At 41.9% G+C, this 144,179-nt stretch overlaps 3 protein-coding genes and 1 long non-coding RNA gene across 16 annotated transcripts; 2 read left to right on the top strand and 2 right to left on the bottom strand.

Annotated features, from left to right (window-relative positions):
- Positions 1–7,940: 7,940 nt before the first annotated feature.
- LOC102944717 (leukocyte cell-derived chemotaxin-2-like) lies at positions 7,941–23,917 on the top strand. Its single transcript, XM_037907046.2, has 7 exons — positions 7,941–8,004; positions 9,358–9,454; positions 10,620–10,768; positions 11,955–12,110; positions 21,744–21,840; positions 23,024–23,175; positions 23,707–23,917. Exons 1-7 carry the CDS (start codon positions 7,941–7,943, stop codon positions 23,871–23,873), a joined length of 882 nt encoding a protein of 293 aa, XP_037762974.1. The 3' UTR covers positions 23,874–23,917.
- Positions 23,918–30,661: 6,744 nt separating this feature from the next.
- On the bottom strand, positions 30,662–57,089 carry FBXL21P. 10 transcript variants are annotated; one of them, XM_037906391.2, is made up of 8 exons: positions 56,766–56,943; positions 56,070–56,219; positions 49,590–49,689; positions 48,586–48,714; positions 41,047–41,505; positions 39,100–39,222; positions 35,733–35,904; positions 30,662–33,924 (listed from the first exon to the last, which is right to left on the bottom strand). In XM_037906391.2, exons 5-8 carry the CDS (start codon positions 41,416–41,418, stop codon positions 33,281–33,283), a joined length of 1,311 nt encoding a protein of 436 aa, XP_037762319.1. In that variant the 5' UTR covers positions 41,419–41,505; positions 48,586–48,714; positions 49,590–49,689; positions 56,070–56,219; positions 56,766–56,943; the 3' UTR covers positions 30,662–33,280. The 10 variants fall into 10 exon arrangements, with proteins under 10 accessions (XP_037762319.1, XP_043408846.1, XP_037762317.1 ...); XM_043552911.1 differs by lacking the exons at positions 56,070–56,219; positions 56,766–56,943 and adding an exon at positions 56,970–57,089; XM_037906389.2 differs by lacking the exon at positions 56,070–56,219 and having other exon boundaries at positions 56,766–57,022.
- On the top strand, positions 56,294–64,015 carry LOC122466833. The gene is made up of 4 exons (XR_006292710.1): positions 56,294–56,363; positions 57,807–57,937; positions 60,589–60,676; positions 63,799–64,015. It is a non-coding gene; the product is annotated as an uncharacterized LOC122466833 (long non-coding RNA).
- A 36,288-nt stretch (positions 64,016–100,303) lies between these two features.
- SLC25A48 (solute carrier family 25 member 48) lies at positions 100,304–136,624 on the bottom strand. 4 transcript variants are annotated; one of them, XM_043521152.1, is made up of 8 exons: positions 136,183–136,624; positions 133,537–133,580; positions 126,441–126,512; positions 121,945–122,197; positions 112,833–113,081; positions 110,658–110,791; positions 105,409–105,538; positions 100,304–101,111 (listed from the first exon to the last, which is right to left on the bottom strand). In XM_043521152.1, the coding sequence occupies exons 1-7, from the start codon at positions 136,226–136,228 to the stop codon at positions 105,416–105,418; spliced, it is 921 nt and encodes a 306-aa protein (XP_043377087.1). In that variant the 5' UTR covers positions 136,229–136,624; the 3' UTR covers positions 100,304–101,111; positions 105,409–105,415. The 4 variants fall into 4 exon arrangements, with proteins under 4 accessions (XP_043377087.1, XP_043377086.1, XP_007053644.2 ...); XM_043521151.1 differs by lacking the exon at positions 100,304–101,111 and adding an exon at positions 118,173–118,205 and having other exon boundaries at positions 103,131–105,538; XM_007053582.3 differs by lacking the exon at positions 100,304–101,111 and having other exon boundaries at positions 103,131–105,538; positions 136,183–136,622.
- Positions 136,625–144,179: the final 7,555 nt, after the last annotated feature.

The following is a 144,179-nucleotide window of genomic DNA, read 5'->3' on the forward strand; positions in this document are numbered from 1 at the left end:
CGGTTCCGAGATTGCTTCAGATAGTTCCTGAAGTAGCCTAGGATGGATTTAACCTGACCCTGTTTATCAAAATATTCTTTAATCTGTTCTTTCCCTAGTTTGGTTTGTGTTCCTTCCACCTTGTTGTTAATGACAGGTTTCAGAGTAACAGCCGTGTTAGTCTGTATTCGTAAAAAGAAAAGGAGTACTTGTGGCACCTTAGAGACTAACCAGTTTATTTGAGCATGAGCTTTCGTGAGCTACAGCTCACTTCATCGGATGCATAGCATATCGTGGAAACTGCAGAAGACATTATATACACACAGAGACCATGAAACAAAACTTCCTCCCACCTCACTCCCCCGCTGGCAACAGCTTATCTAAAGTGATCCTCAAGTAGAGCCATTTCCAGCACAAATCCAGGTTTTCTCACCCTTCCCCCCCCCACACACACACATACAAACTCACTCTCCTGCTGGCAACAGCCCATCCCCCTTTGAAACCCCTCTTTATAATGCGCATGATAATCAAGGTGGGTCACCTCCAGCACTAATCCAGGTTTTCTCACCCACCCCCCACACCCCCCCCTTTTCCAAAAACCACACACACAAACTCATTCTCCTGCTGGCAACAGCTCATCTTACAATGTGCACAGCAATAATCCAAGTTTAACCAGAACGTCTTGGGGGGGGGGTTTGCAGGAAAAAAAACAAGGGGAGACAGGCTACCTTGCATAATGACTTAGCCACTCCCAGTCTCTATTCAAGCCCAAATTAATAGTATCCAATTTGCAAATGAATTCCAATTCAGCAGTTTCTCGCTGGAGTCTGGATTTGAAGTTTTTTTGCTTTAAGATAGCGACCCTCATGTCTGTGATTGCGTGACCAGAGAGATTGAAGTGTTCTCCGACTGGTTTATGAATGTTATAATTCTTGACATCTGATTTGTGTCAAATCAGATGTCAAGAATTATAACATTCATAAACCAGTCGGAGAACACTTCAATCTCTCTGGTCACGCAATCACAGACATGAGGGTCGCTATCTTAAAGCAAAAAAACTTCAAATCCAGACTCCAGCGAGAAACTGCTGAATTGGAATTCATTTGCAAATTGGATACTATTAATTTGGGCTTGAATAGAGACTGGGAGTGGCTAAGTCATTATGCAAGGTAGCCTGTCTCCCCTTGTTTTTTTTCCTGCAACCCCCCCCCCCAAGACGTTCTGGTTAAACTTGGATTATTGCTGTGCACATTGTAAGATGAGCTGTTGCCAGCAGGAGAATGAGTTTGTGTGTGTGGTTTTTGGAAAAAGGGGGGGGTGTGGGGGGTGGGTGAGAAAACCTGGATTAGTGCTGGAGCTGACCCACCTTGATTATCATGCGCATTATAAAGAGGGGTTTCAAAGGGGGATGGGCTGTTGCCAGCAGGAGAGTGAGTTTGTATGTGTGTGGGGGGGGGGAAGGGTGAGAAAACCTGGATTTGTGCTGGAAATGGCTCTACTTGAGGATCACTTTAGATAAGCTGTTGCCAGCGGGGGAGTGAGGTGGGAGGAAGTTTTGTTTCATGGTCTCTGTGTGTATATAATGTCTTCTGCAGTTTCCACGATATGCTATGCATCCGATGAAGTGAGCTGTAGCTCACGAAAGCTCATGCTCAAATAAACTGGTTAGTCTCTAAGGTGCCACAAGTACTCCTTTTCTTGTTGTTAATGTTACTTACGTTGAGTACTTGGTCACCATTAATCTTTTTAGTGAAGACTGAAGCACAATAGGCATTGAACCCCTCAATCTTCTTGATGTCAGTTATTAGATCTCATTCCTCACTAAGTAGAGGCCTATTGTTTCTTTCATGTTTCCCTTACTCCTAATGTACTTAAAGAACTTTTTCTTACTGCTTTTATATCCCTTGCTAGCACTGATTCTACTTTTTCTAGGATTCCTTTTTGATTTTCAGGTCATTAAAGAGCTCCTGATGGAGCCATATTGGCCTCTTCCTATTCCTCTTATCTTTCCTTTGCATCAGGATACTTTGCAATTATTCCTTTAATATTGTCTTCTGGAGAAACTGTGAGCTCTCTTCAACAGCTTTGTCTCTTCAGATTGTCTTCCCATGGGACCTTACTGTCCAGATTTCCACGTTTGCTAAGGCCTGCCTTTTTTTTTTTTTTTTTTTTTTAAGGCGACTGTCCTTATTCTGCTGTTTTCACTCCTTCTCCTCTTTAGAATCAGGACATCTACCATTTCATGATCACTTTCATCCAAACTGCCTTCCACCTTCAGATTCACAACCAATTCCTTCCTGTTGGTCAAGAGTCAAGTCTAAAATGGCTGTCTTCTTGGTTACTTCCTCCACTTTCTGAAACATAAAGTTATCTCCAATACATTCCAAGAAATTATTGGAAATTTTGTTTTGCTGTATTACTTTTCCAACAGATGCCTCAGTAATTAAAGTTCTCCATTACTACCAGGTCTTTGGTCAATAATCTGCTTTAGAAATGCCTCTCCACCTCCTCTTTCTGATTTGGTGTAGACCCTTACCATAACATCACCCCTAACATCTCGCTCTTATCTTTACCCAGAGACTTCCAACTGGTCTGCCTTTCACCTCTTTCTGAACCTCAAAACAAGTGTATATATTCTTGCTGTATAATGCAACACCTCTTCCCTTTATTCCCTGCCTGTCTTTCCTAAAAAAGCTATCCTGCTTTATTCCACTATTCCAATCACAAGATTTATCCCACCAAGTCTCTGTAAAACTAATTAAGTCATAATTTAGCTTAGGTACTAATACGTCCAGTTATTCCTATTTATTCCCCATACTACTTGCATTAGTGTATAGATATCTAAGATATTGAACAGATTTCCCCACTGATTTCCCTCTTGTTGCTCCTATGGCTCTACTGTAATTTTCCACATTTCTCTCCCCCTTCTCCCCTCCCCCGTCACCCAAAACACCTAGCCCTCTGTTAAGGTCGCCTTTTTAATGCTTACCTCTGGGCTTTTGTCACCTGCCCCCTATGAACCTAGTTTAAAGCTCTCCTCACTAGATTGGAGAGTCAGGGCACAAAGATGCTCTTCCCCTTCTTGGTCAGGTGGACCCCATCTTTTCTCAGCAGTGCTCCTTCCCAGAACAGCATCCCACGGTTGAGGAAGTCAAAATCCTTCTGTCAACACCATCTGCGAAACTGTGCATTCATCTCCGGGATGCATGTATCCCTGCCTGGGCCTTTATCCTCAACAGGAAGGATGGGCGGGAATTCCACCTGTGCCCGACTCCTTCACCCTCACTCTCAGAGCCCCGTAGCCACTGATGATCTGCTCAGGGTCACACCTGGCAGTATCATTAGCACTCACATGGATGACAAGCACAGAGCAGTGGTCAGAGGGAAGGTTGAGCCTCAGCAACCTTCCCATAACATCTTCATTGTGGGCTCCAGGAAGGCAGCATACCTCCCTGAGACATCATGTCAGGTTGGCAGATTAATGACTGTGTCCCTCTCACAAGGGAGTCCCCAATCAACAGAACCCTAAGCCTCCTCCTCTTGGGTGTGGTGGCAGCGAGAAGATGACACTTCCTTCAGACCTCAGCCATGGGGGTCTGCTCCTCACCTCCTGTTGCCGGTGCAGCATACTGTGATGGCTGGGGGGACCTGGGTGGAGGGTGGAGCACTGTCTACTGCCTGAGGTGACCAAGAGCCACCTCCTCCCCATAGAGCAACAAGTTCTCTGGTGCCCCTGTAGTCATGGATAGTTGGCTAGCGTCCTCCGTCCCAGATATTTCCATGTGTGTCCTGTGAATGGAGTCCTCGTGCTCCCAAACTTTGTAGATGAGCCAACTCCTCCTAGAGCTTTCTTGCCTGCTTCCTGAGGGATTCCACCAACATACACCTCTCATACCGGGTGGTCTCCAGCATGGCTTTAGTCAGCAGGGACATGCAGGCTGAAAACACCAGAAAAACCACCAGAAATGGTTACTTGATCTAAGGGCTTGTCTCCATAAAGCAATGTAACGTGGATTATGGGGTGTGATTTCTAAAGCACACTAACACGTTTCACATTAATTGGTCCATGTAGACCCTGTTGGTGCACACTAAAGGTTCCCTACTGTGCTTTAACTCAGTGCTCTTTGAAACAGTACTAAATTAAGACGCACACATTACAAAGAGATTACTCATGACAGAATATAATGTACATATATACACACACACTATTCATTATAGTATATACAAAGAGAAAGTTCTGAAAAACCCTGATATTGGGGCAGCTACATAAAACTCAGGAACAGCTAAATATAAATCCCCCAAAATAAAATTAAGAAATGCCTCAAAACTATGAAGGGTTGTTTCTGGAGGTTTCAATGAGGTCAATAGTTCTCAGCTTTACAACAATTAGGGGTGTCATCAACTATTAACTGCTGTCAAATAAATCTCTTCATGATAAAATTTAGTGCAAAATATAAAATGAAATTCTACTTTGAAAAGTGGCTAAGTAAATACGCAACCTTCTTACTTCACAATTCTGCTCCCTTGGCTTCTTCAGAACTGCTTATTTCAGTGATAATTCCCCCCGGGCTTTTTACTCCTGTTAGCCCTAGACTGACAGCTACCACTATAAGAGACTGAACTGAATTCTAGCCCGCTTGTGTACCAACAGAACTGTTTACTAAGTTTCATTCACTCATACTTATAAAAAGCCACTAACAGAACTGAATAAGGACAGGACAAGTATTACTGAGGCATAATCTGGTGACCATGGGTTGTATCTTTGCAACTCAGGTCAGAATCTGGCCTACAGATTTTTAACTGGTGATGATATACAAGACTACAGTTTAAATTTCATGTTTGCAAATTTCACCTGTGATCTGGGGTTAAGAAACATCTTCCACAGTTGAACAAATTTAGTATTCGAGCCCCACCAACTTTTGTTTTTAAGTGATGTTACAGAGTTTGTTACTGTTAGAGTCACACACTTACCCATGGTCAAAGAACAGTCACATTTACCATAGGTTTCAGAGTAACAGCCGTGTTAGTCTGTATTCACAAAAAGAAAAGGAGTACTTGTGGCACCTTAGAGACTAACCAATTTATTTGACCATAAGCTTTCGTGAGCTACAGCTCACTTCATCGTATGCATACACATTTACCATAGCCACCTCAACATTCAGCTACAAGACAAGTGTATTTAACATTTTCATTCAGTTGCACAGTTTTTCAGTGCTCCCTTTCCCATCACTAATTATGTTGTCTGTTAAACTACAACCTCTCAGAGGCAGGGACCTTGTCCTTTTACCTACATTTACAGCATCTAGCAAAGAGATAATGCAATTAATAATGCTGGTCTAGATCCTTGGCCATTTGCACAGTCCTGGAAGCACAAAGGATATAGAAACCTGTCCTAAAGAGCCAGCTAGGAAATACTCTTGCACAGAGAAAGAGACAACACTGCAAATGAATACAGAACATTTCTTTCTCAATCTCATAATTACACAAACTTCAAGAATAAACTATTTTATTGCCCTAATGAGAAGAACGTAAATGGAAAAAACCTCAAATTCTTTGATTCTATCAGAGAAGCTAACAATAAAGTGACAGATTGTGAAAAAAATTTGTTTAGGGCTATTTTTCAAAACCACCAGCTAATAACTGCTGCCATGGAATAAGGTAGACCAATAGCTTGAGCCCTGCTCTTCAAACAACCACATTTGGTGATCCCTAGGCTTCAAGAAGTGCATTGGGAAAGGAGAAAGGGAATTAATTACCTGATATCACCATGCAGCCACCACCTGCTGCTCCACACAGTATAAATGTCACCACTGGAAAGGAAGAACACCTGGCAGGCTGGGATAATGGCACTTTCCCTCTGAAAGCAGCAGAATATCTATGGAATTTTTAAGTGCAAGTTTATACGAATCCACCCAGCATTTAACATTGCCTGCTACATTCTCTGTGATCCCACTGGAAGGGTTATAATGAGCAGACACATAAAGAGAAGGAAATAGTGGGTATAGGAGCTGCAAAGTAAGAGAGACACATAGGTTATGCATAAAAGACCCAAGGTTTGGCTCATCTGCTCTACTTCTGATGGATCCACAGAGCCTAGGCAATGTGTTCTTGGTACCCTTCCCTTTTCTGCACTTCTCTTGGTCTCATCAAACGTAGCTGGGAGGACATGTCACAACTGTAGCTGCTCAAGAGCTATGCAATTTTTCAGGCTGTTGTTCAATTTCCATTTGTTTTTATGTGGCAAGGGGCTAATTATTACATTTCACAACTGGACATACCAACGGTTATCTTTTTTCTTAACATCCCAGTTGCCTAATCTGGGAATACTGCCCTCTGTAGTTCTAAACTCTGATTTGCTAGGCAGAAAGTGTGGCGGTTCAATGACAAGACGGAACACAGCTTTTAGCAAGCAAGCAGGCTGGTCTCTGCTAACAGGCTTCTGCCTGTCAGCTTTCCACCTTCCCCTTTATTCTCTCTCTCCCCCCGCGCATTACATTCTCCAACAGATAAAAGGAATACACTGGCTTTGTTTAACATTCTTATTTACCAATTTCTATCTACCGCATTCCTTGCTCTCGGGCCTTGAGCCCAGTCCTGGGAGGCTTCCCCCGGTTCATGTCATCTTGGCGAGATTCCAAGGTTGATGCCCTTGGATGGAGCAGTGTGTGCACTACTCCAGCACAACACTCTGGGTGTGCCCTGAATGTTGCCAAGTGCATAAACCTTGTATAAATCCTACAAGAAAGACTAAGACTTTCCAGAACACATCAATAGCAAAGAGATACCGTACATTATAACTTCAACTCGGGCAGAGAACTCTGGTGAAACGGCTGTAACGTGTTCCCACTCAAAGTGATTGTTTTTGTTGTCTTGGTTTCCATTGGCAAGTTAAGATTACTATTTCATGCCTTGTCTTGAGCTCTTTTTCTAACAGACTTTTTAGCAGAAGATTCAATATCAGCTAAATATTCTTGCATCAGAATCCATCCTGATGTATTTAGTTTTTGAAGAGTTAATGGAACATATCATATTCTCATGAACTATCAACTGACAATATATAAAAGCATCCATATGCATCTATTTTATCAACTATTTGGTGTGACTACTATAACTCACTACGTGATTTAAAGAAATGCCATGAAAACTGCAAAGTAAAGGTGGTTTTAAATTACTCTTTAGAGGTCTGAAAATGAGAGTATATACAACCAAGCAAATTACTAACTTTGCTTGGTTTCTAGGTGACTTTGTAATCCAAGTGCTACTGTACAGCAACAAGTCACATTGAGCATTTAATCTTCAAGGTTTGGAGAGATATGACCTAATTCTGACCTCCCTTACACCAGTGTAATTTCACGTATTACAACCAGCATGAGATCAGAATCGGACCCAGAGTCTCTACCTTGTCTGCACTAGGCTTTTTCTTCTTAAGACTTCATAGAGTTGATTCTATTGTGGCAGCTGCATCAGTGTTAGACTCTGGGGGGATGAGAGTTTAAACCAGACAACAGCTGCTATAGCCATTGTAACCATCCTGTCATCTGGATCCACCCTGGGTGAATTAGATAATAGAATGGAAAAGGCATCAGTGACCGGTCTACACTATTTGGTCTGCTGTTCCTACCACTAGTGGAAATAACTATGGGAAACATAAAGAGAAATCTAGCACGGATGGAGCCTCTTTTTTTGAAAACTGGGGCTGGGAGAAACCAGAGACAAAGAAGGTTTGGTGAAGCAGTCAAAGGTTTGTTCTAAGGACTGTATTTCCAATGTAAGAAAATTCTTATTCTAGCTAGAAAAACAAACAAACATATTTCAAGTTCTATAATATAATATAATATTTCACTATCCAGATGCTATGAAAGTGTAACAACTCCTGTTTATATTGCATGTAGATTTATATGCTACATTCAGACTGCAGCAGGTTGAGTAGCTCTTCCTCCCCCCAAATTAACATAGTACACATGGAAAAGAAACCTTTGCTGGAGTTCAACATAATACTGGGACTTGCTCTTACAAGTTTAGCATGTATTGATTCCAGTCTGTCAACCAGTCATCCTACCTCCCACTGAAGTTGAACTTCTGAGGCTGCTGTTACTGTTTAGAGCTGCACCAGTTCTCTGAATGCCCAGCTTTGGAACATGGTGCTGGGTGCAGCTGACACCAGCTCGCACACACAGGCAATGTCTTCTGTACAGATAATCCTACTGAAGAAACCAACCAGGGAAAGGGAGAGCAAAGTACTCTGAGGAATGCATCTCTTACTCTCCATAATCTTCCGAGTTATGGGTTCTGGGTTTTCCATCTCTAAACAGACAGCTGAGTAAGGCCTGTATAATAGCAATGGAAACACCACTACTGATATGAGTATCTACCAACGAATATAGATCTTTTCTAGATAAAGAGATTTTGTAGGAACAGAGGGCTCTGCTCCTACATGTCTGTCAAATTCACACCACTCTGATAATTTTCCCTCTATCAACACACACAAACAAGCGAAGGAGGCAACAGGTTCACTTTTCCTCAATAAACTCAAGAAACTTACTTTTCTTTTTGGCCTGGCACAGAACCTGATCTAGAGTCCATTGAAGTCCATGAATGGGCTCCAGGGGAGTTTAGATGAAGGCTGTATAGAAGTAGGGACTTGGAGCTGCTTACTTCTCACCTAGCATTAATGAAACTCTTGCAAGCTGCAAATCCCCAGTTCCGGGGGTCAACTGTGTTGAGAGTCAGGGCTAGTAAAGCTGGAAAAGCAGAAAAGTTATTTATCTGAACTTTCATGCTGCGCTTTGGCAAATTCTCAACATGCAGCTACAGAAAACTATTCTTTTGTTTTCTGACTCCAACGGTGATATAAGCTGACATCTGAATAGGGCAGCATAATAGAAAGCCAACATCCATGGTGTCTTATGACCTCATATGTGTACATTCTTCTACTTCAGAGTGAAATAATGCCCTCAAATCCTCAACTGTTATCAATAAATTTGCATTGAAGGTGGAAGGTAGTGTCTGATCCTTAGCCTCACTTACGGTACGGTATTTGGATTGCCGTAGCATCCTTTTAGAGTTCTGTCAGGAAAACTTGTTGGTAGGATCAGTTACTCCTATCACACAAAAAAATATCATAATCTTTTCTTCTGAACAGTGTATTCTACTTAAAACTAAAAACCAGCCATTCTACTTATATTAAAGAAATGCAGAGCCATTAGTTTGAGAGAGTCACACACGCAACGTGTATTGGAACACAGATTTCTAATAAAATTCTAGCATCCACCTAGATTAGCTTCATTAGTTGCACAGCAAACATTTTATATAAACATTTCCGTCATGTTTAAGGCTAGAAAATTTGCTTCACTTTTGTATATTCCATTTCTTTTCAAGTTGCTGCAGGACCATGGGGACAGATATATGCTAGGAATCCCAGCAACAGTATAAGGGACTGTGACAGACATGGCTGTGGACATTATGGAGCTCCGAGGTGGTATGCTGAGAGCCCTTTTTTTGTGAGGAACGGGATGTTTTGTTTGTCGCTAAAATAATGAAATGTTGACTAAGAACAAAAACTTCTGAGTTTAGCCATCATTTATAGCACTCAGGGCTTGTGAAGTGTGTCAGAAGGACACCACTGCTAAACAATTTGCTGAACATGAACCATGGCAACATCCTTCCAATGTGCATTAATCCCTCATATGATAGAATCACACGGAGAACGGGAGAGCTCTGATTAAGAATGGAGAGAGATTTGCAATTATTACAACTGGACTGGAACCTCAAACCCTTCTGTCTCCATTGCAGAAAATACAAATCCGAAACACAACTAAGCTAACAATGGTAGCCATAGCCCCTGTGTTGCTTTAATAATCTACATCAGATGTTCTCAAACTGAGCTGCACTCAGGTGGTCCACGGATAGTTCCCTCTAAGGTGCATGCCTGGGCAGCTGCACACAAGAGAGTGAAGGGTCACCCACCTAATTAGCGGAGTCACACAGGCGTGGCTCCACTAATTAGGTGCCTGGATCCTGGAGAAGACGCACATTTAAGGTGAGGTGCTGGCCTTGAGGTGAATATGGGGCAGGTGGGAGGGGGCAGTGGGGTGAGAAGAGGGGGTGGGGGGGAATTTGGGACATGCAGGGCTGTGGCGGCCAGAGAAAGAGGTGACTTTCTCCAGCTCCAGGGCTGCGGCTGCCGGGGAGAGATGAGCCTCCTTCCCAGCCTCAGATCTCTGGTTGCTGCAGTGGGGGAGAGAGGGAGAGACCTCACCCCTTCCCAGCCCCAACTCGGGGGCTGCCATGGCAGGGGAGAGAGGGCACATCCATCGCATTAGAAAGGTAAGACTACTGATATTAAAATATGAGTTGTGTGCTTTTATTTGTAGAACAAAAAAACCCAATTATTATTAAGGTGTTTTTTAAATATAGTGCTTTTCTCCAAAGCACTTTACAATAGTTAGCTAACGGTACAAACAAAATTTGGAAAGATCATTGAGTGGTCCGCCGAGACCCTCAGCAATTTTCAAGTGATCCATGAAAAAAAGAAACATTGAGAACCGCTGATCTACATGGTGTATCCAGTATCAGGTTTTAAGGCTAATGAATACATAAATCAGCATTGTCTCATTACTTGCACATTTACACATTTTCAGACTTGGAGGAAGAAAGCACCTGGGGATGGACGTAATATGCAGAGACAGATCAACAGTGTATGCACATTTTAGTGGCATTATTGGGGGACCAGTTAATGCTTATAGAAAGAATAATGCTATTAATAATGGCCTCTTCCTCCGTGGATCAGGTAACTGAAGCGATCATATCTAAATCTTTGATCAACTTTAAATATTAGTCATTAAATACATTCACCTTCCATTCTTAACCAACTGGAGAGCTATGGAAGAAGCACAATCTAAATGAATTTAAGCAAAACAACTGTATTGAGTAGGCCAAGGCTTGTGTTTCACTTAAAAGGGTCTGGTCCTGTATTAAAATCCAAGTACAATTCATTCACCCTTAAAAATGTAACAGGCCACGTTCTCCATCAACAGAACCAGCAAAACACTCCTTTTCCTCCATAGCTCTCCACCCACTTAAATAATGGGAGAACAATGAGGATCTAAAGCAGGGATCTCAAATTCAAATCACCACAAGGGCCACGTGAGGACTAGTACATTGGCCCAAGGGCCGCATCACTGACACCTTTTCATATAAAGGTACAAAAGCCCCCCACTGCCTCAGCCCCACCCGCACTCCACCCCTTCCATGAGGCCCTGCCCCACCTCTTCCCACCCCTTCCCCGCCCCCATTCCAACCCCTTCGCCAAAGTCCCCACCCCAACTCCACCCCTTCCCTCCTCCTATTCCAACCCCTTCCCCAAATCCCCGCCCCTCCTCTTCTCTGCCTCCTCCCCTGAGTGCACGGCTCCCCGCTCCTCCCCACTCCCTCCTGGAAAGTGCTAAGCACCACCAAACAGCTGTTTGGTGGCAGGAAGCGCCTGGAGGTAGGCAGAGGAGCAGGGACATGGTGCGCTGGTGGGGGAGGGGGGACAGCAGGTGAGGGGAACTTGGCAGCTGCAGGAAATAACTCCAGGGGGTTGGAGGGGGGTGCGGGGAGCTTGGCGGGCTGTAGCAAATAACTCCGTGGGCCGTGTGTTTGAGACCCCTGATCTAAAGTGAGGAAAACACAGAGGAAAAAATAGCGCAGGGGGAGGAGCATGAAAACAGGAAGCTTGAAATATACTGTAGTTTGGGTTCATAAGAAAAAAATCTTCACCTTTTCTCCCTCCTCAAATTGCCCCGCTAATCCCAATTTCATGAATGCTGTTGGCCAGACTGCAGTAGTGCTGCCAGCATCAGTGGCAGTATGAGACTGGAAGACAATCCTCAAATTGCCATAGTACAACCAGCCAAGGAGATCAGATGATGATCAACTTTGATGTTTTCTTTACCCTCCCTAAATCTTTTTGTTTTTCCTCTGCTCCCCTCTAGGTTTCTGCACATATATGTTCTACATCAGGCTGGTTACATACAGAGTTTGGATCACAAAGGGGCAAAAACTTGGAGTAATGCTGCCAATGCAAAGTGTGTATCCTGGTATGATATCTCATGTTCAGGTCCAGAACCGTGAGCAGTCAAACCCCTCTCGCAATTTATAAAACGGAAATGTACATGAAATGGAAATGTACAAAATCCCAAATAAAATTACTTCCCCACCTCCCGAGACAGGCTACATTACAAAAGTACAGTGCATGGGAAACAAAAAGATGTTTTAGACATACAGCAAAATAGAAATGTATGTGTCAGTCACAGTAGCCATGTGTCTATCAGTTTGGCATGCTGGTGCTTATGTCACTATAATCTCATGCTCTGCAATAAACTACGCCAGAAATACCAACCTGTCCATTGCAACCTTTTTTGATATGAATACTTGTATTAATGTTGTATCTTTGTCTAATACCTAAACTACAATTGCTTCATTATATGCACGGACTTTTGGTATGAACTCTTTAAGAAGAGAAGTGCTCTCTCTTTTTGCATTTCTAAATGAGTCCAGGTAATAAGAGACGCAGGACGACCTCTTTATTCCGTTGAAAGGCAGAGAGATTTGTAGGGTCTAAGGGAACAGTTTATCCATCATGCGAACAAAAAGATAATATTTCTATTATCTTTTCATTGTAACTGAAGTTTATAGAGTAGCCCATAAAAATCACTTACACCCCCAGCCAGGCAGTCAGGATTTATATCCTGTGTATTCTAGTGGTTCTCCCCTGAGCTTTAAAAGGATGCATTTTCCTTCGCCTAATTAGATCAAGGCTAGGTCAGGTATGTCTTCACATGCTGCAATTACACTCACAGTCTCCTCACCTTCCCTTCACTCCACATCTGGTCATCCCACCTCTCCTCTCCTGCCCTGTCCCGCTCAGCCCCCTCCCTTTTCCTTTAGCTGACCCCTTCCTAAGTGATCCCCCGCCTACACACACCAATACCACATCAACGACAGGTTCTCCGACTTCTTTCCCAGGCTACAAGCAGCTTCCGTCAAACTGCCGTGTGTTTCTTTCATTTCTTCTGCTCTAGAGAAGCAACAACCACCTCTTGCATTGAATAGCTCAGCAAAGATTAGAGAAAGTGCTCTGACACATGCTTTTCTACTTGTCATCATCAATCTCAAAGCACCTGAGCCTTCTTTGTGCATTCATTATCTCCATTGTACAGATAGGGAACATGCAGCCTAGAATGGCGAAGTGATTTTCCCAAGCTAACAGATGGAGCCGTTTACAATCAATATTTGCATCAGAATAGGGCTTTGTCTTTTGATTATACTTCCCCGAGAACAACAGTAAAACCAATAAAACCAAATACTTACAATTCCAAAACAAATTATAGCTTCAAAGTGACTTGTGACCAAATCTAGAGGCTGGAAAACTGATCAACTAGGGAAGACTACTGTTTCTTAGTGAAAACCACAATACAAGCAATTGGTGTAACTATCCAAGCTTTTTGAACACAGCTTATTTAGTCCTATATTGGAGTTAAATTTCATTTAGTTTGGTTTTATTTTTGTTGGGTTTTGAGTTTTATTTTTTCTTATTGTTTCTCCTTTTGTATTTTATCATTCTAATAAATCCTAATATAGGAAACAGAAATCACTAAATCTTGTTCTAGTAGCTGAACACATGGTTAAATATTGAGCCCTAATTTTTTTTTTTAAATTCAACCAATTCACTTTTAAAGGTACAGAATTGAAAATTTACACTGTGCTGTCTGTGCATGGGTGCACTGAATCCTTCTATAAAATCTATTGCTAAAGATAACAAGTTTCCTATTGAGTAACTACTCAAGGCAGAAGCAGCCTTCACAACACCCCTTTTCATGGGAATCACCTTTTTTAAAATTCTTAAACCAGATTAGGAAAGCATTGAATACAGCTCAGAGGAAAAGTGGTGCTCAGAATCAGTTTCTGTGCCACACTAAACACATTTGACTTACTATCATGAGGTAAAAATCAATACACGCTTCAAAATGTTTAAATCTCCACAGAAGATGTCATTTGTTAAATAACCTCACAAGCACTAGAGGCTTGTTACTAGGAAATCAAATCAAATACCTTCAGTGAAGTGGATGTGTAGGTCTTGGAAGTTATGTTGCATCTAGTAAAGAATAAGGTAAACTCTTATGAATGGCTGTGGAGAAGGACTTCATTGGCCAGATCCTCAGGTGCTGTAAATTGGTGTTGATCTACTGACTATCCACATATGTAAAGAAGGATCTCAAAAAAAATTCTCCTCGGGGCTGAAATCAAACCAGCAGGATGGCATTCTAGTCACATTACGTTGTGTAGATTGGCTGGTGTGACTTTGATGAGCTATGTCAGGGGTTGGCAACCTATGGCACGCGTGCACGCTGCTGTCTGCCGGGGACAGCAACGTGCCATTAAAAATCCGGCCCGGCCCGGCCCGGCCCACTCTTCTCCACCCACCATTCTCTCCTTGCAGGGCAGGCAAACTTCCCCCTCCCCCCTCCTCTTCCCCCAGTGTGTGGGGTTCCTGCCCCTCCTCCTCTCCCTCCCTGCGGCCGATCAGCTGACGGCCCTTGCTACGGAGGGGGAAAGGGAAAAGCGGAGCCGCAGCGCGCTCTCTGCTCCGGGGACCTTGGGGAAGGGGGTGGAATCAGGGCATACCCCTCCAGCCCCCTGCCGTGAGCCGCTCAGGGCAGAGGGCTGGGAGCACCCCCACACCCCAGCCCGCACCCCCAGCCCTCTGCCCCGACCCCTCCTCACACACACCTGCACTCCCCACACACCCCAGCCCCGTGCCCTGACCCCTGCACCCCCCCCCACAACCCCAGCCCTGACTCCGGCACCCTCCTGACACACCCCCAGCCCCCTGCCCTGACTCCTGCACCCCCCCCCACATACCCAGCCCCCCCCACACCCCATGCCCTGACTCTTGCACCCCCCACATCCCCACCCCCACCACCAAACGAGAGCTCCTGCACACACACACCCACATTCCCACCTGCACCCCTCGCACCAAATGGGAGCTGCCCAGGTAAGCGCTCCACACCCAAACCTCCTGCCCCAACCCTGAGCCCCCTCCCTCATTCTAGCTCCTGGCCAGACCCTTCACCCCCAGACCTGTTCTCAGTGCACTCCCACCCTCATCTCAGTGCAGAGAGAGGAAGAGAATGGGCCAGAACCAGGGAGAAAGTAGGTATCTACTCTATGCGGACAGGGCCGGGACCCCAGACCGGCAGTGGGCTGAGCGGGTCTGGGAGCCGGGACCCTGACTGGCAGGAACTGGTGGACGAAACCCCAGACTGACAGCGGGCTGAGCCACTCAGCCCGCTGCCGGTCTGGGGTTCTGGCTGCCGGCCCCTTGCCAGCCGGAGTCCCGGCCACAGGCCCCACTCAGCCCACTGCTGGCCTAGGTGAACGGAACCCCAGGCCGGCCCCGGGCTGAGCAGGCTGGCGGTGTAAGATCAGCATTTTAATTTAATTTTAAATGAAGCTTCTTAAACATTTTGAAAACCTTGTTTACATACGACAATAGTTTAGTTATATAATATATAGACTTATAGAGAGAGACCTTCTAAAAACTTTAACACGTATGACTGGCACACGAAACCTTAAATTAAAGTGAATAAATGAAGACTCGACACACCGCTTCTAAAAGGTTGCCGACCCCTGAGCTATGCTAATATAGACCAGCTGAATGTCTAGCCTATAACTAATAAAACTGTGCCAGTTAGTGTGCATGCTTTACATGCTCCTCTTCTACTCCTTTTATTTATGATAAGCTAACGTCATTACACCATCTCACTACCCCACTGCCCTCTTTGGTGGTCTCTAAGATAAAACAGCACAGACCATATTTTGCACTTCATTGCCAACGAAGTCAAACTAGACCACTTAGTGAAACTACATTGATATTCTGCCAGTTTTGTTTCATGCAGATAACCCACACACCTCCTGGGTGTGGTGTTCTGTCCCATCTAGTGGCACCGAGACCACTTAAAGAGAGATTAATGAGTCTGCGCTACAGCCTTAGCTAAGTATCAGGGGATAGCCGTGTTAGTCTGTACCCACAAAAACAACAAGGAGTCCGGTGGCACCTTAAAAGACTAACAGACTTATTTGGGCATCCCTGCATCTGAAGAAGTGGGTTTTTTACCCATGAAAGCTTATGCCCAAATAAATCTGTTAGTCTTTAAGGTGCCTCTGGACTCCTCGTTGTTCTTGTAGCCTTAGCTAAAAGCCATATGGCTTTTAACTCATGCACTAAGCTCCAGAGGTCCCAGGTACGATCCTGCCCGCTGACGACTGGGTCTGTCGGTGTTACAAGTGGGGGCTCATCCAGTATTTCAACTGGGAAGTCTCTGAAGCCTGGGACATGCTTCCTCAGCTAGGGTAAGTATGTAACCCACACACCTCCTGGGTGTGGTGTTCTGTCCCATCTAGTGGCACCAAGACCACTTAGCTAAGGCTGTAGAGCAGACTCATTAATCTCTCTCTTGGAGCCGTAGGGTTTTTAGTGCACGTAGTAGAAGCTCATGCACTAAGCTCCAGAGGTCCCAGGTTCAATCCTGCCCGCCAACAACTGGGTCTGTCGGTGTTACACAGGCAGGATATTTTTTATTAGGTCTTTCTTTAAAAATGTTGTGGCTTCAAGTATATGTAATTTTCCCTCAGCTATTAATGACAATTGGTCTCAGAAAAGAAAACAAAGAGACAACACTGCAAATGAATACAGCACATTTCTTTCTTAATACCACAACTACGAAAGCCCAATAACAATCTATTTTATTGCCCTCGTAACACGAATGCAAATGAAAAAGAGAAGCTAACAATAAAGTGACAGGCTGAAAAAAAATGATTTAGGGCTATTTTTTGAAAACCACAAGCAGATGGCTGCTGCCGTGGAACAATCTAGAACAATAGCTCGAGCCCCGCTCTTCCAACAACCACACAGAGGTGATCCCTAGGCTCCAAGCACTGCACTGGAAAGAGGAAATATAATTAATTACCTGATATCACCAGGCAGCCACCACCTGCTGCTCCACACAGTATGCATGTCAGTGCCACTGCACCACTGGAAAGGAAGAACACCTGGCAGCCCGGGATAATGGCACTTTCCCTCTGAAAGCAGCGGAATATCTAGGGACTTTTTAAGTGCAAGTTTATACTAATCCACCCAGCATTTAACTTTGCCTGCTACATTCTCTGTGATCCCATTGGAAGGGTTATAATGAGCACACACATCAAGGGAAGGCAATAGTGGGTATAGGAGCAGCAAAGCAAGAGAGACATATGGGTTGTGCATAAAAGACCCAGGATATTTTACTGGATGTGAGTCATCTGCTCTACTTCTTGCAGATCCTCAGGGCTTAGGCACTATATTCTTGGTACCCTTCCCTTTTTTGCACCTTTTTTAATCCTATCTGTTGTAGCTGGGAGGACATGTCGCAAATGCAGATGCTCAAGAGCTGTGCAATTTTTCAGGCCCTTGTTCCAGCTCCGTCTGTTTTTCATGTTGCAAGGGGCTTATTATTGCATTTTCCTTTCACAACTCGTCATATCAACAGTTGTATTTTCTCTTAACATCCCAGTTTCTTAATTTGAGAATTGCTTTACATAGTTTCAAAGCTCTACTCATGTGTGAATGGACAGGCAGACAGATTAAACCTTTCTAGAACACAAATAGCAAAAGACACAGCGTACATTATAATGCTGATTTTAAGAGAGATTTCTGGTAGAACAGCTGCAAAATGTTCACACACATACTGACTGTTTTTTGGCTAGGTTCCCATTGGTAAGTTAAGATCACTATTTCATGTATTTTCATGAGGGTTTAACAGACTTTTTAGCAGAAGCTTGAATATCAGCTAAATATTCTTGCAGCAAAATCCATCCTGATATATTTAGTTTATGAAGAGTTAATGTAAAACACAATATTTTAAAAGACCTATTAACTGACAAAACATAAAGCATCCATGTGCATATATTTTATCAACTATTTGGCATGATTAAATATTTTTTGAATATATTATGTTCATTGTGCTGCATACTTTCATTGTGCTTGTTTAAAGAAATGCCATGAGAATTGCAAAGTTAAGGTTGTTCTAAATTACTCTTAATAGGTCTGAAAACTAGAGTATATACAGCCAGCCAAGTCATTAGCTTTGCATCTAGAGGATAACTCGGGGTGGGGTGGGCGTGGGCGTTGTCTGCGTACTGAGAGGGATATTTGGGCTCAGTCCCTGAAAGTATAATCTAAAGAGGTTAACGAAGTTCCAAATGAAGCCATTTTAAATCAGTATTGGGAAACAGAATAGGGCCTCGTCTTCTGCTTATCCATGTGTGATAACAGTGAGGTTACTATAAAACCAAATACTTTGAAGATACATGCTACAGAACTGCCAATAGTGACTTGCAACCAAATCTATCAGCTAGCACAGCCTGCTGGTTTGTAATGAAACTACAAGAAATTGTTAGTAAATCTATACAAGCTTTTCAGACAAAGCTTACTAAGTCCTGTATTGTAGTTAAATACATCTAGTTTATTTGTAGTTTGTCATTATTTCTCTTTCTAGTAAATCCTAATACCTAAAACAGAAACAACAGACTCATTCTAGTGGTCAGACACAATTGCACACTGAGCCCTAGTTACTTGTTCTACGGTTAGCTAACGTACTTTTCAGGTACAGAACTGAAATCTACATTATGCTCTCTGTGCAAAGGGGATGCATACCCTTCTACACAAATGACTCACTAAACAATTTGGTTCCTACTAAATAAATACTAAAGATAGTAGCTGCCTTCACACTATCCATTTTCATGACAATCCCAATAGACTGTCAATGGGATTTTGGCTCCTAACTGCCTAAATCACTTTTGAAAATGAGATTCAGGATCCTAAATTAGTAAGGAAGCTGAGCACCGCATTCAGAGTCTGTATCCAGACGCCTTCCACACGCCTCTGTTATGCAAGCTGAGCAACTATATTTGCCTTCATTGAACTATGGGTATGAATTTAGGCACCTGATTCCCACTGAAATCTATGGGAGCTAGGGGCCTAAATACTTTAAGGATCTGCAACCAGCTCACTACCCCATTTCTCTTTGGTTGTCTCTAAGATTAAATATTGTAGATCATATTGTGGACTTCATTGCCAATGAAGTCAGGCTAGTCCATTCAGTGTGACTAGACTGCCATTGTATACATTTTGTCTCATACCGGTGGAGAATTTTTTGAGCTCCTGTATATTATAAAAATACAAGACTTTTTAATTTTCCATCAGCTACTAATTACAGTTGGTTTCAAAAGGTGACTGCTAAATGGACGCAACGCTGCAAATAAATGCAGTACATTTCTTTATCTCATAACTATATAAAGCTCAAAGCACAATGCATTAATTCTCTTTCACTACATCCTTGGCACTAGGGAATCAAAGAATGCCAGTTTATCAGAGAAGCTAACAACAAAGTGACAGACTGTGAAATACCATTTGGGGCTACTTCTGAAAGCAACCAGCAGATTATAGCTGCCACAGAATGAGGTAAAACAGCAGTTTGAGCCCTGCTCTCCAAAAACCAAATGTTGGTGATCCCTATGGGCCAAGCACTGCACTGGCTCTCTCTAATTTCATGAATGTTAATAGCCAAAGTATGCAGCACAATGAAAGGCTTAAATAACTCAGCACCAGTATAGCTGAGGGAATACCTATTGACCTACACCCCTACAGAACAGCGGGTAGGAAATCACCAATATTCCTGAAGTGCAATCCTGACTAATAACGCCTTTGCCATGGAAGGCCCATGACTTCTGGTCCATCGCTTCTCCAGGCACAGATATACTTTTGTGACATTTCTCGCTACAAACTGACAGTTTGTGTTCATTGTAATTTGTGGACTTGTTGCACATACTGCAGTGTACAGAATGCACAATAGCTGGGAACATGGAGGGGAAAGGTAATTGTCCCATATCACCATGCTCCACACAGTTTACATGCCAGAGCCACTGCACCACTCTTCTATTTCTCATGAACCCACAGGGCATAGGCACTACTTTCTGAGTTCCACTCCCCTTTCTACCACCTCTCTTGGCACAGTTACAGCCCCTGATCAAAAGCTCAGGCTGCTTCATTTGTCTGATTTTATGTGGCAAGTAGGTAACTATTGCACTTGACTTTCAACAGTTGTATTTTCTGCTAACATCCTAATTGCCTAATCTGAGAATACTGCTTTATATCGTTTCGATACTCTACTCAAGTCTGATTGGCTGGGAAGACAAACAGCCTTTGTAGAACACACAAATAGCAAAAAGACTATACATTATAACTTTGATTTGATAGAGAACTGTGGTGAAACAGGTGCAAAATGCTCACACTCAAACTGATTGTTTTTGCTGGTTTGGTTTCCGCTGGTAAATTAAGATTACTATGTCATACATTTTCTTGATGCTTTTATTTCAAAACAGGCTTTGTAGTAGAAGTGCATCAGGTTTACTATTAACGAAATATTCTTGTAGGGAAATCTATCCTGGAGTATTTATTTTATGAAGGGTTAATATAAAATACAATGTTTTAAAAATCTATAATCTGAGAAAATAAAAAACATGTGTCAGTGATATGGAGTTAGTGATTTGACACACTAAGTGATTTAAAGAATTTAAATTAGTTTTTGAGACCTAAGAATATAGGTATATGCAACCATCCAAGTTATTAGCTATGCAACATAATAGCTACGCTGTTAGATTAAAATCACATTGAGAAACTCTTGAGATTTAGAGAAATGACCCAGTTCTGATCTCACTCCAGTTTAACTTAATTGATTTATAACCAGAATGAAATCAGAATCAGGCCCAAAATCTCTAGCCTAGTCCACACAAGGTCTTTCTGTAAATTTCCTACAGCAAACCCACGAGAAATTCCAGTAGTAGAATCAGGGGGGTTCAACAATAGCTGTATTGCATTTTAATCACACTGTGGCTAGAGCTGCCCTTGGCAAAGTTGGATAACAGGATGGTTGGAAGACCAGTGATCAGTCTACAGTAGCTTTTTTGCTGTTTCCATTAGTAGTAGTAACTGTAGGAAATTTTAAGAAAAATCTAGCACAGATAAAGCCTCATGGTGAAAACTAGGGTTGAAAACTAGCAAACAGCCATAAAATGTTTTGTGAAGCACTCCTCTGAAGGTGAGCATGATGAAAACCCAACATCTATAGCCTCCCCCATTATATACTCTTCTATTTCAGAGCTAAGTCAGGTCCTTAGATCCTTGATTAACATCAATACATTTCCACTGAAGGCATCTGACCCTTAGCCTAAGTTAATTATTTGTACTGAGGTAGCAGCTAGGAGCCTTAGTAATGGACCAGGATTCCATTGTACCAGTGCTGTACAAAACAATAAAAAGTTAGTTAAGGAGGCAACAGTGAAGCATGGTAATCTTTTTAGGAGTCTATAAAGAAACTTGTTGGTGTCATTAGTTATTCTTACACCTAAAAAAAATAAATAAATAAAAAAATCAAAGTCTTGTCTTCTGAACTGTGTATTCCACTTAAGACAAATACATCTGCTTCCACTAAGTTAAAGAAAGAGCCACTGTTTTGTGCAAGACACACAATGTGTATTGGAAAGTGACACTAACAGATCACTAATGAATTTCAATTTCTTATTTTTCATCAATTATTTGCACAGAAAAAATTTAATATGCAACATTCTGTCCTGTACAAAAATAGAAAATGCACTTACTTTTGTACATTCCATTTCTTCCTAAGTTGCTACAGGACAATGGGCACAAATCTGCGATGGGAATCCTTGGAACAGCATAAGGGGCTGTGATAAGTATGGCTGTGGATATTATGGAGCTCCAAGGTAGTATAATTTGGACACAGGGTTTTTGGTAATGGCTTTTTGGGGTTGTTCATTGTTGCTTAAATAATAAGAATGCTAATAGAGAACAAAATAGACCAGCAAGCTTAGCCGTCTTTTCCAAGCATTTAAGGCTTTTGAAGTGTCAGAACAACACTGCAAAGCAATTGACTAAAGAAGAACAGAGTGAATGTCCTTCCAATGTGTAGTAACCCTCATCTGGTAGAATGGGAGTAGAAGTTGTCTTCAAGCTCATTCATTCATTGGCTTTCATTGATGAGGCTGTCAAACAATTGTCCCAAAACTACTTTAGTGCCACTTCAGTTTATTTTTGTGATAGGGACCGGACACTTGCCCAGTAGGATCTGATCTGGAACCACCAGATAATTTCCCTTTTCTGTTGACTGTTGCTATAGATCTGGGGCAGAACTGAACCAGTTAGTAAAAATGATATGGTCTGTAATCTCACTTCCAATCAGCTGAGTCACCTCAATCTCCCAGCTCATGGGTGAGATGATCAGACAGTGTAAATCAGGATAGCTTCAATTAAGCTCCTCATTGCATTTACACCAGTGAAAGGTCTCACTTCAAGTGTTCTTTTTAGCTTCATATGTGAGTGGACAGACAGCTAAAATCTCTAATTTCATGGTGCTAACAGCCGAGATGGTCAACTTTCCATAAAATATTTTTGTTTCTTTTAATGAAAGATTTCTTTGCCTCACCCCTAACACAAGCGAAAGAAAATTTCCATTTTGTTCATAGATTTTTTTTTTCCTGGATTTTCGCTGAGAAACAAAATCTCCAAAGTGTGATTTTTGTTTGTTTGTTTTGCTTTTTTTTCAGTTTTGACAGAGGAAAATATTTCAGTTTAGGAGTTTATTTTTTTTTGTTTAGAAAGCTGGGAAAATGCCACACACAAAAATTGAGGGAACATTTAAAAACAATTCATAATAAAATCCATTTTTGACCAGCTCTGCTTAGCAGTTGAGAGTTTTGCAATAATTAAACCTAGATTGAAACTTCAAACTTTTCTACTTCCATTGCAGAAATACAAATTTTAAGTGTAAATAAGCTAAGGCTAGTCCATTTTGCTTTAAAGAATCTACCTGGTACATGGTAACAGGCTTTATGGCTAGAGAACATGTCAATAAGTAGTGTCATTACTTACATATGTCCATATTTTCAGAAATGGCAGAAAGCACCTAGCAGTGATCGTTAAATGCCAGGACGGATCAGGAGTGAATGCTCCTTTTAGTGGCCTGATTGTGAGATGCACTAAACCCTTTGGAAATAATAATGCCATTGATGATGGAATCTTACTCAGTGAAGTAAAAACAGGTAACTGAGCTACCATAGATAAAAGTCTTTGATAAACTTTAAATACTGGTCATTAAATAATTTTACCTTTCTAGGCAATTGTAGACCTATGGAAGAAGAACGATCTACACAAAAGTTAAAAGCTAAGCAAAGCATAACTATAGAGTAGGCCAAGGCCCATGTTTCACTCAGAACTGTCTGTTCCTGTATTCAAATCCAAGTACAACTCATTCACCCTTAAAACAGTTCAACATCTCCATCAACAGGACCAGAATATACCCCTTTCCTCCTATAGCTCTCCACACACTTAGATGACGGAACAAAATGAGGACCTAAAGTAAGGACAACCTTGTAGAAAGGGGAAAGTAGTATGAGAACAAGGAGCTTGAAGTATGCCATGGTTAATTTAAGGGGGGGAAAAAATCTTTCCCGCCATCCCGCAAAAATACCAACCCTGAAAATCTTAATTTTATGTATGCTGCCAGAGTAGACATAGCCAAGGGGATCTGATGTCTATCAGAACGTTGACTCTTCCTTTACCCTCCCCTAAAGGTTCTTGCATAAAACTGGCCTTTACCAGGCCGTTGAGAAGCAGAGGCTGGATCAGGAAGGGATCTAAAACTGGAGTAATGCTGCCAATGCAGAGTGTGTATCCTGATATAATATCTCATGTTCGCATCCAGAACTGTGACCACTCAAATCCTACTGGCAACTTATAAATGGAAACTTCCATTTAATGTAAGTGTACAAAATCCCAAACAAAATCTGAGCAACCAAAAGTGAGGTTTTTTTTTCCCTACCCCCCATAGAAAATCTACCTAAAAATTTCGTCCATGGGAAGGAAAAGACATTAGCGCACACAGCAGAGTAAAAGTGTACATAGTGTATGTAACACGGCCTGTAGTGACTCAAAGAATGTACCAACCTCAGGGCAGACTTAAGAAACAGGGCACATACCCAGTGATGAGCTGCCAAAATCTTAACAACCGGTTTCCTCCTCACCACATGAGGGGGTCCTGCCCCATCCAACCCCCTGCGTTCCTTGATGCCCCTCCCAGGACCTCTGCCTCATCCAACCCCCTCCCCTGTCCCCTGACTGCCCCCAGAACCGGGCAGGAGGGTCTCGTGGGCCACCGTAGTGGGTGCCCACCCCGCCCCTAAGAGCCAGAGGGACCTGCCGGGGGGCGAGCTGGGGAGTCCCAGCGGCGCTTACCTGGGGTAGCTCCCGGGAAGCATCCAGCAGGTCCCTCTGGCTCCTAAGGGCGGGGTAGCGTAGCTGAGGGGGAGCAGGAGGAGCGGCTGCTACCCCCACTTATCACATCAAAAGTGGTGCCTTAGGCACCAACTCTGTGGGTGCTCTGGGGCTGGAGCCCCCACGGGGAATATTTGGTGGGTGCAGAGCCCCCACCGGCAGCTCCCCGCCCAGCCCCAGCTCACCTCCGCTCCGCCTCCGCCTCCTCCCCTGAACGCGCTGCCCCGCCCTGCTTCTCCCGGCTTCACGCGAATCAGCTGTTCGCGCGGGAAGCCGGGGAAGGCTGAAAAGCAGGCGGTGGCTTCGCGCTCAGGCCCAGGGTTATTCACGTAGCTGGAGTTGTGTAACTTAGGTCAACTTACCACAGTAGTGTAGACATCACCTTAGAATTCACCAACCAATTATCAAGTGGAAACACTGCATGCACTGTAACAGCCTAACCATGGAGTCACAGACAGTCTACTTGTGTATGCCAATCTATCTCGCTACCCAGGGGAGCATATTTTTGTGATATCTGGCCACTAACACCAAGAATCACAGCAATATTCAGGTTACTCCTAGCTCCAAAGGAGCAGTCACTTACCCCAGGTCAATTGCACCTTAGATCTCACATCAAAGACAATGAATATAAAGATTCATTAACTAGGAAAAGGAAATTAGAGTGTTATTTACAAGGTTAAAGCAGGTAAACATGTGTACACAAATGAGTTACAATTTAAGTTTCAAAAGGCAATAGAAGCCTCTATATTCAGCGAGCTCTATACATCCTTTAGGGCTAACTCAGGCTAAGCAACTGGGGATCTCTTGCTTATGCCTAGAAAATCCCCATCCTCACTTCCCCCGAGTCCAAGCACAGAGATTAATCAGTTCCTTCAGGTTAGGGTTTTTTTCTCTCTCTCCTGCTACATGCCCTGAGCTGCAAACTCCCGACAGGAGGAATCCACTCACAAGACTCGTCTTCATGAGGGAGGGTAGAACACACATCGTTTGTCCTCTTTAATGCCCCACAATATCTATGTCTGGTGTCAATGGACCTTTCCTGTTGGGCAGGACGTAACACCTTCCATTGCACATCAGTACCTCACTTTAATTAATATCCCTCTTCTGTCTGGTGATTTACATACTCTCAGAAGCTCACAATATAACCGCTCAAATATTACCTTACAATATAGGTGTGACGTTCTGTACCTCATGGGAACACCCCACACCACCATGCTCATCCTTATAAAATGATTGTGTGGTATCTAACGCAAAGTTTGTCGTGTCGGCTGTCTTCGGAAGGCTCATGATGCATGGAGCATTGTTATTATAGTGATGTTATAGGTTGTAATTTCATGTATATAGTTATTAGGCTGAAAATGTGTCTTCATGGCTTAAAATAAGCTCAGGCAAAAACTCTCCAAGAGTAGAGGGGCAGTTCACATGTCATCAGGGCACGTATGGGACAAACCCAGCCCAGCCTCACAGGAACAAAGGACACTGATCTAGGAAGCAACAAAGGATCTGTTGGCTCTCGAGTGAGTCACCCCCTTTTCCTTGGTCCGACAGGGACTACGATGAGATAATGCTCACCTGACTCCGAAGGGGGGGGGTACGAAGCCAAGAGAGAAGAAAGAACATGATAAAAGGGAGAGACGTTTGCCATGCTGTTCCTCTCTCTTCCACCTCCATCTACAGACATCACCGCCAAGCGACTGAAGCACAGATCAAAGGGAAGAGCCTGGCTGAAGGGCAACCAGCCAGCCTGTGGAGACAAGCATCTAAGTTTGTAAGGGCACTGAAAGCGTTAAGATCAGCTTAGAATGCGTTCTGCTTTTATTTCATTTGACCAAATCCGACTTGTTATGCTTTGACTTATAATCACTTAAAATCTATCTTTGTAGTTAATAAATCTGTTTGTTTATTCTATCTAAAGCAGTGCATTTGGTTTGAAGCATGTCAGAGACTCCCCTTGGGATAACAAGCCTGGTGCATATCAACGTCTGTGTTATATTTACAAACTCATATGAGCTTGCAGCGTCCAGCGGGCATAACTGGATACTGCAAGACTGAGGTTCCTAGGGTTGTGTCTGGGACTGGAGATATCGGCTAGTGTTATTTGGTTGTACAATCCAAGGAGCAGCTTACATGCCAGAGGCTGTGCGTGAACAGCCCAGGAGTGGGGTTCTCACATTTCAACTGGTTCACTACTTCAGTCAGGGTGGCTCGATCTTGGGCCGCCTGGTTCATCGATAATTGGTTCGTCTCCTGTTGGACCCGTACTGCCTCTTGCTGGGTCACCATCTGTACCCTGATAGCTTCTTGTTCGGCCGCAGTGGCCTGTACCAACGCCTTCTCTACAGCCTCCATTTTTTTTTTTTTTTTTTTAAAAAAACCCCTGCCCTGAGATGGCTTGCCACCGAGCCTTACTCACTCACTATTCCACTTCTGCCACCTTGTGTGGCAAAGTACCTTGTTCTCCTCAGCAGACTCAGTCCTTTTTAGCCTTGGAGACAGCGGCTTGGGCAAAGTCACCAGCTACATTTATTGAACTTTACAAGTTCAATGTTTCTTTTGGGTCAGAGAACAACTTTCAAATTATACATGGGGAAAACAGGCTAGTTTTGGATATTTCCAGGTCTAAAATAATACAGGTATAAAGGAGGGCAGTGTGCTTTTATTTAAAAGCAATATTCAAAGTTTTTTATGTGGGTTCACTTATAATACTAAGTGAAATCAAGATTTCTTTGTAAATGATGCAGAGAATTAAATATACCTACTAAAGCCAAAATATTTAAAACATTGTAGAAATACAAAGCATGGAAGTATGTAGGAGCCCTCTCAAAACCAATACTAACACTGTAAAAACTTATGATTCTTGGGGGAAGAGGGGAAAGATAAAAGTTTGACGTTCAGTGTCGATAAATAGTTAAAAGCTCTAATGCTTGCCCAAACTCTGGACTTGGATACATCTACCATATCCCTAGTTCTCCTATAACATTCCTTAGAACAGGCTCTGTTTGGCAACCCCTAACATCGTCCCTGCTGTTTTGCAGTAGCCTGCTATCATCTGTTACTTTTAGATAGCATATCCTTCGTCCTCCCACTAGACCCCCTGGGACTTCCCATCTTATTGGTCCCCAACTTTCTCTCTTCCCATAAATCCACCAGGAACTGCATACGCTTTCCCTACGGAAGATATGATTATCTTTAACTAAAAATATATAGTATGACTTATTTTATGAAATACAATTCTTTTTTTTAATTGTTGAAAGCAAGTATAGCTCCATCTTGGCCTAAAATAGAAAACTAATTCATATTTCAGAATCAACATATTTTTAGTTAAAAATAGTCTTCATAAAAAATAGGCGTGTGCGTATGTCTCTAAACTCCAAAAGCAACTCAAAGGATCAATATCTCCCTTTTGGCTGTGGGGCAGTATCTAAGATAAATATGATTCAGCAGGGTTTTTTCCTGTGGCACTCAAGGAAAGGTCAGTCAGGTATTTCAGTTACAAAGATCTAGGACAGATCCAACTAACATATGGTAGTTGTCTCACCAGTGAGATTAGGATACTTCAGTGGGCATGTTCAGCTCCACAAAAACCGTCTTGTAGCAGAGTGTGTGCGCATGTGCGTGCAGAGAGATGTACCCAATATAATGATTAGGATGTCCACGCAACACACTGCACAACCATTTGATAAACTGCATGTATACATGTTTGATCATTGCAACTATCCAACAATTCATTACAGATGTGTTCTCTTACTATTCCAAACTGCAAGTAGCTTCAGTCAAAACTGACTTTTTTTCTCTTTTCTTCCTGCTGGAGAGAAGGTACAACCATCTCTTGAATTTATTAACATTTGGGAAGATCAGAGAAAGTCTCCTAACACTTGATTTGATACTTTTCATTCACAGATCTAAAAGCACTTGTTCCTTCTTTGCAGTTGCACTATCCTCATTTCACAAATAGGGAAACTGCAGTCCAGGGTATGTCTAGACAGCTAAGAAAAACCCACAGCTGGCCCATACCAGCCAGCCTGGGCTCATGGTGGTTTCACTACTATGTGGACTTCCAGGCATGGGCTCAGGCCTAGGCTCTAGGACTCTGAGTTTGGAGGGTCCCAGAGCCTGGGCTCCAGCCCGGAATCTACACAGCAATGAAACAGCCCCATAGCTTGAGCCCCGTGAGCCCAAGTCAGCTGGCAAGGGCCAGCCATAGGCTTTTCTTTGCTGGGTAGACATACCCCTACAATGGTAGTCATTAGCTCAAGGTGACATCAAGTCAGTGAGCGCACTAGAGCCAGAACTCAGGTCCACCATACTATTCCGATATCCACAGGAGTATGCCTGCTTCCTTATGATAGGTTTCAGAGTAACAGCTGTGTTAGTCTGTATTCGCAAAAAGAAAAGGAGTACTTGTGGCACCTTAGAGACTAACCAATTTATTTGAGCATGAGCTTTCGTGAGCTACAGCTCACTTCATCGGATGCATACTGTGGAAATTGCAGAATATCATTATTATATACACAGACACCATGAAACAATACCTCCTCCCACCCCACTCTCCTGCTGGTAATAGCTTGTCTAAAGTGATCATCAAGATGGGCCATTTCCAGGACAAATCCAGGTTTTCTCACCCTCCGCCCCCCCACAGACAAACTCACTCTCTTGCTGGTAATAGCCCATCCAAAGTGACCACTCTCTTCACAATGTGTATGATAATCAAGGTGGGCCATTTCCTGCAGAAATCCAGGTTCTCTCACCCGCTCACCCCCCTCCAAAAACCACACACACAAACTCACTTTCCTGCTGGTAATAGCCTATCCAAAGTGACCACTCTCCTTAAGGTTGATTAATCTCCTTAATCTCTCCTTAATCAAGGTTGATTTTCATGCACGTTGTAAGGAGAGTGGTCACTTTGGATAGGCTATTACCAGCAGGAGAGTGAGTTTGTGTGTGTGGTTTTTGGAGGGGGGTGAGGGGGTGAGAGAACCTGGATTTCTGCAGGAAATGGCCCACCTTGATTATCATACACATTGTGAACAGAGTGGTCACTTTGGATGGGCTATTACCAGCAAGAGAGTGAGTTTGTCTGTGGGGGGGCGGAGGGTGAGAAAACCTGGATTTGTCCTGGAAATGGCCCATCTTGATGATCACTTTAGATAAGCTATTACCAGCAGGAGAGTGGGGTGGGAGGAGGTATTGTTTCATGGTGTCTGTGTATATAATAATGATATTCTGCAATTTCCACAGTATGCATCCGATGAAGTGAGCTGTAGCTCACGAAAGCTCATGCTCAAATAAATTGGTTAGTCTCTAAGGTGCCACAAGTACTCCTTTTCTTCTTCCTTATGATGTAATCAAGCATGTGCAGTTTTTTTAAACATATGGGACTATTATTTCATTGGATTGCTGGGAAATTCAAAAGATAAAAATCCCTTGTTAAAAAAGATATAGGTACATAAAACAGCTCTTTTGGGGGAGACAAATCTGAGGTATATTTAACCAGTTTTGTGAATCTTTAATTAAAAAGATGTGAGCTAACCCACTGACAGATTGAGGCCAGTGGGGTTAAAAGCAGTCATGTTACACACCCTTGAAATCAGAGTTCAAAACAGCAATAATTACAAACCCCTTTATTTGAGCAGTTTAGAGTTGAAACAAGGTTTCATGTTTAGTTTTAGGGAAAAAGCAAAGTCTTGAGGTATTTCAGTTACTTTTTTGGTGGAGGGGTAGTGGACGAGAGTTATGAAAATACTTAAAAATATACAAGTAACTCATTCACTTGCATTAATATTTACTGCTATCGTAAGTGCTTCTATGCTGCATAAAATAACATTATTAAGAAAGGTTCAACTTTGAGCAAGCTCCATTTTAATATATATTTTTTTTCAGTTTCAGGATTTGAGGCACTCCCAGCTGCTGTACTGTAAGTAGAGGAGGAAGCACAGGGTGACTAAAACCCCACAGTGAGAGAAAGTCAGCTCTTTCCAGTCCCCAAACAACTATGGCAGACGAGGAAAATAAAAAATGTTGTTAATTTTAAGGATGAGAATGTACCCAGGTTGACATTTCAGCTAATAATGCAGTTATATTAACTAACAGAGAAACACAGTCTTCCCCTACTATTAACCTCCCCCCCCCCACAATAACCCCCCCCCCGATTCCCTTCCATTTGTACTCCTATGTATGTTTACCTTCACCTGTCACTTATTCTAAAATGTTGCCCTTTAACTACTTTCATTAAAACCAATAGAAAAATTTTCAAAATCAGTGGGCAAATTAGATCAGTTTATTAAATTTACAGTTTAAACAAAAATTACAAAAATCTTCATTAAAATAATATTTGGAACTAATTTAGATTATTAATTTACCACTTATGAACTGCTTGGTTAACAAGTGATATTACACAGTCTCTACTACAACATTTGTCTTGTATAGTTTGTAAAAACTCACTATTGATCAATTCAAATACATTTAGCGTGTTTTATCCCGATTAGCTCTTATTTTATGTTGCGTATAAAACTTTTCAAACCGTTCTGTTTGAAGGAATGGAGGAGTTAGCCAACACCTAACCCAAAATTATTTGTACAGCAGAGAAGTTAGATTAACAAAGGAAGTAACTCTACTTGGCTTTTACTTTGATGTGACAAACCTAATACAGATCAACCAAATGCACACATCTCTGATTTGCTGATACAAGCAGGTAGCTAGACAAACCATGGTACACTGCACTACAATTTACATTAGTGTATAAAAGTGGATCACAAAAAACACACACATGATCTACTTTGTACTAACAAGCTTTACCCCATTTCAAGTAAAAGAAAGATCGCCTTCCCCACCGGATTCTTTAGTGTGGATACGCAACAAGTCAATCCTGCAGTCCTTACACAGGCAGGACATTCATTTAGGTTGCAACTCTTGCTTACTTAGGGCTTGGCTACACTTGCAGATGTAGAGCGATTTGGGTTAAACCAGCCTCGTACAGCGCAGTAGGGAAAGTGCTGCAGTCTGTCCACACTGACAGCTGAAAGCGCACTGGGGTGGCCACATTTGCAGCTGCACTGGAAGCGGTGCATTATGGGCAGCTATCCCTGCGTTCAAGTGGCTGAAATGTGCTTTCCAAAGGGGAAGGGGGTGGCGTGGAGTGTGTTGTGTGTATGTGGGGGGAGAGAGAGTGGGTTTTTGGGGTGCTGAGAGTGTGTCAGCACACTGTCTTGTAAGTACAGATTCCCCTCCCTCCCCCGCCTCTCTCTCACTCACTCAAAGCAAACATTAGCTGTTTGGTTTTTTTTCCTCAGAGCTGATAAGCAGCCGGCACTCCGAAATGGAGCTTTGAAAGGGCCACATCCGCATTCCTGCCGGAGTTCACAACAAAGACAAGAGAGGCCACTTCAGTTAATGGGATTATGGGACACTTCCAGAGGGCAATCAGGGCGCTGTACCGTAACTCCTCGTTCACACTGACATTGTAGCGTCTCACCCAATACGCAGCAAACCGTATCCCTCTTGGGGAGGTGAAGTACCAGCAGCGCTCTAGCCAGGGAGTCAGAGCGCTCTACGTGCCTTGCCAGTGCGGACGGGGAGTGAGTTTGAGCACTCTGGGCGGCTTTATTGCGGTATAACGTGCAAGTGTAGCCAAGGCCTTAATGAAAACAGGATCAGCCCCCCACACTCACTATAGGAGGATTTAGTGGTTATGGCAGAGTTCTGCGAGGCACAGCTGAGGCTCCCCAATTCCCAGGGCTTAATGGGGCCAGTTTGGCCCCTAGCATTAGAAAAGCCTTGCGTTGCTCTAAGCTTTTAATTTTATGCCAGGTGGGGAAAGAAATGGATCCCGGTGGTACACCCCAATCACACTCTCCTCCCTACCAGCATACTTCTGTGCTGGTGTCGCTGAGATATCATAGCAATCCCTACACCAGAAAGAGGAATACAACCGTGACCATTTCGGGACATCATAATAGACCCTTTGTGAAGGGAGCATGGGCCAGAATCCTGACAGTTTAGTATTTAAGATAAAAAAACTGGTCTTAAAGATAAAAGTATACACCTTATCAAATGAAAGAGCTACTATTTCCTATATACAGTTACCAAAGTGCTTCACTGCTTAGCTAAGAACTGAAACACCATGAATTAAGTACATCAATTTTAACAAGGTTTTTTTTTCCCCCTGTACAGGTAAGTCAGTACACAGGAAGAGAAACAATGAATTATACAACACTATCTTTATGGTATAACTTACTGATAAGTAAAAATTGAGTACAGAGTTAAAATCAAAAACGTTTTCTTTATTGCGGCATAGGTCCTTAATTTGCCACAATATTCAAACACATGTATACAAGCACATTAAAACAGATTTAATTAGCTACACTATTTCAGATTGCTATTATGATACAAAGTATTTGTTCTGCATGTTCACTAATAATTTTTTGATGAACAAGTGGATAAACACTGCAAGTAATAGTTTACCTGAAAGTTCCATTTAACTCCCTATCAAGCAGGCTAGCTTCAGACTCCCTTTAACCACATCAGAAAGACTAACATCATAGAACACCTTAAAAAACTTTGTACTAAGTGTGTTTAATGGAACAATTTAATTTAACAGAGGCCAAATGAATATGCTTAATTTAATTGGAGGAAGAAACATCTCTAACCCACAGACATCCTTTCAATGTATCTACTGTTAACTATACGAGCTTCTATTTTCTAATTTAATGTAACACTGTCACTCAAGCACTTCGCTTTAGCCTATATGCAGTTCATTAAACTTGAGAAATTTAAAATTAAGTTCTGATGCTTTATTTCATAATTTCTTATTTGCATAGTAAGCAACATCTTGATCTAACCAGTTTTAACCATATAGTAATACTTTCTATAGCTAGTTTACCAGGTAGGCATCATATCAGGGAACCACATTCTTCCAAGGTGTTTGGAGACTTCTGAATGAATTTGATCCAGGTTGTAATCGTTATCTGGAATTAGTACCTCCTCCATAATAGAAAGCTGGGTGAGCCTCCCTCCACACATCTTTACAAACTCAATAAAACCTCTGCAGGTAACCTCACATTCACCAAGGCCCATCGCTGTTAGGTTCTTACAGCGTTCAGCAATGCAAATGAGTTCATCATCCAGTGGCTGAAGTCCATTAGCACATACCACCAATTCAATCAACCTCGGGCAGTTCATTCCAATTCGACCTAACATGGCTTTGCTTACTGCACGACCAAAGTAAAGGTGCGTAACAGGAGTTTCTTCTCTGAAAAATGCATCAAATTCCTCTTCATATAAAAAGAAGTACATCACAATATTGACTTTGGGGGAGTGCTTAACAAGTGCATCCCAACTTTGCTTTTTAATAGTATGAAATTCAATTTGTCCAGGATTTTCACTCACAACATCTATGCGAAGATGTTCAAGATTAACATGTTTCTCACTAGAAAGAGCCAGCAGCAGTTCATCACTTAGTATGTAATAATTCAAAGCCAGTTCCCTAAGGCCATGACACTGGTCAGCAACACAAAGAATTCCTAAGACAAAAAAATGAAATACATAAATTGCATATATTTCTTTTATAAAGTACAATATATATTTGTATACTTAGCTTAAATTAAAACATTTTATTCAAACTACAAAACCATGTGGGTTTTTTTTTAGTATACCCATATCCCAGAACAATGTCTAATATTTCCAGAAAAGCAATGATAATAGAAAGGATTGTTTTTATAGGTTGGGAGGAAGTTCAAAGCAGTCAGCTTTACAATAGTTCATATTTGATGGCACCCCTAAATGCTGTCAGACAAATCTCTTCATTTAAAAAGTTACTGTAAAATATAAAATGAAGCTCTACTGTGAAAAATGGCTAAATATGGAATCTTCCTACTCTGCAGTTCTGCTTCTTTTGCGTGTTCATATCTGCTTATTTTAGTGATTATTTTCCCCCTACTGCTTTTTTACTCCTGTTAGCCCTAGAATGCGCCTACATCCGTAAGAGAGTGAACTGAATTTTAGCTTATTTGTATACCAACAGAACTGCTTACTAAATTTAATTCAGTCATACTTGTAAAAAAGCCACTGAATGCAATGAATAGGGACGAGTATTACTGAGGCATAATCTGAAGACAACGAGTTGCACTTCTGTCACTAAGGGAACAATTTGGTCCACAGAAGCTTTAACTAGTAATGATATTTAAAAATGCAGTTTGATTTTTAGTTGTGCAAACTGCAACTGAGCTGGCATTCAAAAGCCTCAGTACAGAACTGAACTCATTTAATATTTAAGTTGAGAAAAACAGACCCTCAAACTTTTTTAATGACAGGTTTCAGAGTAGCAGCCGTGTTAGTCTGTACCCACAAAAAGAACATCGGATGCATCCGATGAAGTGGGCTGTAGCCCATGAAAGCTTATGCTCAAATAAATGTGTTAGTCTCTAAAGTGCCACAAGTACTCCTAAACTTCTTTAAATCACTTTAAGATGTTTTTAGACTCAGAATATGCAGAGTTTGTCATTGATAAAGTTATAAACACCATACATAAATGCATAACATTTATAATAATACCTTACATAATTCAGGAAATTCAATGTTATCTAATTTCCCATCACAAATTTGTATTAAAGCTTCTTTTGCACGGCATTATTTGATTTTAAACAACTAAGCCACATAAAGTTATGTTTTTTCAATGAACAGAGACACAGGTACTGTACATGCTCATGTTATCTTGAGTATATTATGGAACACAAGTTGACTAGTTTAGAAAATACTGTGCATGCTATGAGTAATTCATGAATTTGAATACTTACAACTCCCATTATTTCAAGCAAAATTTCTTCACACAGCAAGGGTCTTGTCCTTTATACTTATGTTACAGAAAGAGACAGTACTATATATAAACAAGTACTTGCCTTCATGTTGGGCTAAGTGCACGGAAGTTTAAAATTTTTTTTTTTTTAAATCTAAAATTTAATTCTTTACAGAAGTAAAACAAAGCATTAGAATGATTGAAACAGCATGGACGAATCCCAGAAACAGGAATAAAACCAGAAATATTTAAAGTCATATGAAAGGTATATCAATACTATTCTGATGCTTTCCTTTCACTTTGATTACTCCAAAAATGCTTAACATTAAAGAGGACATTTTCCCACGCTCTAGACAACTGAGAATAGTTAAGTGGAAGGTTTAAGTACCACCTCTGAACTGAGAATTTGCATGAAAGATTTTAAGTGGAAGAATAATTTATTCCAAATGTTAAGTACCTGAAAAAAGGTTAACAGAAATGCATCCCAACAGTAACTATTGCATTACTACTTCCTTTTTAAACAGATTTACTACTCACCAGCAGGTGACACATGAGGACAGCTGCTCATTTTTAGCAGTTTTAGAGTATCGCTATTGTTAGCAACAAGAACCTTCAAAGATGGATCATCAACTGGTGTGTCATCAATTTTGATGGATGATAATGACTTGGAGTTTACAAAAACTACTGTCAATGCTGATGCAAAATGAGCCTGTTCAGAGAAAGTGAGGGGGGGGGGGGGTGGAAGTTATCCTTCAGTGGACATTTAATGTTATTATATCCATAGCATAGTTGATTGAACCTTTGCCTCAAGGTAGAGCCACTAGTTTTGTGTTACATGGACCGAAGGGGTAAAATAATTAGCGTAATTATAAATTCTTATTTAATCAATCCCCTAAGTTATGTAATAAAGAATACAGTACTTACTCTCAAACTAGGGGTTATTTTAATGCTTACAGTGAACACAAACAGTTCTGCCCTCTTCCCCATTTCCCCTCTTTTCAAAGAAAAAAAAGTGCATACAATGAAGAGCTTGAAGTAGCTACAGAATACCAGTAAATAAAAATACCAAATTAAGAAAAAAAAATTTTCATCAAGAAACTGAACTGAGACCTCTCAGGACTAACATTTGATGGAGTGATAATTGAGCCCTAGTTCATTGAGAGAGAAAAAGGAAACGATATACTTACATATGTAAAATTAAGTACCGTAGCACCTCACTTCTGGAGATCTGATTCATACCACTACAATTTTGGAATCTTGAATAGGGCTGTCAAGCGATTAAAAAAATTAATCATGATTAATTGCGCTGTTAAACAATAACAGAATACCATTTATTTAAATATTTGATGTTTTCTACATTTTAAAGTATTTTGATTTCAATTACAACACAGAATACAAAGTCGACAGTGCTCACTTTATTTTTTATTACAAATATTTGCACTGTAAAAAAAAAGAAGAAGTATTTTTCAATTCACCTAATACAAGTACTGTTGTGAAATCTCTTTATCACAAAAGTCGAACTTACAAATGTAGAATTATATACAAAAAACTGCATTCAAAAATAAAACAAAGTCCAGTTAGCCCTATTCCTTTTTCAGCCAATCACTCAGACAAACAAGTTTATTTACATTTGCAGAAGATAATGCTGCTTCTTGTTTATAATGTCACCTGAAAGTGAGAACAGGCGTTTGCACGGCACTGCTGTAGCTGGCGTCACAAGGTATTTACATGCCAGATGCGCTAAAGATTCGTATGTCCATGGGCAGCAGGTATAATAGGCCATGGGAAGCTCTGCCTCCCCCAGCGCGGTCACGGCCACTGGACCCCCGGTTGCACAGTTTGGCAGCAGGGTTTTTGCTTTATTATACCCCATGCAGGTTCCAGGGTGGCAGAGGAGGCACATACCACCTCCTCAGCCACTCCGGAATACGCATGGGGCATATCAAGAAGTGTCTTCTACAGATGCTTTTCCCCTGGGTCATGGGTGGGTTGGATCCGGGGAGGGAAGGGGAGGCATGACTGTAGCCAGCCCCGAGCTCCTCCAGGCGGGGGGAGGCTTCGCTTAGGGATTCAGCCCGCCTGGCCTGGGCTCCTCTGGGCAGGCGGAGGTAAGGGGGAGCTCTGGGCTGCGGCTAGCCTGGGGTTCTTCTAGCCAGGGGGTGGGGGAAGACACACTCCGGGCTACAGCTAGCCTGGGGTTCTTCCGGGCAGGGGGCGCGCAGGGGATCTCGTGGCTCTGGGTGGAAGGGGCAGAGCTGGGGGCTAGCCTCCCCAGAGTGGGGCTCCACCCGCCGCCTATCATATGCCCCTTGATGCTTCAAGCACCATCCCAGAGGCCATGCGTCCATGCTGATGACAGGTTCTGCTCGATAACAATCCAAAGCAGTGTGGACCTATGCATGTTTATTTTCATCATCTGAGTCAGATGCCACCAGCAGAAGGTTGATTTTCTTTTTTTGGTGGTTTGGGTTCTGTAGTTTTTTGCACCAGATTATTGCTCTTTTAAGACTTCTGAAAGCATGCGTCACATCTCACCCCTCTCAGATTTTGGAAGGCACTTTAGATTCTTAAATCCTGGATTGAGTGTTGTAGCTATCTTTTGACAAAATGCAAAGAAGATACCAATGTGAAATTTCTAATTTGCAGTGAAAGTGTTCTTAAAAACGAACAACATGTGCTGGGTCATCATCCGAGACTGCTATAACACAAAATATACGGCAGAACGTGGGTAAAACAGAGCAGGAGACATACAATTCTCCCCCAAGGAGTTCAGTCACAAATTTAATGAACGCATTTTTTTTTTTTAAACGAGTGTTATCAGCATGGAAGCATGTCCTCTGGAACAATGGCCGAAGTATGAAGAGGGATATGAATCTTTAGCACATCTGACACGTAAATATCATGTGAAGCCAGCTACAACAGTGCCATGCAAACGCCTGTTCTCACTTTCAGGTGACATTGTAATTAAGTGGGCAGCATTATCTCCCATAAATGTAAACAAACTTGTTTCTCTTTGCGATTCGCTGAAAAAGAAGTAGGACTGACTGGACTTGTAGGCTCTAAAGTTTTACATTGTTTTGTTTTTGAGTGAAGAAGTTATGTAACAAAAAAAAAATACATATGTAAGGAGCACTTTCATGATAAAGAGATTGCACTACAGTACTTGTATAAGGTGAACTGAAGAATACTATTTATCATTTTTACAGTGCAAATATTTGTAATAAAAAATATAAAGTGAGCACTGTACACTTTTTATTCTGTGTTGTAACTGAAATCGATACATTTGAAAATGTAGAAAAACATCCAAAAATATTTAATAAATTTAAATTGGTATTCTATTGTTTAACCATGTGATATCATAATCATTATTAATTTTTTAAATCACGATTAATTTTTTTGAGTTAATCGCATGAGTTAAGTGTGATTTATCGACAGCCCTAGTCTTGAGCCATGCATTTGCTTCCCAGATGTTCCAAGTCTGGATTAATAACCATGCTTCAGCACAGTCTTAAGACTCATTCAAGTCAATAGGACATAAGCAAATGCTTAGATACATTCCCAACTGGGGCCATAATCAAGGCCACATGACCTAGAGTTGTGGATATATAGTTACTAGTTTTATAGAAGCCAGTATCAGCGGGGCAAAAAGTTCTCTAAGAATGGAGTGTTGTCAAATGTAGGTCATACTTTAAAATACAAACATGAAAATGAGTGTTTAGAGAAATATATGGCAAGAAATAGAACTTTGTGCATTTGGGTACTTTAATGTTAAAGTGTTGGATTTGTAAAAATTACTTTTCTTTTTAATTCAATAATAATATCTACATAGTTTAACATGCTTAGATATTAAATGATTTGTTACACTATCTATCAAGGTAAAATTTGAGAGTCCATAGGACATTACCTTGGAGACGTTCATAAAACTTGGTTTTGCTGTTGAAATCAAACCTAATGTCTTGATAGAACAATTCACCAATTGAGAAAGGATGTCACAGGCAGCTTCTGCAGACTCAGTACTACTATCAACCTAAAAGACAATTTTAAAACCCTGAAGTCATTTTCTATTGCTTCCTAGAAAGTCAACAGCATGATAAAATATATTTAATATCCAAAATAGAGTAGCACCAGTTTTTTTTTTAACTAGTAGATTGCACTATACCAACTTTTATTTGCTCCAAGAAAGGAATGTGAAACTTATTAAGCGGTTAATAATTTGAAGGCAGCAAAGAGTCATGGAAAGTACTTGCCTACAATACTTACTACACTGTGTGATTATCAGATAAACCCTATTCTGACAGTCCTGATAACACCAGACATCTTAAGGTTATCCATCTATCTTTGATTTGCCTCATCTCTGCACTTCTTTATCAACAATTTGGACGCGTGACTAGTACTGAATTGCAGGTTAATGTATAGCATAATTCCATAGCTGATGCCTCTTCCTTCATAATTATCAACTGTCAGACTTTTGGGGTTTATTCTGGTCTAAAAACAGGATAAATAAAAGTAATCCAGCAAAGTGGTCCACATTACACGCAGTGTAGCCTAGTGAAACTTGGAGACCTGGGTTCTATTCATGACTCTGCCACCGTCTGCTGCAAGACCTTGGACAAGCCTCTTTACATCTGTATTTCAGTTTCCACATCTGTAAAATGGGGGTGATACCTACCTCCTTTGTCAAGAGCTTTAAGATATGAGCTACATATTGTTATCTAGATCACTATGCAGATGAGATATTAAGAAGCAAAATCAGTTGTACTACGTGAAGTAGCTACATGTACTTAAAGTAACTGATTAAAATATTAACCATGGACTGCTACAGAACTGCATCACAGGAACTCTGAAGGCAACTAAAAAACAAAATTACTAATGATAGTGTTAGGAGAAAGAAACTTCTGAGTTTAAACCTGACTTTGACATCAACTCCCCCTCTGTGGTGTTCACAAACTTAGGGCTATTTTACACTAGAAATTCACCTATGTAAGGGGACCTGATTACAACATTATAGTCCCCAAATGTAATTAAGACGGTCTTCCAGTGTAGATTCTATCTATGTAATTGCTATACTTTGAGTGGTGTATCTCCAAGACAAGCTACATTAATATCATCTGAATGGTCTAACACCCGAATAAAGGGAGGATTACGTTAAGGTGGTACTCTAAACATGAACTTAACACTTGTGTGTGTAAACATTACTGTGCTGCTTCTTGGATATTAACATTTCTCAATCATCTCAATATTCATGTGCAGCATATAAAAAGTTTTGAGATATCCTTTAACATATGTAGTTAGATATACTATTTTGATTACATTTTCTTTACCTCTCTGCTTTAAATTGCTACGTCTAAGAGGTAAAAAATACTACTTCCCTCCTTCCCTCCCAGAAGCTGAGAATTAGTTGGTAGAGAACTTAGTTTAGTGCCACTATAAGAAAAACTGTGGATAGGACGTCAATCCCAGTCTTACAGAATACTTCCACTGACAATACTGGTCTTGTAACTTTTAAATACAAAAGGTAAAATAGCTACTATTTAATGTCAAATTTACTACAATGTTGTGCAAAATTAATTTTTTAAAATAATACGCTAAATTAAATACAACAGGCTATGGAAATCATGTGAACTAGATACTGTGCATGTACAGGAAGTACATAATTTTAGCAAGTGCTTCCTTTTGAAAGAAAATTGCTGGAAACATCTTTGAATATAACTTTCCATGCATTCAATAAAATAGTCATACCAATTTATCCTTAAAAAAAGAAGTTTTTGGATGGAGATGCAATACAATTTACAGACATCCAAACACCACCGTCCTGTAAAATGACGGAACAAGCCTCCACTCCTATCTTTACCTTGAAGCTGACATACTGCAGATCATCGGCATGTCTCTTGATAATTTGCTGAATCAGATCGGGGTGAGTAGACTTTAAATAAGAAGTAGCTGGTTGGTTAAGCTCAAATTCAAACTTCCTCCACAGGTCAGGAATATGAAAAACTTCATTCCACCTTCGGCAAACAGAAGATGCCCGTGCTCTATCTACTAAAGGCAAGAACTGAAAAATATGTAAAACTACATGGAGTGGCAGGGTTCCCCAGTCCATCAAGGTTTGCAGGTGAGACTTGCCAAATGCTGATCCATAGAAAAATGTTTTCTGCTTTTTTGATCTTTGTGGTGCTTGGAGAACTGGGTTCTCAGTTTTAACAGTCCGCCTGATTCTCTTCATTTTGAGAGCAAACAATTTCAGGTACTAGAGTGGTGTGATGTAATGAAGGTACAAAGCTTTCTGTACGTTTTCAAGTACAATAGATCTCTAAAAAAAAGTACAGAAGATCAGAAAAACAAAAACAGACATGTTAGCAAACCCTACCATACAAAATGTCTCTGCACTTGATACAATGTACACACAGTAGTAAGAGTCTCATTTCCATACATAAGGTATGCTCTGTAACGTAATTAATGAAACCAAATTTCCTAGGTCCAGATGAGCTACCCAAGGACAGTTTCATCTGCCAGTATTTCATGTAACATACCACCAACTGCCTTCTAAAAAATAAAAAAAAAATATATAAAATAAAAAAAATAAAAATAAAAAAGTTAACTATACGCATAAATTTCCACTGCAAATAAAAATATGGGATTTGCTACTAGGTTTAAGTAAGTAGCTCAACTAGCGGGTCCATTAGTAATTTCTAAGAGCATATTTGTCTTTGTTACAGTTTAAGGTACACTGTCAATGCATATTTTTTCCCAAAGTGATGGACCTGTGAAATGCCATGCCACTTTTTGTCTTATTCTTTTAGCCAATATGGCAAAATAGGGCTTGTCTACATAGAGATTTAGCAAAAATTAATCCAAATTGATTAAAGGTGTGAATTTAAAGTGGATTAGTTAAACCGCATTGAGTAAGAGTGTCCCCATAGTGTTTAGCATTAAAATGACTAATTCAGTGAATTAAGCCAAACCAAGTTAAGACCACTTTAACTCTGTGTAAGTGTCAAGACAGGATTTAATGTGGACCAATCAATCCACTTTAAATTCACTTTAGTTCATCTGGATTAAGGCTTGTCTACACAGGAAAATTAAGTGCCACTGGATTGTGAAGTCTGAGGAAGAATCACCCCCACACTGCCTAACAGCTTGTCCAGGTAAATCTAATTCAATGAAATTCTGAATACCTACTTTCACCCATGTCCCTTTTTAGAAAAAGGCAAATGCACAAAATATTATTGCACATAAAAGCAAGGCAAGACACACTGATCAAAGTGGATGAACCCACAGAATAGTTTTTGAATCACATAACCTAGAACTTCAATGCTTTTGAAATACTTCACTTTTTTTGAAGTGGGGACAAGGTACAGTGCATAAAAGATGAAAGATGAAAAAAATAAACAAAAGATCTAGAGTTTATTTTACACATTTGCAACGTTTATCTAGGTTACAGACATTTATCTGACACTTGCCCCTAGAGTGTAAGGAACCTACTTCAGCACGCTGTAACTTCACAAAGAAACTAGTTTATTCTTGACCAAGCTTGTGAGACCTTACATAAAACTGGATGGCATTTCCATGTCTTTAATATGGTAACTTAAGTGCTGCATCAGATCAATTCCAGAATTTTCAGGAATGTTAGGTATCAACTGTCAGAACTCTCTTAATTTGGGGTACACAACACCATCTGTACTGAACAGCCACAGCTTCAAGCCCCTCTATATAACTGTCGTCTATCAATTAAAGAACTGGTTATGGAACCCACTAACACCTTCCAGCATAACAATACCCCTTGTATCATCTCTTCTCATCCTCCCAATATAATTTTATGGCAATACACCGAATGTCCTATCTTTCAGATAAAAAGATGATAAATAAGGGTGGGAACAGAGCCCCTAGCATAAAGGGAGGGAGGAACGGGGATGCAGAGACCACATGGGCTGGTAGAATGAGGGACCCTGAAATGGAGGGCAAATAGAATCCGTGGGGCTCGAGGGAGACTGGGGACCCTGGCATGGGAGGAGAAGCCGAGGGGGCGTTGTAGTAGTTCCTTAAATAGAGAGGGTTGGAGAGTAGCAAACAGAGTGCTTATGGAAAAGAGCAGAGAAATGCAAGCAGCTCTTGGTGTATGCAATGAGTTTGGCCTAAAAAAGCAACAAAGTGTTGCAATCCCCCCCTTTTATAGCACACAAAAAATGTACCATATACTTCACAAAAAGACATCAGCTTGTAAATCTGTTGCAAGGTTAAATTTAGTTGGGCAGCAAGGAATGAGGATAACAGCCAAAGAAAAACAATCAAGTGGTAATTCATCTTAGGCACGTGCATAACTTCATGGTTTCAGGGTTGCTTTTAGAACTATAAGAAAGAAAGATATTACTGACTCATTTGTTATGGGTAGTGAGCTTTCAGAAAGGATATACCTTATGTTAGAGGCTTGCTGTTAAGAATTCCACAATCACAGGGCAGCATACATAAGGCAACAATACATTTGTGCCTGTTTATGGGTTTAAATCTAAATTGCTACAGCATATGATCCAAACACAAATTAGTTTTATTAGCAATGAAAGAGGTCTCCTATTTGCCTACCATAAAACTTACCCTCATTTGTTATGTCTTTGTAGTTTTGTACTGTCTAGTCTTGTACTTTGACAAATTGTAAAAGTGCATAATTCTATTGGAAACCCTGTGATGAGTGCCATATTCAGAAGCCTATACAATCTTTTTGTAAAATAAAATAAAAAATTAACCACAAAAAAGAAATTAGGTTGGTCTAAAAGGACCTATTTAATTGTGATTTGTTTGCATTTTACATTTTCACAATATGTAACTGCATAAAGGCCATATACATATTGTGGCTAGGTATACTTAAGAACCAAACAATGACAGCATGAACATGAAATGGAAGTGTCATGCACAGATTATGTGCCATTTCAAATTCCTTTAAAGGGACCTTCCCACTTTCTTGATTTTTTTCCAGTGCTAATCAGTTCTTGAAGATATTTTGGCATTTTGTCAGTTTCCAAAACTAGTTCTAGACACTAAACAGATAAAGCACTCACAATTCAAGCAAAACTTGTTAAATAATTTAATCTGACCACACAGGAGTCAAGAAATGTAAACTATCAGCCTTGATGCATCTTTGGGATTAGAGGGAGTTCAATTCCCCACTTTCTCATGAAAATGGAATTATTCAAGGCTATGTTGAACTCTATGGACCAGACTTCAGTACATATTACAGTTTAAGATACACATAGGAGTGTGTAAATTAAACAGAATACAACCAAAGCATGTTAATCCAAGAAGTCATTAATACAATCTCTAGAGGGTTTATCAGTATGCCACAGATAAAGCATATGGACTGAATGTCAACTCTTACTTCTAAACAATTCTCACCCAACATTTTGCAGTATACAGGGGACTACAGAAACCTGAGACAATTAATCTCAATGATGAAAAGCCTAACTTTTTGCTTGTTTTAGGACAATGTCTGAAAAAAACAAAATCCCTTGCTTAGAAAGACAGGGTGAGGTAATACCTTCTGTTGGCGAGAGAGAGACAAGCTTTTACTGGACAACATAAATTGATCGAATAAAAGATATTACCTCACCCACCTTGTCTGCCTAATATCCTGGGACCAACACAACTACAACAAACCCCTCCCTTGTCCTTTTAGTCCATGAACTTTTAAGAAGTTTTTTTTATTAATTAAAATATGGAAGGTAACTCTTATCCCAGTAAGCACCTTCTATATATTAAGGGTGTTTCAAAATTAAAGCCAGTACCTCTCCCAAACATCCAACCACATCTGAAATACTGATGTACTTTCACCTTTTCAGGAACTTCCAGGTTTCTGATATTACTGTCTTATATCTCTCTAATATCTCTATGGTTTGGAGATAAAGAGGGAGATTTTCAAAGGCACAAATGGTAGCTGGGGCAAGCCAATAGGAGTTGGATGCCTAAATTCCCAGCTGCACTAGAGCTGCAGCTTCATGTTGCCGAGCAGGGGGAGGGGAGTAAAATTTTGCATGTACCCCCAATCTCTGAGGAAAGTGGACTAACAGTATAGGCCTAAATGAGTTGGCAGTCAGATCTAAATCTTAGAAGATCACATGCCCACATCATAACTGGCATCCTTGTTAGCTATGTCAAAAGAGGCCAGAGACAGAATGAACATGAAGGCTTTAGATTTGATGGAGCTTCATCAAAAAGGAAGGATCTTAGATGGACACATGGTCAATGTCATAGATAGTTCCTGCTACACTGAGGGCTCTGAAGATTAAGATGATGACTTTAAATTGGCAACAGAAGCAGACTGGGAGCAAACAAAGACTATGACACAGAAATGGTGTGTTTATGGTATCCTAGTCCACTGAGGAGATGGGTAGCTGTATTCTCCCCAATATAGTGTGCCTGCAAAGCTTTCATATTTAGTATTAGAATTAGTTTCTGGAATCTAGACTATGAAAAAACTAAAGATCTGGCTGCAGTGATCCATATTCTGAGAGGAAATGACAGTTTTCTAGAAAACTGAAAGATGACATTTTCCACAACTGATGCTACCTGATTTTCCAGGGTTAGTAAGGAGCTGAACAAGACTGAAGGTTCACACCACTTTGAAGAACCAAAAGTAGGTATGTTCAATGCAAGGGAATACCAGTGGGAAAGACAGCATTCTAACTAGTTCTATGAAGAGATACCTCACTATGACCAGCATCACTGCTGTCTGTTTTGTAGATAGAGGACTTCAATCCCCAGGGAAATTATTCCAGCAGCTTTCAGAAGCAGTAAATCCACTTTAAAGATTATGGTGAACTATGATCATATTTATATGACAAAAAACAAAGAATATGAGACAATACACAGAAAGTTAAGGAACTCCTCAGAAACTTTGAATGAGTAATTCAGAAGTATTCCCACCCACACACACACACTCTTCATACTACAAGTTTGAAAGGTAATTAGGTCCAAGAACAGTCTCATACAGCTATTTTTTCTGACTACTATAACAGAAAGATGAGAAAAGTATTCTGCTCTTTGTATTAGCAGTTTCACTGTACTTAAGTTTCCTGTTGTGTAGTCTTCACACAGCAATAAGGAGATGAAAACCACGTTAAAAAAAGAAATTGTGACTAAAGTCACAATAAATTGGGAGATTTAATAACTGAAGTTTTGTCTTTTTAACTGACTAAATAGTAAGCTTTTCTGATCTAACTGAAAAGAGTGTTTCAAATCTAATCAAGAATTTGATTTTTACTAATTTAAAGAAGAGCAGCACACTAGCTTATGTTAATATACACTTAATGTGTTGCTTCACTTTTCAGACCATTTTGTCAGATAGTCATCTAACTGACCAATTTAACAACTGTTCAGAGAATCACTAAATGGATCTGCAGTAGAACATTAAAGTTAGTATTCTGATATTACAGGCAGAGTTGGTAGCTTCCCATTATAGACCCCGTTTTTGGTTCCTTGTAACTTTGACAACTTTAAACTGCCTGGGATGAAATTTTCCATGCCAGAGGTCTTCCTCCGGCTGAATTTTTTGAAAAAAATTCCATCAGCCAAAGTAGCTCAGCTATTTCTAAGAATAAGGTATAGGGAAAACATGCTTTCCCATGTTAATTTCTGGCACCATCTTCTTTGATTAGCAACCACATGCTTTGCATTAGGGACTTTCATTTGGCAGGGGGAGTCTTTTGTTTCAAGGATGTGCCTCATTATTTCCGTGAAAATCTGCCCAAATTTGGCCAAGTTATAAACCTTTGACACACTACATCTTACACAAGCTCAGAAGAGACTTGCTAGAGCTTCACAGCTAAATGTCCTTAAGATTTTGATTGCATGCCCCAGCTTGGAGCTGAGCAGGACTTTCCTTGAAATTGTTGCACAAGATTGCTGCAGGCCAGGCTGGACAGCAGAACTGAGAGTTGGTCTCCTGTGCTCTCAACGACATCATTGCTGGGCCCAGGAAGGATGGAAGAGGAGATTTCAATTTGAATGCAGAAGGACAACAGCCAAATTAGGTGGGGTAGATTGTGACTGGATGAGCGCCAGTGTGCGGGGAGACCAAAATCCAAAAAAGCATTGGAGAGACAATGACTGGCTGGGCAAGGAGCCTGGAGAAGGGAGACATGACACATACTAGATGAGGAGCCTTGGGAAAGAGACCATGGGGATAGGGAACATAGGTGGTGGGTGATGAATGGAGGCTGGGGGGGATCTGGGACTGGAAGTTCAGAGGGGTGAGACTAGGCCTGGCTGGACTAAGACTGGGATAAGAAGCCTCAGGAGTGGAAACTGGGGCTTGCTAGGTAAGGAGAATGGGACTAGGAACCATGACTGGCGAAGAGACAGGGCAGAAGGGGTCATGGCTGGGGGGAAATGGGAAGAAGAGTCTGTGCCCAAGAGACGCCTCTCCAGAGAGAGTCTCACCATTCCTCTGCCATCAGCACATATGGAAAAAGTGTTGCGCATATGCCTTACAACGATCACATAAGGGGGCCAAATTAAGGTAACACTGGCAACCTTAATCCTAGCATTTCCAAATTTTGAGTGCTTGCTCTTGCAATATTATGTTTTATTGCATCTTTTTGCATGCAACATATTATCCACTTCAAAATTTCACAAAGTAGTACACACTGCTAAAATTTTAATTCTATTCCTATGACTCTAAATCATCTAAATGATACAACTATGAAAACTGTGGATACCCTTTCTCTAAACATAAAGGGTCAGTTGCTCAGAAGCAGACACTTGGCACCCAGTATAGATGAGGAGATAGTGCACAGAGGCTTGCTGTAAACTGCGGCTGCTGCCATTGGTCCCCTAGGATTGTTTGGGCAGTTGGGAATCATGAGACTGAAAGAGTGTGACCACACCCCATATGAGAGGGTGAGGCCAAAGAGTGGTATAAGTAGTATCTTGTAAATGCTGAATATATATGGTACATGAAATGCAGACTGCAGGTTGTCAGCCATAAGAACAAAATATGGTAATTATTACATTAACTATCATATTATTTTAGCTTAGCTTTTTTTGAGTCCGATATACTTCTATAATACTTTAAAACTCTTGCAAAGTTGCATCACAATGTTACGTGATACCAAATTTAGAACGACAATATGAAAAAAAAAAGTTTATTGCTTATAGATCATGGACAATCACTATAAATGTAGATTTTTTTTTTTTTCATTTTCCTTTTATACATAGGTGTTCACAGAACCTTCTGTTCCATTCTGACATTAACTAAAATCTAAAATAAGATGTATGTCCCATATACAGCTATTTCTTAAAAATAGTTTACAATATATTCTCTACAACTGAAGTTAACTACAGTCTAATTTTCAGGTGATACAATCAAGGTAGCCTTGAATCAGAGGTTCACATGCACACATACCTCCAAAGAATGTGGAAGTTCCTGTCTAACATCAGCACCTTTCAGGTGTTTGAACATCCATCCCATTGCTGAGTCATCCTGTATGTATGAAACCAGAAGGCAGGGAGGGGTCCCAGAAGATGAACTGACCTGTGAAGTCATCGACCAAAGACAAACTGACCCGCAAAGTCTGGGAAACCCATGAGGGACTTTAAGAATTCTTTACGAATTCTAAAAGTATTTTAATTAAACGAAGAGCACTACTGAAGAAGCTAGTCTCAAAATGTTCGCTCAGCAAACAGTTTTGTAACAGAACAGTGATCTCCAAGGTGCATGGCTCTAACCTTGTGCCACTTTATACCTTCAGAATGCACCCAGTTAGCATTAGTTGTACAACTATAGGGATTGAAGTTACAGAATCAATACCATATTATTAAACCACCACCACAACTATATCATTCCCCTCAACCAAACAAGTCTGTAAAGGGATACACAAGTTTCCACGTGTGGGCAGGAAAAAAGGTGCTGCTCAGCTCACACAAGAGAATCTAAGAGCTGGGGAGCTGTACTTGCCCGATGTTAAGCAACCAAAACACAGGACAGAATCTGTAGACAGCATCCAGAGATTTTTTTTTTTTTTTTTTTTTAAACTTCAGTGTCTCTCAGTTACAGTAATCTTGTATTACTTGTACATCCCACTGTTACACAATGTTCCTAACAAAAGTTTTTTGTTTTGTTTTGTTTTTAAGTTGACTGTATCCTTTGATCACTTTTGGTTGTTCTGCACCTGCACCACCTTTCTGCAAGAATGTTATCAATTATTACAGTATACAAGAAAACTGACAGTAAATAATATATTAGTAATTACACAAATATACTATGCATAAGACCACAACTGAAAACAAAGAAAATGTGACATACAACATGCACAGATATTTTACAACTAAAGTTATAGAACCAACATAATTAGATATAAAAGACCAATTTTGAAAGTTGTATAGGACAGTCTGAGGCAATTTTCTTACCTAAAGAAAGCTTCCAAGTTATGGTGGGTAGTGGACAAATGAACTGTGGTAGCCGCGGCCATGGGGCATTCACCAGCATCTGTCTGCTTTCACTTCCTGACTAGATAAAAATGCGACAAAAAACGTTTAAGTTTAAAAATTAACGCTGAGATTCCATCCAGTATAAGAATGAGTGAGTTAATAAGGAACTACAGTCACCTCATTAGCCTTCACCTTCCCTACTGACGTTCATACAGAGAAATTTAGCATCCCTCAGCATAGCAAGAACAAGTTTGGTTGTGTCAGCCCAATGTCATGTAGATGTTTTTCCATACTGCAAATACTACAGATAGAATTGGTAGTCTTTGCTGAAGATAAGCATGAAATTGAAAGATGAGTGTTACAAGTTAAGAGTAAGTGTATTGGGCAAATTATATGAAAGAGTTTAAACAATTGCTCTACTGATCCAATGCTACTAGTCATGTGTTGCCGTGAGCACTGAACCAAAAAAAAAAAAATCACTACCCAAATTAAGTATTAATGTCATCTAAAGTCACAGAAAACACTAAGTATATTAAAGAGCAACCATATAGGCTTTTCCTTGTTTTTCCTGTGTCAAAGATTTATTTCCTTTATCACGTTATGATACTACATAAGGAGCTCTCTGGACCAATTTCATCTGTTTTAAAACAGCATTAAGAATCTCTTTCCCATAATCAGATCAGTAAGGTTATTTTTGTGAGAGCATAGAATGGATATTAATATGCTACTTCAGTACTTTTTGGTATTTCTGGAAAATACTAACAGAAGGCTCACTCATCCCATCTGTCCTATTTTCAGCACTTTGGTATTTCTTCCATCATTGTTCAATTTATATAGTTTTATATAGAAACTATAGTCTAAGGCAGAGGTTGGCAAACTACGAACCGCAGGACCGTTCTGCCCGGCCCTTGAGTTCTTGCCCAGGGAGGCTAGTCCCCGGCCACTCCCCTGCTGTCCCCCCGCCCCTGCAGTTACGCCACCGTGCGGACAGTGCGCTTGTGCCTGCCCACCTCCCAGGCTTTCCAATAAGCCAGTCATGCTGGTCTAAGCGGCATGGTAAGGGGGCGGGGAGGTTGGATAAGGGGCAGAGGGTCCCAGGGGGCAGTCAGGGGACAGGGGGTGGTTGGATAGGCATGGGAATCCTGGGGGCCTTGTCAGGGAGCAGGGGGTGGTCAGGGAAAAAGGAGCGGGGGGATTGGATGGGTGAGGAGTTAGGGGGTAGGAAGTGGGAGAAAGCAGATGGGGCAGAGGCCAGGCTGTTTGGGGAGGCACAGCCTTCCCTACCTGGCCCTCCGTACAGTTTCGCAACCCCCATGTCGCCCTCAGGCCAAAAAGTTTGCTCACCCCTGGTCTAAGGCAAGAATGCTATTTGCAGTCACCTTCTACTTAATTATCTCAAATGCCACAGCTTTCCAATATCATCTTTGGTGGTTTGTTTATTATAACTTTGACCAATAGCACACTTATGAATCTGAACATGCCAAAAAGTAGGAGATGCTTCTGTGTTTCATTAAGATTTAGGCTGGGGTAACTATAACAGCTAGTTATTTAAGATCATCATAATTTACAATTCACGGTTAAATACGTTCCTCTTACTTTTCCTTTTCTGAATATGCTTAGACGGTCCCAGTATAGATTTATACAGTAAATCAAACAGGTGCTTCTGTGTTTCACAAAGAATTAGACTGGGTAACTATACAACAGTTGGAGACTTAAGCTAACCACAAACTATAATTTGTAATGAAGTAGATTTCTCTTACCTTTTCCTTTTATTGAAATATTAGAAGTTCATAATACAGATTTATAAAGTAAATCAAGCAATTACGTTTAATCTAATAATGGTTTGTGTTTGTATATGAGAGAGTATTGATTAAAATTTTGGAAGACATACAGAAAATTTAAAGAACGAGAAGTACCTGTGGCACCTTAGAGACTAAAATTTATTTGGGCATAAGCTTTTGTGCGCTAACACCCACTTCATCAGATGGCTGGAGTGGAAAATACAGTAGGAAGACACACACACACACACACCCCATGAAAAGATGGGAGTTGCCATACCAACTCTAACAAAACAACTTTAATTGATTTGTCTCGTTAGAGTTGGTATGGCAACTCCCATCTTTTCATGGTGTGTGCGTACGCGCACCTACTGTATTTTCCACTCCAGGCATCTGGTGAAGTGGGTCTTAGCCCATGAAAGCTTATGCCCAAATAAATTAGTTAGTCTCTAAGGTGCCACAAGTTCTCCTTGTTCTTTTTGCTGATACAGACTAACACGGCTATCACTCAGAAAATTTAAAGTTACCTAAGGCTTTCAGAAAAGAAGCAAACTCCTGCAGTATAAAGAAATTTCCTTAATGTAACTAAAACAACAAAAAATATTGCACATAGTGCAGACAATGCCATCTAGTTTAAAAAGAAATGTGATAATAAATATGACTAATAATTAACAAAGGTATAACAAGGTATTTGTTTCTTATTAAAAAGGTACTCCACTTATGCGGAGAAGCCAATGTGAAGTGAAAGTTTAAGGTAAACCTAACCAAATGTTATAAGAGCTAAATAACCATAAGGTCTGTCCAAAGGTATAACTCGCAGTTGCACACAAAGCTTAACATAAGAAGTGATCCTACCAATCTTGTCACTGAACTGTAGGGAATAACCAAGTATTTGTACAATGTATAGACAGCTGCTTTGCCTTATTGTTTAACTTACATCCTATTGGTGTTTGATCAAGCAAATAACTTTATACTGCTGCATGATGAACTACTAAACAAGTACAGAAAACAAGGAATGTGAAGAGACTTTACGTAAAGATACTCTAGCTTCAAAACAGACATTTCTTTAGGCACCTAGGAGTGGTGACAGAAACTGCAAATTGGAAAAGAACAAAGAGCTATGCAAGGTTGGCCAACGGTTACACCACAAGAGAGAGGGAAGCAGTCTGGAGAAGTATGTTGCTGACTGGAACTAAAATAACGGGCAGCTGTTCAATGATTGCCTTGATAAAATGTCTCTTGCAACCCATTATGTCCCAAGAGGTTTTGCACAAACTGGTGAAGTCTAACATATCTTACACAAACTTGATGGCATAAGATAACTGCACCTAAAGATTAATAAACTTTCCTTGAAGTTCTTTAGCCCAGGACTGAATGGTAAACAGTTGAGAAACAAAAATGCAAATTGTCACTTGGGCAAAATTCATGTCCTTTGTCAGGATTTTTTTATTTTGAAGGAGAGAACTGCTGAACAGAACAAGGCTGGTTTTATACAGTTTCTGATAGGTGTTGAAGGCTGGTTCCTCTTCTTGGTGAAGTTATGTGGGCAGGTCAAAAAGTGACCCAGGCTAGTGGCAAAGATTTGAAACATTCAACCGGCATAGGAGTTGAAAGCAAGACAGAACAACCTGACCAAAAAAACATGTAATTTTGCTTAGCTGGCAACTTGGCTATCAAGCTACATTCTTCTTAGAAAGTACATACTTAAGTTAAAGTAACTGTAAATAGCTAAATACGTATGATGAACACTTGTGTTTCACCAACAACTTTGATTTAGCATGTTTTCTAGACAACTAAGATTAATAAGCTATTTATAGTTTTGAAGCCACAAAAAATTATAAATGCTGGGCCATGTTAGTGTAACAAGACACTGCTTAACCCCACTAAAAGATAACTGAGAGAAGCCTTGAATGTTTCAGAGATCAATCTAGAAATCAGGAATTTTGTGATAAAAAGTTGACAATTTTCCAAAGATGAAAAAGCTTTGACCTGACTTCTAAGTTTAAGATTTTTTCCCCTTATTTGAACAACTGATTGAAGTGACATTTAGAATATATAGTAGTGGTGAAATTCCACAGATATTAGAATAGTTTTCAGATCATTATGTGCATACTGTATTTGGGGGTTAGAGTGATGCGTGAGGAAAAACTGGAAGAGCTTGGCTGCAAGTACCACCTTGGCAAGGTAAATGAGTTGACATTCGTAGTAATTAAATAACTGGTTTAAATTTCTAAAATGCTAACTTTAGTGTTTGGCTGGACTGCCACAGGCAGTCCATAATTTAACTGACACACTGACATAATTCTGTATTTAAGAATGCATAGTTAAAATGCATACCTGATACCAAAATCATCTGTCTAGAATAGTAAAGAATTAAGAAAGTTTGCCTACATAACAAGAGTGTGAGAGATCTTGAATCAATGTATTATATTTATTGCCTGACAAGTTTTAACATCCCATATTGTTAACATCGTACGCTGGTGTCATTCTTTTAAACACTGTAAATACTAACTAATCATTCTTATTTGGTTTCCTGTAATTCTTATTCTGCAAAATAGAATTTAAAGCAAATAAATTTCAAATAACTCAGCAATCTGTACTTTAGCTAAAGCCTAGAGAACTATGAGAAACCTAATTAACCAACTCTCTCTCCCAGATCTATTTAATGTGTGTTTTTATAATGTCTCTCACAAGCCCGATGCTCAGGATTCCAATAGAAAGTGTTTTTAAACTAATACATTACCCTGTGGTGTGTGCAATGCAAACAAAACTGTTTTGTACTTGTGAACAAAAACCAGAGAGAAGTCAAGACACTAAAACAAGCAAGACTGACAAGCCTAATCAGCACAGACAGAATGCAAAGACAGAATAATAGGTGAAAATTCAATTTTAACAAGGTGTTCATTTACAGGAATCTAAAATGTTACCTACAAGAAAGCTGTCCCCCTTCCCTCCCATCCTCTTTAGCCAAGATCATACATCCCAAAGAAAGCAGTTTTCAGAGAAACAGCCGTGTTAGTCTGTATTCGCAAAAAGAAAAGGAGTACTTGTGGCACCTTAGAGACTAACCAATTTATTTGAGCATGAGCTTTCTGAGCTGTAGCTCACGAAAGCTCATGCTCAAATAAATTGGTTAGTCTCTAAGGTGCCACAAGTACTCCTTTTTTTTTTTTTTTTTTTTTTTTTTAAAAGAAAGCAGTATTTGCTTTGAATACTATTATAAATAAAAACCCCAGCTCAAGCCATGGGGTCCAGCTTTGGGCTTCAGCAGGGCTGGTCTTCCAAGGCACTGTGGTCAAGATGCAGAATAAGCACAGGGTGCATGGTTGTGGAAGCACTGGGGGGGAGGGAACAGCAGGGCCCGGGATGATGGTGGGGAGCCAATGGGGGTCTGGGGGATCCTTGAGGACTGAGAGAGGCAGCAAGAGCTAGAGGTGATTTGGGGGTTGGGTGGCAAGTGGAGGCAGCAGGGGTCCGATGCACCAAAATACAAGTACATTATTTTTTGTTATTGAGTCTGCAAAAAACCAAAAACCTACATAAATCAATTACAATGATTTGGAAACATATATGTGCACATTCATTTGTTTTTCCTAAAGTATTTTAAGAAAATTTAAGTAAATTAAGAACATTTAAGAAAAAGCAAGAGTCGGTGGCTGCACTGAGGCCACCAAAAAATTTGTTGTGAGAACCACTTTAATGGAGTTTAATGGCTTAGTGTCTGCTCCCATTGGCTTCACTGAGAGCAGCATCAGGTCCTAAATAAAGGGAAAGTCAAAGCTTAAAGAAATAAGAGTGAGGTCAGTAATAGGAGACTAATTATACTCAATTACCAGTTAAGATGGGACTACTGTTATATCAGAGGAAAGAGACAGCTTGACATTTTTGTAAGATAAACACCACCCTGGTCAGGAGATGTTTCATTGTGTGAAACTCTGTCCTCTAAGTACTGACAACTGGAATAGCATTCTGAAGTAAGTGTATTTGAATGTAAAAAGATAAGCTCTCTTCATAACAAGTGATTGTCATTCCTCTCTCCTTCAATGTATGTATGTATGTCAGAATGTGTGTGATGACAGTTACTTTAAATATGAAGTTGGGTGCCAGACTTTCAAAAAGGTTCTAATTTGTTAGCCCAAATAATTTTAAAAAATAAGTTATAGAATTTGTTGCGTACTTTTACCCATGACTTTAATCTTTTGTTTTTCCAAGTAGTAAAAAGCAATTACTCAGAAATCCTGTTAAACTTCTGTTTGAAAAGCAATCCCCTTTTTCAGTTTTATCTTAAAAGCTGCTTCTTTTAAATCTCCTTATTACATAATTTATTCAGTGCTTCAATGAAACACTTTAAAGGCCTCCCTACAGTATTTTTACCTATCAACTCTCCCTATTCTTTATGGAATAACAGAAATTAAGATGCTCCCTACAGTGTTTCCTGAAGCATTTCACCCTAATTTTAAGTAGTATTCTGTGCACTCGAAATTAGAAAAATCCTTCCTTTTGAACCTGACACGCTCCTTTTTTTAAAAAAAAACAACTGCAGAGACCAAGAACTATGGGAAGTCTTTTGACCGAGCCCCCAGTTCAGCTTCAGCTACAAACTGAAAGGTGACAACAACCCAGCCAAGCCTAACAGAGTATCACTGAAACACTTGTTCCTTTCAGTTAATGTCAATATTACCTCCGCCTACTAGATACCAGGATCTCCAAGTCTCTCACGTGAGAAGAGATGTCCAAATGAGTTTAGTGTCTGATGGAAGATTTTGCTTAACAGCAGTGGAGATGTCAGGGATATTTCACTTTTATCTCCTCTCACTCCGAGGGCACCAGTCTGAAAGAGCCCAACCCGAACGGGGGAGGAGACCATCATAACCTCAGCAGCTGGGCCGCTGTTTATAAACAACCACCGGAGACACGCACACGACAGGACGGACGTCAGGAGAAGAAGCAGCTTTGGGGCTCAGAGTGAATTAAGGTCTCAGAGGCCAATGGCCATTTACTGCGGCAGCTCCTGACGGTGCGGGTTAGGCCTCCATCCCCCCGCCCCCGTCGACAGCCTGCATCACCCTCAGCCCCCCGCCCCGCCCTTACCCCCTTGGCCGCCCTCGCCACTTCCCCCGTCGCTCCCGGCCCCAACCCCGCCCACCCTCATTCACGTCCACACCGCCTCCTCCGCGGCCCCAACAGCGCCCCCCGTCCGCTACCCCCGCGCAGCCCGACAACAGCGCCTATCCCCCGTCCCCAGAGCTGCTGCTGCTGCTGCTGCTCCTCCTCCTCCTCCGCGCCGCCGCTCGGCCCGCTCAGGGCCCTATTGTGCAGGAGCTAATTCCCCCGGGCGCGCCTGCCGGCAACCCCCCCCCCGGTCCCTCACACTCACCGCCGCGGCCGCGATGCCCCCCGCCGGCTGACTGAGTTGAGGGGTTCGGGGGGCGGGAGGGGTCAGAACCTTCTAGGCCAACAGGGAGCCAGCAGAGACCGTCCGCTGCCGCGCTTCGGGGGGGAGGGGGGGTGTGGAGCTTCTTCCCAGACTCCCCAGCCGAAGGCCCTCCCTGCAGCGCATGCGCTGCTCGCTCCCGGTCACCTGTGACCTGACGCATGCGTCGTGTGCGCGTTTCTGTTCTTCCGCCGCTAGGTGGCGGGAAAGTCCGTTCTAGCGTCACCTGCCTCTGCTGCGCCACAAGGAGGCGGAGGCTTCCGGAGCGCGTCAGCTTGTGCTGAGCGGTTCGGTGCTTAAAATGGGGTGAGGGAGCCTGCTGTGTCGGTTCCCCTGGCTCCGGTGCCAGACAAAGGAGCCCACCCAGAGAAGCTCAATGTGATGAGCGTGGGGGGGGGGAACCGTCTCCCTCTTCTCCCCGCCTTGCAACCCGCTTAGCCTATCCCACCTCCCTCACCTACTGCTGAGACCCGCTTTCTCCTCCTCACCGTGCCCAGCGGCACAGCCCGCTACTTTCGGGGAGCGTCCAGTCTGTGGCAGGCATCGAGGTGCTGCCCCCCACACCCCGTGTTGAGGACCCAAACACTCTGCCCTCCTTCCCAGGGCCTGCTACAGTCACATAAACAATGGGAAGAATAAATTGTCTCTGTTCCCCCCCGATGGAAGAACAGAGGAGAGTGGTGTAAAGGTGGCGTTAAGCTACCCTGTGCTCCCTCCACCTAGGACCAGCAAGGGACCAGGCTGGTTTCTGGGGTAAGTTAGAGCAGCCTTGGGTCTACTCCACACCCCGCGGCCGGTGACCCCGAGAGGCAGTTTTAACATCCAAGAGTGGCCTCTCGCTACATCCTTTTTGGGGAGGGCTGTGAGAGGGTAGTATAGAGTTACTGTGTAGGTATATAGGTCAGCCTTTGGTCGCCAAAGAAGCAGTCCCTTTAATTAAACAGTATATAAAATAATACCACGCATTTTCCCTTCCTTCTCTAGTTGCCTCTCCTTTGGAAGCAAGATTTCTATAACTGGCAGCTGGTACCTTCAGGGCCTAGACACGTTGCTGGATCTTTCTAAATAGACCTACTGTTGCATGCAAAAGAACATCAAGAAAATACTGAGGAAAAGTACATTTTCAATCCTAATTGAAATGACCTTATCCTTTTATTATCTACTAGAAAACATGTAATATCAATTTATTAGGACTGAATCCTAATATTTATTTTGAGTGTTTAAATGAGACAAAGGTTAATCATAAGAACGGCCATACTGGGTCAGACCAAAGGTCCATCCAGCCCAGTGCCCTGTCTACCGACAATGGCCAATACCGACAATGGCCCCAGAGGGAGTGAACCTAACAGGTAATGAGCTAATGCTCTCTTTCCTGCCATCCATCTCCACCCTCTGACAAACAGAGACTAGGGACACCATTCCTTACCCATCCTGGCTAATAGCCATTAATGGACTTAACCTTCCTGAATTTATCCAGTTCTCTTTTAAACCTTGTTATAGTCCTAGCTTTGACAACCTCCTCAGGCAAGGAGTTCCACAGGTTGCCTGTGCGCTGAGTGAAGAAGAACTTCCTTTCATTTGTTTTAAACCTGCTGCCCATTAATTTCATGTGGTGGCCCCTAGTTCTTATGGGAACAAGTAAATAACTTTTCCTTATTCACTTTCTCCACACCACTCATGATTTTATATACCTCTATCACAGTGGTTCTCAACTGTGGTCCACTGCTTGTTCAGGGAAAGCCCCGGGCGCGCTGGTCCTCAGGTTTGGCCAGTCGCGGCTCCCACTGGCTGCGGTTTGCCGCTCCAGGCCAATGGGGGCTGCGGGAACAGTGCGGGGCGAGGGATGTGCTGGCCGCCCTTCCTGCAGCCCCCATTGGCCTGGAGTGGCAAACCGCGGCCAGTGGGAGCCGCGATCAGCCGAACCTGTGAATGTGGCAGGTAAACAAACCGGCCCAGCCCTCCAGGGGCTTTCCCTGAACAAGCAGTGGACCACAGTTGAGAACCACTGCTCTATCATATCCCCCCTTAGTCTCCTCTTTTCCAAGCTGAAAAGTCCTAGCCTCTTTAGTCTCTCCTCATATGGGACCCGTTCCAAACCCCTAATCATTTTAGTTACCCTTTTCTGAACCGTTTCTAATGCCAGTATATCTTTTTTGAGATGAGGGGACCACCTCTGTATGCAGTATTCAAGATGTGGGCATACCATGGATTTATATAAGGGCAATAAGATTAATGATTCCTAACATCCTGTTTGCTTTTTTGACTGCTGCTGCACACTGCGTGGACGTCTTCAGAGAACTATCCACGATGACTCCAAGATCTTTTTCCTGATTAGTTGTAGCTAAATTAACCCCCCATCATATTGTATGTAGAGTTGGGGTTATTTTTTCCAATGTGCATAACTTTACATTTATCCACATTAAATTTCATTTGCCATTTTGTTGCCCAATCACTTAGTTTTGTGAGATCTTTTTGAAGTTCTTCACAGTCTGCTTTGGTCTTAACTATCTTGAGCAGTTTAGTATCATCTGCAAACTTTGCCACCTCACTGTTTATCCTTTCTCCAGATCATTTATGAATAAGTTGAATAGGATTGGTCCTAGGACTGATCCTTGGGGAACACCACTAGTTACCCCTCTCCCTTGTGAAAATTTACCATTTATTCCTACCCTTTGTTCCCTGTCTTTTAACCAGTTCTCAGTCCATGCAAGGATCTTCCCTCTTATCCCATGACAACTTAATTTACATAAGAGCCTTTGGTGAGGGACCTTGTCAAAGGCTTTCTGGAAATCTAAGTACACTATGTCCACTGGATCCCCTTTGTCCACGTTTGTTGATCTCCTCAAAGAACTCTAATAGATTAGTAAGACATGATCTCCCTTTACAGAAACCATGTTGACTTTTGCACAACAATTTATGTTCTGCTATGTGACTGACAATTTTATTCTTTACTATTGTTTCAACTAATTTGTCCGGTACAGATGTTAGACTTACCAGTCTGTAATTGCCAGGATCACCTCTAGAGCCCTTCTTAAATATTGGCGTTACATTAGCTATCTTCCAGTCATTGGATACAGTAGCTAATTTAAAGTACAGGTTACAAACCATAGTTAATAGTTCCGCAATTTCACATTTGAGTTCTTTCAGCCTGAGGTTTACAAATTACACAGGAGAGAAATTTAGCTCTACTTACCTGATCACCTTTAAAATAGACTATTTGTGAGAGTAACATATAGGAAGGTGTTTACACCAATCTTGATGGTCTAGGTGGATTCTGTTAATACACAAATAAAAATGAAAATACAGGTGTGTGGTAGTGAACAAGACTGCAGTGTGGGCACTAAGAAAATACTTGATCGACATCCTGCATAGATTTCAGCAGTTAACAGCTGGTCTGTTCTTGCATGAGGAAAACAAGTGTTTCTCTATGTTTATATTTATTCATGAACAATCTGTGTTCATTACCCACTGCAACCATACACTTCTACTAGTGCCCATGGATTTCCTGGCATTTGCATATGACAGTAATTAGCTGACCATAACATTTTACCATATCTTAATATAGTTGTAGACATATACAAAATCTTTAACTGTGGGATAATTAATTTTATGTACATTTATTATATATTGCCAGATTTATTTTTTTGTATGTACAGGATGGCTTTTACTTTTGTTTTGACCTGTAAAGGTATTATGTCAGCATTGGTGTAAGTGTAAGAATGGGTTATGTTGCATGATTTTCAAACATGAAATTTTTTTTCTAGAGGAAATCCTCATTTGATTAGAATCCAACTGTTTGAAGTACAGCTGTGAACTAAGGAAATGTAGTAAAGAGCTAAGAAGAAAAAATTGATGTAAATATGCATTATACTATTTTCATTTAATCTTCAAGTTATTATAGAATATAAAAAAAAGAAATCAGTTTATTACAGAAAATCACAACTATTCTTATCTATAAAGTACTTGACCCCATTATAATCAACACTTCAAGAAAGAGAGAGAGAGAGAGAACAAAACCATGGTTCAGTATCTGTTCTTTGTTGTACAAAAAAAATTACATGCACAATTTCTCTTTAAATAAACTGTTATTAAAAATACCAGAAACTTTTGGCATTACTGTTACTCTCTACAGACAAGAATATAAGGTAGATAGTAAACAGAGATGAATGGCGATTTATAACTGTTGGCATCCAAATCTACCAGTCAGATGCTTATCCTTGGTGCACTGCCATTAACCATTGGAATACTATAAGGAATAGGTCTGATTACACTTAAGTGATATTCAGATTGTCCTGTCTTTTGTTACTCTTTCTTTGTAGAGAAGCAAGTACATGGTTTTCTCTATTGAGGTTGCAACAACTTACATATGTGCTTAACTTTACACACTGAGAGAAATCCTGTTGTCTTTAAAAAGTTAGGCAAATTTGTGTTTGCAGGATGAGAATATATGTTTTGTAAAAGCTGTATATTAAGAATATTAAATATATTAAGAATAATAGGAGTCAGATATGCAGGTAGGGGAAGTGACAGGACTTTTTCAAACTCTAGCCACAATTCAAGTTCCACCAACTCTTGATGGAAATGTCATTCAAAATAGATCATGTAGGTGTTCATAGTATGATCATCCTCCTTCTTTATGTGTTTTGATCAGCTTTGACATTCACACCATTATCATTAGGCTTCAAAGTAACTGTCACCCCCCCCACCCCAGAGATGAACAGAAACAGTTCACGCCTTTCCTAGCTATTACTTCATGATGCCTGCACTGCAGACTCTGGCAGGTTACCAATGCATTCATTTTCATTTGGTTCAAATTGTGAAGATTAGTTTTATTTTTGCAACTGTAAAAGCTAGAGATGAACACATTAAGGTGTTGACTAATTTTGGGGGGGGGGCAATTTGAGACATCTTTTGCTTGACTTTCAGAGGCTGTGTAGACCAGCAGTTTAGTTACCTGAAAGCTAGGTAAGAGAATAGAAAGATGAAAGGAGAGAGGGAGGAATGGACGAAGAGATGGAAAAAAGAGAATAGAAGGGAGGAAAATTGAGGTATAGATTTCTGGTGAGAGTATTGGTATAGATTCATATTGATGAATTTTCCTCCAGATAAAATGGAAGAATTTAAATTACAGTATAGAACTTTTCCTATGGAGTCTAAGCTAAGCTGCCAGATTTGTACCCAAACCTAAAGGAATCATTCTGAAAGAGGAAACATGATTTGGCAAGATCATCTTCTGAAGCATCTGTACCTTGATTTGCATTGGCTTCTTTAAAAAAAAAGTTTTTAAACAGAACCTAGAAAAATTGTCACAATACATATTGATACAAAATGAAAAAAACTAAGCAGATTCTTATGATATTCCAAAATATGGCAAGCACTTTTAGTGATAACCACGATATTACAAGAGAGTCTATTTAATATCAAACACGTTGCTCATGAAGACAACAGCTGTAATTGGCACCCATTGAACCAGCTTGATATATGATATCTTGCCCTGGGATGGCAGAATTTTGCTTTTAATAAAAGCTTCTGGCATCCTTTCTGGGTAGGTGCTGCTGTCTTCATTGCACTGATTTTCTGGCATATTTTCATGAGCTTCATGGTCTTCAGTACTTCTTTCACAATGCTTGAAATTCAGCTTAATGTTATCAGAAGAAGCACAGTTTTGCATCCCTGCTATAATATTTGCAACCACTCTAGTTTTCAGAAGATATTCACTGACTAGCAAAATTTATTGTAAAACTAACTTTTTCTGAAATTATGCTTTCTCTCAAAAAATTCCTTTAAACCAACCATTAACAAGTAGGGCAGCAAATAATACAACAGTCCAGTGGTTCTTCTTTCCTTTCCTCAATTTGTTTCCGATCATACTCCATTTCTTCTATCCCTTGTGTTTTTATAATCCACTTTAGCAGAATTTTGAAATTGTTTAAATTAGAATTTAGAAATGCAATCACAGCAATTTCTCTTCCAAAGGTCTTCCCTTATTGGCCCTGAACACACTGTAAAAGAGCAGCTAAACTTTGGATTCTGCTAGGTGGCCTTGATGCTTTTTGATTCAAGAGAGAGTGGTGAAGGCGTGGGCAAGAATATGCATGTCCCTGTCAAGTGATTTCACAATCTCCTCAGTCATTTTTATGCATTCACCTAACTAAACGTAATTAATTTGTGATTTATAATTCTATGTGATTTATTGTGCTTTGTTCAGATAATTCATCAAAGCCTAAAAGATGGTGTAGCCTCCTACATCCCTCCTCTCACTAGCCTGTGTCCCGGGGCATTCTCATGAAGGTGGGCTGCTAGGAGGAGTAGCATTTCCAGTCTGTCCTTGGGATATTTTTTGTCTGCAAACAACTTTAGGCTGAGATTTTCAAAGTCACCTATGGGGGTTAAATGCACAATGTTATCAGAACAACACAACCTAAATCATCGAGGTGTCTGAAAATTTCAGCCCAGTCTCCACTAGGGGATCCATCGGAACCCTGTTGATAGAGACTGCAGGGAAGAAGTGCTGAACGAATGTATCCCTGGTACTTGGTGACCTTTGTTAGAGGAAAAGTTATGGGTGCCTAGTATGAGAGCTATTCCCCGGTGCACACTCTTCCACCGAAGTCTTCAGTAAAGTCTGGACCAACAGAAGCTGATCCAGACCCTGAGTGAATTTGGCTTTCGGTCTGTGTATGCTGTTTTCATAAAAATTTCGATCTGAAGCACACCAAACATGCAGTCTCAACAATGTCCTGCTAAATTCTAATACCAATAAGCTTTCACGCTACATCAATAAATGTAGTTATTAATTATCATAATCATTAAATGTTTATATAAGGTCAGTGACCAGAGGCTCCAGTCAGAACTAGGGCCCCATTGTGCTGACCAAAATCTAAGTCCCTGTCATGAAGAGCTATATTGGAAGTATTTCACAAATACTACTGTAAATGCAATGACCAATTTTGTGTTGTCATTCTTTTCTTTACAGCAAAATAGTGAAGCTATTGTATGATTAGACAGTGCAGCTCTAATGGCTTGGCATTACCAAGGAGACTGAAAGACAGTAATACCCTGGAAATGACAATAATAGCCTGGAAGTAGGTTAGCATGTCATGTTTGATGGAGGCTTGCTAGCAACTCCACTAGGCAACAGCTGTTTTCAAGGGCATGTGACAAGAAGAAACCTGCTTTAGTAAACATGTACGTTTCCAGATTTGTTTGGTTTTTTAAAAAAAGATATTTAAAAAAATAGCTGTAAACTGTCATATAAATTTTTAACAGCTATTTTTTAAAAAAGGTCTTCCTTAATAGTTAAGAAAGAGCAGGGAGAAGGTTTGAGATGTTCAGATATTTTTAAATGCTATAGTCAGGCTTGTAAAAATGTATTAACATCTTCTAAAATTACTGACTACATAAACAAACAGTAAGCATGATTTACTAAGCAAGTCATCTGAACTGTGGTACAACCATACAAACCATTCTTTTCCCCTTATTTGGTCTGTGAGTTTAATAGGTGGTATATTTCAAAATCATTTATTTATTATGTCAGACACTGAAAACATGCCTTCCAGAAAAATCTAATAATAGGTGCAGGTCAATAGCATTCACTGAATTGCAAAACAAAAAAAGACAAAGGACTAGTCACTCAGTGAAATATTAACACTGGCTGCAGCTTTCTCTGTAAACAAGCAGCTAGAAGAAACATTTTAGCGGCTTTTAGTTTTTCTGAACACATACATATCTGATTTTTCCAAAGTAACCCCCTTGTTTCCTTTTCTATTAAAGAATACTAAAATATTCATCTGGCAAGTCATGGTACTTTAGTGACAACACTGGTGGGAACCCTAGGGTACATAAGGCTCCTGAAACAGAAAGTTTATTTTTCTGTATTGCACCATCAGACTCTCAATGTTTAACAAATGATGTGCAGTAAAAGTGCCAAAACACTAACACATGGTGACACGAGGTTAAATGTAGGCTAAAAGTTGATGAGATTACTTGAATATAAAAGATTATGACTGCCATTTTGAAAAAATGCTTGTCTCTAAATTCAAAAGTGAAAAATATTAAGAAATCAGATGTGGAATGTAGTTGAGATTTTCTATTTCTCTGTTATCCTGTATGCTGTGTATTAAATCTCTTAAGATCAGTGTATTTTAGTCTCTAAAAGAAAAGTAGGAGCCAGCCTTCATAATAATTCTGATTAATCTCTCTGCACATTAATTTTTAATTGAGCTGTAGCTCACGAAAGCTTATGCTCAAATAAATTTGTTAGTCTCTAAGGTGCCACATGTACTCCTTTTCTTTCTGCAGCTTCTGACAGGTTACTCTGCCCACTAATTATCCACAAGGTATGGGCTACTTGCTATTAAGACTAAATATGTTCTAATGATCATAGATATCAAAGTTGCCAGCAAGCTTAGAAGTTTTCTGCTGTGAAAAAAAATGGTCAAATATATAGTAGTCATTTTTGAAAAACAATTATATTCTCCAAATCAGAATATTTATCACACACACACGTCATGGATGACTTAGAAGTGACAAGTTACATACAGATGGCTCACACATACTTGAATTCTGATTAATACCTTTAAATAAGGGGAACACATAATATATATTTAGCTCCTGTGTCATCCCTAATATATTTACAACTATAATTAGCACCTTTAACTAATGGATGTCACTGCCACAAGAAAACACAAAAACATCAGGGCATGTATGGCAAAATCCTCCCCTGTGGATTAGTCCTGTGTAGAGAAGAAACTCATGAGGCCAGATCTTAGCCTCTATTAATTCTTCTTTGCACAATTCCATATACACAAAGCTGATTTAAAGATGGCCTAGGTGGCCATCTGAGGATTGTATTTGAATAGGAACAACTCCTTGTGAGTAACTGCAGCCTGGAGTAATGTAGGTTATCCAGTTCATGCTGGGGATTGAACTCTGGCCCTCAGCAGCTCCAGAGATTTAATGGGTAATAAAGATGGCCCACAGCTTGGCCAGACTCAAATATCAGTCCCTCAAAAGAAGGAATCTGAAGGAGTGTTTTCATTAGTTTCCTGCTTTACTAACATATACTAAATATTATCAGATTTATCCTCCAATTAACTGGATTATGGAGAATCTTCTCAGAAATGTGTGTTACATTTCACCTAGTCCATGGGGAGAAACTACAGATCTGCCTCAAAACTTTATTTTGATAAATCCTTGACCAAAGCCATTTATTTAGCACAGTAACTCCATTTTGGACATCAGTAAAGTCACAGAATGAACAAAATTGAGAAGCCATAATCTTAGAAAATTTGAGAAATGGGAGATGCCAAAATCTTGGTTCATTTGAAACTACACTTGAGTCTGCTAGATTTTACAATTTATCAGCAAGTCACCATAATGTTGTGGAATCAGTTTATTACCATGAATCTAACTCTTTTTTAATCAAGCTCCACAAGCGTAGGCTAGATGTTTTCTAATTCGGGAAAGCCTAGTTTTTTGTTGCGATCTATTCTTCAAATCTTGCAGGAAGAGAGCCATATGTTAGGAAGTTTTCAGAGTAGCAGCCGTATTAGTCTGTATTGGCAGAAAGAAGAGGAGTACTTGTGGCACCTTAGAGACTAATCAATTTATTTGAGCATAAGCTTTCGTGAGCTACAGCTCACTTCATCGGAAGGATCACCTTTCTAGGAGCAGATTTACTCTGATGTTTGCAAACCAAACTTTATCTTCTAATTTTGCAGAGGAACCTGAATGCAGAATAATTTCTGTTCTGAACGGTCTTCAGCCTTGCTTTTTAATGCTACCCTCTCCTGTTCTCATTTGTCTTTTTTTTTTTGTACTAAATCTGCCCATTTATTTCTTTGTTCTCAGGATCTGAGCAACTTGTTGCTTAGGTGGATCCAATATCAATGCCTCTTCCTTGCTATCTTGTTGCATAAATTTCTGATGTTCTTTCTTGGGTGGGTATACACATTAAACCTGCCACACTGGTAGGTTAATAGATAAATGACCCAAAGTATTTGGTTCTGTTGTATATTTTCAGATACAAATGTTTTCGAGCGGCTTTGAATTTTTCACAATACATCTTCCTATTCCTGTTTTCTTAATGGGGACAGAGAGGAGGGGAAAGCAAAACACACTGTAGGCCAGTTTCATTCCTTGTGCAAGTCCATTGACAGCAGAAGGATTTTGTAATATGCATGTTATCTTGTGTAATGTTGCAGCAGGCAAGAAGCAATGGAAAGTTGTATATTATATAAATATTACTCATACAAGTTTGTTGGAGTACACACTTGCATGGCAGGTGTAAAGGAGCACACAAGGTGCAAGGCCATAAGGACAGTCAGGCCCTTGGAGTTGTAGAGTACTGGTTGCAATTTAAAATACATCTGAGTTCTAGAACTGTATACATTCAGAGCAATATCAATAACCTTTCAGTTGATATAAGCATTGTAGAGAAATATTTATTTATTTAACCTGCAAAAGTGGCATCACACCTTTATATACTATATGGCAATGTCCTTGTATTGATTTTGATAGAATTTGGTTGTTTCATAAGAGTGCACAACTTTATTCTGGACTAAATACACCTGATATCCTTAGTATGACAAAAGATTTGGAAAGTGGACACTGAGAACTTTCTGTTACTTGTTGGTAAGAGACAAATCAGTTTCTGGTGTTTTTAAAAATCTTTTCCCCCCTCTCTCCAGTAAAACAATGTGGGCCCCAATTAAAACGAATAAAATATTCTGTAATATTTAGTCTTGTACTAACATCCTTTTAGTTATATTTTCCCACTGCATTTTTCTGTAGTGTTATTACAAACAATAGAAACTCCCTTTCTATCACAGAAGGGAGAGTAGGAAAGAAGGCAAAGTACAGTGACCAGTTGTCTCTGAAAAAACAGGGGTGTTTCTGTTGTCAGGGCTTGTCCTTGTGTCACCATCAGTTTCACCAAGGATAGTTTTGCTGTGGTTTTTGTAACCTCTGCATACAGACTGTCTGCTAGCTGGGTCAGTGACATTGACAACAGGCCATCTGAGAATATATGCATCTCGGGGACCTCCCCAGCAGGCCTGTTATATGCTGATACCTTGCCCTTTAGGGTAGAAGGGGGGTTGCTTAGCTGATGAGCAAGCATCATGTTCTTGTTCACCCCCCATGCACACCTCCTTGATGTCTACTATAAATATCCCCTTCATGCTACTGTCCTCTCCTCCTGCTCCCTGACAAATGTTCTGTTTTTTCACAATCAAATCATAGAATATCAGGGCTGGAAGGGACCTCAGGAGGCCATCTAGTCCAACCCCTGCTCTAAGCAGGACCACTCCCCAAATCTGCTCCCCTAAAGGCAGCACATCTCTTGAAGAAGGAAGGGCAGCAACTTTTGGGCTCTGCAGTGTTTAACGGTTATGCCCCCTCCTGTAGCCAGGAGGCTGTCAGTCTCTTGCCCACAAGGGGAGCATGTGATGGAGATAACACTTCCATAAGTGTTTTTAGCAGTTTTCCCCTCCTGTGGGTTTCTCCATGTTGCCCAGAATTGATGCATGAACAAAAGAACCATTTTAGTAGTCTTGAATTGTCTAGGCTATTCCATGGTACCTTTTCTTCACTAATTCAGATTTATGACCTCTTTAACGAGAGAGGCATTTGTTCTTTCTCATTCATTTTTCTGTGCCATATCCAATGCCCTACAATTCTCTAAAATATTTAGATCAGTTAAGCTCTATTGCCCCATTATGTCTAGTTTCTATCTAGAAGCCTAGCTAGTGAACAAACAACTCAGAACTAACTGACTTCCTACTATTTGAGATGTGGTTCCTTTGTGCAGCACTCCAAAGAATGGATTATTGCTGCATGAATCTGCTCGGTTTGGTGTTACTTTAAGAAGTTGCAATAGCACCACTCTGTCACAAGAGGGAGCTCACATTACTCTAGTGCAGTGGTTCCCAACCTTTAACAACCCGCAAACCCCTTTCACTAAATTGTGAAATTTCGTGAACCCCCTCCTAAAAATGAATATTTCCTGGGGTTTAAGTTTAAATTCACTCAGCACTCTGTGGGGCTCTTGTTGCTGGACCCCGTTGACCGCCCTGATCAACTGAGCTCCACTGAGCTCGGGCTGCAGGTCCCGCTGACTGCTGGGGCTCAGGCTGCCAGCCCCAACTGCCCGGCCCCACTCTCCCTGGGGCTCGGGCTACTAGCCCAACGTTGAGCGCTGGGGTTCGGGCCGCCGGCTCCACTGCTGACGGGGGCAGGGCTCGGGCTGCCAGCCCCAACTGCCCTGCCCCAATCTCCCTGGGGCTCGGGCTGTCTGCCCTGCACCCGGGTCCCACCTACTGCCTCCAATGCCCGGGGTCCTCTGGCTGCCATGAGTGAAATTTTTCTGGCGAACCCCTATAACGTTCTGCGAACCCCCAGGGGTTCGCGAACCCTAGTTTGGGAACCACTGCTCTAGTGACATCTCAAATAGTAGGAAGTCAGTTCCATGAAAGCATCAGGTATTAGCTACTGCCAGAGGCAGGATAGCTAATACCTGATAGGATATTATCCTATCAAATACATTTATTCTTAAAAAATGGTAATTACAAATCATATGCCATTGGTCCAATATCCTGCCTCTAGCAGTAGCCAACACCTGATGCTTTCCTAGAAAAACCCCAGCACCACTTACCAAATTTAGTGTGTCAATTCAATGGTACAATACTGGGTGTTTCAATTTCTAACCTAGGAACTTAAATGGTAGAAGCAGCATTAACTCCCTTCTATGCTTCCCCCACTACTGGAGAGGGTAGGTAGATAACAGCCACAAGGGACAATAACCCTAGAAAACAGAGCAGAAGGCAGGGCCCAGGACCCATAATATTAGTTCTGTTTTCCCTATGGATCTGCAGGTTGATCCTCTTCCCACACATCTTGTCTGCACATCTACCCCATTAGAGGTAAATATATCAGGGTGCAGAGTCAGAGTAACAGTAATCCAACAATCCCTGTCCAGCAGAGGAGTACCTCTGGACGGCTCTAACCAACATAATTTAGCCCGTTGGTTCAGCCCCCAGTTAAGCCAAGGTTCACGTTTCACTCCCACCATGGATCCTCTGCTAAATTCAGTTTAGCTATGCCCTGAATATTGCCCAGAATTCCTAATATTATATTTTATCTCTAATTCTTTTTTATCACTATTAATTCTATGCATTAAAAAAGGAGAACAAAACATAAATAAAGGCCGCCCTTCTCCCAGCTGCTAATGGCAGCTATGCTGGCTGGGTTTACTGTGTTTAGGGGACTTTTTTTGAAAATAAATAAAAATATGGCTCAAGCCCACACCCAGAGCCCTACTCCTACTTCTGTCTCTGAGAAACTGAAATACAGCTTTCCTGGTCACCTTTCTAAGTGATTCTTTCCCACTTGTAAGAACTCAGAGTCCTTGGGGACATAGAATCAGAAGTATCTTTTATTTGGGGAAACGGGGAAAACCGTAAAAAGACATATGAGAACTCTCTCTCTCATATTCAGCAAGCTGAACAACCCAAATCAGTGCATCAGGAGTTAGGTCAACCCCAGTTCCAAATAATAATGGTCTGACTTACAGAGGTTCAGAACTTAGTCCCACCACAAAACCCACTCATGGGTGCAGTTAGACTCAGTAACAGTTAAGGGGTAATTGGCCTCTGCCAGACTGCTCCAGTTCAGAAAGAACCACTCTGCCAGGTCCCACTCCACTGGGGCTGCCTGGTCCAGTTCTGTGATATCAGCTCTGATTCCACTGGTCTGGTGAATCAGGGTGAGGTGAAGTCAGTTTAAGCACTTCCACAATCTGTTGTGTCACTGCATAGTCATCTAGGCTTTGCTGCTGACCCAGCCAGGCTTCACTGTGCAGTCATCTCTGCATGGCTGTTACCACTACTCCACTCCTGCAGATTCACTCCACACCAGGCACAGAATCTCCAGCTGGGGAACCCAGAGCAAAACAGGACCCTTCATCTGAGTCTCTGGTTCTCAGAATAGACCCCCTAGTCTCTGGGACAGAGCCTTCCCCTTCTGTATTAAGCTTGAGTTTTGTTGTTACCAAACCAAAGTCCACTACCTGGAAAGTCATGTTAACCCATTTACTCCAGAACACAAATTCCTTTGCTCTTTCATCAGAATAGTATTAATAATAGTTATTTATACAATCAAAACAAAACCCAAGCAAAGAAACAAAACTCAGTAGGTGGAATTACTGGTAAGCAACGTTATAACTGCTGTAAATGAAGGTAGCCCCGGCTAGTTTCTTCCTTTTTTCCCCTACAGAGGGAACAGAGAGTTCCCGCCCTGTCTTCTGGCTCTGGGGTTTATGGGAGTAAGAGAAGAAAGTTACACAAAACCAGTCTAATTAACAACTGAATATTCTTGTACCACACCTGCATGCCAATGTTTTCCTTAACTCCCTGTTTAAGTTTGTGACAAGACTGTGTAAACAAACTTGTGTCAATCTATTTTAAAAGCTTCTCTAATTCTGAAAGTCTGGGCTTCTTCCAGGAACACTAAATATAACAAAGTTGGTCCCCAAGCCAGGTGTGCAGTTGTAAACATGTCTCAAGCTGTTAGGACTCATCAGCATGGTACAGTAACCTGGAAATGTTAACAGACACACTCAGAAAAGGCCTGGAGATTAAAATCCTGTCTAACCTATAACTTTTAACTGAGTTTGAAACCATTCTAAGACATGGTCAACTCTAAACTTGGTTTGTGTCCTCAAACAAACACGCCTAATGCTTGTTTTGCCCTTGCTGGTGGCCTAGGCTAGCATGCAGGTGTCTTCCTGTAACAAGTTCAGCCCACTGAACTTAGTGGCCTGGTTGGTACTTTTTGGATATGTGGAGGACACTCCAGAGTACATTGTCCCACAAGCTGCTGATGTTATTTCATGTGCTCCAGGGACTTTACTCTCTGATGAGGCAATATGAGATAGCTACTCAGATTTTTTCAGTATACATTGATATAAGCATGATTAGTAAGCTAGGTGTGAATTCACAGTTATCACATGATCATGTTGTTTTGAAAAATAAAGTAAGAGAAGTACATTCATAAAACTCAACTGTTTTTCTAGGAAAGATTCTGATGAAAACAAAAAAAGGTTTCATTTTTACTGAAATTCTTCCAAAATTTTTAGATTTTCACTAAAAAAACCCTGAAACTTGAAAATAGAGAAAGTTTTCAGCCCCTGAAAACCAAAACACTTTTAGTTTGGGGGTTTTTGATGAAAACATGAAAATTTAGTCAAAACTGACATTCTGATGAAAAAATATTTTTTGTCAAAAACATGTTTGGAATGAAGTAATTCAATTAGCTCTAGTCACAACTGGTTGTAAAACACAGTTGTACTTGCAGTGTTAGGGTATCTAAAGAGATACTTCCAGATTAGATTGCTCTAGGTTAGTAATGAACCTTAACAGCTGTTTCAGTGAACACTGTTCCAATGTGAAAAGACACTTTACAAAACAACACTGGATATAGGGAATTATTAACAAAAATTTTGACATTCATTTAGATGTCAGTACTCAATATTCTCTCATGGATGTATCATAGCAATGCTATCTAATGTAACAAAAAATTTAAGTTCACCTTGACTTCTTTATACATTTCAGTACTGTACTTAACAGCTGCATTTTTCATGTGCGAACAGACCTTCCACACATTCCCCCCTCTGTGCTTACTTTGTTCACCTTGTGCCAATCACCATCATGTTAAGCTACACACCTCCAAAGGACATTAAGGTTGCAAAGTCAAGCACTCCAAAGTTAGGAAATGCCAGAATTAAGGTTGCCTGTGCAATCTTAATGCAGCCTCCTTGTGCATATGTATTATGGTACAGTCTCTGACTATATGATCACATACTGCTTTTTCCTGACAGCAGCGGAATGGTGACACTTGGAAATCTTGGGTTCCATTCCAGGCTCTGGAAGAAGTGTGCTCTAGTGGGCCCAGACTCCTCTGCATCTTCCTCCCAATCTTGACTTCTTCTGCCCAGTCCCCTCCAACCTGTCCCCATCCCAGTCCTGTCTTTTTCCTATCTCTGGATCCTTGTCCAAGTCCTACTCTTGTGACCCAGCCAGTCCCAGTCTCCCACTCCAGGCCTGCTGTCTGAATCCGAGTCCCCACCATTACTCCCAGTTTTCTCTCCTTCCCCATGTTCATTCCTAGTGTCTTGCCCCACTGGTCCCAGTTTGCCCCTCCTGTCCAGCCAGTCCCAATTCTCCCCACCCAGTTTCTCATCTCATCTTTCCTCTCCAACCCACTGATTACTGTCTCAGTCTCCCCCCATTCCTAGCTACTTGTCCCAGTTTCTTTGCCCAGCCAGTCCCTATTCTGCCCCTGCACCACAACTACTTCTCAGATCTCTCTCCATGCACCCCCATTCCCACCACACTGGTCTTAGTCCCAGTCTTTGTCCAACCAGTTCCAATCCACCTCCTTGCCCCACTCCCCCAGCTCCTTAACCAACCAGTCCCAGTGTTCCCAACCAGTCCCAGCCTTTCCCCAGCCCTGTCTCCGAGTCTCATTGTCCAACCAGTCCCACTCACCCCCTCCCAGCCACTAGTCCTAGTCTCCTTGTCCAACCAGCCCCAGCATCCACAACCCTTCCGGCTCCAATTTCCAGCCTCTCCCACTCAGCTCCCAGTCCCAACCTCCCCTGCCCCCCTTTAAATTCCTAATCCAAGCCTTCCCACTAGCTCCCAGCTCCCTTACCCAACTAGTCCCAGTCCCTCTTCCCACTTCAGCTCTAGTGTCACCAGACTCCTTGCCCCAATCTAGTTCTTTCTTTACCCCCAGTCCATCTTTTGTCCTCTCTGCATTCGAATCAGATGGGTTCTTCCTTCACGGTACCTGGTCAGCAAGTTGGGAAGTGTCACTAAGAACACAGTAGAGACAGGCTCTGATGAAAACAAAAAAGGTTTCTGGACCAAGCCTGGAGCAGCAACTACTGGGAAAGTCCTTCTGAACCCTTGTGATACCTGAGCTGAAGCATGCTCAGTCACTCTATGAGGGTGGCACATGCACAGTTGAGCCACATATAGGAGCTATGAGAGGATGAAGCCTGCTCAATGAGGACAGAATCTTTGGAGAGTTTAAATGCTAAATATCAAAGAAGTCTTTACTGGGCGTGTGGGGCTACCATTTTTCAAAGGCCTATAACCTGGCCAAATTTGGGCAGATTTCCATGGAAATAAAGGCACAGCCTAGACACAAAGGCGTCCGTCCCCCATCACATTTCAAGTCCCTGCTCCAAAGCATGAGGGCCCTACATCTGTTCAAGAAAGGTCAAGAATTTTTTTTTTAAACATGGGCAAAAAATATTTTATTCCCTAGCCTCATTCTTGGATATAGCTGAACCATTTGGGCTGAAATTTTCCAATAAATAATCAGCCTGAGGCAGACAACCAGCATGAGAAATTTCAGCCCAAATGCTTAAAGTTTTAAGCAACTGAAAACAGGGTCTTATAATGGGCCAACCTTAATAATAGGGGTGCTACCAGCCCTGCATATAATACCTAAACTCTGGTAACAAAGGTTTGGGGTATGCTTGTGTATGAATAGGATTCTTTTCTACATCATTTTACTTCTTCCTTAAGGGGCCTCTTCATCCTCTTCTTGTTTATTCACACATTATTCCTTGACCATCTACAGATGTCCCTTTCCTTATATTTTTTTCTCCTTATTCTTCTTTTGCCCTTTTTTTGATATCATTGTCCCCCTCTCTCACTTATTAAACCACTCCTGCTGCTGGGCCTGTCTCTTTGTCTGTTCCATATGGTTGGCCTACCCTGAGCAATTGTTCTTACCATGAAGTATGCTCCACTGTCACTCTGGGAGAAAATTTAAGCATTATTTAATCCAGCACTGGCAGGCATCTCCTACCACCCATCCCTGGAGAAATCTTTGAAGTTCAACCAGCTGGGGAAGTTACCTACTACAGGACAGGCCCAACAAAGAAAATAGCAGAAATAACAGAAAAATAACAGAAAATAATAACAAAATAACAAAAAAATAACAGAACACCACTAGCCATCACCTTCAGCCCCCAACTAAAACCTCTCCAATGCATCATCAAGGATCTACAACCTATCCTGAAGGACGACCCATCACTCTCACAGATCTTGGGAGACAGGCCAGTCCTTGCTTACAGACAGCCCCCCAACCTGAAGCAAATACTCACCAGCAACCACACACCACACAACAAAAACACTAACCCAGGAACCTATCCTTGCAACAAAGCCCGTTGCCAACTGTGTCCACATATCTATTCAGGGGACCCCATCATAGGGCCTAATCACATCAGCCACACCATCAGAGGCTCGTTCACCTGCACATCTACCAATGTGATATATGCCATCATGTGCAAGCAATGCCCCTCTGCCATGTACATTGGCCAAACTGGACAGTCTCTACGTAAAAGAATAAATGGACACAAATCAGACGTCAAGAATTATAACATTCAAAAACCAGTCGGAGAACACTTCAATCTCTTTGGTCACTCGATTACAGACCTAAAAGTTGCAATTCTTCAACAACAAAAACTTCAAAAACAGACTCCAAGGAGAGACTGCTGAATTGGAATTAATTTGCAAACAGGATACAATTAACTTAGGCTTGAATAAAGACTGGGAGTGGATGTGTCATTACACAAAGTAAAACTATTTCCCCTTGTTTATTTCCCCCCCTACTGTTCTTGTCAACTGCTGGAAGTGGCCCACCTTGATTATCACTACAAAAGGTTCTCCCCCCTCCCCGCTCTCCTGCTGGTAATAGCTCACCTTTCCTGATCACTCTTGTTACAGTCTGTATGGTAACACCCATTGTTTCATGTTCTCTGTGTATATAAAATCTCCCCACTATATTTTCCACTGTATGCATCCGATGAAGTGAGCTGTAGCTCACAAAAGCTTATGCTCTAATAAATTCATTAGTCTCTAAGGTGCCACAAGTACTCCTTTTCTTTTTACTGGTTGTAGTGCTTTACCTCCAATTTGCATGCATGGGGCTATTCTGGTAGCTGGGGATTGCTGGAGTGCATATCCTTTGCCCCCCACTCCCAACCCTGATGTAAATCCCACACTGTTCTACACCACTGGAAATTTCCCCTGTGCAGGGTGGATCCTCAGTTTTCCACTTAGGGCAATTTAAAGACGTTTTGCACTATCAGAAAAAGTGGGTGTAGACAGGTTGTCCCTATGTCCTGGTATTTCCAGTTGCTGGAACAGTCTCTGGGGACCATTAGTTTATAGTAGTGTTGAGGCTTTTCTAATTTGTATTGAGGGACTGGCCTAGAAGCTGAGCCAGCCAAAGATTGTGCGTGGGGTGGAGGCACAAACAGCATCTTTGGGCCCTATGGTAAAGGACTGTAAATAGGTAATACAAATTAAAGGACCACCTGCACTTATCTTTCCCTTAGCAACTATCAAAGTTTACTTCTAATTTTATTGCTATTCTGACAAATGTCCTATGGCTTCCAGGAATGTTGCAATCTTCACAGTCTGATAGGATACTTTTTTTCCCCTGTTGTATTCTCCTCTTTTATTAATACGTGATTAAGGCTTTGGAAGCTTGCAAAGCAAAATCAGTTTGGTGGGAAATACTTTTTCTGACACCATGGAACATCTATATAGCCAGATGACTGATTTATATCCTGCCTGAAGTCAAATAAAACAAAAAACTTATCTACTCTCCCACAGGATGCTTATAAAGTCAGAAGTAGACTGATTATTATCTGTACCTCACAAGTCATGATTTCCCTTAATATTTCACTCTATTATAATTCCATTGTATTGGGGAGGCAGGGGAAACTCCCATCACTCCTGGGTTTTTTGTTGACATAATATCTGGAAATGAATATTTGATATGAAAGATCACAGATGAAAAAAAAAACAATTATTGACTCAATAAACAAATCTAGTAAAGCTATTTTCCTGTGCAACCTGTTCCTGCTGGTATTCGTCCACTTGCCTTTCAATTTGTGGCAGTAAGATACTTTGCATTGTAAAACTACCAGAAGTTTAGCATTTCATTTACTCTGTGTGATGTTACCATTTTTTCTAGATTACAGACTGATACAAGCTTAGTATTGTTTTCTTTCTTGATACAATACCAAATTTAAGACACCCAAAATTATACTAGTACTGAGAATATTTGTGTGTGCGTGTGGTTCAGTTTTTAATGCTGTGTATATTTCAGAAAAAATTTAACTCTGATGACAAAGATCAAGTGGGAAAGTGGTAGCATGAAGTGTTTAGCAGGATTTGCAACCTTTAAAGCTGATAGGGACCACCTGATGAAGGCAAGTAGGGTGCAGACCTGTCACTCTTCAATCAAGAGCGAAGACTCATTGCTGCTCCTCTGCTGAATATGCCTGTGCAAAGTGGGTGTGATCCCCTCTTGCAAAGAAGATAGTCCCTGTACTTAACATCACCTGCTGCTATATTACAGGATACCTTAAGCCTACTCACATCAACAGCCTCTACATCCTTGCAGGTATTGCTCCTCCTGATATACGCCAGGAAGCTGCTATTAAAGCACACAAGTCTGTGCACAGATCCAAGACATCCGCTATATGATATGATCACCAACGCTGAGTTGACTGAAATCACAACAAAGTTTTCTTGCTATCATTAAACCCCTAACATTCTCACCCAAACAGACAAGGGTTCAGTTATGAGAAACAAGAGTAGAAAACAATCTTGTTACCACTGGTGCAGATCAGCACTGGACGGCATGCTGTTGCCTTAATCAACTCTGCACTGAAGTTGGCTGGTCTAGAGAGGCAACATCATTGGCCACGATTCTTGTGACTGCAGAAGAGAGCCTCAAAATATGAAGCATCACCTGCTATGACAGATGATTGAGCGCAAATGCACTTCCAGTGACCTGGCGAAGTGCAACTTTCTTATGTTTGTGCTCTCTGATTGAAATGAATATGGGAAGGCAATGTTTAAAAGTGTTACTGGTTAGAATGCATCCGATGAAGTGAGCTGTAGCTCATGAAAGCTTATGCTCAAATAAATTTGTTAGTCTCTAAGGTGCCACAAGTACTCCTTTTCTTTTTGCGAATACAGACTAACACGGCTGCTACTCTGAAATTGTCTGTTGCAGGACATTGTTTGTCTGTCTAGACAAGTAATCTTGTATGACAAGCATTTAGCCTACTTTACCCTGTTCCACTTCCTTTCAAGCAGAGAGTATAACATGACAGCCTGTTTTAGTGAGATTACTAGATAAAGATATTGGAGATAACAGAAAATGTAACTTTGTTACAGTAACAAATGGATTATTGTATATGCAAAGCTTGTTTTCTTTTGGCAGCTATGCAGTGGTGGGGGACAAATTGGAGAGAGAGAGAAGTACCACAGAGAAAGTAGAAGTTTCTCAGATCTGCACAAGAGAGGCAGGTAGGAATAACCATAGCTGTGAAGTAGAAGTGGAATACACTCCTGTACATGGAGGCTTAGAGCAGAGACAGCCTTCCCAACAGGGTTGTCTCCAGGCTTGCAAAGTGTCCCACTGACAGAGTGTTAGAATCTGCTGTGAAGGTGTAATTCTGCCACTGGGGAAGAAGCAGTGTGAGGACACAGGATTAGATTTTGTGCTGCATGCCTCAGAAGAGGCAACACTGAAGGCACAGCCCAGGAAGAATGGGTTATACTGGTAGGTGTCTGTACTCATCTTGGTTGTGTACCCATTGCAAATGCTGGAGATTTTGGTTGTTATTATTGCCCTTGCCATGAGTTGCACTATGATGCATCTGGCAGAATTAGAAAAGATCCTGCTCCATCCAACAAGTTCCATATTATGTATTTGCTTCTGATTACTTAGTTGTGGTTGGTTAAATAGCTGGACATTTGTCTGCTTCATCTTTTGCTGTATGAACATTGTGAAAAAGGATTAATATTCTGGTGTGGTAAAAAACCTGAATGATCCTAAAAAAATGTACCTAATTGTCTAAAGTCACTCTTATCAAGAAGTATGATTTAATGCTTCCCAATAGAGAATCAAACTGGAGGGGGGAGGAGGGGGAAAGAGCAGTGGCAAAGGGGACTTGACATCACCTTTGTGCTGCCTGGAATCTGGATTGCTGTGGGAACCGAAACTGCCCCAGCATAATTTACAGCAGGCTCCTCATAGCTACCTATGGAATCCTGGTGGTGCTCAGCACTATTCAGCTACACCCTTGATGTTCCCCTGTCATTTCTGGGCTTACCTCAGTCCTACACTGCTTCTGTACTGTGAGAATTCTTTGGGGCTCCTTCAAGGCACCTGTACACAGAGTGGTGTACAGGGGCCAGAGCAGGGGCCAGAATCCACTCCAGAGTGTGTAGTTTGAAGTAGTGCATTTGAAGAGCCTGACATTTGAGTTTACCTATCTCAGTATGGAGGAATTTCTCAGCTTTCATGAGCTCCATCTGAAGGAGAAATAGCCTGGGTATCCAGCAAGGGTTAGCTTATTGTAAGTGATAATACCACCTTGTGTAAAATTGCTCCTATCACAGTGGTATCTTGAGCCCAAATAAGATCACTGGTAAAATTTTCAGAAGTGCTTAAATGACTTTGGTGCCTAAGTCCCATTTTCCAAAGTGACTTAGGTGCTTGAGACTATCTCTTTGAAAGTCACTTAGCTGTTGATGAAAATTTTACCCACAGCTCCATTATACAAAAACACAAAGTAAGAGAAAGTCCCTAACCAGATGAGTTTACAATCAAATCATTCAAAAAGACAGAGGATGGAGAAAAGGAAGTATTATCCCCATTTAATAGATGGGGAAGTCATGTGCAGAGTGATCAAGTGACTTGCCCAGTGTCACACAAGAAATCTGTGCCAGAGTTAGGAATTTAACCTCGGTCTAATTTTTTCCTCATCAAATGCTTTAAGCACAAAATCATCCTTCCTTTCATAATTGTGGCGTATGACTAAAATATTGCAAGCTGAGATGAAGGAAATGCACAGGAAGGAAATGTATATCATAGAATATCAGGGTTGGAAGGGACCTCAGGAGGTCATCTAGTCCAACCACCTGCTCAAAGCAGGACCAATCCCTAATTTTTGCCCCAGATCCCTAAATGGCCCCCTCAAGGATTGAACTCACAACCCTGGGTTTAGCAGGACAATCTCAAACCACTTGAGCTATCCCTCCCCCCAAAAGTAGTAGAAATCTTACAAACAGACACATTTTGCAGATTGCTAAATATTTTTCCTCCCTTTTTCCTCTCTCATTCAAGGGAGTTTCTCATTATGATGTTACAAAGGTAACTTTTCTTTGGATGCAGACTACATTCATCCATTGAATAAATCTGACAGTCAAAACTAAGCTTACCAGCTGTAGCTTGTGATAGGTACAGTTATTGTGAAAGCATATGTCTGAGTTCTAATCAAAAGGATTGTGGGACCAGAAGTGTCAGAGTGTATTTTCCCCACCCTCCTTTATTAAAGTAAACAAGTTTTAATAGCGTATCTGCAATCTTATGATCCCAGAGATCTTCCAGTCATCTATAAAAGTGCATCATTGTTTTGATTTTACATTTGGTTTTATAGCACATGCACACAAAGTGCCACAATAACAGGGTGATGGAAATGTTAAAGCAGTTTAGAGGTGCAACTGGAGATGCATCCCAGGAACCCATGTATTAGCAGCTAGATGAGAAATACTCAGCTCTGCTCCGGGTCTGACACTGGATTGGAGGCCTGATTCGCACGCTACCTGACAGCGGTGGAACTGCTTATGTATTTAAAGTCAGATGCCTGTTTAAATATCTTGCTGACTCAGGGCTTGATGGGTGAATTTGAAAGTGGTTAATTTGGACTAGAATCCAAACCATATGGACGCTTAGTTGAATGTAGCCAAAGCTATTTGGTATAAAACGTATAGAAGAACAAAGATTTTGTAACTTCCTGATTCCAGCTGTAGTGGGAATACCACAAGAAAAGCAAAAAGTCTCTGTTGTGGTATTTTGCTACTCCTCATCTTGCCTGAAACCCAAAGGCAAAGAAACCCAAAACACACACAAAAATACATTGCATCAAGAAGTGTACTTCATCTAAAGCGTATCCCATAAAATGCAAAATACATTTAACTAACTGTACAGTTGTATCAAGTACATTTTTCTATCTGTAATTCCAGGCCTGTTTGGTCATGATTGGTATTTATTCCTGTACAATGAATAACTTAAGGATATAATTCCTGCCACCTTGCTGCACTTGGCTCCCAGAGACATGCCCAACCTCACTACCAGGAGGCTTTATTTTGAAAGAAAAAGAAAAAAAAGAGGGGGGTGGGGGGGGACTACATCTGTGTATGGGACTCTAGGGCTGGTAAAGCCTCTGTAAGGCTCCAGCTGAGATGGTGCAGAACTGACTTCCAGGAGACTTTTCCAAGCTTCTTGAAACTCTGGAGGCCCTGGATCAGATTTGTGGTCCCACTCCACCCCTTTTGCTCCAATTTGAATACACAGGGGGTCAGATTTCATCCCTCTCTCTCCTGTTTGGGATTCCCCAGTGGCTGGCAGTAAGGTGGCATAGCTGGTTCCTGTGTCACCTTCCCTCCTGCCCCTGATGAAAGGGTATGTTTGGGCTGGTGAGATCTGCTGAGTGGAAGCTTGGTGCAGCAGAGAATCTGGCCCTAGTTCTCCCTCAACTCATGCAGGATAGAAATAACTCACATGAAAGTCAATGGGAGTTATATTCTGAGAAGGAACAGGAGGGCTCTTGGTTGGAAGAGCAGAAAAGGCCACCTCAGACAAGGGCAGTTCTCCTAACTTGTGCCTAGGATCTGGTTCAAAGTCCAATGAACTCAAAGGGAGTCCTTCCATTGACTTCAGTGGGGCATTGGATCAGAATGTAAGTTGTGTTAATTGCTACTTTTTTGTCCCTTAATGATAACTACCTCTTTTTAAAAAAAAAAAACAAACAAAAAAACATAACACACTGTTAGCATAAGGAACTCACTGCCAAAAGATATCATTGATGTGAAGGGCCAGATTGTTAAAGGTATTTAAACACCTAAAGATGCAGATTCCACTAGGTGCCTATCTGCATCTTTAGGCACCTGTAGACTTTTTAATATCTGACCTTAAGAGCTCATGATTTAGAAAGGATTGGACATGTAAAAGAGGGAGTCAGCAGCTTTAGAGGATGTGGAGGAATTGGCTCTTCCTTCATACATAGTGGGAATGCCCTACAATAATAGTATTTGAGGAAAACAGACTGAGTTTAAGATGACTAAAAAGCTAAGCTACCAACAGACCCAATGGTGGTTCTGTCAAGTTACAGTCCAAAGGAGGTTATTGACTTGAGGAAGAGGTCATGGGATAGGTACACCTCATTAGGGGGTGTCAGATTGTGGGGGTTGTCAAAATGGCCATTTGGTGTCCCAAGTGGCCTGGATCTAGATGGTGGCTCTGCAGCTCAGGGAAGTATGGCCCAATGGCCAGAGTCAGTAAGGCTGTCCTTTGGTCAGGGCAGTATGGCCTCATGGTCCAAGTCTCTGCAGCAGACCTGCAGCTCAGGACAGTATGGCCTAATAGCCAGAGTCAGTGGGGCTGTCCTGCAGTTCAGGGCAGCACAGCCTAATAGCCCAAGTGCATGTAAGGGACCAGTTGGCCCCTCCAGGCATCAGCTGCCCTGGTAGTGGGGCAGGCAGGGTAGGAGGACCCAGGCCCACCCTTCTCCACCAGGTCATGGCCCAGGGCTCTAGGGAACCAGTACTTCTATAATCAGCCTCACTCAGTCATCCAACACTACAGTTTTGTTCCCTTGGCCTACCCTACCCCCTTTCCTTTCTTCCAGTGTTGGTAGTATCACAGCCTCCACTGTCTTTCCTTCGTCAGCCTCAGCAGTCAGCTGGAGGTCTTTCTGGAGTCTCAACCCAGACGGCTTCTGTGTCCTGGAGCTCTGGCAGTCTCCTGACAGGTGTCTGCAGCACACATCAGCAGTCACCAGTGGTCAGCCCAGGCTGAGCTGAGCTACACCCTTTTATACTCTGGTGGTCCCAGTTGGAGCATGCTCAGCAGGGGCAAAGGGGCGTGGTTTGCTCAGCCCACAGAGTATGGTTAACACCTGCTGAATTGGTGTGGCGTAGGTACAACCTGTCACAGAAGGACTCACTGGGTATGTCAACACTGCAATTAAAAACCCACAGCTGGCCAGTGTCAATTGACTTGGGGTCATGGGGCTCAGACTAAGGGTCTGTTTAATTGCACTGTAGATTTTTGGGCTCAGACCTCAGCCCAAGCCTGAATGACTAGATGGCAATTAAACAGCCCCTTAGCCTGAACCCCAGGAGACTGAGTTATTTGCCACAGGCAAGCCAAGGGTGTCTAATTGCAGCATAAACATACCCACTGATTACACACTTACTACTAGCAGCTTATGTTCAATAGCTCATTTTTGGAAACGTACAGATTCCCCCCAACATAGAGTCATGGAGGAATAAAGTACAGGAAGTCTTTTCAACAACCACCACCGCCAGACATTATATCAGGACCCCTTCAATTTTATAATGTCTGGTTACTTTTTTGGAACAGAATAAGAGGTTGACCAGACACAAATGGATCTTTTAAATAAGGTAACAAATATGAGTTATGAATAAGATTTGTTAATACTTGTATTGAAAGTTCACGTATGTTAACAGTGAACACATAAAGGTAAAAAAACCCCCAAAATACGGATAACTGAAGTGGCATTATTTTCCTGCAGAGTTACCGAAACTAAGCTGGATGTCACAAATGTCAACCAAATAAAGTCACAGGAAATGTGCCTTCTTTATTGAACTCCTGGGGAGCTTATATTCATAACTTTGTTAGAGAGTAAAAATCAAGGACTCAGTAAAGACACTGGATTTATGGCTTACTGCAGTCTATAATCCATTAACACTCCTTTGTCGTGCAACTGCAGAGATATTAGCTGCCCATTTCACCTTCAGTGGTCCCTTAGAATGTGTTAACTAATTTAGCTGTGATACAGAGTACCTTTCCCAGACTTGAGGAAGAGCTCTGTGTAAGCTCAAAGCTTGTCTCTTTCACCAACAGAAGTTGATCCAGTATGAGATATTACCTCACCCACCTTGTCTTTAATTTTTTTTCTGGGGAGTCAACCATGCTTGGCAGTCCTGCTCCCATGGAGCCAGGAGGAGACCATGCGCAGTGTCCTACAAATGCCCTGAATCCCTTGGGACCACTTGCATGCAGAGAGACATAATTAGAAAGATCTTAACGTGCATATACAATAGCTGCTTTAAAATCTGATCCTCCAAAAAGCTCAATGTATGCTGACCCATATTAAAATCACTGTATTTGTTATGCACTGTCCCTCCAAGGATTTCAAACTGTTTTTCAAACAGTGTTAAATAATTAAGTTTCATAACCCATCTGAAGTATGTAGTATTATCCACATGTTATAGATGGGCAAGCAAGGCACAGAGGTTACATTACTCACCCAAAGTTAAATGGTGGGTAAATGGCAGCGCTAGGCATAGTTCCCAGGAGCCTTGTCCCCTAGTCTTCTGATCTACCCACTATTCACACTCCAGGCTTCGGTACAGCATGCCATTTATAAGTTACTGTGGAAAACTGATTTTTGTAAGTTCTTTGAGGAGTGCAGTTAGTTAGTGGAGCATTTCTTTAACAACTTCTGCAAAGAAGTGTTCTCTAATACAAGCAGTATCAGAGCAGCACATGATCAGCATATAAACAGAACAGCTTTACCACAGGTAAGAGTGTTTTTTCCCCCTTGATTCCTTGGCCTTTGTCACAATCCCCCACACCGCCTTGCAGCTGGGTGCAGTAACGCAGGATTACCATCTCAGTTTCTTCTCTCAGGCTGCTTTAAAAATTCCACCACAAGTTCTCTTGCATCTGAGATTACCTCTGCCCAGGATCAGTTTATTATCCCACATAGTGCAAGTAGTCCTTGAAAGCCCAAGACAGTAAATTTGTCCCGCACATAGTGCACATAGTCTGTAAAATCCCAAAACACAGTCCAAAAACACACTTCACCTCATACCCCTGCTCCAGCATCTTCTGCCATACCCAGGATCTTCTTTGGTCCGTACCTGTTCTTTTAGTAAAAGAAGCCACCCTAGACCTTCCAGATAGAGTCCTTCCCAGGCTTCTTTCTGATTTGCAAGCCTCTGCCTAGGAAAGGTCAGCACACTAGCCCTTCTGCTGTTTTCCTTATGCTTCTGTTCTCAGCCTTCTCCAGGAATGCTGTGCCTCTAATTCTCTCCAGAGATCTTCACCCCAATCACAACTGTCTTCTTTTCATTTATTTACCCCAGATACCTGCTGTCTTAATCAGGTCAACCTGGAAAACACCTGTGCTGGTACAATCACTCCAGATACATTTCATGGAAAGGGACCAGCAACCCTATGACAACTATCACAAACTTTAAAACTATTATTTTACAGTTTCTTTTTTTAACTGAAATGTCACATGACATCTGCAGCACAGGTGTGCCAGGGTTTGCATCAGGTTGCTGTTTTTGAATGTAAATATTTTTATGACCTTCTTTCCACTGGAAATTCAGAAAACAACTCAAGTGGACATTTAAGTGAAAATCTGCAGCAGGGCATAAAGGAATCTACCACTGTCTTAAGTTTACACAGATAATATCATCAAAGAGTAGGACAATGATGCAGAAAGAAAACTTCAGTTTTCCACTTAAAATGGGAATTGAAAGTCCATGCCACCATCAAAGAGGGAAAAAAACTAATGGCACCTACTCTCCAAAGCTTGTAATTGCCAATAACTTCACCCACTTAAGATGCTGAAAGGAGATATGAAAATTTAAAAAATCACTGTGTTGTATAATAGGATCATCCCCCTTCTTTCTTGAGAGCTTTATTCATTAGTGAAATAGTGACAATGTTGACATTTAAGACATTGTTAGCATTCAGAGTTAACCCTGACTTAGTTGCATAGGCGAAGTTCACACCTCTCTGGACTATTGTTTCAGGCAGTCTGTGGTTTCAGACATCACTGTTGTAATAAGCTTACCTTTATTCAGTCTAATTACAGCCATAGGCTGCTCTAACTCATGCTAGAGGATGGTTCAGCCTCCGGACTGGAGAAGGTGGAAAAGTTATTTAGAACTACCTTTGCCTTCCCTCTCACCACCACCTTAGCTGTGCTGAACATTAGCTTGTGTTAGCTAAGGATCAAGGATTCTATTGATTTCAATGGAAGTTAGGAGCCTAAATAGTTTTGTGACTCTGGGCCCAAGCCTCCATATGACCAGACATAAATTCTTTTGTGCCACTGGAAAAAAAAATTGTAAAAAAAAGGATGATTGAAAGTCATTAGTGTTCATCTAAAATATAGTTTTATTGTTTTCAGCAAATTACTCTTTCATGTTTTATTTAGATAATAAATAGAATAAATAACATTTTTTTCTCCTTTGTCATTTTTTCCCGCTTTTCTCCTTTTTCACTTGCTGAAAGGTTGTTTTGACGAGCGTTAAGAATTTCTCTATGTTCCCAGTGGAATTTGTGTGACAGTGTCCTTTACAGAACAGGAGCTGTGGTAGAAAAAAAAAAGGGCAATTAAACAAACAACAAAAAATGGAAAGAAAAATAAAGTCCCTCCCTCAACATTGTGGTTTTAAGTGCTTAGGATCTGAATAAAGACCTGTGTGATAAGGGGGGTTGGGTTGAGGGTGTGGATGGTGATAGGTTCTGTCACAATGAATCACTTAATTCTTTCCGCATCTCCCTAAGGCCAGGTCTACACTACAGACCTATATAGGTATAGCTACATCGCTCAGGGGTGTGATAAATCCACACCCCTGACCGACATAGTTTTACCAATCTAATTCCATGTGTAGACAGTGCTGAGTTGACAGGAAAGCTTCTCCCGTCGACATAGCTACCCCTCTTGGAGAGGTGGATTAATTATGCTCACGGGAGAAGCTCTCTAGTTGGCGTAGTAAAGTCTTCACTAAAGCACTACAGTGCTGAAACGTCCCCAGTGCAGCTGCGCTGCTGTAGAGCTGTACGTGAAGACAAATCCTAATTCTTCTGGCAGTTTCAATGATTTCACCATTTCCTCAACTGATATGTCCGAGCCACTATTTTTGTCCTATGGATACCAGTGGATTTTTAAAAATTGTATTTATGCTGCTATATTGACAGTGAGCGTCAGACCAACATCTGGCTCGTGACCACAAATCAAGTTCAAATCTTGAAATAATTTCTTTCCCTCAATCAATATCCTATGACAACTATTCTTTCTCCCGGATATCCAGGAAAAGCTATGAGCCGTCTAATTATTTTCGCATTAGAACTGTTGGAACTATTGATTTAACCCAACAGAGTTTCCAGTATCCTTTTTTAATGCTGCACGTTACTTTTGGCTAAACTGCCATCGTTACCACCTGAGAGACAAAACAGGTGCACTGCTGCAGCTGCCCTGCTATAAGCGTGCTCGTGTAGCCATTGTCTCTCTAAAGCTTTGTCTACGCTAGCACTTTTGTCGGTAAAACTTGCGTCGCTCAGGAGTGTGAAAAAAACCCCGCCCCCGACCAACCTGAGTTGCACTGACAGAAGCACCTGTGTAGACAGCGCTGTGTTGGCAGGAGAGCTTTTCCCACCAACATAGGCTACCGCCACTCATTGGGGGTGGTTTAATTATGCTGGCAGGAGAGCTCTCTCCCATCGGCATAAAGCAGCTATGTGGGAGATCTTACAACAGCGCAGCTGCATCAGAACAGTTGTGCAGACGTAAGGTCCCTAGTGTAGACGTAGCCTAATATCCAGGGACCAACACAGCTACAACTACACTGCATACAGCTAAATACCAGGTGGAACAGATTGTTGAGCATAAGTAGTTAACACATATTTCAAGGGACCATGCAAGGTGAAAGGTCACAGGGAGGAAAGGAAGGGGGGTGGGTGGTGGAAAGCAGCTGTGGGGGAGCTGTTAGTGGGTTGTAGATTGGTCTAATATAATGTTAACTTCACCTTGAATGGTCCCTTCAAATATGTATTAATACTTATGCTAAACTATCTGTTCCATCTTGTATTTAGCTGTGACACTCTGAGTAAGTTTCCCTGACCTGAAGAAGAGCTCTGCGTAAGCTTGAAAGCTTGTCTCTTACCAACAGAAGTTGGTCTAATAAAATATATTACCTTACTCACCTGGTCTCTCTAATATCCTGGGAATGACAGGGCTACTGCATATTGCTACCAGCTGTCATAAATTTCATATTGGCCAGCCTTCTACAGACAGAACAGTTGGCTCATGAATCCTGAGTCCCCAGAAAAGGGGAATTCAGGTGAACTTTTGTTTTTCCCTCTGTATACCCTTCACCTAGTACTAAAAATGCACAGACCTCATTGGGTGCATCTACGCAGCGAGTGGCAGCCCGTGGCAACGAGTCTCAGAACCCCGGTTGACAGACTCGTGCTCGTGCTAGGGTACTAAAAATATCTGTGTAGACATTTGGGCTCAGGCCGGAGCTTGGGCTCTGAAGCCTGGCCTGGAAAGCTGCACTGAATTGTTTTCAGCGCTCTAGTAATACTGCTCCTGATCATCCAGAAGTTGTCAGTTGAGCTGTCTAAGTGTAAATCAAAACCACAGCAAGTTTGTTTTTTTCTTTACACATCAATAATTTAAAAAAGGATTTAAAAATCAAATTGCCAAATCAGCATTGAAGTATATGCCCAAATTCTGGCAGGCAGCAGCTCTAGGGGTATCCCCAGAAACATGAAGATTTGTCCTTTTAGGAGCCTGAAAAATCTATATAAAGGTCCATGCACATTGTTGAGTCAGGAGACACATGCTCTGATATGTGGATCATCTCCTGTCACACATCTGTGTCACTCCAGAACACCTTTCTGCACCTTCTGTCAACAAAGGACCATGTAAACTCCTCTCTGTGGTTTTGAAAGGAGCCAAAATAGGGGTTGCCAATTTTCACGCCTCTTTCCCACAGCTGGACACGTCTTAAAGTTGGGCACCTATGCAAACAGTTTGCTATTGTCTGGCACAACAAATTTAGTCAAACACTTAATTATAAAATATCTAGGTTCAAAATCTCTTATGTAAAAGAAAGAAAATAATAAAAGAAATTTTTACATTGTTGCACTGTTTCTTCTGCAGTAGCCAAAGCGATCGATGAACGTGACGAATCTTGTCCCTCACGTTGACACCAACTTGCAGTGTTTCATTCATTCTTTTAAATCCATCCACAAAGCACGACAATTCACAACCAGTCTGGTAAATGAAGAATGTATTATAGAAAACCTAATGCAGGCTGGATTACGTTTACTTTAAACTATACTCATCACAAGAAAGGAGAAGTGCTAATTCATTAACATAGCGGAATGTCACAACTGAAGTAATTAAGGTTGCATTATATTGCACACTGACTGAAGAACTTTGGCTAGTTTTTAAAACAGAAAAGCATCCTATCTTTAGTAAGAAACCAGTGCCATATTTCACTTAAGACTTGGATACCTGAAAATTTAAAGATATATGGACTCAAACATAATCCAGGCTAAAATTAATTTTCAGCATATCTGGACATTTCAAAAATGTGGAGGCCTGGTGTTGCAGCTTAACCCTCACACCAGGAGTCTTGATCTCTAATCACTTAGCCTCTCTGCCCAGATTTACAAAGGTATTTAGGCACCCCAACATTCAGATAGGCACCTGGTAGGATTTCAAACGCATCTAATAGGCTAGGCACTTAACTGCTATTGAAATTGCAGATAGGAGCCTGTCTACATCTTTAGGTACCTAAATACATTTGTAAATCTGGCCCATAAAGAATTTATAACTGATTATGCACCTGATCCAGCTCCACTGACATTAGAAGAGCTTTTTTTGCCATTTATTTCAGAGGAGGCAAGATCAAGCCTTATATGTTTCATTGTTGCTCATATATTAAGAAACTTCTTCACAAACTTTTAAAAATCAAACAAAACCAATTTCAACATGGAAACTGAAGACTTTACACAGTTGCAGTATTTAAAGAAAAATCGGGCATATTTACTTACCCAAGAAATAGGGAGACATAAACATGACTGAAAATGAAAAGAATAATCATTACAATTCAGTATTACCAGCCTAGTAAATATTTTGCATATAAATTGCAATTTAATTTTGTAATCAATTTCAAAGGGAGAGTTCAGCCACTTACATTAGTCAGACTACAGTCGCAGGTTTCAAATTTTTCTTCCTAAAATGATAATGAGTGAAAGATCCACAATTACTATCATTTTATAATTTGCAAATCTCTATTTTTACATAAAATACCAAATAATCACATCACTTACAAGTAGCTCATGCGTATTCCTAATAATCTCATCGACTTTGCAATACCCTTTTGCTTGCACATAGAGCAGGCCACAGCAGAAGACTATGTATGACAGCATTCTGGTGTTCAAGTGCAATGCAATCTGATGGTTGACAGAAGAGCAGGCAGACGCGCCTATAAATTGAGTCTTGCACAAAATTCCCTTTCTAATGGGGAAAAACCCTGCTACTAAACTGATACCAAGTGCCCACTATTTTTCCCTCTAAGTTTGGACTGCATTTGGAAGAATCAAATACATAACTGAGTCACCTAGTGAAGTGGCTTTTCCTTCATGGTGGGGAAATTCATGAATGCTCCTCTGAAGTGATTAATTTTTATCATTGTTTTGTCAGACCACAGCAGGAAACACAAAGGTTGAAAAAAATCTTCCACAAAAGCATTTTTTTGTTCAGATGTGGATTTTGCCTCTCATGGTATTTCAAATCATGTACCATGAAAGCAAATATACAACAACGTTGCCCAATGCAAAGTGTCTGAGAAGACAGTACAGAGGCACACAGACTGTGGCTTTTCCCCTCAGTCAAAGAATCTTTCTGTAAGAGGCAAAAAGGCTGCAGGATCTTGTTGACAGCAACATGGCGGTAAAAAGGCCCAAGTCCTTTCTACAGGTTCCACAGGTAGAGTTGTATCCACAGTGAACTACAGCTGCAAAGCTTGTGAGTGCCTCCTTTGGGCACTTGAATCTGACCTCAGTTTCATGGGTGCAGAACTTTGACAGGACAGTCCCTTTTCTACTCTCGGCCTGAGCAGGTAGGAAAAGTTGGATACAAAAACGTGACCGAACAGGGATTAGCCTGCAAGTCCAGAACAATAGCAGAAGTTGAGAATCAGGCTGAGCCTAACAGGACCAAGGTTCTTGGGGCATAAAGACCCTTTCTTCAAACTGCACTCATTGGCAGTGCAAGAGTTAGTCCCCATCCCTTTTCCTTTATAGGTTTATATAGGTTTTTGAAGTTTCCCCCCTTCTGTTATGCAACAAGATCTTGAATCCTCCACTGGTCAGTCTGAGCGTACCCTGAGTGGAAATTTTCTGAAGATTGTCTTGAAAGGAAATTATCCACTTCCCATTTCACAGCTACACTTCTTGATTACAATGTAGACTGTCTCTTGAGGAAAGAGCTTTCTGTTTAGGAAGAGCAGTGGGTGTGCCTCTCTCTGTTTCTTTGGACAAAACTGCCCCACGCCAACGTTCAGTGGTGTTGGCCTGAAGTATAAATCCCTTAATAAAATTGGTGTCGTGTAACATTGGCAGGCTACTCAATGTCTGAGAGAGATGAAAAGGCTATTTCACAGGATTTCAAGCAGTAAAGTTGTCTGGGGGCTTTATTCTGGGTAAGGTTCATGGGGGAATTGCTGTGGTGACAAACCCTGGCATGAACTATCAGTAACAACCTGGGAATTCTCCCACTGCTTTTCTGTGTTAAGGGAAGGCACATCCACTAGATTTTGCTTACTGGCAGCCAGATTTGGCCTTTTATCAGGGGATACCCTAGATAATAAGTTTCATGCTTTCTGATGCAGTATTTAGCAGGGTTTGCTAGTAGGTCTACCTCTGTTAGGGATTTCAATATCACTGCTATCTTCTGTAGATGAGTATCCAAGTCAACATGTTAGATCTCCATGTCATCAAGGTATGCAACATATATTGGTTATGAGACTGAAGGATTTGATCCATCATTGGGGGAAATTTGGGTGCTCCAGGAAAGCCAAATGGCATTGTCCAGAAGAGGAACTATTCACAGAGTGTGGAAAAAGCATGTTTCTCCCTGACTCCAGGGCAACAGGAGTCTGCCAATACCCTTCTGTGGGATCTAGCATAGTGACATAATGCATCTTTCCCAAGCTACCTAAAAATTCATCTTCACAGGACAGAGTGTATGAACTGAATGTGTACCCAGGACACAGAAGTAGGATGTTTCTGTGCATGGAATGGGATTATGTCCATGCCTGGATGGCACAAAGTCAGAACAAAAGGAAATAGCTGTTAAAAACGCAGTATTTTACTCTAGGTCAACGGGACTATAAATGGGTACCATCTGCAGTCCTGGCTGGTAAGCCCTCCTGGTGATTAAACAGCATGCACACTCTACCAGAGTACCCATACCAAGTATCTTTATTATTATTTGTGCCTTAGGCTCCAGAGACAACACAGCATAGCAGCAGACGGAAAAGGCTTCCTTCCTGCACCCTGACACAGTCTTATTCTACTTGCGTTCTTCTCTGAGCTATCTAGCTGGTGACCTAATTACCTCATTAGCTCATCAGACTCTCTACAGGTGCAAGTGATCCCCACTAACCTTCCAAAACCAAGCAGTCTACCTAACTCCCTACTACTCTAATGACCCATTGCCCTGTTCTAAGTGACCAGGGTGCTGCCTCCGAAAAGGGGCTCTATTTACAGCTGCTAACAGCACCCTCTCACATACCTCTTCCCTTTCTGTGTTTTCTCTAGTTAGCTAGGACCCCCTTTCCACTGGGGCTCAATTTTCCCCTGCCCATGCTCTGTCTTCCTTGTAGCAACAAACCCTCACCACCTTAGTATGACTTTTCTTGGACTATCTGTGAGGGTCTTCCATTCTCCATCCACAGAATAAACACTGTTTAGGTGTTTTGGCCCACAGGTCATGACACAATGGACATCCTGCAGTTTTTTGCCCATGATCTATCCCATCCTTTTCAACGCTCACTGGGGCTCTTCCCCAGCCAGCACCTCACAGTCTGATGATCTATGTTTCCCCATAGATGTTAGGGATCTCTCATGGATCTCTCATGCCTCTGGGCCTTCTAACTGGGGTATAGTGGGCTTGGCTTCCACTCTTTCTTTGGGTTGTCCTTCTACAAGGTGACCCTTGCTCCTTCACTCATGTCTCCTGCATTCTGGTGTTCTCCACCTGGGCTTTTAATATCTGTCTAGGTTGTACTCTCTACAGCTTTTCCTCTGCTCTGGCGTTTCCTTCTTGGGCCCCACTTTCTCGGCTTGTTAGTATCTATCTAGGATTTACTTGTATCTCAGTTTCTGCCATCCATTGAGGTTCCTTCCACAGGGCCTCCCTTCACCTACTTAAAGGGAATGGGTCCCAACCCTAAGACCATGGGATAAGGCAAAGTTTTCACAACTTCAACACTTTTTCACCTGAACCTCCCCGTACCTCCCCGTACCTCCCCGTACCTCCCCCGTACCTCCCCGTACCTCCCCGTACCGTACCATGGGACTAAGTTCTTTTCTCACCTTGTATGCACTCAATGACTAGAGTTTCTCCTTCCCATAACCACTGCTGTTCAACCAACCTGCTCCGCAGGAGCAAGCAGGCAGATGCGAGCATAAACTGTTCTAAGATCATGGCATCCATGACTGCTTCCACATCCTGCCTCCTTAACCTCAGCCATTGGTTGGCTCAATCAGTCAACTTCTGCGTAAAGGTTCTAGGCCGTACCCCATTAGTCTACCTGGTGGCCCTAAATATCTGTCTGTACCTTGCAGCTGACAAGCCTGCATGGTCCAATATAGCAGCCTTTAACACATTGTAGTTCTTGGTGTTCTTCTTGCTTAACACCATGTAAGCAGCCTGGGCTTCTCCTGCCAGATAAGGGGCTAACCATAGGGCCCATAACCCTTTATCCCAGACTGGGCCAATAGCTGTTCTCTCAAAAGTCAGTAAGACTGCACTGGTGTCACCCCCAGGGCTCATTGTACAGAGCTGCAGCCCTGCCTCCGACTTCTGTTTCCCACAGCAGGACGTATCAAATTTTATATGTGCTGTTGTACTGAGTCTCTGTCTTCACAAACTCTTAAAACGCTCGCTGATGCTCTCCCTGGTGCTTGCCATCCCAGCCGTCTGCTGGAATGCCTGCAGCATCCTCTGCATCTCTTTCTGATGCTCAGCTAGCCCCCGTATCAGCTCCTCCATCTTTTCCCGGGCTCAACCTGTCCTCATACAGGCCACCTCTCAAACCTTCCTGGCTCTAGTTGACAGGTGTATCACAGACAAGCGCCCATTTGCAAACAGGTTTCCCCTCCTGCCTGGAAACCCTGACTGGTAAGCCCTTCTGGTGACTATACAGCACACATAGTCTACCAGGGTACCTTCATCAAGTGTCTTTATTATTATTTCTTCCTTAGGCGCCAGGTCTAACACAACATAGCTGCAGATTAAAGGGGCTCCTTCCTGCTCTCTGGATCAGTCTTTTATACTGCTTGCTTTCTTCTCCGAACTGTCCAGCTGGTGACCTAATCACCGCGTTAGCTCACCAGATTCCCACTAACCTTCCAAGCCCAACTTGCTCCTACTCTGACTACCTAGTGCCTGGTGTGTTCTCAGTGTGGGCTGGCTCCCAAAAGGGGCTTTATTTATAGCTACTAACAGTACCATGTCACAGGGACCAAGGCTGAATCGCTAGTCAGTGCTGGGTGTATGGCCAAACTTTAGTCCCACAACATTTGGTAAACCATAAAGAAAGGACACATGCTGCACTTTTGTTGTGGATTCAAAAGTAAAACCAGAAAACATCAGTGAGAATGAAAGGAAATGACCATCAGCATTGTCCTTCAAAGATACCCCAGCAGTAAAGGGTTCTGAAATGTTTTGCACAATAAAGGCCCAGTCCTGCTCACAGTGAGGTCAATGGCAAAACTCCCATTTGGTGTCCATGGGTGCACAGCCTAGGTGAAACCGAAAAAGCTTGGTGCTTTCTAAAAAGCTGCGTGGTGGGGAAAATGACCTATTTTACCCTGAGCTTTTTGAGGAATATCTCCATTCATTTGCATAGAGAAAATGTACTCATCACTTCTGAAACTGCATCACACTGGAGGAGTGCATAGAGGATAAAAGAGACTTTCTCTTTTCATTTATGTATTCTCAAGAGAAACTTTATCTACCTAATCTGTAGCATTCAGTCACTCTGACAGCAGGAGGTGGGAGGCTCAGGGTTAATCAGCAGGAAAACCTCAGAAATACACTGTGCGCTGACAAAGATGGTTTCAAAAATATTCAAAGAGTAATTACTTCAATTAGATTTTATTCATTGCATCCAACCTTCTTGTGTCAGGAGGGGCACAGTAATGAGACTAGAGGTGAGTAAAAGGAGGAAGATAGAAGAGGATTCTGGAAGGTCTCGCTCCAAAAGGATATCAGACAATATTTATGGTTTGCATTTCCTTTGTCCTCCTGTGAGAATGGGAGAGAACCATGGAGGATGAGCACTGCGGGTGAGAGAGAAAGAAAAATACACCTCACCGGCCAACTGAGCCACATGACTCCTCCCTTTAAACTGCACTTGTTGGGAGTGCCAGGGCTATCGCTACATCTTTTGTCTCTTTCTCCCCTTCTATTACGCCATGAGATCCTTGTCACGTCTGATTTGCAGATAAATCTGGAGCAACTGCCATAGGTGCTGGAAGTAGGGGTGCTACCACACCCCCTGGCTTGAAGTAGTAATAACAACCCAAATACATGGTTTCCACCTTTTAGCGCCCACCCCCACTATAAAAATTGTTCCAGCACCACTGGCAACTACAGTTAATTTACACCTTTATATATATATATATATATATATATATATATTTATATATACACACACACACACAAAGCAAAGGGCTTCTACCCCGTTTGATTTATATATATATATTTATATAAATCAAATGGGGTAGAAGCCCTTTGCTTTGTGTGTATATATATATATATATAAATCAAACGGGGTAGAAGCCCTTTGCTTTGTATATTATGTCTTCATCTATTTCGTTCCCTTGGCCTTTCTTTAAATAAAACATGCCAAAATATATTGAGGTATTAGAAATTTGTGGATTTCAACACAGAAAAGGAAAGTGAATTCAAAGTAAATTCAGCATTCAAGGCGCTGTGCTCATCCTGGCTTCTGTCTCTCACACGGCACCACCATTGTTTCCAGGATATCCCAAAATACAGAAGTAGCAGCAACATTATAAGTTACTTTTGTTTAGACAATGGCATTTCTGGCAAACGCCATCATTAGCTAGCAGAGTGCAATGACAGGCAGGTTACAGACTTAGGTTCAATTTAGAGAGTAAGATTGGGATTTTTCAAAAGAACCCAAGAGAGTTAGGCATGCAAATCCTATTGAAATTCAGTGGGGACTGGGCACCTAACTCCCTTAGGCATCGTTGAAAATTCCAGCCCAAAGGTCTTTGGTGTTCTGGCTTTATGTATCAACCCTACGCGATATATTTTTATGATGATGCACAGTAATATATGAATGTGTGCCACCATTAATATAGAGAATTTGTATGCCTAACATATCATGGGAAGTGAGCTTTTAGGCTTTGGATTGTGGATAATCAGGATAAGCGTCCGGACTTTTGAGTGCTTATCATTAAAGATAACCCATCACCAGGTTTCTAAGAATATTCTCATAATTCTTTCCCTGTGCAGTAGAAAGATTCCCTACAGATGGAAAACACCAAAATGACATGCTGTCTTGTTTTAAGTATCAAGAAAGTTTACGGTATACACTTATCAAGATGTTGCAGAGAGCATGCAATTTGCTAACCACAAATGGGACATGATAGTGTTGAATAGTTTACTTTTTCCGGAGATAAAGCTGCTTTGAACTTTTTTTCATTTAGCTGACGCCAACTCATGTGCCACCACCTTGCTGCAAGTGTACGAATAAAAGCAACGAGCTACACAATGTTTCTCCACCAAAGTGTGACTCATACAGAACGAATGCTGAGATTGGCTGTGACTCAAAGTGACAAAAGCAAGAGGAGCCCAAGTAAAACTCCCACTCTGCCTTTCTTTCTAGACAATGAAGTGAGAGCTTACTATGGAGAGCATCTCCAGTTCTAATCAGTCATGTCATGGTCACTGGAGAGATCCTTAGAATTGAAATAGTCTCTGTGGGTTTGGAGCCCGGAAGCCAATTACTAATGATTGTCAAATCGTTAGATATTATGAAGAAATAAATAACCATAGTACTTGAATTGGTCAGAAAAAAGAAGTGTGGGGTTTTTTTCAGCAGAAAAGTTTGCCTTTTCATTGAAAAACTGACCTTCTCCAGGTTTCAGAGTAGCAGCCGTGTTAGTCTGTATTCGCAAAAAGAAAAGGAGTACTTATGGCACCATAGCGACTAATCAATTTATTTGAGCATACGCTTTCGTGATGCTTATGTTCAAATAAATTGGTTAGTCTCTATAGTGCCACAAGTACTCCTTTTCTTTTTGACCTTCTCCAAATTTCTAAGTTCTGACAAAATTCAAAACATTTTCAAGGAAAACAGGGTGCTGAAGCCTGTTCTTTTCACAAGTGGGAGGGAGGAGGAAAAGGGGGCAAATTCTGTTTTCCTTGAGAACAAACTGGTGAGGACACCATCGCATTTCCAGTTCCCAAAATACATTCAGATCTAAGTCATCCAGGTCTCACTTAACAGCACAGTAGAGGCCAGTGCAGTGACAGACCCTGAGGACAAGCAACATTGCAGGTGATCCTTTCTGCCCGTACAGCAGTCACAAGTCTGGTAACACCTGAGGCATTGCAAAGTATGAAGCCCTTGGAGCAATTAGCCGGGTATTTTGTTGCAAGAGTATCTCACTCCCAACAGACTCTAGAAGCAGGGGAAAGCAGGAGTCACCAAACCTCACATTTTTTCTTATCTTTTAAGGTTTTCCTTTTATCATTTTTACTGCCAGCATCTGCTGTCACAGGAAGGAGTCCCTTGGTGGTGGAACCTGCTGTTCTCATGCCTGAACCTAGAGCCCAGATCACTCTAGTGATTAAACAGGATTAAACAGCTTTCATTTAGGAAGCTCACGTTCATCAGCCCCAGTTCTTACACTAAGCTTGGCCCCTGTCATTGGAAATCTCTTTGTCGTCTTCAGAACCAGGATGTTGTGGTCCAGCTAGTTGTCCATGCATGGCCTTTTTCTCTATAACTCAAGAGCCTATGTATATTATCTCTAGGAACTTGATGATCTATACTGAAGCCTTAATACCCCACCTGTACTGCAGGGTTTTGCTTTATTTTTTGGCTTAAAGAATAAATTACATGTAAAAACCATTGAGTTATTATTAAAAAAGACATTCCCATTCTGCAGGACATGTGGATCTTAATAAGTCTTTTGCTCCTCTAACTTGTGATTCTAGAGCTTTGTTAGCATATATAATTTCTGAAGAATTTCTTTGAAAATTGCAGTAATTGATACAATTTTCTCTAAGACTTGGATCCAGCATCCACTGAACACAATGGAAAAACTCCCGTCGTCTCAAAATGTACATATAACACATTTATTTAATTTGTATTCTGGGGAGATGGGGTATGTGCATGCTTGTCCCGTATAATTTTAACAATTAAGGTTTTTTTCCCACTTCTTACTCTGGAGTTCATTATTTTTTCCTGGAATGCACTTTTCCTTTTCCTTTATGGTTACAAAAAGTCATTTGATGTTCTTAGCTCAAATCAGTGATATGTTAGAGATGATAAATCTCTCGCGAAGCAGAGTGCTGTTTGCTATGAAACACCATGTCTGAATATTGAAAGAAATTGGGGAGACGACATTTCACTCAGAGTTGTAGAAAAAAAACCCCCATATCTTAATTTCTGACAGATAGATTATAATCTGTGGTTTACAAGCAAAGTACAAAGATGTCATGGGAGAGAAGATCAAATATGAGACACATGGTAAATTAATTTTATCACACGGAATATTGGTTTATGTGGTGGTCTTGAAGATGCTAGAGATAAGAATGTAAACGGCATCATACTATAGTATCCATTGTTGAAGCTATTTCATTTTGGTTACATAATTTGAAGACAATGGGCCAGATTTTGGTCTTTACTATCGTATTTTTATACTGCTCTCTTGGAACAAAAGGGCCATCCAGCTGGCCTACATGAACAGCTGGGGATTCTTTAGATGTGGAAGAATCCCTGGCTGGTGCAGCATCATCATAACTATGATTTTAACAGGATCTGTAAAAATCAGTCGGAGCCAAATTCAAAGGTGTTGTGTAAGAAGGGAGTAAGTAGTGGGTAGGAGACAAAGTGAGTTTCCATAAGTGAATATCAGTAAGGAAATCTCAACGAGTCTAAGTTGACATATGTAGTATGGCTATAAGAAAATGGAAATTACACTACATTAGATTGTGTCTAAACTCCCCTTGGATTTGGCCCGGTGCTTGGTCTGGCCCTACGGAACCTGCAGCAGCAGTTATCCCAGAAATACTGACCTTAGGTCAGTCCGGAGTATTGCCTTAGTCATGTGATGCACTTGGTAACAGAAAGAGATGTAGGTGCAGTGGGGAAGACATCCTATTGGCTAGCAAACAGGACAGTGCAGGACCCCAACAACTCAACAGGAATGGACTACTTTATGAGACTGTTTCAGAGGACTTTGGTTTAACAAAAGTTGAAGTCCATTCCTAAGAGTGATTTTTTACTTCAAGTCCCGAGTGATGACTAGAGGTGAACTTTGGGGGCTAGTCTCCACTGCAGTCAATGGGAGCAGTACCAGTGACTTCCCTGGGAAAGGGATCAAGTCCATAGGTCCTGGATGTATCCAGCTACCGCATGGGAGTGCAAGGAGGGGCTGGGAGTTCATGAATCCCTCTCATGCTGTTGCATCCCTGCTCAACAGCTGGGGCCTGCTCCCCATGTGTACCAGCGAACTCCGTGAGGCATTATTTGTCCCAGCCCCAGTAACTTTTTAAAAGACAGAGCCTTTAAATTAAATTTCCAGGTCATTAGGGAGCAATTTGGCCTTGCTCCTAGGATCTGTCGGAGATCAGGTCCTTAGTTCAAAAACACACTAAAACAAAGGATTTTTTCTCATTTTAAACAGAGGGGGGGAAACAGCAGCCTACGAAATTGAGCATCCTCAAGCCTCTGCATAAGGACTTCAAAAAGGTCTTGTGAATGCTGATCTGCAAGTAGAGTTATAACTACCCGGTGCTGCACCCATATCCTACCTTGCAGTCAGAAAAGCCTAATATGGTCAGGAGAAGATAGAAAAACAAGTATCTGGGAGATGTTATCATCCAGAGAAATTGCCAGTCGTAACGTCAAATACTGTAACTGGACTCATTTAAAAAGTGAGAACATTTCCGTCATGCGTTTTCTCTACCTCAGTCCACTACAACAACAATAGTAATATCTTAACCATTTAAAAAAAAACAACTCACAACACGTTTTAAGCCCTTCATTCTTTATTACTTTGAAGACAGGTTTTAAACCTTTTCAGAGTCAGTCTCCATAGACGTGAAGGCCAGCAGGTACCATTACGATTATCTAGTCTGATCTCCATAACCAAGCCATGGAACTTCACTCCCTAATTTCGGCCTCAAGCCCACCGCAGAACTGATGCATTGGCTGAGACGCAAAGCCAGACCTCCTGCCTGGCCGACAAGAATTCTGTCACTGAACCACCAACGCTGCAAAAAGCCTGAGCAGCAAATCTGCGTGAAAGTGTCATGAAGCAACCTTGCAGTGTTTTGCTTAGTTTGTGGTTTTGTTAAACTCAAGCTAAGCTCATCAAAAGATTTGTCCAGTGCCAGCAAATGGTTCCATCAAACTGGGCCATGTTTTGGTCAGACCTGTTTCCTGCACGCCTGGTCAGCATTTTGAATGAAGCCAGGCAGAGTTCTGAGTGTTCTCAACTCTTCCAGCTGTTCTGCAATCAGCTGCCTTTTCCCGTTTCTTAAGGCAGGGTATAGCGCCATCATGTGGTCAGTGCTTTCACCTGTTTTATATTTTACTATTTTCCCCACCTCTTCTCTGTTTTATTATTTAACTTTCTCTCCCCCTCCTTCTTTGCCACTTAGGTAATATGCTACTATGTTTGATGGCCCATTCCTGCAGTCTTCTATTTAATGTGAGTTTGGCTGAGTAAGCACTGCAGGACCTATCTCAGTTTGGTTTGCACTGCTCCAAACAGAAATACACCAATAAAAATAACTGAGAGAAACCCATGTTGCTCTCAGTGCTGTATATGCAAGGAGCACTAAAAAGAATAAAGCAAAAGAACAAATGATTTCAAATACGCGTTGATTAGCACTTTTACAAATGTTGTAATACAAGAAAATTCTATAGTGAGATTCTGTTCCCAAATCCCTCCAGCTCTCCTCCCATAGGCCCCACTCCTGCAAAGCATATAAATATTTGCTTAATTTTGTTTTAAACGTTTTTGCTGGATTGAGTCCTTCCCCTACAATAGCCCTAACATTTTAAAAATGCTGAGCAATCTCAGTGGACCTATGTCCTGGTCTAAAGTGCCTATTCCACTTGAGTTCGTTTTGTTTTTTAATTAAACAATATTATCCATATGCTAAAAGGCCTAAAGCCTTAACATCCCATCTGCCCTGTAGGAGATTTCCCATCATGCACTGGTTTCCAGGAGCACAGTTGGCTCCAGGATGTACCTTTCATAAACATGTAGAACCCCTTTCTGCCCACTTCCTCATGCACTTATTCAGACACTTTGTTCCACTGTAGGGTTGCCAACTTTCTAATGGCACAAAACCAAACACCCCTGTCCCTCCCCTTCCCCAAGACCCTACCCCCACTCATTCCATCCCCCCTCCTTCTGTCGCTTGCTCTCTCCCACCCTCACTCACTTTCACCAGGCTGGGGCAGGGGGTTGGGTGCAGGAGGGGAGTGAGGGCTGCGGCTGGGGCTGCAAGCTCTGCGGATGAGGGCTTTGAGGTGTGAGAGAGGGCTCTGGGCTGCCTTAGCCCTGGGCTCCTGTTGTGCCACTGACTGGATTTTAATGGCCCAGTCATCGGTGCCAACCAGAGCTGCCACAGTCCCTTTTCGACCCGGCATTCTGGTCAAAAACCGAATGCCTGGCAACCCTATTTCAGTGGGATTACTCACTTACTCAGCATGAAGAAGGGTGGCAGAATCAGGTCCTTAACTGATATTATGCATTACAAGAAACCCTAAGGCACAGTGAACAGATGTAATAACATTGCAGGTGTCAGGCAGTCTTGCTCTGCTTATATTTCTTAGCCCACAAAATTAAGTTCTATAATGCACTGGACCTGAGGCATGTTCCTATGTCATTTCTAACACAGCAATTCACATTTTTACACAAAAAATAATCAATAGATACACACATCTATTCTACAGGATGAAATGGAATCTCTAGATACATTCGGTACATTTTAAAAATTGTTTCATGTGATGTAAATTCTCTATATAACTAGGAGAATAATTGTTTGCTCTTGTTCTGTTTATTTTGATCTATATTTTCATCTTTCCACAAAAAAGATATGTCCCTAGAAATAAAGAGTTAAAGAAAGACCGTTTTCATTCTTTGCTCTTTGCAATTCCATGTGTCAGAGCTAATCACACGTTAATGTGTAAGCTGCTGGAAAGTGCAATTTTTGGTGCCCTCCTTCCAGCATCCAGCTTTGAGTTAATATTTAGGCCAGTGTTTCTCAAACAGGGGCTGGTCTTCTGTGTCCAATCCTGGAGCAGTACTGGGAGAATGCTGGGGACGGGAGCAACCCTATCCAGCCATCCTTGGCTGAAATGGCCCCACAGGAATGGCCAGTTACTGAGCCTTGGAGGGTGAAATAAAGGAGACAATAGGGAAATCTTGCAGGGCAAACAAATGTGAAGGTTTTATTGGGATCCGGCAGTAAGAGTGGCCCCAGCCACATGGATCTGTGACTGGACTGATCGTGGAGACATTATTCCTCTGGTAGAGATGGGCATGCTCAGAAATGGGGACAGCAGGCAGCATGTTCTGCTGGCTCATCCCCCTTTCCTCTGCTGAGGCTTGATCCTGTGCTCACTGAAGCCGATAGTAAAGCTCCTACTGACCTAATGGTGCAAGATCTTGGGTCTAGTTTCTAAGTCTTCTGTGCTCCTTTGCTCTGTGCTGGGAAGAGAAGGGAAGTGTATTGGCCTAGTCTTCTCTTTCCAGCATTTTAGCAAATAAAACCAAAGTCTGGCTGTTTAAGGCACAGACGCCATGCATGGCAGAACAATTCAGATACACAGTTCATAGACAATCTTCCCATGACTTTCCATTTTAATTCATTCATGTTCCATTTTACACAGAATAGGCAAATAAATGACATATAATTTAGTTTTCATTGAAAGGAAATAATATTCCCAACCGTCCTTAGATGAGAACGATGTGTTTCGAAGTAGGTAATGCGGAGAGAATGACGCTTTAAATGTAATCAGTGATGGAAGGACTTTTGCTCAAAGGGCGCTTGCACTGGATGTATTTTGTTCTTCATTTATGGAAAACTGACTACTCTGGTTAATCTCAGTAGTAGCAAACGCGAGGCCCAAGAGCAGGCAGCAGATGAGCATCCTAGCCCAGAGAGCCACCTCCCAGTCTGGCTGGTCCTCAAGTGGGGTGAGACTTTGGCTTTGCTTCTACTCCTTTTCAGGCCTTGTGGTAGAGGGACCCTCTTGGCCCCACTCCCATTTTGTCTTGGGCTCAAGGGGAAGGACCCAATCCAGTCTCAGGGCATAGGGAAAGCCTCCTAGAGCCCACATGCTTAGCAGCTCCTTTCTGGGTTTAGGGGGCGGGACATTTTGGCCCTGTACCTAGTCACTGTTCTTCTAATGTTGGAGAGAGGAACGGAGGGAGGCCTGCAACTCCCTGTTTCCTTCTTCTGGCTCGGTGGAGGGGAGTGGGAGCACCCTCCTGGCTGCTACTCCATTCCCTTCTCAGCTTGTCTGCAGGGGCCACAAGCAGGGGGAAATTCTAGGTAGAGTTGCTCCTGTTGTTTCCCCCACCGAAAACTCATGGAGCAACTTGACGGAGGGGACCGAGGGGACTATACCTCAGAGCTCCCAATCTCTGCTCACCTAATGCACTGCCCTTCTGCCCACTATGCTTCTGGCCCCACAGCCCTTCCCCCAGGGGGTACAGGACCACAGTGGGCAGGACCGGCTCCAGGCACCAGCAAAGCAAGCACGTGCTTGGGGCAACACATTTCCAGGGGAGGCACATTCATAGGCGCTGACTTTACCCGGCGCCGGTGGGTGCTTGCGCCCATCCCGCCCCTAGCCCCACCCCAACTCTGCCCTTTCCCCGCCCCCATTCCAACCCCTTCCCCAAATCCCTGGCCCCGCCTCCTCCCACAGGCACACACCGCTCCGCTTCTCCCCACGCGAAACAGCTGTTTCGCAGCAAGCCTGGGAGGGAGGGGTGAGAAGCGGAGTGGCAGCAGTGTGCTCAGGGGAGGAGGCAGAGGCGGAGGTGAGCTGGGGCAGGGGGTGGGGTGGGGAGCTGCCGGTGGGTGCAGAGCACCCACCAATTTTTCTCTGGGGGTGCTCCAGCCCCGGAGCACCCACCGAGTCGGCGCCTATGGGCACGTTTCCGGGGGTGGCACGTTTCTAGGAGAGGCATTCCAGCCAAAAAAGGGGGGGCGGAGGGGGGCAAAAAATGTTTTGCTTGGGGCAGCAAAAAACCTAGAGCCGTCCCTGACACTGGGTCCTATTTACTCCCACCTGTCACCGGAAACCTTGCATCTGCCTCTACTTGCTAGGCTGCAACAGCCTGCACCAGACACCTGCCCCTTAGGAAAGATAGCATGAAGATTTTTTAAAAGTGTGAACAAGGGCAGTTATGGTGATCCAAGTAAGCTAAAGGCTCAAGGGACGCAATAGACCAGACTGAGATCTGATATGAGGAGGTTCTGCTCCACGGATTTAAACGGGATTACAGCTACACCCACTATGTTTGAAGCTGAGCCATAATTTAGAGCCAACCTTTTGGGTCTACTGGGAGCTTTGTCACCTTGACTAAGTCACTTAGGCCAAGGTTTTCAATGCTGGGTGGCTAAAGTTAGGCACCTAAATCCATATTTCGGCATCTTCGGGTACGTCTACGCTGCAGCTGGCAGGGTCCTTCCCAGTATGGGTCGACAGGCCCTCGCTAGCTCAGCTGAAGCTAGCATGCTAAAAATAGCAGCGTAGCCAGGATTAGCATAGGCAGAGGCTCACAGGGTCAGGGCGGGTTTGTACTCAGGCTATCCCAAGCTGCTGCTGTGTGACCCTAGACAAGTCACTTAGTCTCTCTGCACATCAATTCACCATCTGTAAAATGGGGGAAATAGCCCTTCCCTACCTCACAGGGGTGTCGCGAGGATAAACACACACATGACTGTGAGAAGCTTAGATACTACGGGGAGGGGGCCACATAAGTACCTTAGATAGAGGGTTTTCAGAAGTTCTGGACAGCCACAACTTCCACTGATTTCAGTGATGAGGTCTCTATTTTTAATAGCGTTGGTGGCTCTGAAATCAATAAAGATCTTTGTGAAGCTGACCTGGGTGTTAAGGATTGGTCTCAGCTTGGTCTCCTCTTAGTGCTTTGAGTGAAAGTTCATATCCAAGAAACATGGCTGCACTCATCGGGAATCCTCGCACTGCATTGACTGTGATGCCCCTAACAAAGACCTGTTCAGGAGGGGAAAAGATGACAGCAAAAGAATAGGTCAGATATTTTTATGAAGGCAACACCGAGCTAAATCATCGGGGAAATGTGAATAACAAAACATGGTAAATTGTGATCTGCTCATAGACATTTTGTGAGCTGGAGGAGTTAGTGCCTTAGTTCCTATGCTCATGCATCTGTGCATTTTCTGCCTGAGCACCAGAGAGTCAAAATACAAGTTGCTAGTTTGACGGGGCTGCATACATACTTTGCTGCTTGTACAGAATGCCTTCCAAGCAGCAGTGAAAAGTAGGAGGTGGCTCTCAGAAGTTTCTTTTCCTGCATTAGGTAAAAAGTGGGCTAACTAATATGTGTTTAAATCTTTGTGACCAGAAAACAGGAAATCTAAATCTTCTTCTTAATCGCCCCTCTCTTATCTGTCTCTCCCTTCCTCTCTTGCACATGCATTGAAAACTATATTGAACGAGCTGAGAAAAAGAAAGGCAAGATTACAGGGCCGCTTGCCTTTGCAAATGAAGTGCTCAGAATTTATGTGCTAGTCTTCAGTTGCACCAGAGTTGTGTGTGAGACAACTGGGACTTGGGGAGAGAGAAGAGGAGGTGTTACAATGTGGGTTCAGTCTCTGCTGCAGGCTGGAGAAGCCATAGGTCTCTTCCAGGGATAGCTGGAATGCCCCTCTCCTATTCTCAGGAGACATGAACACGCCATCCACATAGCAGGGCAGGGGTAGGTGGCAGAGAACCAGCTACACTGGCTCTGTGGGGCTCCAGGAACATAGAGTCTCCTAGCCGGGCCCTGAATGCAGTCACTTATGAGAGGGCAGTTCCCAGTTTCTCCTTCATGGCAGCTTTAAGGCCCTGACCCAACAAAGCACTTTAGCACATGCTTAAAATTTAAGCACATGAATAATCCCATTGACTTCTGCGGAGCCACTTGCGGGTTTAAGGTTAAGTACATGCGTAGATGCTTTTCTGGATCAGGACCTATACCCCCTTGTCTTTGCTAAGGGTTCCAACTCAGCGCAAGTAGAATATTTTGTAGTTTTCTCTTCTGCTTTCACAAAACAATTTCCAATCCAAGGAAAAATGTTCGATTGTTCTGTGCCTTATTGAGAATTCGTTCACATGACTGTAGAATGGACTCAACAGCAATATTTCATATAGGCCAACACTTCCAAATCTGATTTCCTAAAGTCAGGGGCCTAAGTACATATTTAAGCATCTCTTTTATTTGGGTGACAAAATATGGATTTAGATACCCAGGTTTGATAATTTTGGTCATCATATTTTGAACTGATATGTGTTTCTGAGAGTGAAAAGGGCTTCATTTTTTGATTGCTTGAACAGTAAAGTGGAAAAGGGGTCATTGTATTAATAACAGACTTCACTTCTAGTGCTAACTTGTATCCTGTTTTAAAATTCTGCCATCCCACATACCACTACTGCAGGGGTGGGCAAACTTTTTGGCCTGAGGGCCACATCGGGGTTGTGAAATGGTATGGAGGGCCGGGTAGGGAAGGCTGTGCCTCCACAAACAGCCTGGGCTCCGCCCCTCCCACTTCCCGCCCCCTGGCTGCCCCCATCAGAACCTCCGACCCATCCAACTCCCCTCCCCTCCCCTTGTCCCCTGACCGCCCCCTCCAAGGACCCCCCGCCCCAACCGGGACCCCACCCGCTATCCAACCCCCCCTTGCTCCCTGTCCCCCCACTTCCAGGACCCCCTGGGACCCCACCCCCTATGTAACGCCCTTGCTCCCTGTCTCCTACCGCCCCTCCTCCCTGAACCTCCGCCCCATCCAACAGCCCCCATCCCCTGACTGCCCCCGGGACCTTCTGCCCCTTATCCAACCTCCCCTCCCCCCACCCCCTTACCATGCCGCTCAGAGCAGCAGGACAGGCTTTTTGGAAAGCCTGGGAGATTGGTGGGCACAGCTGCGGGGGAGGGGAGACAGCGGGGGAGGGGCCGGGGGCTAGCCTCCATGGCCAGGAGCTCAGGGGCAGGGCAAAATGGTCCCACGGGCCATAGTTTGCCCACCTCTGCACTATTGCACAGAGCTCACTGTACTAAAAACCAATATCAACTTGATTTTACCAACACCCCATTTAACTAATTCCAGAATGTTTAGTGGAGTGTTTCAGTTAGCAAGCTACTAACAGAATCATATTATTAAATAAATTCACTGATAAAATTATCATTAATATCTAAATTTAGATTACTGAATTTTGGAATAGGAGTGGGGACCAAAATCATAGAATCATAGAAGATTAGGGTTGGAAGAGACCTCAGGAGGTCAACTAGTCCAACGCCCCAGCTCAAAGCAGGACCAGCACCAACTAAATCATCCCAGCCAGGGCTTTGTGAAGCTGGGCCTTAAAAACCTCTAAGGATGGAGATTCCACCACCTCCCTAGGTAACCCATTCAGGTGCTTCACCATCCTCCTAGTGAAATAGTTTTTCCTAAGAACCAACCTAGACCTCCCCCATTGCAACTTGAGACCATTGCTCCTTGTTCTGTCATCGGCCACCACTGAGAACAGCTCCATCCTCTTTGGAACCACTCCTTCAGGTAGTTGAAGGCTACTATCAAATTCTGCCTCACTCGTCTCTTCTGCAGACTAAATAAATTCAGTTCCCTCAGCCTCTACTCAGAAGTCATGTACCACAGCCCCCTAATCATTTTCGTTGCCCTCCGCTGGTCTCTCTCCAATTTGTCCACATCCTCTCTGTAGTGGGGGCCCCAAAACTGGACGCAATACTCCAGATGTGGCCTCACCACTGCCAAATAGACGGGAATAATCACTTTCCTCAATCTGCAGGCAGTGCTCCTACTAATGCAGCCCAATATGCTGTTAGCCTTCTTGGCAACAAGGGCACACTGTTGACTCATATCCAGCTTCTCGTCCACTGTAATCCCCAGGTCCTTTTCTGCAGAACTGCCATTTAGCCAGTCGGTTCCCAGCTTGTAACAGTGCATGGGATTCTTCTGTCCTTAGCGCAGGACTCTGCACTCTCCTTGTTGAACCAGATTTCTTTTAGCCTAATCCTCCAATTTGAGTAGGTCACTCTGGATCTTATCCCTACCCTCCAGCGTATCTACTTCTCCCCACAACTTAGTGTCATCCGTGAATTTGCTGAAGGTGCAAACCATCCCATCATCCAGATCACTAATGAAGATGTTGGACCAAACAGGCTCCAGGAGAGACCCCTGGGGCACTCCGCTTGATACCGGCTACAAAATAAATGCATTTAAAAAATCCTTCAGTCCTTACAAAGGGAAAACTTAGACAAGAAAAAAGGAATTTTGCCTGATTGTAGTCCAGTACTAGGAAGTCTATCATTTAAAATAACTAGCCAGCATTTTCTTTGAAATCCAGAAATTTGCTAATCAAATAAAAAGGACCCAGGGAATAGAACCCAGCTTTACAAAGCTTGGAACAACTGATAATCCCACGGTGCCACCAGGAGGCCAAGCAATAGTACACCCAGAGAGCAGTATGCAGAGTAGGCACTACAGGATGTACAGCCCAAGAGATTCAGAGTGACAATACCCTGTGGCCCTCTGAGTGGCCCAGCTCCTGCCCGGCAGCTACCACCCATGGTGGTCAGACCTGAGCCCAGGTGTAACCGCTAGGCCACACCACCTAAGCCCCAGTGCCTTATGCCACTGAAATGTACAATAGAGTATCTGAACATGGTGGAGTTTGTACTATGGGGTGGGAGAGTTGTGTGTTTTGTTTTTTAGAGATGATGGAATTTTATATGACAAAGGTGTGACTCCTGTCCGCATTTTTTAAAAGTCACATTCAAGGACAAAGATAAATATCAATTGAGATTTACAGAGAAAGGCCTTAGGACTTGATCTTCTTATATTCAGAATGAACACGCAGGATACTGAGTGGGCAAAGGGGCCACAATTCCTTTTTGTACACTCCGAGGTTACTTGGGGTTTTAACAATCCTGTTTCTATCTCCCCTAATTTAAACATCCAAATCAGGGTTCGACATCTCCCAGCAATGCTCCATTACTTTGTTTTCACCCAATAGGACACTGACAGAAATAGGTTTTCCTTATGAAACTGTCCTTGTATTCAGCTCTCTGGTGGACCTGCAGATTCCCTCTCCTAGCACCAGAAGTGACAGCAGCACAACCATGACTGGCTGCAGACTCTGTACATTGAAATTTGGCCATCAAGTGTAGATGGGGTAAGATCAGAAAGACAAAATGCTGAATTCCTGCAGCCCTTATTCCTGAGACTGTCCAATCATTGTTTTACATGGTTACTTGCTGTATATTTGTCCATGCTCCATACTCCCCTGCGTCATATGAGTGAGAATAAAAGGTGGAAACAGCCCTCATCTGGGAAAAGGATCAGACTCTGAGCTTCTGTGGCTGTTGGTCTGACCTACTGGCATGTTGCAAAAAGATGCCAAATATTTAGCGGCTGACAATTGTACATTTGCCAGTTATTTTTCTAATTGGTTATTTTTCCTCTCAGAACTTGGAATTTAGCACTCTTTAGTTAAGAACTACATAATGTTTTGATGAAGGCTTAAGATGCACATGGCATTCAAGTGTCAGAGACAATGACGCAATGTTCAGTCATCGTCGGTGTATAATACAGTAAACCCGTTGGGCTTCATTCTCTGCCGTTCCAATTTAACAGCTTTTTACACCCACTTCCTCCTTGCGTGAAACGACTTTAGGTGCTAAAGGGCATCAGAGAAACAGACCCATCAAATCTTATCCAAGAATAACTAAGTACATAATAATTCTGGGTGAAATCCTGGTCCTAGCAAAGTCAGTCGCAATGTTCCCATTGACTTTAATGGGGCCAGCGTTTAACCTCATGATGAATAGCACTCTAGTCTCAATTAAACCTTTTAATTTCAGTGATGTTTCCCATGGAGTAAAGTACTACTCAAAATGGGTAGCAGAACCTGACCTTACATCATTTAAATCTTTGGTTCTTTAGGACATATTCTTGTCATCAATATTATGACTTGTAATTAATTGTACTGGCTTTAATGATTGATTGTCTAACTGCAGTTTGGATAACAGCCATTTCATTTTTCACTAAAGATTAATGCCTAGTAGCAATTTTTTTCTTGCAATACCACTTACTTTTAAGCCCTCACTATGGTAGCTCTGGGAGATGCAATCAATGACTCCTTTGTATTTGTTTAAATAAACCCCATCAGCTTGAAGTCGACTTTTCACAACATCCATCGGAGTAGCAGTCCCCCAGGAAATTGCTCCTAGAAATAAGGAAAAGAGAATTCCTTCTGTATACTGCTGCGGTGCAACCGTGCTGCGGTGATTATGCCTGGAGATATGTGGGTAATAATATACTCTCTGCTAGTGCATGCCTATACACACCTTTCCTTAACCCCAGCCTGCTACCCCCACTAATTCACCACTCACCTAGTGTATCCAGTTGGTGGCACTTCCAAGAAGGATGAATACACTGGAATGATAGTGTAAAGTAGCATTTCTGGCATCAACACAGCATTTCTGGGGGTAATGTACCACATTTCTGGACAAACTGTTTGAGGAACTGGTTGTCAGTGTAACACAGGTAAAGAGCAAGGCAGGTAACCAATTACAGGCAGATCAGAAGTACCCCTGTGTGTGGAGATACTGCTGCAGTGCCCAGGACTAAGACTTGAGAAAGTATCACTTAGTACAAATTTGTGAAGAAAGGCTCTCTCCCGCCCCCAACCTCAAAACTTCCCAGGCTCCACAATCTACAAAAATGTACCCAATTTCTAACCAATTTAGGTTGCTAATAGAAGCAATTTAAAATAACTGGAATCCTGGGGGTATATTGAGAAAGAGGGCATTGGGTTAAGAAGGTGGGTGTGGATGAGGTACTGGTTTAATCACATGGGGATGGACTGAATCTGAATCCTGTTGATTACTCCACAATCGGATGGGATGTTTTTCCTGGTTGCAAAGGTCAGTGGGGCTTACATCGCTTATGACTGAGGTCTTCCAGTTACTCAGGATCTTGCTCACGTATAGAAAACCTAGTCCTCTTTTTGCTCCCTTTTTGCTTCTGGAATGTGATGTTTCCATGCTGAGAGATTTAATGGTTTGAGAAAGGCTCATGCATATTAATTCAGTATTATAATGAAACCTGTGGTCTTTCATGCCAGTGACTGTGTGATTGGGTTGTATGGGGGAGATGGATGGAAGGAGTGTGCCTAGAGCTGTGCCAATGTCCTGACATACTAGAGAATTTGTTCAAATCAACCAGTGCTCTGTTTGTCTGCAAGTGAAACAGAGCCAGTGAGTTGTAATCATTACCAAGGCTAATAAGTAACTGTCTTCATTTGGGATCCAGAGATTTAGGAATTATAAATAAACCATTAGCTCATTTAAGGGCAATTTTGTATATCTCAATGTATATGTAAAAGTCGTACTGGCCAGTATAAACAGAGAAAGCAGGCTTCAGCCTCCAGCACTGAGACAAGATTAACAACGACTCCCTGAGTTTTGCGGCTTCTCCTGCTGTGGATGCATGTTTATCCTTATGAGGTACATACAGGGTAACACACTGCCTTCCAGGCTTATGGGCCATTCAAAAAGCTGAAAGGCAAGAGTGAATTGCAGTCCACTGACGCTGATACTAATTACACAGGCTTAGGGCCTGATGCAAAGACCATTGACATCCATGGGAATCTTTCCAATTATTTCAGTGGGCTTTGGATCAGGCCCTTAGTGAGAAGAAAATAAAAACCTGAGGCCCTAATCTTGCAAGTAGTTATACAGGTGCTTAACTTTACCCACATGAGCAGTCCCACTGCACACAGACTGGGGCCTGATGTGAAATCCTGGCCCCATTGAAGTCAAAGACAAAATTCCAGTTGACTAGAAAGGGGCCACGATTATACCCTGAGTTCATAAGTCACTGCTTCAAAAGTACAACATTAAAGGCCTGAATCTCCAGGGTAATTCCAATGACTTCAACAACACTAGGCCCGATTTACGGCGGTGTAAATGAGAAGAAAATAAGGCCTTAAAACACTGACATTTTATGATTCAGATTGATTTTTGCAGAAAATTATCCAATATACAGGTACATATATTGTGCCTAATATACAAAGACTAAACACAATAAAGAAATCTTACCCTGCCAATAAAATTAATGCTTTGGCTGTTCTGCTTTTTACTGGTTTTGGGTATGGCAAGGATCTGACTAATACTTACTAGTACGACTTCTATAACGTTTCTGAAGTTTAGATTAAGCTTCATGTTAATTTGTTTCCCAACCTTGTGAAACAAAAATGACCATACCTGCTATACCTCCTGCTATCCACACAGAAGAGGGACTAGGAGATATGCATCCCTCAGGAGTAATCCAGCCACAGAGAAATGTATAAGGGATGAAGTATAGGCAATACCCAGGAACATCCCTCAGAAGCATTGCGCCGGCACCTCGGTATATTCCTGCTAAGCCCTCCTGCCGAAGGATTGAACTAACACAGTGAATTGGGCCTCTGTATGCGGGAAACCCAGTTGCCCTGTGCCTTAAGTTTATGTTTGCTGCAAAAACAGATACAAATCATTTTAACAACTGCACATACTTTGGGCATTCTCACATTTTAGTTTGTTTAACTTCCCTTATGTAGTTGGCAATTTTGACACCGAAGTGACTTTGGCATTTTTGAAAACGTTACCCAAATGTTTTAAATTAAAGAAAATATGTAAACTTATTGTATTTTATATAGTATTGCTAATTAAATACCAAAAGCCCCCTTAATATTTTAATAACAGGACAGTTATTAAAGAAGCTGACAAAAGCCAGGAACTTCTAAGATGCAGAGTGCTTTGCCCTCATTTGTGTGTGTGTTTTTCATTAAGAATTTTTTCCCCAAAATCAGAAATCTGTTCTGTATTGGAGATCAGCAATATAAATCTCACTGGATCTCTACCCAAAGAAATGGGCTCATTATTATGCTGGCCTAGGCTAACTTGTGCCTGCCTGTGGATATCCTGCCTTGGGTGTCATTTCCACCTGGTAAAAAATGTATTCCCTTTGAAGTTTATTGCTACAGCTACCCCGGCAACTATTTTTCAAATATTTTTTAATGTCACCATTCATTCCACTTGTATGTAATGAACAGAGATTGTCAGGATACCAGATCTCTCTTGTGTGCAAACCTTTTGTGGATAAACACTAGAAATAAATTCTATAGGCAGTGATATAAAGTTACAGATGATAGATGCATCTCTCTGGTACATATACGTCAAATATTGGTATTCTAATAGAATGTTTATCATTCCCCCTAAGCTCTTCACCGTAGCTCTCTTTGGTAAGTATATGTATTTCCGTGAGATTCAGTGGAACCTCAAAGTTACAAACACCTGAGGAATGGAGGTTGTTCCTAACTTTGAACAAAACGTTATGGCCGCTCTTTCAAAAGTTTACAACTGAACGTTGACTTAATATAGCTCTGAAACTTTACAATGCGGAAGAAAAATGCTGCTTTTAACCATCTTAATTTAAATGAAACAAGCATAGAAACAGTTTCCTTACCTTACAAGTCTTGTTTTTAAACTTTCCCTTAATTTTTTTAGTAGTTTACATTTGACACTGGACTGTACTGTGCATTTTTTTTTTTTTTTGGTCTCTGCTGCTGCCTGTTTGCATAATTCCAGGTCCAAATGAAGTGTGCGCTTGACTAGTCAGTTTATAACTCTGGTGTTCATAACTCTGAGATTCTACTGTATAAATACAGATATACTCTCTCTCTCTGTCACACATCCTAATGAAATATATATACCAGTACATAGCAAAGAGAGAGACTGAAAAACTTATATTAAAGGAGTACTAGCAGCTAACAATAAAAATCTTAGTAGGACACTAATATTTGGCCTTTGAGTTCAGAACTCACTACTTACAATCAAAATCATTGTCAGACATGACAGCTTTCCAGGAGCTCAAGCTACACTTTTATTTTCTGTCTCAGCTGCCAGCATTAATGATGATTCCAAATAGCTCTTCATTGCAATAAATATATTAGGCCAAATTCTGATCTCTGATACACTGGTGTAATTGAACAACAGAGTCATTGATGTCATTGTAGTTACTCCAGATATACACTGGGATCAGAGAGATCAGACTTTGGACATTCAACATGAGAGATTAGCTGAATCAATCTTCTAGTACATCTGAACCTGAATGTTTGCAAAGAAAAGTTGTGTCTATGTACTTAGAGTCAGGAAACAATACATTGCTGGTTGTGGGCTTTTTTTCAAGTATTCCTACAAGCTCAGCAAGAAGCAAAACTATTGCCTATTCTTCACATGTCTATTTGGGACCCTTTTCTTTGCATTTTATACAGTATGTCAGTCGTGGTCTGTCTCTCAGCCCATTACCAGTGGCCTTTGGTCTGGAGCAAAATTCAACAAGTTGAAAGAGAGAAAGATCATAACAGAGTGAATTAAAAGCCAATATTTTGGGTGCTGTTCCTATAAGAGGTTCTAGAAAATCCATTAACATTTTTAGAATGCCATGTTATTGCTGATTAACCCAGCTCATACTGGGGAACTACACAAAAGAAGCCCACCTTCTAAAGAGCATCGTTTGTTACTGCTGACTCAATCAGGCAGCTGACTGAAGTGACACAGCTGAACACCTGCCTCGAGTTAAAAACAGACAATCACAGGAATACAAAACAGAAAAGACCTGTGGTCTCACCCCGCCCACCTCCTGCTCGTCAGCAGTATGCCATAAAGCACGTTTTCTATTAGTATTTTGTCCAAGCTAGTATTAAATGTCCCAAATGAATGGCCTTTAACCATCTGCTGTTGAAGTGGTTGAAACGATGGCAACACTACGTTCCAGAAAAAGTGATTTAAATCTCATTGTTTCATATGGGAGACAATTCCACCACCTACTGCATCTTGCTGTCAGGACACTTTGCCTGATACCAGCTCAACTTTTCCCCTTCTGAATTTCATCTCATGAAGACTAGGAATGGTCTCAAGTGCCACGCTCTACATTGCCCAGTGTTTATACCCTTAGACATTTATAGACGTAACAAATCCCTCCTTATTTAAGTAGCTCTTCTCTGAACTGCTTCTTGCTTGTCAAAATCACCCTGCGATGCCCAGAAAGCAATGCAATGAAGCTATAATGATTTACACCGGCAGGGGAGCGGGCTCAAGAGTTTAGGTGCAATTGTTCCAGATCCAGAGGGAGGAGAGGTCCTTTTGGCTGGCACTAGGACTTTCAGAGTCTGAATTCAGCGCTAACCAAATTTAACTTCAGGAAGCTGCTTAAAGAGGGTTCTGGTCTTAGAATTAAAATAATGTTTCAGTGATTCCATATACACAAAGGCATAAAGCCATTTTGACCAACAGTTACCTTCATATGAGAACCTGAAGCCTGAAATCAGATTCCTGATGTGAATTCAAACTTGCCCTTTAGAACACCTAGTTCACTAAGATAGCCCATTGGTCATTTGCCTCAGCTGCTTGCCTGAGCAAACATATCCGAATACTGTACAGTTCCACCATATCTTTGAGAAATGACTAACCTAATCTCAAAAACAACCGTGGGCCTGAAATCCAACATTTCCACATTGTTGACCTTACCAGGAAAAACATCAGACTGCATTTCTTAGCTTTCCATGCCTCAACAACATAGATAATATCACCTAGGCTAGCCAGGGGCATTTGCCATTATACTGTCATTTATAGCAAAGCATAATGTGATTAGTATAATCTACGACCATGGCTTTGATGTTAATTAATAGTTAGATTGTAAATATTTTAAGTACCGCAGATAGCCGGAGTCATTGCTGGACTCATGAAAATAATATTCAGTTTTCAACAGCACCTTTCTCTTTTCTCCTTTTTATCATCATTTGTATTTTGGTAATGCTGAGGCGCCCTCATCGTGGACCAGCACCCCATTGTGCCATGTGCTGTACAAATACAGAACAACAAAACAGTCCCTGACCCAGACCGCTTATTTTTGGTGCTCAAAAAGTTGCAGGACTTACAGTAGCTGAGTCTTGTATCTTTGCAGGTTTGCCCACCCTGCTGACAAAACGCCACCTCCCTAACACGGCAACCTCCTGGACGTGGCAATAGGTTTCCTTTTATATAGAACGCTTGTGTCAGATGGAAAGTACCCACTTGATATCTTGCCCTAGTTATTCGCAGGTTAAAGGGCATGGCATTTTCTCTACTCCTCAATCACAGCCTCCTCTCTGGCCCATTCCTCTGCGGTTTGCTAGAGCAGGGGTGGTTAGAGAAAAACATCACTGCTTTTTTGTTTGTTTTTTGTTACCAGGATAGAGTACTTATTTATTTGTGCTAACTCATCTGTCCAGAACTCTCAGACCCCTCCCCACAGCCCTTAGTCATTGACTTTGAAACCTTTATTTACTTGGACTGGGAAAAACAAGTAAAGAAAAACGGAACAAACTGTTTCTATGTTTTTTATATATTTCTCTCCGCCTCTGCTCTCTCTCCTTCTCCTCTGTCACTCACACAATTTGGGGTCAAGGTGTAGGGCTCTCTTTTCGGGTATTCAGACCATGCACATTTTGATGAGAAACAGTTGACTCTTCCCTAACCAGGAGCATCTTTTAAACCTCTTTAGCCCCAGTTAAACATGTATCCTGTTAGAAAACACTTTGCTCCTTTATCTGGGGACACAAAGTACAGCAAATGTTTTGCTCCTGGGTGCCTGCTCTATACACTACTGGAACACACTCAAAATTATGATCTAACAAAAACCACAATTCTGCTCCCCTTCCAACACCAGCTACCCTCTAAATATGGAAGTAAGTCTTCAAAGAGACTTAGTCACTGCTTCTCACTGTGTATCGACAACCCTTATAATTAAGCTCCCCAAGTTTCTATCACAGTTTTGCCTGCTCTGCCCAGCATAAATAGAAACAACTCAAGAAAATAACCCTAGAAATAACTCAGTGCCCTTTGTATTTGCCTTCCCAAATCTCAGCAATCCTGTATTCGCAATGCCTCACATACCAACTGGAACCATCCTCGAAATAGGCAGAATCTGGTCCAAGATTTTTAGAAATGAGCCAAGTTGTCATGGCTTTTATACCCAGTTATCTGTTGTTTCATCATTTCTGATATCTTTGTAATATTGAAGCAATGACAGATCTCAGCACCTCTGTGCTCTAAGGTATTAACTGGATTAGACATATGGTCTCACCATTCTTAAAGCATGCCTTCCCTCTCTGTGATGCATAAGGGTTTGGAATATAGCTTTTTCAGAACAGTAATGTAAAAATAATACAATAAAAGAGTCAAATAACACCCACACAATGGGACTTGCACAGTCATTGGCACTATGATTCCTAAGGACCCAAGGCCGAATTAATAGAGCTATTACAATTCCTACAGTGAGAATGGTACACCAAGAGTAGCAATTGTATTATCCTGGTATAGAACAATGAATTCTGGGAAGTAGGTTGCTGTTTTTCAAAGTTAAATAATTCAGAATTTTGGCAGTACTGAAGTCAATGGAAAGCCTCCAATGGACTTCCGATCAGGCCCTTAAGCAGTGTATTTCTATAGTGATTTTATTTCTCATAAAAAACATCATCAAGACATTCCCCTTTAACCTAAAAAATCTTCATTCAGTTTTACCTGCAACTGCCTGCAGTGATGGAAAGCTTCTGACTGTTGAAGGAATGAAAAGAGGTGGGAATCATATTTATGAATCATGTATAACCATAAATGCTTAAGCCTGTGGCAGGTTGCACATGGCAGCTTTTCAGGACCAGGCACATCATTATCACTGCTTTTGGTTTTAAGAACCAAAAAAGTTTCTATGTATAAAGAGCTGAGGGGAGCGCCTGGGACTTTGTTCCATATTGAGGAGGGATGCCAGGCAAAACTGTGCTGTGTGGCTGTACTCCACTGATGGGCAAGTGGGAGAATTTGCTTTTTCCCCAGATGGAGAAGTCTGTTTACAGATAAGCTCAGCCGCAATATTTTATGTTTGTGATGATCAACTGGCACAAGGTTTTGCTTTTGAAAACTTTGTGTAATGTTATATTTTGTAGAATACCATGAATGCCACGGGACTGAGTGAATAGTTTATGGGCAGAGGATTCAAATAGGTCAAAGGTTTCAAAGAGTGTCCTGCCTTGAAATAAGAACAGGTGAAGCCAAAGGAGTGGAAATAGTGCTAGAATTACTAACAACTACAATTTGAACAAGAAAAGATTCTAGGTTCATCAGTGCCTTAGGGCAGCAAGCAAAATTTAGTCTTGCCACCTCCCTCACACAGGAAAAACTGTGTCACTGATGTTCTTGGCAAGCGGGAGGATTCAGCAAATACGAGTTAATTTAGTTTTGATTCCCCATTGGACTTCTGTAAGAGAAGTTCTCTGACATGCACAGAAAAGTGGAACATCATTAAATTCAGTGGTGGTTAAAAATATTCCACTGGATAACAACCATAACCACTTTTTTAAAAAAGTATGTAAAACGGAGGGACTGCAAAAATCTTGTTAAGAACATAAGAATGGCCATACTGGGTCAGACCAAAGGTCCATCCAGCCCAGTATCCTGTCTACTGACAGTGGCCAATGCCAGGTGCCCCAGAGAGAGTGAACCTAACAGGTAATGATCAGTGATCTCTCTCCTGCCATCCATCTCCACCCTCTGACAAGGCTAGGGACACCATTCCTTACCCATCCTGGCTAATAGCCGTTAATGGACTTAACCTTCATGAATTTATCCAGTTCTCTTTTAAACTCTGTTATTGTCCTAGCCTTGACAGCCTCCTCAGGCAAGGAGTTCCACAGGTTGACAGTGCGCTGATTGAAGAAGAACTTCCTTTTATTTGTTTTAAACCTGCTGCCCATTAATTTCATGTGGTGGCCCCTAGTTCTTATATTATGGGAACAAGTAAATAACTTTTCCTAATTCACTTGCTCCACACCACTCATGATTTTATATACCTCTATCATATCCCCCCTTAGTCTCCTCTTTTCCAAGATGAAAAGTCCTAGCCTCTTTAGTCTCTCCTCATATGGGACCCATTCCAAACCCCTAATGATTTTAGTTGCCCTTTTTTTAACCTTTTCTAATGCCAGTATATCTTTTTTGAGATGAGGGGACCACATCTGTAAACAGTATTCAAGATGTGGGCACACTATGGATTTATATAAGGGCAAAAAGATATTCTCCACCTTATTCTCTATCCCTTTTTTAATGATTCCTAACATCTCGTTTGCTTTTTTGACTGCCGCTGCAGACTGCATGGACGTCTTCAGAGAAGTATCCATGATGACTCCAAGTTCTTTCTCCTGATTAATGGTAGCTAAATTAGCCCCCATCATATTGTATGTATAGTTGGGGTTATTTTTTCCAATGTGCATTACTTTACATTTATCCACATTAAATTTCATTTGCCATTTTGTTGCCCAATCACCTAGTTTTGTTGTAGCGGAGTTGGTCCCAGGATATTAGAGACAAGATGGGGGAGGTAATATCCATTCTCTCTCTCACCAACAGAAGTTGGTCTAATCAAAGATACTCCCTCACCCTCCTTGTCTCTCACAGATCTTGTTGGTGGTTGTGAGGGATTGTACTTAACTTCGGCAGGAATCTCACTCAGGAAAACTGGTTTGATTGGAAGTGTGTTGTACTCATTTTAAAATGCTCAGTGATAGGACAATAGCACAATTTGCTACAGATGTGGATGTTCTGAGGCTCAGTCCTTCCACTGCAGGGTGGGTGTAACACCCATTGGGGCCAACATGCAGGAAATTCAGGCCCCTAGCATTGAACTGAGATTCAAACCCTAAACCATGCATCTATTTTGTCTTCAGGAAAGCTGCTTTCCTACCGTCTCAGGCTGGAGTAAGCTTTCCTGAGAGAGGTGGGGTGGTGAAAAGGCACAAAGGACAAACTTAATTTGTTAAAAATGCAAAGTTAGTTCTTGCCCAAACTTTTAATGTAAAGGGGGTTTCTGTGGAGATAATTCACTAGGACTTTAACAGTTAGATGCAATGCCTCCCAATTTCATATATTTGTCTCCTTTTTCAGACTGTGTGTATCATCTTTATGAGTGCTCACCTTTGCGCCGACTCTGCTCCTATTGACGACAATTTATCAGTGACTTCAATGGGAGCAGAGTTAGGCCAACAATGAGCACTTCCAAAAATCCCACCTTGAACTGCATTAAATGTGAACTAAATAACTGAGCGGGTGGCATGCTCTGGAGATACTTTGTATTGACCTAGCATACAACACTTACCTAGTGACAGAACTGAATTAGAGATTTTTTTACCCTGAGCGTTCTGTTTTCCTGTAGCCTAGATTCTAAATAACGTGCTTGAAAATGGAGAATTTTTTTAATCTACTTGATAAGCATAGTTGCTCTTCTTAACATTAATGGGAGTTATATGAACACAAAGGGTTTGAATATTCTCTTGCTTTCTGCCCCTAGAACTCCTATGGACATCAGAGGCAGTTTTTGCCGAAGGAACAAAGGATGAAAATGCCCATAAACTAGACTCCATCTTGCAGTCTCAGTTGCATTATACAATGTGTTCTTGTGTAGCAAATCTATAGGAAAAAAAAATCATTCTCAACAGTGTGGATCTTAATGATAAATGGTGAGAGGATACTACCATGAGCCAAATACTATAGTCCATCATCAGTGCTTATTCAGGCAAAATGGCAATTGAAGCTTGAGGAAAGACTGCAGGATTGGCTCACATTGTTCCACCTCCTGTTGGGTCACTTGTTCCACAAACAAACAAAAAATCAGACTATTACTGAAAACAAAGGTTACCCTGTGTCTCAGGTGACTGTGCCTTTAATGCACTGTCTAATCCGTGGCTGATCACCTCTCCTTCAAGGCTTGGCTGGTGCAACTGCTGCAAATTAAAATCTTTCTGGATTCATTGCAGTTTATGACAGGTTTCAAAGTAGCAGCCGTGTTAGTCTGTATTCGCAAAAAGAAAAGGAGTACTAGTGGCACCTTAGAGACTAACCAATTTATTTGAGAATAAGCTTTCGTGAGCTACAGCTCACTTTAGTACTCCTTTTCTTATTGCAGTTTATGAGCATCTTATGGCATACAATTTAATTTAGGGACCATAGACCTGATTCTCTGTTGCCTTGCATCTGGCATAGTCATTTATGTTGGTGCAAAGTGGTTGTAGAACACATCCATTGGTGTAAGGGCCTGATCCAGAGGCCACTGAAGTCAATGGGAGTCTTTTTACTGGTTCCAATGGCCTTTTGATCAGGCTCTGGGGGATTGGAGAATTCTAATTGGTAGAGTGTTTGCATTAGTGTCAATAAGCGCAATAGATGCAAAACAGTGGTGAATCCACCCTTGAATCACAGATTCAATTAATCTGAATAAGCAGAAAAGACTGAAAAACAACCTTCTTACCTTTAATAAATGGCTGTGTCTGCATCTGTAGTCTTATCTTTATTAGGTCCACAGGACCACCAATTCCTACTGAGACAACCCCTGCTACCATGCTGGCAACAATCAAGTCCGAGAGTGCCGGGGCATGGTTAGAATCTCCATAGCGCTGCTGGCTAATAAACCTTTGAGTATTGCTGAAGACACCAAATGTCACCGAGCTGTAGACAGCAATGCTGGCCAATGGGAAAGACATCCCTTTAAAGAATCCGACAACCTAACAGTGAAATAAAGCAAGAGTTAAAGGAGATGTATCAATTTGATTATTTTTCCTAGTTGGTCACACTTCACAGTAAACCTTAGAATTCCACAGTCCCTGTGTGACACATGACCAGAAAGTGTTAAGTATCCTGCAGGCTAAATAACCGAAATTCAACCCTTAAAGACATATGGGTAGATATGTTTATGTTTTTGTGTTTTTACATATATATTGGTAGAGGTCAATAATGTAATCAAACAGTCACTGTCTATGCTGTATTCTGCTAATTCAGAGATCAAAAGGACATCTTAACATTTAAATGAACTGTAAACACAGGATATCACTGTATTCCTCTATCTTTGAAATATATAGTAAGTCATCTGCGAATGGTGGAAAAACAGGCAATTGCTTTATGTGGATCTGTGTGAATAATTACCGGTGATGCTTAGGAAATGAGTGTCTATTGTTTGCCAAGGGACTCCGAGCTGTCACAAGAGGGCCTGAAACTGAATAAAAAATGGCGTGGGTCCTGATCCTGTCATCTCGGATCTGCTTGAGCCCTCATGTAGCGGAAGCCTAAGCCACAAGGACTGGGTAGGGGGGAGGCATAGCTCAGTGGTTTGAGCATTGGCCTGCTAAATCCAGGGTTGTGAGTTCAATTCTTGAGGGGTCATTTAGGGATTTGGGGCAAAAATTGGGGCTTGGTCCTGCTTTGAGCAGGGGATTAGACTAGATGACCTCCCAAGGTCCCTTCCAACCCTGATAGTCTAGAGATCCCAGTGCTGACTGGACCACCCTGAATACAAACATTGGACTATAACCTATGGACTATTTCTGAAAGAACTCTTTGCATCTACAAAGCTTACCATCTCTGCTGTGAATCTGAAGCTCAAGATTGTACTCATGTCTGTATGTATACTGATCTTTTAACCTATACTCTCTCTCTCTTTTCTTTTTAAATAAAATTTAGTTTAGTTAATAAGAATTGGCTGTAAGCATGTATTTGGGAAAGGTCTGGAATATTCATTAATCTGGGAGGTAATGTGCTCAATCCTTTGGGATTAAGAACATAAGAATGGCCATACTGGGTCAGACCAAAGGTCCATCTAGCCCAGTATCCTGTCTACCAACGGTGGCCAATGCCAGGTGCCCCATAGAGAGTGAACCTAACAGGTAATGATCAGTGATCTCTCTCCTGCCATCCATCGCCACCCTCTGACAAGGCAAGGGACACCATTCCTTACCCATCCTGGCTAATAGCCATTAATGGACTTAACCTCCATGAATTTATCCAGTTCTCTTTTAAACCCTGTTATAGTCCTAGCCTTGACAGCCTCCTCAGGCAAGGAGTTCCACAGGTTGACTGTGCACTGAGTGAAGAAGAACTTCCTTTTATTTGTTTTAAACCTGCTGCCCACTAATTTCATGTGGTGGCCCCTAGTTCTTATATTATGGGAACAAGTAAATAACTTTTCCTAATTCACTTGCTCCACACCACTCATGATTTTATATACCTCTATCATCTCCCCCACTTAGTCTCCTCTTTTCCAAGATGAAAAGTCCTAGCCTCTTTAATCTTTCCTCATATGGGACCTGTTCCAAACCCCTAATCATTTTAGTTGCCCTTTTCTGAACCTTTTCTAATGCCAGTATATCTTTTTTGAGATGAGGGGACCACATCTGTCTACAGTATTCAAGATGTGGGCATACCATGGATTTATATAAGGGCAATAAGATTAATGATTCCTAACATCTCGTTTGCTTTTTTGACTGCCGCTGCAGACTGCATGGATGTCTTCAGAGAACTATCCACAATGACTCCAAGATCTTCCTCCTGATTAGTGATAGCTAAATTAGCCCCCCATCACATTATATGTATAATTTGGGTTATTTTTTCCAATGTGCATTACTTTACATTTATCCACATTAAATTTCATTTGCCATTTTGTTGCCCAATCACTTAGTTTTGTGAGATCTTTTTGAAGTTCTTCACAGTCTGCTTTGGTCTTAACTATCTTGAATAGTTTAGTATCATCTGCAAACTTTGCCACCTCACCGTTTATCCTTTCTCCAGATCGTTTATGAATAAGTTGAATAAGATTGGTCCTAGGACTGACCCTGGGGGAACACCACTAGTTACCCCTCTCCATTCTGAAAATTTACCATTTATTCCTATCCTTTATTCCTTGTCTTTTAACCAGTTCTCAATCCATCAAAGGATCTTCCCTCTTATCCCATGACAACTTAATTTATGTAAGAGCCTTTGATGAGGGACCTTGTCAAAGGCTTTCTGGAAATCTAAGTACACTATGTCCACTGGATCCCCCTTGTCCACCTGTTTGTTGACTCCTTCAAAGAACTCTAATAGATTAGTAAAACAGGGTAGAACTCTAATAGATTAGTAAGATTGGTAGAGCTTTTTTTATATGATGAATATGATTTTCATTAATCCTCATCATTTTTGACTTGGGTGTTTAGCTGGAAGCCTGAGGCTGGGTTACTTTAAGGGAACTGTGTTGTTGACTTCTGAGTAACCAGTGAGGTATATTAGAAGCTTTTTTGTGCTGGCTTGGTAAATCTAAGTATTGGAATATCCACCAGTTTTGGGGATTGTCTGCCCCATTCTTTGCATTTCACTCTAACTGAGTGACCTCAGCTGGCACCCCTGGGATTCCAGTCACATTCTGCTATACTTGACTTTGCATATCTCCACTTCAATTCAGTTCCCCAGGAATTATAAGTCTGCTTTTATACGGTGTGGGAAATTGATCACTGAATACTTCTCTTGTCATTTTTTTAACCTATGTTTTCTTTGATCCTTTCATAGAGCTAATTGGATGTGAAATGTAATGCCCTAAGTAAATTTTCAACAATTCTTTAACTAATGTCATGTCAGGCTAGCTAGCTAGCTAGCTAAAACCCAAGATGGATGTCAGACTGAAAATGCAGAAACTGAATAGCAGATGTTTCTTGGAGCAGAGCAGTTACACTTAGAAAATGGAAGTGAATTTAGGACACTAAGAAATTACTGTCAGTGCTTTTCACAGATTATACAGCATAAGGGAATATACTTAATATAGCAAATCTGGAGACATAGGAAAATACTATAAATATTTAGGGCCAAATTCTCTTCTGGTATCACTCCACTCCTCACTAAGGCAAAACTCCCATTAAAGTGGATTAGACAGCACAGTGAAGGTACAGCAGTGTACTACCCAGGGTAACCTTGTTTCTAATAATCATTTGGCTTAATGTTTACTGGGAGTTTTGCCCGAGTAAAGAATGTAGGATCGGACCATCAATGTCATAAGACCTAAATCTGTGTCAGGGTTATGAGCCAGTTTCTGTACTGATTTACACCCAGGCCATTCCATTCACTTCCATGTTGTCACAGGGGGACTAAGTCAACACAGAACTTGGCCCCAAATTACCTTCAACGGGCCTGGCTGGCTGTTCTAACAATTCAGAATCTGAACAAGAGGGCAAGACACCTGAGGGCTTGTCTACAGGGTGCAGTATGGCACACCAGGGTGGTGTGAATTCTAATGCACACCAATGTGTGGCATACTCCCTGGCCCACGTAGACCTGACTGGCGCAAACTAAAAGCTCACTATCGTGCATTAAACCTAGTATTGTTTGAAATGTGCACTAGGGAACTTTTAGTGTATGTCAGACAGGTCTGCATGAGCCAGTGAGCGTGCAACGTGTTGGTGTGCATTAGAATTCATGCCTCCCAGGTGCGCATTAGCTCCCCATGTAGACAAGCATTTGGTTTAGGAACAACTTTGGATTTCTCAGTAAGGGTAACAAGAAAGGAGATTAGTCTGCTCCCAGTGAAGTCCAGGGAAGCTCTGTGAGTGAGGTCAGTAGGAGCAGGTTTGGGCATAAAGTCTACTTCTGTACTTCCGAAGTTTAGGCTCTAGGTCGGACCTGTGTCGAAAGAGGTTGTTTGCCCTCCCACTCACAAGCAGGTTTATTCTGGGAAAAACAGTGTTCCGGAAATAAAAAGGAAATTGAAAGTCATACATGCCTGTGTCCTGCCCACTCAAAGGGGCCAAAAATCCTTAGGCACTTCTTTGAGGAGGAGGAGTCTCTCTTGTAGGTCAGGGTTAGCTGGGGCAGAGGAGATGGATGGATGCTTGCAGTTCTTCACGTAAGGGCTTGAATGCTATTGCACTGAATGCATACTGTTTTGTAATCACTTTTAATATCTTTTTCATTTTCTATTCTGGCATGTTATAGACAAACCAAGGTACTTACACTTTCATTTCTGTACACGGTAAGGATACAATTAAGTGTATTTCCATATCCTTGTCCAGCTTGTAAGCGAGTCTGCAAAATGTATTGATGAAATGTAATTGAAACAATGCATTTTCAATTCAGTGAAAGCTCATGCTATGCAAACAATGCACATTTTGATTTGACAGTAAATTAGGGCTTTGCTCCTAGGACAAACGGGACAATAAAGTAAAATAAACATGCAGCAGCCCAGTTTGCACTGCGCCAGTGGTGGATCCAAACAGAACCTCAGAAGTTCGGGGCTCTTTGCTTCATCCAGAATCCATGATTGTCACACTGGTTTGAAATATGGAAAGGCCAGGCCTCCCAACTCTGCACAGAATCATTAGCACATGTGTTATGCAGAATAATATCATTTGCAAAGGAGACTATTAGCTACCCAGGAATGCAGTGGAGTCTCTGTTACCTGAAGTATTTAAATCAAAATCAGATAGCTTTCTGAAAGATATACTCTACATCAACAAGAAGTTATAGCTTTTATGTGGGAATCACTGGCTAAAATTCTATAGCAGAAGGACAGACTAGACCGTAATCGTCCCTTCTGGCCTTAAATTCTATTAATCTAATGTAAGTGGAAGCTTGCCTATGATTTTAAGCCTTTTGTTATTAGACTTCAGGGAGTGTAGCAGGTAGTTTATCATTTATCATGTGTTCTCCTTTAAGTTAGCCGATATGCCTGAAAGAAACCTTGAATAGCAGGAAAACTTACCCTCTCCCCCAAAGTCCAAGTAAATGGCAGGAGAAGAAAATGAGTGCTAGGTTTCTGGAATTCAGACTCTCAACATATGTTAGGTCATGGCTCCATGGCTTCTACATCAGCATATGTGCTTGAATCGGTGCCACAAACCTTAAACCTCCTCCACCGGGGATTGTGGCCACTAGATCATAGATCCAATGGCCTTGCCCCATCTGCAACCTAACTCTCATTGCTGGTGGAGCTGGTGCAGAGCTTAGCTGCACTTTATGGAGGGTGTGCAGAGTACCTCACCTACCTGCTCTTTACCTGCCCATCCCTGCAGATCAGACCTGCAGCAGTTCTGTTGCGTAAGGTGCCTTCCATGGCCCTGACAGTGCTAGGTGAATTTCACGCTAGATGTCTAAACATTAAATGGAGCCAAGGCAATCATTCCAAGCCTCAGAAATATCTAACTTCTAATGAAAAAAAGGTGTTTTAGACATTGCTCCAAACCAAGAGGATTTGTTTCTGGAAAGAGATATTTATATGTTTTCTAAAAGGACCAACAGCAGTAATGAAACCCAGCACATTAACCATGACAAACCCTGTATTGTTTAACAGACATTTCACCTCTCACATATATAGCTCATCCATCAAGCTGCTTTCATGTTTTTAATAGAAAAAAAGTCATTGCAATCAACTGACAAATTTTCTTAGCTTGCAGGTTTATTTTAGGGGAAATTCAGTCCCTGTTTTTTATCCTAATATCAAGAGCACTGACCCCTTTTCCCCCTCTGTAAGTGGCTGCACAGAATGATGGCCTAAATGACCCTGTAGTGTTTGCATCCACCCCTTAAATCTGCAATGACATGTTCCCCCTTGTCATGACCCCTCTGCACAGCATGCCCTATCGCTAGCTATCTGCATCACCATATCTTGCCCCCAGCATATAGTCACAGCGCAATAGTCTTTAGAATGGACACATCAGTAGGCGGTTTGGTAGGATCTCTCTGAATAACAGAACCCGGACAGTTTGGAAACTGTCTTTCAGTAAAGAACAGCCAGCTACATATAACTGGTTTTAGTGGAGCTACACCATTTTACACCAGCTAAAGATCTGGCCCAAGTGTTATTTACAACATATAGAAAATTGGAATGTGTGACACTGGCAAGTTCTTCAGTTGGAAGGAGGTTTGAAAAACAAGAAACAAAGGCTTACATGAAACATAAGGAGTTTTGCGATTGGCCTCAGTAGGATCAAGATTTAACCATCACTAATGCTCTCTGACCTCTCTCTTGCAAACGGTGATTTCCCTCATCCCGGCCTTCGATTTCCATTATTTAATTACATTTTTTTCATATACAGGATCCCCAGATTTGGCAAAACTCTTTTCCCCTTCTGCAGACTATTATCCATTTTCCTCCAATGCAAACCCTCCTCCCTCGATACCTACTTCTTCATCTCCCCACTCCCTCTTCCTCTGACCATCATCACACTATGGCACCTCACTAACAGCTGAGAAAGCAACGCATGCCATTTTCTCCAGACCAGGATAAAAGTTGCTTATGAAATACGTATACACAACCATATCCCTACTCAACGTCTACATCATTCCAGTTGCTCCAAAATCAGCATAGCTGGCAGCAGCAACCTCTCCCTCCAAGAATGAATGGGACATTTCATATTGCACCCAATTTCTTTAGCAAGCAGAAGTCCCCAGCTATTTTACTCTGGCTATATCAATAGCTATCTATGCTATATATTTAAGATGAATATTGAGAACTCGCTGAAGGACATGCCACAGACGAACCATGGAGAGGAGTTTTCACGTTGAAAGCGCTGAATGAGCGACTGCAGGAATCATCACTGGGATCCTAGCCCCAGAGGAGTGAGAGACTAACCCCAAGCTTTGCAGGTTTATCTAGAATACTGAGAGGAGTGCCATTGCCATATGCCGTCGTCTTGATGTATAGGACATGATGCACATAACTCCTCATGTAACAAAATGAGTCCATGGAGGAATGGTCCATAATTTTTTTAAAAATGTGCAATCAAAGAGAAATATTTTCACCCGCCTTTTTAAACACTCGCCATTCTAGAGGCAGGCGGCAGCTGCTGTTCATATACCGCATATAGTCGGTCTCGATTTCAAAAAGACAGGCACAGAATTGCAGTTGTGTGGAGAGCGGCATACCCGATTTGTGCATCCAGTTACCATCATGGCAGGAGTAACTCAGATATTTGCATAGATATGGGCCTGAATGGCTATTTGCAAGGGTAAGCCTTGCCCTTGCCATCATGGTTATTGCTTACTGTGACTCTGAATTCTTTCTTGTACGGATTTGCGTCCTTAACATGGGGTTTTTCCATTTCATCTCCTCAGGTTTGTTTTCTTTTCTTTTACACACTAACCGGGTTCCTAGAGGTTAAAGTTAATGCGTTTTGGAGTAACAAAGGATAATCTCTTCTCATGACAGAGAGTATTCTTTAACTAAACTGTCCTCTGCGTACTAACAGTGAGGGTTGAATTTTCTGCTGGTATAATTCTATTGAAGTCAATGGATTTACACTAGTGGACAATTTGGTCCTGAATTTATTACACCAGTTTCCTTTGGAACTTATTCCTCCATATTACATTTTAATTTATGGCACAACAAGGATTTCAGACTTGAGTAGCCTTGCTACCCTAACAACCAACGATACCTCTTAGATTTCGCTATTCCAGGTTTACAGTATTGTATCTCCTATCCCGGATCCTTAAAATTCCACCGGTTGTTCCTTACAGAAACTCAGTGTCATTCAATAGCAGTCACTCTGCAGTGCAGGAGAGGTAGAGTTTGAAACCTCCCACAGTGTAATGAGATTTTCTTCTGGAAATAAGGAGGGATAAAAGTATTCAGCAAAGCATCTTGTTACACTGAGGCTTCTCTGACTGGCCCCAAGATCTGGGAGCACATAGCTGGTATAAAGATCCCATTTGAGTGCAGGTCAGCCAGACTGGAGGATCAGGGCCATCATCATTGTATGCTTAAAATGCAGAACTGTTTTTATACACGCTAAAGGTTCATCATCATGCATGAATGCAAAGAATTATATTTTCACTTGGAGGACTCTTACCTGCATGGCCAGTGTGTGAAACTGGCTTGTGATATATAAGAGAGAAGAATGCAAACTAATATCTGTGAATAAACAAATTCATTAATTAAAGCATTCGTCACATGTTAGTCTGACTTGGGTAACTGCAGTGGCAAGTGAATACAACATTCAATGTGCTTCTCTCCACATGAGTGAGCCGTGAAAGCACTGCAGGCATAGCAGTTAAACCTTATTCTGAATTGAAACAGACTCCAGTTCAAAATGACACTGATGGCATGCCCTTGAAGAAGCTGGATAAGTGTGTTCTACTGCTATAATGCATACCGTGGCTTATTAGAAATGAAAGCCACCTAAAATTAACAAAAGCAACAGTCACTAAAAATAAGCAGAGGCAAGGAAAAGCAACCAGTGACCCAACAGAGGTAACACAAGTGAAAGGGAATGTCCCAGCAAATGACTAGGGAGGGCTTTCTCTTTAACAGAGTCTTAGAATGGTCTTTTCTTTGGGTTCTAGTTTAGAACCCTGACTTTGGACAACCATAAGGAGACAGCTCGTGTAAGCTGCTCCTGCCAGCATGGAGAAGGATGTGAAGCCATTGGTTAGAATAAACAAAGTGAACAGATCAAAAGGGGATAATTGCTAATTTGAAGGTGCATGTGGAGTCCTCCCCTGACATGAGCATAGGAGCAGCTTTCTAGTTTATTCTCTGGTTTCATTAGTGAAATTGGCTTTTGTCTTGGAGAAGACCCAGCATCTCGAATCACATGCAAAAGCTGAGAACAGCAACAGTGCCTAAACACTACTCAAGAAGGTTCTGGTGTATAAAGGGTAAAATGAAAGATGTGGAGTGAAAGGTGAATGAAGCTAAGACCATTTATAGACATGACCTCATAAAGCAAGGGAAAAAACTTGCTTGGATTTTAGGGGATGGGGAAGGGAAAAAAACTGCTGAACCAAGTGTTTGGTTTGTTTGTCGAGAATTGCCATGCTGGTAACTTAATATACATGAAATAATGCATGTATTTACCCAAGTTTCTCAGCTCCCAGAAAGAGGAAACCTTCATTCCTTATTCCACTGGACACTATGTTCATAGGTAAACACTGTTCAGATGCTCACTTTGTAGTTCAATATTGGTTAGATTCCTTCCCCCTCCAATTTGGAAAAGTAACAAAACTGCCTACTTGGTATTCCCAAACGACATCCAGAACCAAATGTAACAGAGGTGTCAGCTTGACAGTTGTCTTTATAAGCACTGAAAAATGCACTACTTGTTACTTGGCAGCTCCTGAACAAACATAACTCAAACGCTCCCAACAACGTACATTGTCAATGTCCATCACCCACACACTATGATGACATCAAAGCCATATATTGCTGGACTTAAAGGAAGACACCTCTCTGGGATGTAAGCAAACAGTATTTCCAGAGGCATTCATAGACAACGTAGCCAACACACAGTTCCTGCTGTACATACTCGGCTCTGAACATTGGCTTCCCAATGTCATTTGTTAATGCACTGGCACTGCTTCTGCAGTCAGTGACACAATTCAGTAGTCAGCACCGTGCATCCCTAAAGAAACCCAAGTACCTCAAGCAACAATGATCCTCAGTCTGATGGTATCTAACTTCTTAATAAACACAAGATCAGCTCTTCTGGAGCAAGAGCACAAGGACTATAAGCTGAGATTCTTAAAGCCCTATTCCTGTTCATTTTCATTGCAATTTGGCTATCAAATCTCTTAGCTCGCTTTGAAAATAGCAGGAAAGTAAAATAAAATGTGCCATCATGTAGCCACATGTTGCACAGGTCCCTGCACAGGTTTGCAGGGGCTGGGAAGATGATGCAAGAAGCCTTCCTACCCACCCTACTTCCCCACCACCACCACTCCCAGGTCCATGCATAGGGGCTAGATTCTTATTACGCAGCACTGTGATTGCTCCAGGGTAATAGTGATATCAGCAATAGCCTCCCTGCAAAAGAGGAACCCTGGCCCCACTTCCCATTGCAGCATGTGTGAGAGGGACAATCTTCTTCAACCTGTAGAAAGGGTATCGCATAGGCCACTTTGGTCTACACTTCCTTCAGAGTTCTCAGAGCCACTGTTCTTGCCCAACAAGCTATGTAATCCTCTCTCAGCCAATGGTGCACCTCAGGACCTACTCTGCAGCTCATTGGGCTATAGCAGTAACTGTGGTGCTCCATGAGTGCCTGATGCAGGCAGTTCATTTTGGATTCTCGACACAACCCTCCCCTGCCCATCCACAGCTCCTCCATGCAGTTGTGGAGATAGCCACCATGGAACATTTGATGAAAGGGCTTCAGAATCTTTGTGGTCTGATCATCCCCGCTGCAGAGCCACGATATTTCTACTGGCTACTGGGCCTCACACTGAGATACAAATATAATGACCTCCATTAGGAGTCATCAGCAGGGTGGGAATCCTGGCCTAAAGCACAGGCCTCTTCCACTTGAGTTGAAGAAGTAAATCCACTAGCTAGCAACGGTATTTCTATACATCCACAGAGGGGGATGTATAACATACTTTGCCAGTGGAGAAGGAGAGGGAGTGGTATGTTCTTCTAAAGCTTCAATGACTAGAGTAAAATACTAACATGCCCCAACAGTTGTGTGTTCAACTCAACTAGCTTTCTCTGTGTTAAAGACTGTGTTGCCTTTTCTGCACTGCACTATAAGAACCTGTTAATGAAGATCTTCTAACATCACACCGGTAAATCCATCTAGAAAAAAAAACAGATTTCTCTTGTAGGAAAGAGGATGATAGGAATGGCTATTGAATAACTGCAGCTCCTAGCTTCGGGATACCTATATCTGTACTTTGTCCTTACAGTACTGCCAACTTTAGGAAAACCTTTAAAAAAATACCTCTTCAGCAAAGACAAATACAGCTTGCCTTTTGGCCTTTGTAAACTCAACCATTACACAGGTTGATAAAGTATGTGCTGACCTTTTCAGTATGCGGAACATTATATAATGGGTAGTTTTCGCTTTCAGTTTTGATCCCATCCAGGGAATTTACCTGATAATCATATTTTCATATCTTCCTTTTGAAAGGTCTTTCAATAATTTTTCTGTGTTAAAATCAGAGGTGAGACAAAGAAAGAAAAATACAAGGAGAAATATCACTAAATGTGGGTGCATTTTCCTTAGGGGTTAAATTTATCCCTGGGCAGGAAGCTAGTGTGTGGGTTGTTTGCTGGCCCTCTGCAAAGGAATGAATCTCACGATCTGTGTAAGTGAAAGTGCGGCTTAAAATATTTTACCTTTACTGTGTCCAGAGGATGCCCCACAATTACACTTGCAGCTCCTGGGGATTAAAATAAGGTCATTAGACAAAACACATTTGGGTGAGTCAACTAAAAGGAGAGACTTTTGTAACATTTACCCAGTGAAACTCAAATCCATGCCCTGTTGCATAGGTGCTCCCCTCAGCCAATCAGAGCACTCGCCATCATTCTGCTCATTACTTAGTTGATGAAAATTTACACATCAGTAGAACCTGAGGGTACACCTTGAAGCAATGATGTCAGTTGCAGAGCAGATGCACAGGGAGAACTGACATTACCTTTGTGAGATGGAGCTAATAATCTGCTCCAGATCCCCAAGAGCCAACCCAGAGAGGTGGTGATGGTGAGACCAGTTGACATGAAGGGCACTGTGCATGATTTATGGAGGATACTGCAGACCAGGGGCTGGAATAGCATATGTGGAGGGGCTGCGTTGCTGTCCCATGCACTGTCTGCAACATGGAGGACAGATTTTTATATTCAACCTCTGCACACGCAAAACCTATTTTCCCATGCAAAACCCATTTTCTCTTAACCAGGTTTTGTGTGCGTGCGTTTGAGGCTGCTTGTGAAAATCTCTGTCATTCAATGGCGGGACAAGGGCGGTCTAGCCTAGTGATCAGAGCGGGTGTGAGACTTCATGGCTGGAGCAGATGTCAGGAACCAGCGATTAGGGTCAGAACTGGAGTCCGTAGTTAAAGGTGGAGCCAAGAGTCAAGCTGAAGGTCAAGCACTCAATGCTAGAGCTGAGAGGCAAACCAGAGTCAGCAGTCAGAACCATGGATCAAACCAGAGGGCAGTGACTGGAAACCAGAGCCGAGGATTAAGCCGTAGTCAGAAACCAGAGGCATGGTCAAACCGGATGCTAGGAATTGGATACCAGAGCCTAGGGTCAAGCCAGAGTAAGCAGTCAGAAGCCAAAGCCATGGCTCAAGCTCAGGGTCAGTAACTGGAGAAGCAGGGTAGCAGGCGGTCCAAAGCAGGGGCAGGACAAAGGCTAGGCTGGGTGGAAAGCAGGAGCAGCAGGCACAGGGGTAGCCATGAGCACTGAGCAGCCAGTGAGCTGCGGCTGCTGCGGGCCTAAGAGCAGGCTTGCTAGCTCCAGCAGCCTATCAGCTGGCATGGCCAATGGTGGCGAGGCCAATCAGGCAGCCTGCTGCAGGCCAGCTGTACTGATGAGGCTGCCTGGAGATTAGCTCTGGTGCAAGCCCTGGCTCCTGACAAATGGCTTCATAGTTAATTGATAGCTCTGTTGAGAACTGGAATATTACCACGTTACTCAGCTGTGGGAAATCAGCCGCCGCCCTGCAATGCCCAGGAGAAACATTTCCATTATGGCCCATCAAAGGGAGAACAACAAGAAGTGGGAGGAGAGAAGCAAAGTGGGGGTAGAGAATAAGAATCTTTTAAAAACTGCTCCAGAAGCTTAGCTCAGGATCACATGCAGTCATGAATTTGATTTATGTGAGTATTTAGTACAATTGTGCATGAAAATTGCACACACAATTGGCAAATTTTATCCCTAGCTGGCTATTTGCTCACCCAGTTTTCCTGCCCCATATATGCATGTTTTTGCAGTAGTAGACATGGGCAAATTAGCCAGAATAACATCACAACAGACACTCCAGTCTCCTCAGGCTTTGGAAATCAAGCCTCACCCTTTCTCGTGGTAATTTGGAAAAGATTCCAGTTTTTCCCAAATAAATGAGGACATTGACCTGAACTATTTAGTGGTCTCACACCCTTGTGTGGGGCCAATACAAAAGCCTCATGTGCTCTGTGTGGGCATTAAAAATCCACAACAGTAGCACTTTTTAACAGTAGCCACCTGCTCTTAGCCAAAATTTCCTTCTCTACCCTGCTGTGTTGTCCACCTGCCAGCTGTCTTCCAACCCAGTGATAGCTGCATTTTAGTGGTGCACTCTAGGATCTTTCTAGATAAAAGGAGCTCTCTAGAAGCGTAAGATACTTCTTCCTACACTTTCTAATTGAGATGGCACTTATTTTACAGAAGGCCAGAATCAATTCTTTCAGAAAACTGCCTGATCAATAATTCTAGTCTGATAGTGAGAATTGTCCTGATAATACTCTTATTATTAACAGGACGATCCACTCAGAACCAGATCTGTGCCTTTCATAAAAGGGTGTGGATTAATGGAGCCATCTGATTGGCTGGTGAGGATTCCCAGCTGTTTAAATATGAGGCTGTATGCACAGGGATCTGAACTCAATAGGCAAACACTAGAATGCCTTTATAAAACCATAGTCTTAAGTGTTGGGTTACAATATCATTTTACATATTTCTCAGCTAGAGACATTCAGCCTTGTAGATCATGCACTTACCTCAGGAATGTGTAATCTTAAAGATGACACCATAATGTCATATCCCACACCTCATTGCATATTGATATCTTAGAACAGACAGATAAAACTGTGTGATGTTCTGTTACTGCTTAATTGAAACTATCCTCTCTGTACAAATGTGGCAAATGACACATACAAACACAGACAGGGATAAATGCATCCATCACTAGACTTCATTTTTAAAAATGCACAAACACTTACCTATTTTTATAGCATTCTGGTATTACTGTCCCAAAATATCCCACCAGTGTTACTTACCTCCTATCCAACCAGCTACAAAATCTTCTAATTGAAGACTGCCCATGTTTTAAAACTGCCGGACAATTCCTATTCAAATCGTTTTGTGGAAGTTTGCAATTCACAGTCAATTTCTTCAGCATGTGCTGTTGAGGACCGCTTGAATGTGTCTCTTTGACTCTGTTATGTAGAAAAGTGAATTCGACACCATGGGGTGTCCCCAAGGGATTGTAGTAAGAGTTTGTGTCTTTCACATGTTTCAGCAGAATTAAAACTGCAACAACTCTGACTCTAACCTCTCACACAGCCTGTCTCAAAGTGCCTCCAAAGCCCACTGTGACATCATTCCCCCAAACCTTAAAGGCACAGTACAACCAGAGCACAGGAATTTTCACACTTTTTTTTTTCTTTTAGAGACAAATGGGGAAGGTTACTGACTAAGTACAAACCATGCATTTATTGCAGGTCAAATTACTTTGTGTTCTAATTGTTCCTTTTGAAAGAAGCATCAGTAAAAGGGATTTTATGTTACTGGCAATAATGATAGTTGATGATTATTGCATTTGAAAAGGTAGGGTTTTTCCATAGGCATAATATTTTAAAAACATGAGTTAATATGAAATTCCAGGTCTGGCATGCATGGAGTTAGGGCCATAGTACGAACTACTTACTTATGTCGGTGAGCAGATCCTCACACGAGTCACAATATAATAACAACAACAATACCTAGCTCTTATATTGTGTTTTAGTCAGTAGATCTCAAAGAAAAGTTATCATTATTCCCATTTTGCAGATGGGGAAACTGAGGTGGAGAGATCTGCCCAGGTCATCCACTGGGAACAGAACGTAAGTCTCCTCAGTCGCAACCCTCTGCGCTATCCACTAAGCAACACTGCCTCTCATGTGATACATAGCCGCATATGCGATCACAATATGAGTAAAGAGTTCATACTGTGGCCCTTGAATGCAAGGGGAAATGACTGTGGTCCAGAATGTCAACTGATGTAAATAAGAGTTGCTCTATTGAGTTCAACACAGCTATGCTGAGAATCTGGTCCTCTAAGTACAGACTAAGGCACACAGTATAGCTATCCTTGGGGAAGTTGTACATCCAGGGCCTAATCTTGCCAACTTTTACTCATATGAGTGGACTTTACCCACACGAGTAGCCCTGTTGACTTCGATATTCCATACATGAAGCCAATGACACCATTCACACTTTAGGATTTGTCAACATAGGGACATCCAGGAAAATTACTTAGTTAAACTTCATTAAATCCCTGTGTGGACACTGTTAATCAGAATTAAAGTGGCCTTAATTCTCAGTGACAATGTTCACACAGGGGTTTAATGTCATTTAACTAACCTACTTCAAATTCACACCTTTAATTCATGTGGATTAATTTTCCTGGCTGTCCCTATAGAAACCAGCCGTTAATGCCCTTGCATAAGGAATACCTATGTGAGTAAGGGTTTGTAGGATAGGGCCCCTACTTAAACCTAAACTTGTTGCTATTGAGGAACAAGAAAAATGGAACTTACTCCTATTCAGTCAACTTAGAGCCAGGAAACTTTACTTAAGTACATTCAAAGCCAGGAACTACTGGGTTAGGATTTAGGTGCAATAGGTCTGGTTAAACCAGTTGACTCTATGAACTCCCACGTTAAAAAATTTGGCACCCTTGGCTATCATATCGTTCTGCTTGACTCTGCACAAGTGAGATCTAAAGAGATGACAAAAATGACAAAAACAAAGTGACCCTTCATGTACCGCTATTAAGTCCGTGGGACGTTTTCTCAAGAAAGCACACCATGAGCCAGCCAGATGGTCTAGTGGGTGCTCCATGCCCTTGGTGGAGAGGGGCAAGAAAGTGAGAAAAAAGGGAATTTCCCAAAGGATTATCCCTCCCCCACCATCAAAAGTGATCTACACAATGGGATACTTTGCACCATAAGGGGTTAAATTTCCACTGGGACTAGAGCTGACTGGAAAATTTCCATCAAAACTGTTTTGACAGAAAAAAATATTTTTAGACTAAATTAATTAAAACAGAATGCCTGAAAACCAAAATATTGTGGATTTCGGCCAAAAATTTTCAATATTTAAATTTTCTCTGACCCCCCCCCCCATTTTTCAACCAGCTCTAATAATAAATAAAATAATAAAATAACAATAATAATAATAATAATATATAAACGGATGCACATGGACTTTGTGTGTATTATTTTCATGAAGACCATTGAAAAATCTGGCCAAGTGGGATAACTATTCAGAAGGAGGGATGTATGGTGGATTCGCCACGTCTTCAATTTAACTTAATGGAGTCACACAGTTAAATTCCCTCACCACATTTTGAATAGTATCCCATTAAGTGTGAAATATTTTTAAATGATTTTCATGTTACTGTAAAATAGAATTGCAGCCAGCTGTTATTCAGACTTCACTGTAAATAACTTGGATATAGTTCAGAAGGAGTTGGGAAGCTAGAACTGAAATGGAGGATGAGCTCAATTTCTGGAAATTTATCTCTGAACATAGTGGGTGCTAGTCTATTTGCAGTGAGCTGGGCAGTTGACAGCACTTGGAATAACTAGCTCCCAACAATGAATCAGATACTTCACTTTACTATTTCAAACCAGCGCTGGAAAAGGGCTGTGATACCTGACAAGGAGCTAATTATAAAGACTTGTAAAGTGGTAATCTATCAGCAAAAAGTTAGGAGGGGATTCACTGGGAAGAGTCATGGGAACTTGGAAGAGCCTTCATTTATATGACTAGGAGATGTGTGGGATTTTGTGGGGTGTGAAGAAGTCTCCTTCCAGCCCTGGAAGGATCCATATGTTTTCTATGGAGGTCATCTCTGTACTGTATGTGCCCAAACAGACTGGATACTTCAGTCCTGGCCCATGCTTTAATCATGATGGGGGCACATCAACAAGTGCAGCATGGGTTCCCAGGCTTACAATACATGTTAAACTTGATTGGGCAAGTGTACAATATTTCTTTATTATGATCCATTACATTTCAGATACTCTGGTCCAGGATTAACTCCTCTTTGTATGTTAACCTCTTTATAAAAGCATAACTGCAACCCCAATATTGCAAACAGATACACGGGTGCAAAGCCTTCAGCCTTCCCAGGGTCTACAGCATTGCGTCTCTTTGCATGACTGGGACCTAAAAAAATTGATCAAGGCCAGTAGATTAAAAAAAATGATATGAAGCTACAAAATGAGCAAAAATGAATTTAACCAATGTGTAAATGAAGTAAACCAGACAGCATCATATGCAAAGACTACCAGCTAAATCCAGACAGTATGAAGATACACCAGCGACTGTGGAACTGCGGTGCAAACGTGTGCCAGAGTTGTTGGCCTCCATCCTGTCAGTGTGGCCTATATTCTTTGTTCCCCAAAGTCTACATTTACATTTAACCACATTAAAATGGATATTGTTTGTTTGCACCCAGTGTATCAAATGATCCAGATCACTCCGTATCTGTAACCTGTATCAGTTCTCTTCGTTATTTACCACCCCCCTCCCCAACTGCTTTGTCATCAGCACCGTTTATCAGTGATGAGTTTATGGTTTCTTCCAGATCTGTGTTAAAAATGCTAAATAGTGTAGGGTCCAGAACTGATCCCCGTGGGACACCACTAGACACACTCCTGCTCCATGATCATTCTTCATTTACAATCTAGGCACCACTGTTAACAGTCTCTGCAAAGGGCCAAGGACCAGACAGGCATGGAACCTGAACTATCCTCTCACTCCCAGAGGTGGTGCCTCCATGGTAGCCTTGAGGCACAGTGGCAGGGGTAGATCCCTGCCTGGGCTGTACCTGGGCTGTGAATAAACAGTCTTGAGGGCTACCCGTTTAGCCTCTTTGACGTACAGTGAAATTCACTAGCCAGGCAAACTGATTTTACAAGCAGCTGTTTTATGAAACCCTGTTTACTCCAAAATGCTCCTGTGCCTCCAGACTGAGAGTGGGAGACAGTGGGGTTTATGAAACCCCAAGAATAGTCCTCAAGTCTTTGGCCGTGGTAGGTAGATTAGCCCTCAGTTTATGAAGAGAGATGTACCACTATAGCATTATACCTCAGAGAAAGCTCTGATTCCTTCTGGACCACCCCCTAGCTCCAAGGGCTCCTGGCCCATTACAAGTCCCCCTTTGCCATCTCAGCTGCACGGACTGACACTATGGCCTCAGTCCTTTACCTGCTCCGCCCTTAATGGGTTCAGACTAGGATCCAAATGCACATTTTCTGTTCAGGATCAGCAATATGGATAAATTACGGTGTTTTGCTTAAGCATCAACTAAGATTTATCAACCTGGGTCAGGAAGCTTGTGAGACTTGACACACATCGGTGACTGCATTGAAAGACACTATTGTTCTCAGGGCACATCAGTTACCTGGGGGAAGAGTTCACCCCAGTGGAATGGTACAGGGGCTTCCAGGAACATATTGAATCCCTCGCATGGTCAAAAAGACTTATTGCGATACTTGGAAGGTGCATGGAGACCTGTGGCTGAAGATGTAGTGATGCATCACGAACCATAGGAAGTTATAAGGGGAATGGTCCTAATAACTGCATCATTTTGAGGCTCTGCAGTTTCAGTGGTAAAGATGCCATTACAGAGCTTGACCCCTTAAAAAGCTCAAACAGTAGGGGAGAATATTTAACCGAACAAAGCATTGCAGCCAGGGGTACTAGGACACTGCCATCTGCTGAAAGGAGCAGCAGCAGATCCTGGTTCTGCCTTTCACTAAAAAGAAAACCTAGTGCCTGCTGCACATGCTCCATTGGGGCATTACATTTTTCAGAGAAGACACATGATCAATTGGGAATGCTTGGTGGAAGCTATTAAAATTACTGGCATGTACGTATAGGAGCCCAGTCAATGCCCCTTTGGTACTGATGGGAGGAGGCAGGTGTTCTTCCTACTGCCTTGCTCCCTCAGTCAGAGGTTGACTTCTGCCCTGAAGGAGGCTTTATGCTCCTTATAATTCAGTTCATCCTATCGCACATGACTTGTTCCCCATATAGATGCCAACTCCTTTTTAAAACCCTGCTGAGTTCTTGGCCTCAGTAATGTCTTGAGATATGGATCCCACTGTGTCATCAGTTTTCAGTTTGCTGCCTTTCAATTTCACCACATGTCCCCTGGTTCTTGCTTTATGAGAGAGGGTACATGGGAGTGCAAGATTCACCTTCACTCTGCCACATATTACATTGCATATCATATAGGGGACCTTTTTACTTGTTGCCTCTAATACCTAAAGAGTCCCAGGCTTTCCAATCTCTCTTCATATAGATTTTTCCCCTGCCCCTAATTATTTTTGTCACTCATGTATTTCTATGTGAGGGATCTTCAAAAGTGCCTAAGGTATTCAGTTACACAGGTCCCATTAACTTTTAATGGGCACCACGTGCCTAAATCACTCAGACAGTTTTTGACAATCCCACCCTATGTCCTTTTGGAGATAAGGTTTCCAGAACTGAAGACACTATTCCGGGGAGGGTGTCCCATTGGTTTATAAAATGGCACTACAGTATTTTTCATACAACATTCTACCCCATTCCTTACGTGACCGAGCAATTCATTTGCTTTTTAGACTGCTGCACACTGAGCAGAGTTTTGCAGTGAGCTGTCCACAGGGGAATGCCTGGGTTTTTCCCCCTGATGGGTACAGTTAACTTAGAATTCAGCAATGTGTCTGAACAGCCATTGAGTTCAATGGGAGCAGGGGCAGGCCTAGAGTTGCTGTCCTTGAATAGCTTGTTTCTATGTACTAGTGCTAATCACATCACCCTAGATTTCGCATCCTTCCTAGCAATGTTCCTGCCAACAGAATGGCAAGAGAGCCACTGAATCAGGGCCAGAATATCTAGGTTACAATTGGGCACAGGGAGAAAGCCACCTGCATTCCCAATTGATTGCCAGTGAAGGCTCCAGATTATTCATTATTATCTGTGATACATGCCTGCAACTGCTTTATTATTAGATGATTCCTCTACATAACTAGGCACGTCCATTAGCTTCATAACATCCATCATTACAACATTCATTCCTTCTGTAGTAATGTCCTCCATCAGTAGCATTTGGCTCCCTGTGGACAGAGTACAGTTTTCATACCTCAGCTGTTTTGATCGTGTGTTGAGTGGGGAAAGCATCTTTCCTTGTTGTTAAGCAGCACCAGGATTAAGAAATGACACAGAGAATCAGCATCATCACTAGATCTAAGGTTTCTAATGAAAGTGGCAAGTGCTGACCCAGGGTCATCAGAGAACAGCAAGCTTTCCACAAATGTTGATAACTCTCCCCTTCCAACAAAGGAACTTGTACAACTCCGAAATAGAGCTACGGAGCCACATCCTGCCTTCGGTTGCCACAGTGCCATACTGATTTTCCAGTGTGTACACCAGTGCAAAATTAGGTCCACAGTATCCTTTACATTCAGAGTGCAGCTGACCAATGAGCCAACTGTCAGCGTAAGTGTCTCACAAGAAATTCCCACGCAGTGTCCGACAATCCATTCAGTGATAGGAGCTGCTCTGTCCAGAATGTCATGTAGGAAAAGTCTTGAGATATCATAAAAATCCTGGACTTGATCCTTTTCCACAGCCAAAGGCTTTCCCAGTGCTAAGATTCTCATCAGAGAACAAGAGAAGCGATGGCACCTGGAAAGGAACCCAGCAAATTAGAATGCTCTTGCAAACTCCAAACAAATTGAAGTCAATGCCTCCCAGTGACCTATGAAGGTGAAGAAATTTCCCAGGGGATGTGTGCCTGAGCAGATGGCTCAAAAGACACTTCTTTCCAAAACATTGCAATATAAAGGCCAGGCCACCCTCAGTGAGTGATGACTGTTTCTCTCCACCTCTCTTCCCCACATTTGAGACATAACAGCGATTTATAAGATCCTCAATGAGCAGGAAGTTTCTTTGGCAGAGAAGGCTCAAAGGGCACGGAATGAATTATGTGGCTATACTACTAATGAGCCTAAGTGGAGCAGTTTGTTCAAAGGTATTAACTAGGCTCCAAGTTGTGATTGCAATCCCAGTGAAACATTTCAACAGCAAATAATGCACAGTGCACGGCTCAGCGTACACCATGCCATTTCCCCATTCAGAAGCAAATTTCAATCCAGTGTTAGCACTACATTACTATGTTATTAGAGAAGACTGGGAGCTTCTTCAAAGAGGTGAATGTTTCACTCACAGAGCTAGCCACAGAAATATAACAGTGCGGACAAGGCAAAGTTGGATCCATAGGGGAAAATTATTTTCCCAGATCAATATGACAGATCTTGAGTCCTCTAATCCCCTCTCCAGAAGTCCCACTGACAACCACAGGAGTCCCAGCCATGTCAGAAGAGAACCAGAGTAGAGCTGAGATCTAATTCTGGATCAGAGAGCAGAATTTCACCTTATGACTGCAGCTGTTTACATGATCACAGCCTGTGAATTCCAAAAGCCATCATTCAGACCCCTCATACACTTATTGGTATCCTTCCTAAGGACACTTGGACAGAAGGCTCTGCTTCAAGACCTGCATTGTAGGGGAGTGGTCACTTCGGATGAGCTATTACCAGCAGGAGAGTAAGTTTGTGTGAGTATGGGGGTGGGGGAGTGAGAAAACCTGGATTTGTGCTGGGAGTGGCCCACTTTGATTTTCATGCAGGTTGTGTGGGGGGGGGGTGGTCACTTTGGATGGGCTATTGCCAGCAGGAGAGTGAGTTTGTGTGTGTGGTTTTTGGAGGGGGGTGAGGGGGTGAGAGAACCTGGATTTCTGCAGGAGATGGCCCACCTTGATTGTCATACGCATTGTGAAGACAGTGGTCACTTTGGATGGGCTATTGCCAGCAAGAGAGTGAGTTTGTTTGTGGGAGGGCGGAGGGTGAGAAAACCTGGATTTGTGCTGGAAATGGCCCAACTTGATGATCACTTTAGATAAGCTATTACCAGCAGGAGAGTGGGGTGGGAGGAGGTATTGTTTCATGGTGTCTGT

Source organism: Chelonia mydas, chromosome 8, assembly GCF_015237465.2.
Source record: "Chelonia mydas isolate rCheMyd1 chromosome 8, rCheMyd1.pri.v2, whole genome shotgun sequence".
Lineage (NCBI taxonomy): Eukaryota > Metazoa > Chordata > Testudines > Cheloniidae > Chelonia > Chelonia mydas.

Coding starts and splice junctions, on each gene's coding strand:
- LOC102944717 (XM_037907046.2), top strand. CDS start 7,941: ATGGAAAAGAAACCTTTGCTGGAGTTCAACATAATACTGGGACTTGCT. Junction 10,769..11,954: donor CCTCTTCCTCCGTGGATCAG/GTAACTGAAGCG, acceptor GCTCCCCTCTAG/GTTTCTGCACATATATGTTC. Junction 12,111..21,743: donor TGAGCAGTCAAACCCCTCTC/GCAATTTATAAA, acceptor TTTCTTCCTAAG/TTGCTACAGGACAATGGGCA.
- SLC25A48 (XM_043521150.1), bottom strand. CDS start 133,977: ATGCTATTCCAGCCCCTGGTCTGCAGTATCCTCCATAAATCATGCACA. Junction 133,581..133,838: donor ATTAGCTCCATCTCACAAAG/GTAATGTCAGTT, acceptor TTTAATCCCCAG/GAGCTGCAAGTGTAATTGTG. Junction 105,539..110,657: donor ACCATAGTGAGGGCTTAAAA/GTAAGTGGTATT, acceptor CCTCCTGAACAG/GTCTTTGTTAGGGGCATCAC.
- FBXL21P (XM_043552912.1), bottom strand. CDS start 41,418: ATGAAGAGAATCAGGCGGACTGTTAAAACTGAGAACCCAGTTCTCCAA. Junction 35,905..39,099: donor GTTTTATGAACGTCTCCAAG/GTAATGTCCTAT, acceptor TTCTCTGAACAG/GCTCATTTTGCATCAGCATT. Junction 33,925..35,732: donor TCCTCATGTGTCACCTGCTG/GTGAGTAGTAAA, acceptor TTTTTGTCTTAG/GAATTCTTTGTGTTGCTGAC.